Source organism: Leptodactylus fuscus, chromosome 2 (assembly GCF_031893055.1).
Source record: "Leptodactylus fuscus isolate aLepFus1 chromosome 2, aLepFus1.hap2, whole genome shotgun sequence".
NCBI lineage: Eukaryota > Metazoa > Chordata > Amphibia > Anura > Leptodactylidae > Leptodactylus > Leptodactylus fuscus.
This window is the reverse complement of record NC_134266.1, coordinates 15,422,715-15,566,893: the sequence shown is the minus strand read 5'-3', so window position 1 is coordinate 15,566,893 and position 144,179 is coordinate 15,422,715. Positions and strand designations below refer to the sequence as shown.

The 144,179-nt window shown below is 44.1% G+C and overlaps 2 protein-coding genes across 3 annotated transcripts in view; one reads left to right on the top strand and one right to left on the bottom strand.

Moving 5' to 3' along the window:
- Nucleotides 1–1,872, top strand: part of TMPRSS15 (transmembrane serine protease 15) — a 258,100-nt gene extending 256,228 nt beyond the window's left edge. Inside the window, exon 25 of the mRNA XM_075263447.1 lies at nt 1,645–1,872. Within this exon, the coding sequence (XP_075119548.1) occupies nt 1,645–1,800 (156 nt within the window). The 3' untranslated portion in view covers nt 1,801–1,872. The remainder of the gene's footprint in view (nt 1–1,644) is intronic.
- Nucleotides 1,873–28,541: 26,669 nt separating this feature from the next.
- On the bottom strand, nt 28,542–108,935 carry CHODL (chondrolectin). Of its 2 annotated transcripts, XM_075263501.1 has the most exons (7): nt 108,641–108,935; nt 58,718–59,030; nt 52,559–52,716; nt 41,396–41,443; nt 37,257–37,340; nt 36,791–36,893; nt 28,542–28,965 (listed from the first exon to the last, which is right to left on the bottom strand). In XM_075263501.1, exons 1-7 carry the CDS (start codon nt 108,729–108,731, stop codon nt 28,881–28,883), a joined length of 882 nt encoding a protein of 293 aa, XP_075119602.1. In that variant the 5' UTR covers nt 108,732–108,935; the 3' UTR covers nt 28,542–28,880. The 2 variants fall into 2 exon arrangements, with proteins under 2 accessions (XP_075119602.1, XP_075119601.1); XM_075263500.1 differs by lacking the exon at nt 41,396–41,443.
- Nucleotides 108,936–144,179: the final 35,244 nt, after the last annotated feature.

The following is a 144,179-nucleotide window of genomic DNA, read 5'->3' as shown; positions in this document are numbered from 1 at the left end:
GTTAAATTCTCTATTGGATTCCGTCATTGGATATAAAGTAGGGAAATGTAAAGCATAACATACGTCTTGTAACCTATACTAGTATCTGAATAATACTCCTGAGACAGTGTCATGGAGACTTTACACAAAGGTTCCATGGAGCAGCAGAAGCAAGAATGTCAATGTAGCACTTAGTGTCATCATATAGCACAACGCATTTCCAGAGGTTTGCCATGATATCCGATAAATCTACTCAAATAAAGTAATGTACAAAAATTCCGCAGGTGTGGCAAAAATGTTGCAAAGTAAGAACACAAAAACAGAAATTTTTATTCTTGAACAAAAAAAAGAAATGTAAATTCCAATTTCCCTTTGCCTTCCATCAGTTCTTCTCGGTACTCGCAGACAATTTTTGGCAGAACTCGGCAGGAAGGTTGTTCCGCCGCCATCTTGGAGATCTAAGCACAGATCTGAGGATGTAGGCTTGTTCAATCCTTCTGTCTCTTCATGTCATCCCAGACAGACTGAATGATATTGAGATCAGGGCTATATCTGGGGGCCATATCATCACTTCCAGGACTCTTCCTCCTCCAAAGGGCAAAGGTCACACCAACTATTGATGGGATTTACATTTCTTCATTATCTTGATTGCCAAAAATAGACTATTAAAACTTCTATTTAGGAAAGCCTAAATACTTAGACTAGACAGTCTGAAGATACGCCAACCTCTATCAGTTCCAACTCGGTGGAGACTGGAGAAAAACAGTTGGAGTTGGTGGAGGTGGTGAAAGGTCCTCTTGTAATACAAAGTGAGCTCATTTACATGTGTACAATAATATAGTCCTTACCCAATATAACATTACCGTTGACTGTATTTAAGGGGAATTCTTCATGGTGGAGCAACAGTATAGAAAGGAATGTACAAGACACATCATGGGCCTTCTTGAGTCGTACACTTGTAATCCCTATTAGGCCCATGATGTAATATTATTTTTTGAAAAGTGGGCAATTCCCATTAACGGATATAAGACCTTTGCCCTTTGCCTTCCATCAATTCTTCTCGGTACTTGTAGACAGTCTTTGAAGGAAACCCAACAGAGACGATGTTCTGTCCATGTTGGAGAAGCCAGCACAGATCTTCTGAGGATGTAGGCTTGCTACAATCCTTCTGTCTCTTTATGTCATTCAAGACAGACTGGATGATGATGAGATCAGGGAAATATCAATGGGGCCGTATCATCACTTCCAAGACTCCTCCTCCAAAGAGCAAAAGTCACACCAAATATTGATGGGATTTACATTTTTAAGAGTACATCACAGTGATGGGACAGACGTGGGAGCTATGGCTACTCCATGACTTGGGGGTGCTGCTTGTATTACACAAGCCCTAATGTCATTATACGCTATGTAAACACTACTAATCTTAGCATCTAAATGGTTAAACAAAAGAAGGGGGCTGCCATTTTTACCCAACTCTCTAGGGTGCTAATGTTATGCCATGGCAGTCTAGAACCTAAAAAACTGCCCTGTCAATAGAATATCACCTAACGTCCAATTGAGTCAAAATTTTCCACCAATATTTTTTAGTATTTTTTATTTTTATTGGAAGAAAATATATTTTTTGCAAAAATACTTTTATTTATTATATAATTGTTTTCTTTTTAGGGCGACTCCGGAGGCCCACTCATGTGTCAAGTGGAAAATCGCTGGCTCTTGGTAGGAGTGACCTCATTTGGATATGGATGTGCCGAACCGAATCGGCCCGGAGTGTACGCTCGAGTGACTGCTTTTTCAGACTGGATTTATGATTTTATTGTTTAAAGTTATCCCGAATTTAAAATAAAAATAAACTTTTTTTTTTGGTTGTAAAAATGTACAAAATCTGTAATTAAAGGCAAATTTTTAATTATTTTGTTTAAAATGCTAATTATATAATGATATGTATTAATTAAACGTGTGTCATATCCCTCACAGATGTAAGTTTGTCCTTTTTTTAAAATCTTATTGAAGCGGGTGCAGGGTTTGAAATCGAGTTAGAACATACCCTCTATATTAAAAAATTTTTAGGCAAGTAACATTTTTTTTTCCCTTGGTGTTTTACAGTCCCTGCAAAGTCAATGGCATTCTAGGAACTCCCATTCATACATTATGAGAATATACGTGTATCAGACACATTGCGATTTCCAAAATGTTACATTTTTGGAAACACTGGCAGCCCTGCCGAAAAGTCCATGATCCTTTACCACTGCAGTTTTTTTTAGATGTCCTAGGTGTGATATGGAAGGGGCACAATTACTTCACATGTTCTGTGAAGAGTGTGGAAGTCTTGGAAGATTTTAAAGGAGGGTCCTTGATCTGATGCATCGGGTGAGAGAGGTAAAGCCAAGATATACTCAGCCCACCCGAACAGCAATTTTTTTCAGAAGGGCTTTCCCATTGAGGATATTCTTCTTCAGACACACAATGGACTCTCACTCTTAGGCCTGGTTCAACTCTGCGTCGGTAATCCGCATGGGACCCTCCCTGAACGGACTACCGAACACATTGGCAAGCGGAGTTCTGTGACAGCACATGGACTATAATGGGGTCTGTGTGCTTTCCGCATGGTCTCTGCACAAGTTATATGGACAGGAAAGTAGATTGTGAACTACTTTTCTGTCCGCATGTTCCATATGGACACCACATGGACCCCATTATAGTCTATACGGTTTGTGTGCTCTCACTGCATGCTGCTTGCCAATGTGTTTGGTAGTCTGTTCGGGCGGGGGGAGGGGGGTCTCATGCAGACTCCCTCGAATGAATTACCGACACAGATATGAATCAGGCCTTAAAAACGATCCATGGTCCATGGAGTCCTGTTAACTATGACACTGGTCTTGCTGACCCCGGAGGGCTTGGGAGGTATATATATATGACCCTTGTCAATACCCAGTGCCGCACCTCCTATGAGGCGACCTGAAGCGAGCGCTTCAGGCGGCACTATGTCAGGGCCCCAGGGAGGGTGGCATTTTTGATTACCTAAGCCAGTCCAGGACAAGCTGTCCTGGACTGGCTTAGCACCGCGCGGTGGATTGGGGAGGCCGCTGAAGCAGCGCTGCTCCAGCAGCCTCCCCTCACGCTCAGGCAGAGAGCAGGTCCTCTCCCTACCTGCGAACGCTGCTAAGCCCCGCCCCCTTTGCTTTGCCCCGCCCCCTTCACGCTCTGCGGCTTTCTGTAGTTCGCCTCGGGCGGCAAAAGGGGCAGGTTCACCCCTGCCAATACCTATATTTATCCAAACAAAGTCAGCACCAGTATACAAAAGGGTCATTTATAAAAGTCCTATATTTGTCATACTGTATGTGGCAAACTGTGCCAAAAATTTTAAGAAAAATGTGATCGAAATACAGGAAGTTTCTAATCTTTAAAGTGTTCTCAGCACCGACTGGAGTTCCAAAGATTTTTTTTTCTTTTTTGCCGTCTCTCTTTTTGTTGACTTCTGAGGAATATTTTGGCACGCCGTAAGTAAGTAGTGAAAACTTTTTGACTCCGATCAGAGACGTTCCCTTCTTTTGTTGAGCATCAGTCTGAGACTTGAACATGATTGATACGACTGTGAAGTCCCATCACTTTTTAATGGAAAATGAAGAACATTGCCAATTTAGGAAAAATAATAATTTGGCAGAACACACAGGTAATGGCAGGAGAACTGTAATTTTGTAGACACTCATGAAAGGAGCCTTTGTTAGGCTTAATGGCGACAATGGAGTCGGCTTATTAATGTTTTATAATATGTGATATCATGTAACAATGGCAAAGTCATTATTTTTCCGTTACTGTTAGTTCTTTGCTATTCCAGCTGCAGTTTTACTCTCAAAAAGAATGACATTTTTCTAATAATTAGATCTCAGAATTTGCTTTCTAATATTTTACCCCCTCCCCAAATCACTCATCAGCATGTAAATGAAGAAGATATTTAATATTTTTACAGTACCATGCCAAGGTTTTATGCAAAATGCTTTCAAATATAGAATTGTTAATAATATATTTTTGTCAATTAACAAAATAAAGTGAATGAACCGAAGAGAATTGTAAATTCCATCAATGTTTGGTGTGACCTTTGCCCTTTGCCTTCCATCAATTCTTCTCGGTACTTGTAGACAGTCTTTGAAGGAACCCAACAGAGACGATGTTGCGTCCATGTTGGAGAAGTAAGCACAGATCTTCTGTGGATGTTGCTTGCTCCAATCCTTCTGTCTCTTTGTGTCATCCAAGACAGACTGGATGATGATGAGATCAGGGAAATATCAGCGGGGCCCGTATCATCACATTTAGTACTCCTCCTCCAAAGAGCAAAAGTCACACGAAATACTGATGGGATTTACATTTTTCTTTTGTTCATTAACTTCAATTGGGGAATTGACAAAAATAAACTATTAACCCTTCTATTTCTGATTTTTTTTTTTTTTTTTTTACATAGATTGTGAACTCCACATAGAGCTCACAATGTACATTTTTCCCTATCAGTATGTCTTTATGGAATACGGGATGGAAATCCATGCAAACACGGGGAGAACATACAAACTCCTTGCTGATGGTTTTTTGCCCTTGGTGGGATTTGAACACCAGAACCCCAGTACTACAAGGCTGCAGTGCTAACCACTGAGCCACCGTGTCGCCCCTGCTTCAGAATTTATTCTTATGTATATTTACTAGAGATGAGCGAATAGTTAAATACTCGATATTCGATATTCGTTTTGAGTAGCCCCTCAATATTCAGCTACTCGAATCGAATATTGAACCCTATTATACTCTATGGGGGAAAAATGCTCGTTTCAGGGGTAGGCAACATTCGATCAAATTGAACTTACCAAGTCCACGAGTGAGGGTCGGGCTGGATTTTCCGAGAAGTCTTCTCTGTGCAGCGTCCCCGCGGCGTCTTCCGGCTCTGAATTCACTCTGCCAGGCATCGGACCTGTGCATGCCTGCACTACAAGAAAATGGCCGCTTACAGTCAAAGCGGCCATTTTCTTGTAGCGCAGGTATGCGCAGTCGGCTCTGCCCAGGCCCGATGCCTGGCAGAGTGAATTCAGAGCCGGAAGACACCGCGGGGAAGCTGCACGGAGAAGACTTCTAAAGGTAGGCGAAGAACCAGCGCTGATTGGCCGACTGTATAGCATTCGGCCAATCAACGCTGGTTCTGCATCAAATCTTTCCATTCGAATAGCGAGTGGTACTCGATCGAGTACGAGTATTTCGAATACCTTAGTATTCGATCGAATATTACTCGCTCATCTCTAATATTTACAAAAAATTTTCCACGCCCAACAAAAACTTTTACACAGTACTGCATCAATAATTAAAAATACAAATAATAGACAAATAATGGTCTACCATGTAGCAGGTCATGAATTTGGACTCGTGCTGTCCAAAATGTGTAGACCGGGTCTAATTGGATTATCTACCATTTGGACCATATTTTTAATGGCGCCTTTTCCAATGACTGGAGGCGTTGTGCTGGATCGTGTTCACGCTATTTGCTAGTTTACATCCCGGTCCATGATCTATCTCCATTCGGATTTTCTTAGTTTCAGTATTTATGTTGTGCATATCGTATTACTGAGACTAGATTTTCTACAGTTTCATCAAGAACTTTAGAAAACGGTCTTATTCTTGCCTAGGTCACCTCTGACAGCAATTCACTTTGAAGTTAGTGTTCTTGGGCCTAAATCACAAAGTAGTCACTTCAAAGATGCAGACTTCAGTGAACTTTCTTTGGCCCTAAATTGAGTAGGAATAGCTACAAATGAGCACATTTCACACCATACTATTATCTTACAACAATCATACTGAAGCAATTATCTGAAATAACCAATGTCCAGGTACAGACTATGTTCACCGTGCACTCTGACCAACTAAGTTAAAGAAACCAAGTTGGAAAAAGTATAATATACCGAAGAAAGATGTAGATTGACGGTTAACTTTGAACTCCCTATAGATAAGCCCCTGTAGATGCAAAGTTAGATAGATAGATCTGTAGAAAGATACATCGGGGTGCACAACTTGCTCTTGTCTCAATGCTGTATTATTAGACAGAGTTATTCCTAAAAACTGCAATAAAACTTTTGTCTTTTGCCAAAAAATTCAAGTTTGCAACTTACAGAGATGTTGCGAGACGTGTACATAGAACCTTATGTGCTGGCAGCAGTGGCGTAACTGGGACAAGGCGAACATTTGTCATGGACCCCCTAATGTCCTGGGCCCTGTGGCAGCGGCTACCACTGCTACCACGGTATTTACACCATTAGCAGAGATGGCAGAACAGGAATGAGACCAGATGTGGGTTGTGGAACTGGAGAAACCAAGCCCAGGGACATGAGAATGGACTAGGAACTGGAGATAAGAGCAGAGATAACGGGGCAGGACCGGAGCATAGACACTAGAGATGAATTATTTGGTTTGTGAAAAGTTGGATTTGTTGCAAATTTTGAAAAAATCTAATGTAAAGTGGAACGTGAGATTTGTAGGGTTCGTCACCCTCAAATCATTATTGTATCACGGGGTGTCTTCAGACCCCAGAATTAATAAGCAGAGGACTGGGAGAGGTATAAAAAACAAACATTGATACCTTCCGTCATCTTTTCGGGGGTCTTCCATGGTGTCCAACCTTCTCTTGTGACTTTAACGGGTATTCCAATCCCAAGGATCTTATCTATACTGCGAGCTTATGTAAATTCAGTTTTCCTAAATACATTGCTTTAGCAATGCTGCTTTGTTTGCCTGTTATGTGAAATTATTCATCCAATTATTTACACAGTGTTTCCTTGATGCCTGGCCTATATCTGTTCTTAGGTCGGATGATGTGACTCACTCACTGGAGCTGTCCTCGTCGAGGCAATCATATCAGCTAGTTACATTTTGCTGATAAAGGCTCGGACAATGTATATCTTTCTAAGATTATATTGAGTTTACTGCAAGAATGTTGTCTAGGAGCACGCTGGGTGTTCTGTACAATTCTACGTAATATTAATTTACTGTGTATATTATTTGATCTTCTTTTATTATAGATTTCATGGTTTCTAATTATTACCTCTCATGGTAAAGGCAATATCTATATCTATTGAGGTACTTGATAGTGTCCTGACCATCAAACAGTCCAAGCTGCCCCCTAGCCTGCTGAAGAATACAGGAAGTGAGACAACAGGCAAACTAGAAATAGGACGTGATGGGAAACCGTTTTAATTACATTTTTTAATAAAGTATTTCTATAATTCTACACCCCAATCATGACTAATACCTTTTCCCCATATCAATATCCAATCACATTAGATCCAGAATTGTCCTCTAACATGGAGCTTTGCTGTAACAGATACAGTAACTGATCTTTAGCAGAGAAAACCTATTTTTATGGCAAGACATTCTGGATCAATATAAATGTCAGGTAGAACAAAGTAGCTCTTTACTAGTGGTCGGAGTGATTGTCATATGATGGTAAAAGCTCAATTCCAGCTTTTTTCTCTCCAAGTTATTTTTCATCTCTGTCCTTTACAAGTCACCGTCTTCTCATTTTGTGTGAATGTCAAATCTCTCTCTGTACAGAATATCTCATTGTGTTATTTTACTGGGTATTTGTTTGATCTCTGCAATAATTACCTCTTAGTATTCATTATTTTCATTTCCTCATGGTTTGTCCTTGCGGGGAGAATCAAACTTTGTAGTATATTAAACTATCTATATGTATCCATACAATATCTATCTATCTATCTATCTATCTATCTATCTATCTCCTATCTATCTATCTATCTATCTATCTATCTATCTATCTATCATAGAAAAAATCTAGAATGTTACTGTGTATACATCTGGCGAAAGACAGGAGACAGATCCATTCTCTGCATAATGGCCAGACCAGGTTACTTGAATGGTAGTTAATAGAGATGAGCGAGTAGTTAAATACTCAATATTCGATATTCGTTTCGAGTAGCCCCTCAATATTCGACTACTCGAATCAAATATTGAACCCTATTATAGTCTATGGGGGAAAAATGCTCATTTCAGGGGTAGGCAACATTCGATAAAATAGAACTTACCAAGTCCACAAGTGAGGGTTAGGCTGGATCCTCCGAGAAGTCTTCTCCTTGCAGCGTCCCCGCGGCATCTTCCGGCTCTGAATTCACTCTGCCAGGCATCGGGCCTGGGCAGAGCCGACTGCACATGCCCACACTACAAGAAAATGGCCATTTACAGTCAAAGCGGCCATTTTCTTGCACAGTCGGCTCTGCCCAGGCCCGATGCCTGGCAGAGTGAATGAAGAGCCGGAAGACGCCGCGGGGAAGCTGCACGGAGAAGACTTCTAAAGGTAGGAGAAGAACCAGCGTTGATTGGCCGACTGTATAGCATTCGGCCAATCAACGCTGGTTTTGCATCGAATTTTTCCATTCGAATAGCGAGTGGTACTCGATCGAGTACGAGTATTTCGAATACCGTAGTATTCGATCGAATACCTACTCGATTGAATACTATTCGCTCATCTTTAGTAGTTTAGTAGTTAAGTCAAGCTTAAGTGTTTTTGGAGAACATACTGGTTAAACCTTGTAGTCACAGGGAGAGATTGGTCTGGTTTATTCTTGAACTTCTACAGCCCATCCAATGGATTGACAATTTCTCCCCAAATTGTGCATAGCAAGGAACCCTTCAATGGCATTGGGCAGGTGAGGGTAGGGACCTTCATGAATAAAACCGACTCATCTCTGCCAGCAGCTACAAGATTTAAACAGTGGATTCTCCCAAACCACTTAAGTCTGAGGTCCCACGTTGAGGAGATGCTGCATTTTTTGTTGTTGTTGTTGTAGTTTGTTGAGGGCTTTTGAGCCAAAGCCAAGAGTGGATTGTGTAGAAGTTAGAAGTATAAGAACCTCTGATATATTTCACATTCCTTTTGTGGCCATTCTTGGCTTTGGCTAAAAAAAAAAACACAACAAGATGTGTAAGAAAAAAAAAATCTGTGTTTCCGCAAAGTGGGGTCTCAGTCTAAAGGGGTTTTACTCAACTATCTTTAGGGGTCAGCAATTGAAGATTTGTGCAGATTGAACACCCAACAGATCACTTGTATGAAGCAGGAGAAAAGGTGATCAATTCATAGCTCCCAAAAAATCCCTTTAACCTTGGCACACAACAGGGAGATTACGGAAATTACCATGTCTGTCACCACTGACCCCTCTATGAGGAAGCCATGTTTTATTAAGACATGCTAGATGTTTTTTTTGTGTAGATTGTGAGCCCCACATAGAGCTCACAATGTACTTTTTTTTTTTTTTGGAATATGGGATGGAAATCCATGCAAACATGGGGAGAACATATAAACTCCTTGCAGATGGTTTTTTGCCCTTGGCGGAATTTGAACACTGGGGCTCCAGTGCTGAAAGGCTGCAGTGCTAACCACTGAGCCACCATGTGGCCCCCCAAGACATGCTAGATGTTTGTTACACCAACACCCCTATCCCGATAGTCCAATGTTCATCTGCCAAAAATAGTTGGACTATGTTGTACCGTTTGGTTGACAATGAGACATCCGGCTCCTCTTTGGGGGCACAAGTTCATTTCATTTCCTTAATTTCTTCGCAACGCACATTTAGTATGAATATAACATTGTATTTTTACACATTTTGCACATGTAAGTGGATATAACTTTTAAGCCATGGGATTTTAGTTGTGATATAAAAATGTTCCATTAAGATCTAAAGCCATTTGAAAAGCTGTTAGTAATGAAAATAACATATGGGAAATTGTGCCATTTACGCTTAAAGTAGAGCTTTCCGCATGTAGTGTGCACATTGGATGTATTGTTATGCCTAATAATGTCACAATTTTTGCAAGAAATTTAACTAAATTAGTATAATAGTCATACTTAAACTCCTACTGGCAAGAAAAGATTGGATGGTATCCAGCTAGCTTAAGCAGATCGCAACTTTTATTAGAAGCAGCACAGATATTGGAAGAAAATGTGCTAAGAGCCGCATGCCGTCGAGATTGTTCTTGTTGACTACATTTCATTTAAGTTTTTACTTTTCGGGGTTTTATTTGTTTTTGTTTTGTCATCATACTTATCACAAGGGCACGTAGATAAGGTACAAGAGTATACTACAGAAATTGTGTAACTGCTGATATTAGATTGAGGTTAGTGGGAAGAGTTTACAGTTAGCCAACAATGGAGGAGATGAAGTTTTTGGAATCGTAAACCTATTTTTTTTTTTTTGCTTTTTGAAGACCAAGTAATTCTAATGTAGCTAAAACGATACATTTCCAAAACCCAGCTACAAATTCAATATATTATCTCAACAGAACCACAGAGACACATGACGTATACCATGAACACTCTCCATAGAAAAACATAAAATCCAATTTATGTACAAAGTTTGTCTCAAGCCACTGTTCTTTACGTTGATATATATACAGTGTTGGCCCCCCTTCAATTCTGTCAGATAATACTCGTTTTCTTCCAGAAAATGACTGCAAGCACAAACTCTTTGGTATTAATTAGAGATGATCGAGTAGGTATTTGATCGAATACTACGGTATTCGAAATACTCGTACTCGATCGAGTACCACTCGCTGTTCGAATGTAAAAGTTCGATGCAGAACCAGCATTGATTGGCCGAATGCTATACAGTCGGCCAATCAATGCTGGTTCTTCTCCTACCTTTAGAAGTCTTCTCCGCGCAGCTTCCCCGCGGCGTCTTCAGGCTCTGAATTCACTCTGCCAGGCATCGGGCCTGGGCAGAGCCGACTGAGAATGTCCGCTTGTAGTGCGGGCATGCGCAGTCAGCTCTGCCCAGGCCCAATGCCTGGCAGAGTGAATGAAGAGCCGGAACACAACGCGGGGAAGCTGCACGGAGAAGACTTCTCGGAGGATTCAGCCCGACCCTCACTCGTGGACTTGGTAAGTATAATTTGATCGAACGTTGCCTACCCCTGAAACGAGCATTTTCCCCCCATAGACTATAATAGGGTTCGATATTCGATTTGAGTAGTCGAATATTGAGGGGCTACTCGAAACGAATATCGAACCTCGAACATTTTACTGTTCGCTCATCTCTAGTATTAATATCTTCATTTATTTTGCTTGCAATGAAAAAACACAAAAGAGAATGGAAAAAAAAGTCAAATCATTGATCATTTTACACAAAACTCCAAAAATGGGCCGCACAAAAGTATTGGCCCCCTCAGCCTAATACTTGGTAGCACAACCTTTAGACAAAATAACTGCGAACAACCGCTTCCGGTAACCAGCAATGAGTTTCTTACAAGGCTCTGCTGGAATTTTAGACCATTCTTCTTTGGCAAACTGTTCCAGGTCCCCCCTGAGATGTGAAGGGGGCCTTCTCCAAACTGACATCAAGAGACCCCACAGGTGTTCTATGGGATTCAGGGCTGTACTCATTGCTGCCACTTTACAAGTCTCCAGGGCTTTCTCTCAAAGTTCCTGAAGAAGATGGAGGCGGAGCTGGAGAGTCCTCTCACAGCATTGGGGACGCCCCCAGTGCTGCTAGAGAACTCATTAGCATACCAAAGAAAACCGGGATTTCTACCGAACGGCGGTGCGGAGAAGACATCTAAAGGTAAGAGAAGTATAGCCTTTCTTAAGGCTATTCCTACGTGTTAGTCACAAAAAATTACGTTTTAATGCTAGGATCACTTTAAGGTTAAAGACACTGAATTCCATTTACAAGATGTCGTGTTCACCTCCCGAAGACCACTTAGGGTTAAAGACAATGGCTTCCATTTCCAAAGGCTTCCTGTTCATGAGGAAATATGTACATAGCGCCATTAAACCTTCTCTTTGGAACGATTTTGTAATAGAAATATCAGAACTATATTCTCCCAGTAACCTATACCAGTCTATAGTAGCAATGAGATTGAAGCATTTACGTACCATAGAACAGTCTCTCCAGGAGAACATTTTTCCGTACAAAAAGCACAATTTCAGCATTTCAATGATAAGAGTGGCAGATACTATACTGAACACGCTACGCCTTTGTGAAAGCCTCAAGTTCAAGCTTTCACTTAGTCACAAAATGTATTTGTTCTGTAATGATTCTGCAGTTTTCCTTTATGTGGAATCCACTTCTCCAAAAATTTCTCGGAAACTTTGTGAAACTCCTGGAAATGTGGCTGTTTCCTGAGCATCTATTCATTGTGCCAGGCTACTCAATGCGCGGGTACGCTAGGTTCTTATGCATCATGTTGTATAGCAAAAAACAAAGTAATCAGCGGCACTACTGCAATAACAGTCCTTGGCACAGCTTTATATCTTTACCGGTAAATGCTCCGGCTAACTGAGAACCGAGAGCCATGGACTTAATTTCATCCCGGGGTGGTGCTCACTGTATAAAGTGTTGAACAGGCAGTCACAATGTCAATGTAGAAAAACAGGGCACTCACCCGCCAAGGGATACGTAAAAAATCGATATTTATTTCATCCTCTTTAAAAAGGTCAAGTGTTGACCATCGGGGCACAGAAGATGGAGTGATGTAAAGAAACAAACAGCGACGATCGTTTCGTGCTTAGCGCACTTCGTCAGTATGTTTAGCATGTTACAATGCAAAAATACAACCTTGAGTGAATGCTAGATGTTGCAAGGACCTGCTCCTTTAAGAACTGGGTATCTGCAAACCCGGACTTATTGCACCCAAGAAATAATTGATAAAACTATGGTCTCAAAATCTTTACACATTAGGATCCATGTTTACAACTGTAGAAAAGGTGTAGCTAGCGGTGGGCAGTGGGGACGGCCCAGGCCCACTGACTTTGTAGGGCCCACTCCAGGACCGCCACAAGTGCACACAAAAACTTTAACTGTATCGGCATCTGCAGGACATCGATTCAGCTAAAATACATGGTAGAACAGGAAGCTATTAGTTTCCTGTTCTGCCATACTATAAACTGTACATACAGAGCAGTGATGGGGTGAACAGCGCCTCCTCCTGCACATAACCTGTGCGCAACTTCTATTTTCTTGCCAGTGCTACCATAGAATAGTTTCCAGGAGGAAAGTGGAAGAGGCGCACGGGCTGAGTGCAAAAGTCCCACCCGGAACCTTATTCTATGTTTCCATTGGGAAGTAAATAGAAGATGCGCACAGGCTGAGTGCCTTTCTCCAACCAGTTTCAATGTCATTCACTTAGTGGATGGGACAAATCTCCACTCCCATTCACTCCAATTAGAAGCACGGCACTTGGCTTTCTCTGACGTTCCCATTGAAGTGAATTGGAGCACCGGGGCAGGGTGGCTGAATGCGCAAAGGGGTAAAACTATCTTATAGATAGGGGACAAGCAGTCTTCATGTCATAAATAGAGATGAGCGAGTAGTATTCGATCGAGTAGGTATTCAATCGAATATTACGGTATTCAAAATACTCATACTCGATCGAGTACCACTCACTATTCGAATTCGATGCAGAACCAGCGTTGATTGGCCGAATGCTATACAATCGGCCAATCAACGCTGGTTCTTCTCCTACCTTTAGAAGTCTTCTCCGCGCTGAATTCACTCTGCCAGACATCGGGCCTAGACAGAGCCGACTGCACATGCCCGCGCTACAAGAAAATGGGCGCTTTGACTGTAAGCGGCCATTTTCTTATAGTGCGGGCATGCGCAGTCGGCTCTGCCCAGCCCCGATGTCTGGCAGAGTGAATTCAGAGCCGGAAGATGCCGCGGGGACGCTGCATGGAGAATACTTCTCGGAGAATCCAGACCGACCCTCACTCGTGGACTTGGTAAGTTCAGTTTGATCGAATGTTGCCTACCCCTGAAACGAGCATTTTCCCCCCAAAGAGTATAATAGGATTCGATGTTCAATTCGAGTAGTTGAATATTGAGGGGCTACGCTCATCTCTAGTCATAACCCCTTTAAGAAATCCAGTAGACAACTGCCAACGTTCTAGTGTCTCCAATCCTGCTGACTGGTTCCCTTTAATAATTTTACATATAAAAGCCTGGACATCATAGAGTTATCGGACATTTGCTCAGAAAGCGTTACTTTGTTAAATAGCGATGTAATGTGTTTATCTGTTGTAATTGTCAGATCTCATATTCATAGACGGCCTGACCTTGCTGACTGCCTATAACAACATTGCTTACACAAGAAAAATCATTAAATCCTTAATTCATTCCTAGTTCACAGGCAGAAGCTCTCAGCACGCCTGGATGTGCCGGTTCCTTGCACGAGAGTCTACGGCTAAGCCCACAATTATCTTACAATGTCTCTTTCTTTGTAAAAAAATATATATTATTACCTGCATACTGATTCCAGGGCTAATGCAGCCCAATGGTGGGGCCGGTAACCCTATGATTCTGGATTTTTGGAGGAAGATGATAATAACAGGAATTATTTGCTTCTGTTGATAGAAAGATTAGAGTATATTTTATACGCTAACCAGTTTTGTTTCTATACGCTGGGTTATGCAGCTCGCTGGGATCCTTTCTTGTTCTTGAATTTTTTTTTTCCTCTTCTTCCTGTCTATGCTCAATAGAGCTTAGCGCCGAAGCCGATACTACATTGCTATTGCGCAAGCTGGGAGCCTGCGCCGTAGAGATGTATTGAAGGCACAATGCTGTGCGTTCCCTGCTGAAGGAAGATTGGAAGAAGACAGGTATAAAGTATAATAGGGTAGGGGGCCGGGCTGAGTGAGTTGGAAAGGGCAGTGGGAGGAATAGCTAGGGAGACAGGGAGGGGGTGTTAGAGAGGGAGGGTGAGGAGGGAGAATGAGATAGTGTGAGAGCCTACAACTACCAGAATGCATTGCATCGTCTAAGGTGCAAGAAGCTATACCTTGTAAACAAATGCAGAAGAAGCTACAGTGTTGGCCAAAAGTATTGGCACCCCTGCAATTCTGTCAGATAATACTCATGTTCTTCCAGAAAATGATTGCAATCACAAATTCTTTGGTATTATTATCTTCATTTAGTTTGTCTTCAATGGAAAACCACAAAAAGAATTGTCAAAAAGCCAAATTTGATATAATTCCACAGCAAACATAAAAAGGGGGTGGACAAAAGTATTGGCACTGTTTGAAAAATAATGTGATGCTTCTCTAATTTGTGCAATTAACAGCATCTGTTACTTACCTGAGGCACCTAACAGGTGGTGGCAATAACTAAATCACACTTGCAGCCAGTTGAAATGGATTAAAGTTGACTCAACTTCTGTCCTGTGTCCTTGTGTGACCACATTGAGCATGGAGAAAAGAAAGAAGACCAAAGAACTGTCTGAGGACTTGAGAAGCAAAATTGTGAGGAAGCATGAGCAATCTCAAGGCTACAAGTCCATCTCCAAAGACCTGAATGTTCCTGTGTCTACCGTGCACAGTGTCATCAAGAAGTTTAAAGCCCATGGCACTGTGGCTAACCTCCCTAAGATGTGGACGGAAAAGAAAAATTGACGAGAGATTTCAACACAAGATTGTGCGGATGGTGGATAAAGAACCTCGACTAACATCCAAACATGTTCAAGCTGCCCTGCAGTCCGAGGGTACAACAGTGTCACCCCGTACTATCCAGCGTCAGCGTCTGAATGAGAAGGGACTGTATGGTAGGAGACCCAGGAAGACCCCACTTCTTACCCAGAGACATAAAAAAGCCAGGAACTTCTTAAGATATAAAACTCCAGCATAGACGTCCTTTTCATAAAACATAACTTTTTCATTAAAAGTTATGTTTTATGAATAGGACGTCTATGCTGGAGTTTTATATCTTAAGAAGTTCCTGATTTCAAGTTTCTTGGGCCGCAAGAACTCTCCGTGCATTACCCTTTCCCAAACGTGAGTCACATCATTTTCTATACACTCACCGGCCACTTTATTAGGTACACCATGCTAGTAACGGGTTGGACCCCCTTTTGCCTTCAGAACTGCCTCAATTCTTCGTGGCATAGATACAACAAGGTGCTGGAAGCATTCCTCAGAGATTTTGGTCCATATTGACATGATGGCATCACACAGTTGCCGCAGATTTGTCGGCTGCACATCCATGATGCGAATCTCCCGTTCCACCACATCCCAAAGATGCTCCTCTATTGGATTGAGATCTGGTGACTGTGGAGGCCATTGGAGTACAGTGAACTCATTGTCATGTTCAAGAAACCAGTCTGAGATGATTCCAGCTTTATGACATGGCATTGCATTATCCTGCTGAAAGTAGCCATCAGATGTTGGGTACATTGTGGTCATAAAGGGATGGACATGGTCAGCAACAATACTCAGGTAGGCTTTGGCGTTGCAACGATGCTCAATTGGTACCAAGGGGCCCAAAGAGTGCCAAGAAAATATTCCCCACACCATGACACCACCACCACCAGCCTGAACCGTTGATACAAGGCAGGATGGATCCATGCTTTCATGTTGTTGATGCCAAATTCTGACCCTACCATCCGAATGTCGCAGCAGAAATCGAGACTCATCAGACCAGGCAACGTTTTTCCAATCTTCAATTGTCCAATTTCGATGAGCTTGTGCAAATTGTAGCCTCAGTTTCCTGTTCTTAGCTGAAAGGAGTGGCACCCGGTGTGGTCTTCTGCTGCTGTAGCCCATCTGTAGCCTCAAAGTTCGACGTACTGTGCGGCGTTCAGAGATGCTCTTCTGGCTACCTTGGTTGTAACGGGTGGCTATTTGAGTCACTGTTGCCTTTCTATCAGCTCGAACCAGTCTGGCCATTCTCCTCTGACCTCTGGCATCAACAACGCATTTCCGCCCACAGAACTACCGCTCACTGGATGTTTTTTCTTTTTCGGACCATTCTCTGTAAACCCTAGAGATGGTTGTGCGTGAAAATCCCAGTAGATCAGCAGTTTCTGAAATACTCAGACCAGCCCTTCTGGCACCAACAACCATGCCACGTTCAAAGGCACTCAAATCACCTTTCTTCCCCATACTGATGCTTGGTTTGAACTGCAGGAGATTGTCTTGACCATGTCTACATGCCTAAATGCACTGAGTTGCCGCCATGTGATTGGCTGATTAGAAATTAAGTGTTAACGAGCAGTTGGACAGGTGTACCTAATAAAGTGGCCGGTGAGTGTATATCTTGCAAGTTGAACCAGACCTTTTCCTTCCCCCCCCTTGTTTCCTCTGATTTGATAAAAAAAAAGCCAGGCTGGAGTTTGCCAAAACTTACCTGAGAAAACCAAAAACGTTCTGGAAGAATGTTCTCTGGTCAGAGGAGACAAAAGTAGGAGAAGGCCTCAACATAGAGTTTACAGGGAAAAAAAAGAGGCCTTCAAAGAAAAGACGACGCCCCCTACAGTCAGACATGGCGGAGGTTCCCTGATGTTTTGGGGTTGCTTTGCTGCCTCTGGCACTGGACTGCTTGACCGTGTGCATGGCATTATGAAGTCTGAAGACGACCAACACATTGTGCAGCATAATGTAGGGCCCAGTGTGAGAAAGCCGGGTCTCCCTCAGAGGTCAGGGCTCTTCCAGCAGGACAATGACCCAAAACACACTTCAGGTCAGCACTAGAAAATGGTGGTGAGAGAAAGCCCTGGAGACTTGTAAAGTGGCAGCAATGAGTCCAGCCCTGAATCCCATAGGACACCTGTGGGGGAGGGGGAGAGATCTCTTGGTGGCAGTTTGGAGAAGGCCCCCCTCACATCTCAGGGGGGACCTGGAGCTGTTTGCCAAAGAAGAAGGGTCTAAGATTCCAGCAGAGCCTTGTAAGAAACTCATTGCTGGTTACCGGAAGCGGTTGTGCGCAGTTATTGTGTCTAAAGGTTGTGCTACCAAGTATTAGGCTGAGGGCGCCAATACTTTTGTACAGACCATTTTTGGAGTTTTGTGTAAAATGATCAATGATTTGACTTTTTTTTTCATTCTCTTTTGTGTTTTTTCATTGCAAGCAAAATAAATGAAGATATTACCAAAGAGTTTGTGCTTGTGATCATTGTCTGGAAGAATACGAGGATTATCTGACAGAACTGCAGGGGTGACCAACACTGAAGGCCTTCCCAGAGAAACCCAGAAATGGCTCAAAACATGGCTAATGGTATTTGGGTGCACATATTACACCATTATTAGCACTAACAGACCTTTTACAAAAAAAAAAAAAAAATTCTGGAAAACCCCTTCAATTCTTTGCAATAATGTGCTGTACATACTTACATTGAAGTCAACCGCAGGCGTCAGCAGGGACTTGCTACAAACCGTATGTCAGAAATAGACATGGGCTAGCATCGGAAGATGCACATTGCAAATATTAATGAGGTTCGTCAAGATATCTCGGACCAAACTGGAACTGCTATTATCCTACTTAGAGGTCTCTTCAATGTATCATTCTGTTGATATTCCCCCTTATTGTTCCTTAGTGGTGACCCGTGGCCACTGACATCAACCAGGAGGTTAGAAGACGCCTAAGAACGATCACTGGAATCAGTAAAGGAGACGGGGAAGTGAAGTATTTTCTGCACCTCCCAGAGTCTTCCATTATTATACTCTTGTTTCTAAAGAGACCCTAGAATATAATAATGATTTGTGAGTGGCGATCTCCATAAAGGTTGAATTCAGCGGAACCCAAGATTTTTGGCTAATTCACAACAAATCTGACTTGTTATGAGCTGGTTTGCCCATCTCTATTCAGCATCAACATGTACTCCAACATGGCCACTACACAGTATATACAGCCTTTCACTTCTGGGGTCTGGCGGCAACAGAAAACTGATCACTGGGGTGTATGAGTTGTTGGACCGCCTCTGATCTGATGATGACCTATTCTAAGGCCTGATGGATGACCCTTGTTTTTTTTATCTATGACCTATTAATATAACCCCCCCCCTCCCCCCCCCAAAAAAAAAAAAAAAACTTTAACACATAGTACTGTACAGAAGTACTGTATCCGGTCTGAGCTGACTTATCCCAGTCCACAAAGGAAACAGTTTTATTTCTGTTTTCGTAACAATTTTTATTTTTTCTATCTGGTTTCTCACATTTCTCCCAAATCTAAGCCTAAAATGGAAAGTACAGTAAATGAAAAACTCAAAGCGTTGCTGGCTTATTCAGGATCGATACTGCTGGGAGATGGCGTTCCCTGTAAGCTTACAAGAGTACAGAGAAACACAGACCAAAGAGAAGCCGGTCTAATATCACGAATGTGATCACAGGGGCCGTACACAATAGGGTACAGTATAGTAGTCACAGAGCGGAGCACTGTATATACAATACTATATATGAGCAGCCATGTAATGAGACACACAGGACACGTATACTTCTAGATAGTGGCCACAGCCAGGACAATACTATGTACCATATACCTTGCACTGGATTGTTGTTGCACCAGTGAGGTTAACTGGAACAGTGGGGCAGATATTCTCATTTGGCTTTCGGGCAATTAGGTTTCTGGAAAAGCAGGAATTGATCTATAGGGATCTACTTTCTAAAAGTTGGCGCTAGAGCACATGAGATCTGTTCAGGGTCCAGTCATGCTATATATAGGACTGCTTGGTACGGCTTGTTAGTTGTGGTATACTGTGCTGCGTAGAGTACAAGGAGTGTCAGATGTGGCTGAGGACAGGCGTTGACAGGCAGGAGTTGAGTTCAGCCAAAAAGCCAGACTAAAGTCCCAGATTTGTGGGCACCGGACCAATTTAGGAGGATGCCAGGGACTGCGATGGTGGGGGTGTTTTAACTATTGGTTTTCCCTTCCCCTTCCTTTTCTAGGCATATACATGTTCCTCTTCCTTTTACTTCTAACCTTTGCTCTTCTTCCTCCTTTCTTTGGGCTTAGCCTGCCTGTTCTTTCATCTCTCCTTTACCTCTCCCCCCCTCAGTTTTCGGGGCGGGGCTCCTATTGGTATGCCCCGTCCTCCTATATTGCAGCGCAGCCTACCGGACTTCCTTTCCGGCTGCCTGTACAACCGCAAGAGCTCTGTCTCGTTGCGCACCCCCAGGTATGGCTGACGAGCAGCACTTGATCTCGGCCCTCAGGGCCGGTCTAGCGGCAGAAGGGGAGGCTTTCCTGTCGCGCCTGATTTCAGGCGTTCGGCAGGATTCCTCCTCAGCACCCGCGGCGTCTCTACCGGCCCCCCGGACATCTGCTAGGCGCTCCAGGCCTCCGGAGCGCCTGAGCCCTAGCTCCTCCCCCTCTGGCCTAGCGCGGGACAGGGCCTCGGGCTCGTCTGCTGGACGCTCGTGTCGGCAGGCGGGGCCTGCCTTCCCACGGCTCAGTGGCTCCGCCCCTTCCGCCCAAGCATCTCCGGCCGCCATTTTAGTTGCTTCTGGCGCCGGAGACGTGTGCAGCACTATTATGGGGTCCCGGGAATCCTTACAGGAGCCTCCTGCAGAGCAGCTTCCGTTAACCCCTCCGGCAACCCAGGCAGCTGCTTCTATCGTGGCTGGAGCTGACCGGCATGCCCATGGGTCCCAGCGCTCCTCCCCCTCATCACCTGCCCCCTCCTCCCACGTGCTGATGGAGGCCCTTAGGGCCCACATGGAGCCTGCTGCTGGCCCTGCTAGCCGGCATAGTTCTAGAAGGGCTAGGGAATCGAGCTCTGACTCTTCTTCATCCGCTTCCCAGGAACGTGACAGGCGTAGGTGCCATCGTTCCGACAAGCATAAGAGGGGTCATTCCTCTCGTATGTCTAAGCACAGACGCCGGTCCAGGAGCTCTAGGCCCCGTCGTCGCCGCTCTCCATCTTCATCTGATGATTCGTCCTGCAGTTCCCCTGGCTCTGGCAGGTCATCCCGCAGACGTTCCAAGAGGCAGGTGCCTGTGCAGCCGCAGGAGCGGTCGTCCCGTGGGGCTAGCGTAGCCAGTGCGGTTCCGTGTTCTTTCGTGGTTCCTCCTGAGGTGCCGGTTGCGCCTCCATCTCATGGTGAGTTTAACTTTACTGATGCTTGGGGGGTGGTGATAGTTCTAACTTACTCCCTGCCCTTAAGGCCTTGACGAAGCAGTTAGAGAAATCCAAGGATTCCAAATTAGTTACGGAGTCCCCGGTTAGAGCTAGCTTGCATAAGGAGTCCTTTTTCTGTGGGGTTAGTCCACTAGGTAGTCACTTAGATGACGAAACCAGAAATAAAATTTGGTCTTGTCAGTACGTGGACATTTGGTCTTTGATCTCCGTCGACCAACACACCGTCGATAAGGAGCGTCGGGTGGTTACTGAGAAGGCTTTGGATAGGAGGCCCAGGGTTGCGAAAACGTTTGGCAATTGGTGTCAGGCTTTCGCGGTTCTGGGCAGCGTTATGGGTCAGCGGCATCCTGAACGTTGTACGGAACTTTTTGTGTATTTTGACACAATTTTTTCTGCTTATAAATCATGGCGGAACTGCGTGGTGGAGGTATGATGAAGAGTTCCGCCGGCGTTTAGGCATGCAACCTGACATCGGTTGGGCGGTTAAGGCCACGGATGTTTGGATCCGTTTAATTTTGGCTCAGAAGTCTTCGCCCTTTCCAGGGGCGGCCTCCGGTCAGGGCGGCAGCTCCCCTGGACCGGTGGCCGTTCAGCGCCCGGGAACCTGCTGGCTCTTCAACGAAGGGCACTGCAGGTTCTTCGGGTTATGCAAGTTCCGTCACGAATGTTCCTCTTGCGGAGGAAATCACCCCGCTTCCCATTGTAACAAGGCGGTCACCCCCTCGGCTAAACCCAAATCGGATGGGAAAAACTCCGGTGAACGTTCAAGCGATGTCCCCGTGGCTAGACCGGTATCCCAATAAATCGGCCGCGGCGGAACTGCGTTCGGGTTTTTCCTTCGGTTTCTTTATCCCCTTTTTGTTCAGTAGGTCCCCGGTTTTTTCTGATAACCTAAAATCGGCTCGTGAGCACCCGGAAGTGTTGCGTTCTAAGGTGGCTAAAGAGGTTGAGTTGGGTCGTATGTTTGGTCCGTTTGTTTCCCCTCCGTTTTATAACTTGCGGGTTTCGCCTTTGGGTGTTGTACCAAAGAAGGAACCCGGCAAGTTCAGGTTAATTCAGCATCTCTCCTTCCCCAAAGGACAATCGGTGAATTCGGTATTCTGCCTGAGGACTCTTCCGTGTCTTACGTATCGTTCGACAGGGCAGTGGACTTGGTTCGTAGGTCGGGTCGTGGCGCACTTATGGCCAAGTCTGATATAGAGTCGGCTTTTCGTCTGCTCCCGGTTCACCCTGATTGTCATCACTTATTGGGGTGCAGGGTTGATGGACTTTTTTATTATGATGCGTGCCTTCCCATGGGTTGGACCAATTTAGGAGGATGCCAGGGACTGCGATGGTGGGGGTGTTTTAACTATTGGTTTTCCCTTCCCCTTCCTTTTCTAGGCATATACATGTTCTCTTCCTCTTATATTTCCCCATGTCATTAAATTATCTTTTACTTCTAACCTTTGCTCTTCTTCCTCCTTTCTTTGGGCTTAGCCTGCCTGTTCTTTCATCTCTCCTTTACCTCTCCCCCCCCCTCAGTTTTCGGGGCGGGGCTCCTATTGGTATGCCCCGTCCTCCTATATTGCAGCGCAGCCTACCGGACTTCCTTTCCGGCTGCCTGTACAACCGCAAGAGCTCCCCACCCTCCCTCCCCTTGGTTGGTTTATAGTAAAAAAAAAAAAAAAAAAAACAAACAGTGTGGATTTGAGGGATGTGCTCTGAAGGGTGAGAATTAAAAAAAAAAAAAAAAAGAGATAATTGGTGTTTTATGTGGTTGTGCTATGTGTTCGTTGTGTTTGTTGTCGTTGGGAAACTTCTTTTCTTGGTTTCGTTTTACTTCCTGGGCGATGCCCTGATTTCGTTGTTTTGTTTTGCGTGTTTTAATTTTGGTTTCTTTTTTAGTTAATCCCAGGGTTTTGTTGCAAAGTCACAGCTGGCGTGCGGTTTTCTAGAGGAAATAGTCGGTCAAACGGGAAGTGGGAGTGGCCTCCCTGAAGTGAAGGGGCCGGGCGTCCGCCTTTCCGTCCCACGTTGGTTAATTTTGTTATGGTTATGCAAATACAAGTTCAAAGGTTAACCGGAAATAAATGCTGTGGCCGACCTCCAGCCCAACAAAGGTTTATGTGTTGTCACGTGTCATTATTTTATGGGGTTTTATCCGATATGGAAGGGGACGGTATTTGGTTGTATCCATCCTCGCAGTCCTTGGCACCTGTCATGTAAAGGGCTTATCAACAGGATATGGACCAGACCCGAACAGGAATTGGAGCGGAAAACAATGCTCACCCAAACAGTTACGGAATAGATTTTTTATTACAATACAAGACGTGATTACAGCACAACGCGTTTCAAACTCATTTGGTCCTTTATCAAGTGCACATTTACTGGCCACTAGGTTTGAGCGATCGGGATCGGATTCCAATTGGCGATTGAGCAAATTGCACGATCGCGATCGGAATTTCGATCCCGATCATTTTAGGTGGGATCGAGGTCGGAGGTTATTTCCCACAATGCTTTGCTACTGGCCAAGCATTGTGGGAAAAGCTAACAATGTTAGCTAGGTCCTATAGGAATGAATGGATGCAGCCGGCACACAGCCTGTGCGTCCGGCCGCTTAACCCCCTGCGCGCCAGCTGCGTCCATTCATTCTAATGGGAGACTAGCTAACATCTCTAGTAGCTAACACTTACCTGCACAGATCACTGATCCGGTCCCCACTGTTCTCGCTACTCTTCTCACCTCGCTGCCCCCGCCTCCCAGGTTAGTATTACAGACCCAGGAAGAAGGCTCAGTATCCGCTTTTGTCTCTCCAATGTAAAGGGCTTATGACCTTGCTTGACTGCCAAGTGATTGGAACTCCTTTCTATGAATTATTGCAAGCAGTTTGGAACCACTTTTTGGAGAGTCCTTGTACTATGGTTTGGGAAATGCCTTACTAAATACCGGTGTTTATGACTAGAGATGGAGTGTGTGGCAACCCAAGTTGCTACTCAATGTATCATGAGTTCCTCTTGGAGCTTGTTCAGATAGCAAGCAGTATTTGGTGTGCCCTCCAAGTGAGACTGTGACCGTTATGCTACGTGTCCATCTGGGTGCCATAGCCACTAAACCTTATTCCTTTAAGTGACTTCCTAATGGCTGAGGCTTGTACCAGAAACTGCCAAGGCCAATGGTTTGTACTATAACCCTTAAAGGGAATCTGTCAGGGCTCAGGTCCTTATGGACAAGGGTTTTGTGTCCCAAATTGACCGTGCCCTGTTGTGGTGCCAAAGACTACACAAAATGCTCTCTCTTACATGTCCATCTACTATTTATGAAACTGGTAGCTTATTATATGGCTTTGGGTCTCCTCCGTCACCGGGATCAGGGTGTGACTGCTACCTTTATGTCCGTTATAGCCCAGTCAGTGAATATAGTGATATACTGTAGTACATATATCTTACAGGGTTATACCTTATATAGAGAGCAGAATATAAAGCACCATGGCAAGGACGTGATTTATGACAGGTAGCCTTCATGTTTGAGTTATGTAATACATGTATACAATTCTGTTATATGTTCATAGACAGCCTGACCTTGCTCACTGCATGCAATATTACTCACACAAGAGAAGATCATTAAATCACACATTCAAGCGTCAGTGTATGTGAAGGCGTACTGTACCTAGAAGTTCAATTTATGGCCATGTTTTTTTTATGCAGACCTCAAACCCTTTGCATCAACAACCATCGCCACCAGAACATTTCAAGACCAAATGAAGTCAAATAAAGATCCAAGTGCTCCCTCTAGTGGTGAGGGAAATAATTATTTCTTTAAAGGGGTTTTTCAGCCTTTAGTTTTTTTCTATTCCGATGACCTATCCACAGTCTAGATCATCAGTATCCATTTAATGGGGATCTGACACCTGGGCCGGCGGTGATCAGTCGATCCAGCTCACTGCAGATGTTGGAAACTTCTGCACTGGATGAGACCAGAATTAAGTAATAGGCAGAGAACTGAAGAGCAAGAATATAGAATGACAAAAAACATCTGGTTTACCATGAGCCCGAGAAAGCAGACGCATTAACTTGCCAAGGTGCAACAGAGATGAATCCGATGGTGGTTTGGCATCCAAAATCTTCCTATCAGTTTCCCTTTAATATGTACGTGTCATTTCCGGAGACTTTTTGGGATAAGCTGCAGTACTTGTGTACATGAGGAGTAACACGATATCTGACCCGGTTCACATCTGCGTTCAGGTTTCTGTTCAGGTAGTCCACTTAGGGACCCCCCAAATGAAAACTTATCTGCATAAAAAAGCGGTTAACATAGGAAACCGGCGGACCCCATAAACTATAATGGGGTCCGTGTGGTTTCCGCACGAAAAACGCAGAGAGAAAAGTGCTGCTTGATGGAATTTTCTCTCTGCATATTTCATGGGGATAGGGGAATAGAATGACCCGAACGCAGATGAGAACTGGTCCTTATATTTTGCAGTGTTTAGCATGCTGTATCCGGAGTTTGCAGTCCTGTCTGAGGGTGGAGACTAGATATCATACCCTGCACACAGTGAGTAGAGGAGAATCTGCTCTATAACTCCCAGGAACATGCCGTACATATATACAGAAGTACTGACCTGTACGGATGTGGAGAAGTGCTTTGGTTATGGAAGAACGTTTTTATCCATATGCAACATCACACATCTACACTAGGGTTGAGCGATCATGTTCGGAAAAGATTGGATTCCGATCGGCGATCGAGAAAATTTCATGATCGCGATCGGAATTCCGAACACAATCTTTTTAGGTGGGATTGAGATTGGTGATTATTTCCCACAATGCTTTGCTACTGACCAAGCATTTTGGGAAAAGCTAACAATGTTAGCCTTCACACTGAGTATACGATCCGCTCATTCTGAGCAGAGTGTATACTCAGTGTGAAGGCTCCGCTGCAGTTCCATAAGAATGAATGGAAGCAGCCGGCACACAGCCTTAACTCCCTGCGTGCCGGCTGCATCCATTCATTCTAATGAGAGACTAGCTAACATCTCTAGTAGCTACTTACCTGCAGAGATGGCTGGTCCGGTGCCCGGTGTTCTCGTTCTTCTTCACCTCGCTGGCCCCGCCTCTCCGGTTAGTGTTTAAAGAGCTAGGAAGAAGGCGGGGCTAGTGGCTTAGAAGAGTGTGGGCGGGTACAGGGCAGGGAGACGTGACGTCTCCCCTCCCAGTGCCCTCCCACACTCTCCTAACCTGGGAGGTGGGGGCAGCGAGGCGAAGAAGAACGAGAACACCGGGCAACGGACCAGCCATCTCTGCAGGTAAGTGGACACCAGGGAAGATCAAGTAGCCAGAGGATTAAGAAAGAATCCTCTGGCTACTTAGTGATTAAAAAAAAATCACTACACAGCGTGAATTCTAACAATTAAAGCGTTCAATTCTTAGATTCCATGCTGTATAGTGAATAGGATTGTTTTTAAAATCCGATCTCCAATTAGTAAAAAAAAATCCCATTGACTTGCATTGGGAACGGAATTGGGATCGAGATCGGGTTCAAATGAAAAATGATCGGGAATCGGATTTCAAAATTGATCCTGAAAAGTCAAGATAGGCTCAACCCTAATCTACAAGTCAGTCTCCATTGGAGACTCACTCCAGAAACCGCCAAAAATCGGCAGAGAGAAAAGTCCTGAACTGAGAACTTTTCTCACCACTGGATTTGGTATAAAAATGGAGGAGACTCACCAGTCAGCCAGTGGACTCCATTATAGTCTAGGGGTAATTGCTGTTTTAGTGGTTGGTGGGGGATCCGATGATGGAGAGCTGGGCACACATGTCTAACTCTCTCTCTGCTTACACAACCTCAACGTTCCATAGACTTTTTAAAGACTTTTTTTTTCATCTGAGTCACGTGACCTGTAGTCTCCGGATACAGCAGTGAGTGGGACAGTGAAAGTATCACAGCATGTATTAGATTCTTGTATTTCTCTCTAACAAATCACAGAAGGTAGGGGGACACAACCCAGCCGTAGAAAGACTATTATTAAAACATAAAAAAAATTTAAATAAAATAAAAATAATAAAAGTTAAATTCACAGTGAAAGTAATTTTTACAGAGGGAGGGGGTGCAGGGGCAGAGCCTAAAAAAAAAAGAAAAAAGAAGTATTCCCTCTGATAAGATATAGTACAAGGTTTTTTTTTTAATAATCACTTGTAGTATTCATTTAGGCCAGGTTTGTTGGAATGACAGGGACTAATCTGCAAAGTTTCCGTCTCTGTCATCTCCTTACCTTACAGCTTCCACTTCCTACACTATCCTTAGTGACAACATATCCAGCGACCATGATGGCCTCTTACCGGCAAAAATAATGAAATATCGGATGGTGCCAGTGATTGCCCTCCAGTCACCTATAGTGTCATCTCTGCAGATGCAACAAACCAGCAAGACCTGCTGTCCTGTAAATGATCTAACCCATAACAATTTGGCTTTCATCATCACAACCAGATCCTTACGCTTGCCCTTGTTTCCTTCCATCAAAGTCTGACTGTCTACATGTTAACTAATGTATTCCAGCCTGGACAGGTGGTGCCATTTTTTTGGGCACTTTTTTTTTCACTTTTTTTTTTGTTTATCTGTAATGGTGAAGGAGCCAAAAAACTCTACAAAAAGCTTTACTCACCTGTCCTCAATCCCCAGCACTAGAAGCAGCAGGTCAAGACATCCATTTACAGATCCCCCATCATTTTTGGACCGGGTGACTTTTGCAGCAAACCACAAGTTTCCGCGATATCTTCTTCACAAACATCACCAAACTGAACCAGTTACTTGGAACAAGGGCTAAGTCACTATATATGGAAGACTGGACCTGCATCCTTTGGAAATGGAGAACCAGGAGAAGTTGGTTAAAGGGATCTCCCCATGCCTATGCAGATCAGTAGTGGTCTGATTGCTTAGAGCTCCACTGATCGGGAGAACGGGGGACTTTCATCCCCTGATCAGTGGAGTAGGTAGGTCTGAATCGCCAGACCTACTTCTTTCCTCCTGATCAGTGGTGGTCTGAGGAGTCGGACCCTCACTGATTTGCAAGTTATCTCCTATATGGCACAACCCTCATGGGGTTTCTTGCCTTCCCCTGGATCAACACTGTAGGGATTGTAAGGTTATAGGTTGGACTTGATGGACTAATGTCTTTATCCAACCTCATCTACTATGTAACTATGTATGTATATGTAACTTATTTTCATGGGAAAACCCCTTTAAGTTTTATTATACTCTTGACCCCCTTTGCTGGAACATTAAAGGGGTTGTCCAATATATTTTAGGGTCTATTCTTAGGACAGGCCATAAATACCTAATCTGACACAAGGTCTCCAATCTGATCACCTGGTCAGGGTTGCTCCTGACACCAGTACTATACAGTGCACAGAGCCTGCAGCAGATATCTCCATACCCTTTGCAGTGGCATCTCAACTCCTGGACAACCCCTTTAATATGACAGCTGTATATATTGTGGTTTGTCTTCCAAGACGCCAAGTGTAATAGGAAAGAGGGAGACAGATCAACATGCAAACACATCTTTTCTATCAAATCTTTATGCAAAGATAAATTAGGGTTGTTTCTTTTTTACAATACACATTCATAGCAATAGACTTTAATGTTCATCAAAAAGTACAATACAGAAGGAACATGATAATAAAATCAACCATTCTCATTGCAAACAGTGTCAAACGTACAGAATATTTCTTCGTATAAATTGAAAGAGGAATTGTCCGTTTCTTCGGCTGCATGGTAATTGAAGATTTTCAACCAGCAAAATAAGCAAAGGCTTCTTTATTCTAAATGTAGCAAGACTCGGATTCCGGTTTACTTATGAATCAAACATGAGTATTACAAAAGTGTTCTTAAAATGTGCCTCAAGGGGGAGCCGTTAGTTCTTCTCGCTGAACAGAATACTGATGCTGCTGAGATAGCAAGTCATTCCAAGCTGATGCTTTAAAGTCTAGTGATCCAGAAAATACATTGTGATACATTTCTCTTGCATTGTGGTGATATAAGTCATTGTTTTGTTAAACTTCCATAGTGATATCGCTCCTCGGGGCTTTGGAAATCCACAGGGTAGACTGAGTTGGGCTGGTCTTTGAACGTTCTTTGCTAAAAGTCAGAAAAACAATACAAGAGATGAAATATTAGAGGGAGGATACTGAGGGAGGCAGGGGGCGCTAGAGACGAGTCACTGGAATACTGTCTCCATATTGTACCTTGGTCTGTGGGACTCAATGAAGGGCTTATTATAGAACAACTGGTGATGGTGAAGATGTCCATCTACCATGGAAGCGCTATAATAAACTACAAGAAAGAGTCTAAGTCTAAAACTTTCTTATTATTGTTATTATTATTATTATTATTATTATTATTATTATTATTATTATGCCCCCTTGTATTCTCCTTTATACAATGAAATACTAATAATAGATGTAGTCAGAAAGACACAGAAAGTTTACATTTATATGACAGATAGATAGACAGACAGACAGACAGACAGACAGACAGACAGATAGATAGATAGATAGATAGATAGATAGACAGATAGATAGGAGATAGATAGATAGATAGATAGATAGATAGATGATAGATAGATAGATAGATAGATAGATAGATAGATAGAAGATAGATAGATGATAGATAGATAGATAGATAGATAGATAGATAGATAGATAGATGATAGATAGGAGATGATAGATAGATAGATAGATAGATAGATAGATAGATAGATAGATAGATAGATAGATGAGAGATAGATAGATAGATAGATAGATAGATAGATAGGAGATAACAATATTACAAAATAAGCATATAGATGGACAATGTTGATGCGTGGAGGGTAGAAACATAGATTGGCAGAAAGATAGAGATATAAATGGCTGATTATTAGAGATGAGCGAACACTAAAATGTTCGAGGTTCGAAATTCGATTCGAACAGCCGCTCAATGTTCGTGTGTTCGAACGGGTTTCGAACCCCATTATAGTCTATGGGGAACAGATACTCGTTAAGGGGGAAACCCAAATCCGTGTCTGGAGGGTCACCAAGTCCACTATGACACCCCAGGAAATGATGCCAACACCTCTGGAATGACACTGGGACAGCAGGGGAAGCATGTCTGGGGGCATCTAACACACCAAAGACCCTCTATTACCCCAACATCACAGCCTAACAACTACACACTTTACACACTCAATACCACCTCTCTGACAGTAGGAAAACACCTTGAAACATGTGTATTTGGCACTTGCAGTGAGGAGAGCTTGTCATCAGCAGTGAATTTGGCCCTTGTAGTAAGTTGAGGTTGGCACCAACATTTGTTTTGAAAATCAGGGTGGATTGAGCCTCTAACCAGCAGAGTTTGGGCAAATTCATGGTGGAGGGAGCCTCTAAACACCCCAGTTTGGGCAAATTCATGGTGGAGGGAGCCTCTAAAACCCCCAGTTTGGACCAATTCATGGTGGAGGGAGCCTCTAAAACCCCAGTTTGGACCAATTCATGATGGAGGGAGCCTCTAAACAGCCCAGTTTGGGCAAATTCATGGTGGAGGGAGCCTCTAAAATCCCCAGTTTGGACCAATTCATGGTGGAGGGAGCCTCTAAACAGCCCAGTTTGGACCAATTCATGGTGGAGGGAGCCTCTAAAAACCCCAGTTTGGACCAATTCATGGTGGAGGGAGCCTCTAAACAGCCCAGTTTGGACCAATTCATGGTGGAGGGAGCCTCTAACCAGCAGAGTTGTGGGAAAACAGGGTGGAGGAAGCCTCTAACCAGCAGAGTTGGTGGAAATCAGGGTGGAGGGAGCCTCTAACCAGCAGAGTTGTGGGAAAGCAGGGTGGAGGGAGCCTCTAACCAGCAGAGTTGTGGGAAAGCAGGGTGGAGGGAGCCTCTAACCAGCAGAGTTGTGGGAAAGCAGGGTGGAGGGAGCCTCTAACCAGCAGAGTTGGGGGAAATCAGGGTGGAGGGAGCCTAGTATTAGCAGAATTGTGCAACGCTTATGGTGGATGAGTATGAGGATGCGGAGGAATTGGAGAGGTTGAGTACAGACATGGAGTTTCATGTTGGGGTGCTTTACACAGGTGGGCACAAAAATGAAGGCTCTATCCAGTGGTGGTTCATTTTTATCAAAGTGAGCCGGTCGGCACTCTCAGCTGACAGACGGGTGCGCTTGTCAGTGATGATGCCACCGGCTGCACTGAACACCCTCTCAGATAGGACGCTGGCGGCAGGACAGGACAGCACCTCCAAGGCATATAGGGCAAGTTCAAGCCACAGGTCCAACTTCGACACCCAATACGTGTAGGGCGCAGAGGGGTCAGAGAGGACAGGGCTGTGGTCGGAAAGGTATTCCCGCAACATGCGCCTATACTTCTCACGCCTGGTGACACTAGGACCCTCCGTGGCGGCACTTTGGCGAGGGGGTGCCATCAAGGTGTCCCAGACCTTAGACAGTGTGCCCCTCGTTTGTGTGGACCGGTGAGAACTTGGTTGCCTACTGGAGGAACTGCCCTCCCTGCCGCCAACGTCACATGCTGGAAACATCTCCATCATATTCTGCACCAATTGCCTGTGGCAAGCATTGATGCGATTGGCCCTCCCCTCTACCGGAATAAAAGACGAGATGTTGTTTTTATACCGGGGGTCAAGGATAGCAAAGATCCAGTACTGGTTGTCCTCCATGATTTTGACAATACGCTTGTCGGTTGTAAAGCACCCCAACATGAACTCAGCCATGTCTGCCACAGTGTTAGTTGGTATGACTCCTCTGGCCCCACCGGAAAGTTCAATCTCCATTTCCTCCTCATCCTCCATGTCTACCCATCCGCGCTGCAACAATGGGACGATTAGAAGTTGCCCGGAAGCCTCCTGTATCACCATCACATCATCGGACAACTCTTCTTCCTCCTCCTCCTCCTCCTCCATTAAACGCAGTGAAGCGGACAGATGTGTGGACCTACTCTCCAGCTGTGACGGATCGGATGCTATCCCTAACTCCTCTGTGTGATCTGAGTTATCCCTGATGTCAATCAGGGATTCTCTCAGAACACACAAGAGCGGGATTGTAAGGCTCACCATCGCATCCTCAGAGCTCACCCTCCTTGTGGACTCCTCAAAGACCCGTAGGATGTCACAAAGGTCTCTCATCCATGGCCACTCATGGATGTGAAACTGAGGCAGCTGACTTTGTGGCACCCTAGGGTTTTGTAGCTGGTATTCCATCAAAGGTCTCTGCTGCTCAACCACTCTATTCAACATCTGAAACGTTGAGTTCCAGCGTGTGGGGACGTCGCACAAAAGCCGGTGTTGTGGCACATGCAGGCGTTGCTGGAGAGATTTTAAGCTAGCAGCGGCTACTGTCGACTTGCGAAAGTGGGTGCACATGCGCCGCACTTTCACCAGTAGCTCTGGAACATTGGGGTAGCTCTTTAGGAAACGTTGCACCACTAGGTTGAAGACGTGGGCCAGGCATGGAACATGTTGGAGTCCGGCAAGCTCCAGAGCTGCTACCAGGTTCCGGCCGTTATCACAAACGACCATGCCTGGGCCCAGGTGCAGCGGCTCAAACCATATTGCCGTCTCATCGAGGAGGGCATCCCTCACCTCGGAGGCAGTGTGCTGTTGTCCCCCAAGCTGATCAGCTTCAGCACAGCCTGCTGACGTCTACCAACGCCAGTGCTGCAACGTTTCCAACTCGTAGCTGGGGTCAATCTAACAGCGGAGGAGGAGGCGGTGGCGGAGGAGGAGGCGGTGGCGGAGGAGGAGGCGGTAGAGGAGGAGGAGGAGGGGGGTGTTCTTCTCGTGTCCCTGCCAGGAATGTTAGGCGGGGAGACGAGGTACACCGGGCCAGTTTGGGAAGCAGTCCCAGCCTCAACTACATTCACCCAGTGTGCCGTCAGTGAAATGTAGCATCCCTGTCCGCATGCACTTGTCCACGCGTCGGTGGTCAAGTGGACCTTTGTGCAAAGCGCGGAACTAAGGGCCCGCCTGATGTTGAGTGACACGTGCTGGTGCAAGGCGGGGACGGCACACCGGGAGAAGTAGTGACGGCTAGGGACGGCATAGCGAGGTGCCGCAGTTGCCATCAGGTCCAGGAAGGCGGGAGTTTCAACAAGCCGGAACGCCAACATCTCCTGGGCCAGCAGTTTAGCGATGTTGGCGTTCAAGGCTTGCGCGTGTGGGTGGTTAGCAGTGTATTTCTGCCGCCGCTCCAATGTCTGAGAGATGGTGGGTTGTTGTAAAGAAGCGCCTGATGGTGCCTTTGATGGTGCAGGAGAAGGAGATAAGACAGGAACAGGGGAGGATGAGGGAGAAGTCAACAAAGTGGCGGAGGCAGATGAAGTGGTGTCCTGGCTCGTCCTCTGGAGTGCATCGCCAGTACAGTCAGCAGTGGCAGTGGCAGAGGCAAAGGCAGTGGCAGAGGCAGTGGCAGTGGCGTGAACGGCAGGCGGCCTTTGTCCTGTCGTTGCTGCCTGCCACTGATTCCAGTGCTTGGATTCCAAATGATGGCGCATTGAAGTGGTGGACAGGTTGCTCTTCTCAGAGCCCCTAATCAATTTCGAGAGGCAAATTGTGCAGACAACACTATATCTGTCCTCGGCGCATTCCTTGAAAAAACTCCACACCTTCGAGAAACGTGCCCTCGAGGTGGGAGTTTTTCGGGGCTGGGTACGAACTGGAACATCTTGGGAGATTCCGGGTGTGGCCTGGCTTCGCCTAAGCTGCTGACCTCTGCCTCTGCCTCTAGCTACCCTTTTTGGTGCTGCACCTGCCTCAACATCCACACTACTTTCCCCGCTTGACATCCCCCCTGTCCAGGTCGGGTCAGTGTCCTCATCATCCACCACTTCCTCTTCCAACTCCTGTCTCATCTCCTCCTCCCGCACAATGCGCCGGTCAACTGGATGCCCTGACGGCAACTGCGTCACATCATCGTCGATGAGGGTGGGTTGCTGGTCATCCACCACCAAATCGAACGGAGATGGAGGAGACTCTAGTGTTTGAGCATCTGGACACAGATGCTCCTCTGTTAGGTTCGTGGAATCGTGACGTGGAGAGGCAGGTTGAGGAACAATGAAAGGAGCGGAGAACAGCTCTGGGGAGCAGGGACAGTTGGGGTTATTGTTCTGTGAAGCTTGGGAATTTTGGGAGGAAGGAGGACAAGACTGTTGGGTAATAGGAGGAGAGGAGGCAGAGTCTGACTGGCTGCTGGACAATGTGCTGTAAGCGTTCTCTGACAGCCATTGCAAGACCTGTTCCTGGTTCTCGGGCCTACTAAGGTTTGTACCCTGCAGTTTAGTTAATGTGGCAAGCAACCCTGGCACTGTGGAGTGGCGCAATGCTTGCTGCCCCACAGGAGTAGGCACGGGACGCCCTGTGGCTTCACTGCTACCTTGCTCCCCAGAACCATTCCCCCGACCTCGCCCACGGCCTCGTCCACGTCCCTTTCCGGGAGCCTTGCGCATTTTTAATTCCCAGTTAGAAATTGGCACTATATACCAGTAGCAAAAATTGTGGGTGCACGTAACCCCAATATATTCTTTGAATTACCAGTCAGAAACTGGCACTATATACCAGTAGCAAGAAATGAGGGTATTTGTAACCCCAATATATTCTTTGAATTCCCAGTCAGACAATGGCACTGTATACCAGTAGTAAGAAATGAGGGTATTTATAACCTCAATATATTCTTTGAATTACCAGTCAGAAACTGGCACTATATGGCAGTAGAAAAAATAGTGGGTGTATATAGCCCCAATTCTATTGCTAGGGGACTTGCAGGGTATTTCTGAGGTGAAGGTGGGGGGGCACACCGTTGGAACGGGGATTTGGGGTGTATATATGGGGTATACGGGAATACACTGTCAGTGTGTTCCATTCAGGATCCTGGGAAAGCTGGGTTGCGGCGATTGAGCCCGTCAGTGCCACGTTACACTGACAAGCTTCTCCCTGGAATTGAAGTTATATGTAAGCCCAATATATTCTTTGAATTCCCAGTCAGACAATGGCACTATATGGCAGTAGCAAAAATAGTGGGTGTATATAGCCCCAATTCTATTGCTAGGGGACTTGCAGGGTATTTCGGGGGTGAAGGTGGGGGGCACACCGTTGGAACGGGTATCGGGGGTATATATCGGGTATACGGGAATACACTGACAGTGTATTCCATTCAGGATCTGCGGAAAGCTGGGTTGCGGCGATTGAGCCCGTCAGTGCCACGTTACACTGACAAGCTTCTCCCTGGAATTTAGCTCTTACAAGAGCTGTTGGTTGTCTTCTCCTTCCTATCCTAGCCTGTCCCTGCCTACCCAGAATCTAACCCCTAGCTAACTGGACGGAAACCTCCGTCCCCGGTGAATTGCAAGCTCAGAATGACGCGAACCTGGGCGGCGCTGTTCTTTTAAATTAGAGGTCACATGTTTTCGGCAGCCAATGGGTTTTGCCTACTTTTTTCAACGTCACCGGTGTCGTAGTTCCTGTCCCACCTACCCTGCGCTGTTATTGGAGCAAAAAAGGCGCCAGGGAAGGTGGGAGGGGAATCGAGTAATGGCGCACTTTACCACGCGGTGTTCGATTCGATTCGAACATGCCGAACAGCCTAATATCCGATCGAACATGAGTTCTATAGAACACTGTTCGCTCATCTCTACTGATTATATACATGTAAAATAGAAAGATATGTAGTTAATGTAGGATAGAAGATAGATAGATAGATAGATAGATAGATAGATAGATAGATGATAGATAGATGATAGATAGATAGATAGATAGATAGATAGATAGATAGATAGATAGATAGGAGATAGATAGATAGATAGATAGATAGATAGATAGATGATAGATAGGAGATAGATAGATAGATAGATAGATAGATAGATAGATAGATAGATAGATAGATAGGAGATAGATAGATAGATAGATAGATAGATAGATAGGTGATAGATAGATAGATAGATAGATAGATAGATAGATAGGAGATAGATAGATAGATAGATAGATAGATAGATAGATAGATAGATAATAGATAGATAGGAGATAGATATATGATAGATAGGAGATAGATAGATAGATAGATAGATAGATAGATAGATAGATAGATAGATAGATAGATAGATAGGAGATAGATAGATAGATAGATAGATAGATAGATAGATAGATAGATGAGATAGATAGATAGATAGATAGATAGATAGATAGATAGATAGATAGATAGATAGGAGATAGATAGATGATAGATAGATAGATAAATAGATAGATGATAGATAGGAGATAGATAGATAGATAGATAGATAGATAGATAGATAGATAGATAGATAGATAGGAGATAGATAGATAGATAGATAGATAGATAGATAGATAGGAGATAGATAGATAGATAGATAGATAGATAGATAGATAGATAGGAGATAGATAGATAGATAGATAGATAGATAGATAGATAGGAGATAGATAGATAGATAGATAGATAGATAGATAGGAGATAGATCAATAGATAGATGATAGATAGATAGATAGATAGATAGATAGATAGATAGATAGATAGGAGATATATAGATAGATAGATAGATATGAGATAGATAGATAGATAGATAGATATGAGATAGATAGATAGATAGATAGATAGATAGATAGATAGATATGAGATAGATAGATAGATAGATAGATAGATAGATAGATAGATAGATAGATTTTTTCCACCCAGCCTTGCAGCCAGAGTAAACCCTCCTCACTACACCCCCTATATATTTTTATTTCTCTCCTGATTATATTATAGATTAATCGTTAAGCTGAGGTTTAATTAAACTATCATCTAGAATACGCGGATTCCATCCTAACAAGTCTCCGTTGCAGACCCCCCCCCACCCCCACTCTCATGGTCACAGGACGGGGAATTGATTTACAGAGAGCAAGCAAAACGTGTGAAGCGACACTTTGTACCTTTTATGTAGCATTTGGAAACAGCAGGTCCCGAACGCCACCAGTATCAGCAGCAGCAGCGGTATGGTGGGGATAATAACATAGATTAGGTTTGGCATAATTCCTAGAAGATGAAGGGAAAGGAAAAAAAAAAGAAAAAGCAGAAACAGAAAATTATTAGCAATGCTCCTTCCCACCGAATTGTTGCACGCCGCAGTTTGCTGCAAGTATCTAATGTTCCCTGCTTAAACAGCGATCTAATTCTATTTATTACACCCGCCCGTATAAGTATTGATAATTAATAAATGATCAGAGCCTTAATTACTGCCCGCAGATAGCGCACACGCTGCTGGTTTTCTTCAGCCTGACAACTATATTATGGGAATATTTACTGCATGCTGCTGCTCTTATTGGAAAATGAAGTAAGCATTTCGCCCACACAAATGAATTTTAGCTGAGCTGTTTCGAGTTAATGGAAACAAATCACCTGTTTCAGCCACAGATACATGAGACGAGTCCTCTGGCTTGCCTGTAGCGAGAGTTATATCTGTTGTCACAGGAGACTGCGGGTCTGGAAGAGAGAATAAAAAAACATGATTAGTCGTCGTCTTATTGAGTTATCAAAACTAGGCCCTAGAAAGCGTAATCCTCTGTTTTACACAGATTTATCTCAATAATGAGAATCACCGCAGGTCATTCTCCATGTACAATTGATCGACTTGATACATAGTGTTTCCTTCCGTTCCTTGACTCTTGATTCAACGTATCCTGACGGGTGATGATCAGCTTTTAAAAAACACATGATTTTGCACAAAATCTATTTTGTAGGTATCGACATGTGGCCACCTAGTGGTTGTGTTGCAAATTGACAAGTGTTGAATTTATTCCATGAGAAATTAGTCCTTAAAGGGGTTGTCCCATCACAAGGATCCTATCTATACTGCTTGTTAATGTGAATGTAAGACTTTTCCTAAATACATTGCTTCAGCAAAACTGCTTTGTTTGTCCACTATCTTACTTTAGTCATTTTTTTTGACACATCCCTTGACTTATCTGGTCATAAGTCAAGTGATGTATCGGCCTGCTCTCAGGGGGGAGGGAGGAGGGGCTAAGTGCACGGGAGCGAGCCCGGGGGGGGGGGGGGGGGGTTAGTTTACCCTTTGGGGGGAAGGGGCCGCCAATACAGACCCGGCATCCGCTGTAATAGAGAGGCGGATGCCAGGGACGGTTAGACACCGGCACAGATGCCTGCAACATCGCTGCTGGCTTCATGCAGGGCAGGAGCATAGCGATGTCGCAGGCATCTGTGCCGGCGTCTAACCGTCCCCGGCATCCGCCTCTCTATTACAGCGGATGCCGGGTCTGTATTCACATATGCAAAGCCAGCGGCGAGATGCAACTGGCCCTGCGTGCACGTTCATAGATGGTGAGACCAGTCTAGCCCTCACAATGCGAATACAGACCCGGCATCCGCTGTAATAGAGAGAGGCGGATGCCGGGTCTGTATTCGCATTGTGAAGGCTAGACTGGTCTCACCATCTATGAACGTGCACGCAGGGCCAGTTGCATCTCGCCGCTGGCTTTGCATATGTAACCCCACCCACCAATGATGCAACAAAGCAGGAAGACAGAAGATTTTACAGCAACGAAGACTGGTGAGTATGCGATGTGGGAATACCCCTTTAAAGGGGACCTTCACCATCTCAACCAATTCTAGTTCTTAGTCTCTGTGAATAGGCGCTACTCAAATTATTTCAGCTCAGTTGGAATTTTCTTTCTATTCCCCTGATTAGTTCAGGCAGTTTTGGTGCCTGATGTGCTATTTAAGTCCTGAAATATAAGAAGGGCGGTGTCAGGCAGGGGGCGGGATTCAGAGATCCAATCAGAGGCAGCCAGTGTCAGAGCTCAGAATCACGCCCACTACATACTCCTACCTGACCCTGCCCTCCTGACAGTACAGAGAATCAATAATATATCAGGCACCAAAACTAACGGCATCGCTTGCTCAGGAACGGTGGTGGCTAGAGAGAAAATTCAAATTGCACCAGAATCAATGGAGTTGAAACTATTAAGTGACGCTGGAGTTGGTGGAGGTGGAGAAAGGACCTCTTTAAAGTGGTTTTCAGGGACTTACATCGTGATGACCTACCTATAGGTGGGGGTCAAACACAAGGAGCATCTGTCTATCACCTGTTTGAAAAAAGTCACAGTGCTCACAAGTGTTCAGGCCTCTTCTATGTGTCATCAGTCACATGGTGAAGCCTCAGTTTAGTCCTATTCAAGCAATCCTTCTCCATTCCAATCCTTGTCAGCCAGGGTTTAAAAGTCAGTACCACGAGCCACACCCTACCTGAGCAAAAGTTCCTAGCTTGTCTAGTTATGTGGTATAGTGTCTGTTCCTGATCAATGATTCCCCGTACCAGACAGAGTCAAACAAAAAACCTAACCTCACTTTCCTGATCAGCTATAACACTGCTAGGACTACTTGTTGCTGACCAGCTTAGTCCTGAACTCTAGCTCGCTACTTGTCCTGAACACTGTCTTGTCTATTGACTGAATACCCGTTGTTGACTCTTGACTGTTGCTGATTTCAGTACCTCTGCTGCCTGTCCTGACCTGTGGCTGGTTACTGACCCACTAGGCACGTGCACGTCAACTTCAGCCTATACCTGACCACCCTCTTGCTTACCCCCTGGTGCTTCACATTGGCATCCGCTGATCTGTTCTATCAATTGCCAGTAATATTTATTGATTTGTTATGGGATGATAAAAAAAAGAATACTTACCAATGACAAACCATGTGCATGCAATGAAAATAAAGTCTGTGAAGCAATGATGGTACATGTCATGTACTAATGATGACGAACTCTCGTCTCCTCTGGTGGGACCAAGGAACTCTAGTCCAATGACGGTCTTGGATTTAGATTATTTCTCTTATATGAGAGCGCTATATATGCTGTTTACCTTCAATAACAAGTTGTTTACTGGGAAAAGGGTCATTTTTAGAGATGAGCGAGTACTATTCGAAACGGCCGTTTTGAATAGCACGCACCCATAGGAATGAATGGAAGAAGCCAGCACGCAGACTTTTCCAGCGGCCAGCCGCTGAACCCCCTGCGTCCATTCATTCCTATGGGTGCATGCTATTCGAAACGGGAGTACTCGCTCATCTCTAGTCATTTTTAAGATTTATACGATGCTCTAATAGAGACCTACACTATGACTACCGGATTGATCCTAATTAGAGATGAGCGAACAGTAAAATGTTCGAGGTTCGATATTCGTTTCGAGTAGCCTCTTAATATTCGACTACTCGAATCGAATATCGAACTCTATTATAGTCTATGGGGGAAAATGCTCGTTTCAGGGGTAGACAACGTTCGATCAAATTATACTTACCAAGTCCACGAGTGAGGGTCGGGCTGGATCCTCCGAGAAGTCTTCTCCGTGCAGCGTTCCCGCGGCGTCTTCCGGCTCTTCATTCACTCTGCCAGGCATCGGGCCTGGGCAGAGCCGACTGCTCATGCCCGCACTACAAGCGGACAGTCGGCTCTGCCCAGGCCCGATGCCTGACAGAGTGAATGAAGAGCCGGAAGACGCCGTGGGGAAGCTGCACGGAGAAGACTTCTAAAGGTAGGAGAAGAACCAGCGTTGATTGGCCGACTGTATAGCATTCTGCCAATCAACGCTGGTTCTGCATCAAACTTTTACATTCGAATAGTGAGTGGTACTCAATCGAGTATGAGTATTTTGAATACCGTAGTATTCAATCGGATACCTACTCGATCGAATACTACTCGCTCATCTCTAATCCTAATGCTTTATATAAAAAGGCTCAGGGAGCCAATAAGCACCATCACATATATTATGGTAGAATGGCCACAAGGGCTCAAACATCATATATTTTATTTGCTTGCCTCCAATTGACACCTAAAGCGCTGGTAATGGGACATGTTCTCAAACTTTAAAAGAAACTTTAACATTACTTTTTAACACACATGAAGTTTCTTGTGCTTTGCACCGTATAAAACCAATCTATAAAGATGTGTCCTTTCTTAATTTACCAATTGGCGCAACATATCCCAAAATAAGTGGAGAAAGACAGCCATCTTTCATGTAAAATGTGTTATTTTGCGATACTCTGTCAGGAGTTGCTCATACACTGTCTCCGTGAGGCCACCTTGTGGTTATAATTTGTCCTGCAGTCCGTCAAGGGCTTTTCTAGCGTTGTTTAATAATTTACTGAATTTGCATGATCAGACATTGGAGTTCTTCATGAACATACATTTATATTCAGAATGTCGGTCTATTCTACTTATCCAATCTACATGTCTAGATTGTATTTTTTACATTTCCGCTCTCCTGATCCTCACTATATAAACAAGCTGTAAAAAAATAAAAATAAAAAAAATCTGAATTCACCGTCACATTACACCAAGCCTGGAAATGAAATTACAACAAACCAGAAGGGAACATTTCCAAACCATGCGCCATTATTATCCTCTATGAGATTACTTCTCCATCTTTATATTCGGCCATAAATATGTCCATAATAATTGAGTTATCCTCTCGCCTGGTGAATCACTGGATACTTGCTGTATAACTGGAAGGCTTTTCGTCTCTTACCATAATCTGGCTCTGCTCTGTCTCCTAATTCTTTCTCTAGGATATTTTCTGTTAAAGAAAAGAAAATCGCCCAAGAGGTGCAGAACTCAGTTAGAGCCATGTAACAAGTACTCATTTCTCTTAGACTTGCTGTGCCATGCCAAATAAATTGGATTAAAATGAGCATGCTAAGACGGCCAATAGCCCCCCCATGCAGGGACCGAGCTTGGTGCTGCAGGCATTAGGGTCCTATTAGTGGATTGGTGAAATGTGCAATAGTCCCAGTTTATTCATGGCTATAAACAATTTTATTTCTTTTTTTTATAGGTTTTTTTTTTTTTTTTTTTGTTACATTTAAAGGGATTCTATCACTAGAATACCCCTTTAAACTCAACACACATAGGAATAGCCTTAAGAAAGGTTATTCTACTCTTTCCTTTATTATTCTGAGCCTTAGAAATATCTTCTTTCTTCCTTATGTAAGGGCGGGTCAGTGCTGCACCTCCGATGAGGCAACCTGAAGCGACCGCTTCAGGCGACGCTATGCCAGAGCTCCGGGAAGGCGTCCTGGACTGGCTTAGCGTCACCGTCACCGAGCGGTGGATTGGGGAGGCCCTGTGGACGCAGCGCTGCTCCAGCGGCCTCCCCTCACGCTCAGGCAGAGAGCAGGTCCTCTCCCTGCCTGCTCTCTGCCTGCTAACACCGCTCCACCACGCCCCCTTCGCTCCGCCCCGCCCCCTTCACTCCGCCCTGCCCCCTCCACTCTGCCGCCTCCTCCCGGGGGGGTGGGCGGCAAAAAAGTTAGGTTCACCCCTGGGGCGGGTTCACACCTCCTCCCGGTCTCTGCTTTGTGGGTTTTCGTCTTCTGCCGGAGAAACTGGACAGGAGACGGAAACCCGGTAGCCAGTGTCCGCCTGTGAGCATCTTGTACCTCTCCGCGGCGAAATAGTTTTTTTAACCGGACGCAAAGTCCGGTCAAATAAACGGATTTCGCCGCGGAGAGGCAGAAGACGCTCACAGGCCAACACTTTGTAAGCCCATTCAAGTGAATGGGTTTGAAAACTTACTGCCGTTTTCTGTCTCCTGTCCAGTTTCTCGGGCAGAAGACAGAAACCTGCAAAGCGGAGACCAGACGCAGGTGTGAACCTGCCCTAAATGAGTTTTCTAACAGACTGGGGACATCCCCAGTGCTGCTTGAAAACTTTCCACCGACGGCCTCTGTCTTATTCTCCGCCTCCTAACTATTCTCTCGTGTTCCTCTTCCCTTCTTCAAAAAGCGCTGACTGCGCATGTCCTTCGGCCATTTTTCCTGTGGCTGAATGATTGAGGCCACAGGAAAATGGCCAACTGCGCATGTCCATCGGACATTTTTCCTATGGCCGAGCGGGAGAGGCCACAGGAAAATGGCCGACGGACATGCACAGTGGCATTTTTTGAAGAAGAAAGGAGGAGCGCGATAAAAGAGGCAGAAAAGAAGACAAAGGCGTTGCTGGAGAGTTTTCAAGCAGCACTGGAGACGCCCTCAGTGCTGCGAGAAAACTCATTTGCATAAGGAAGAAAGTAGATACTTCTAAGGAACGGCAGCGCAGATAAAAATAATAAACGTAAGAGAAGAATAGACTTTTTTAAGGCTATTCCTAGGTGTATTTGGTTTAAAAAAGGGTTTCTAATGATAGAATTCCTTTGATTGAATTTTTTTTTGGTAAACATTAGAGGATTAAGTACTGCTATAGGGATACTTCACTATAGATATTGGAATTATTACATCTTTTCTAGACACTTTTGAAAACTGTTGGGCACAAAAATTTTCTAAAATGTATAGATGGCCAAACAGCCAGGAATAAGGACAACTAAGGATATAATAAGGATGAAACCAACACACTGTATAAAGAACTCCTTCCCCAAATACCCCAAACTATACTATCCAACTAGAGATGAGTGAACCATTTTCAATCGAACCAGATTTCACCTATATTTTCCAAAAGTTTCTGGCTCGACCCAAACCTGAAACTTTTTGGGTTCGTCACCCACCATTCACTATTATACTTTGGGATCTCTTCAAACCACAAAATGTAATAAAGTAGAGGCCTAGGAGAGGCGAGGTGGTCCCTCAGCATCCTCTTATAGCCTCCTGGATGAGGTCACATGCCCTAAGGGGACTACTGATCCCAGTGATTGGGCACAGTGGCGGAACTACCGCAGAGGCAGCGGAGGCAGCTGCCACAGGGCCCGGGCCATTAGGGGGCCCAGTGACAGCCACTACCACTGCGTTTTTTTTTCTTTTAATAGGCCGTTACGGGCCCTATTTACTTGCCGATCCTGGCTTGGCCGGGATCGGTAAGTGACACCGCGGGCCCCACAAATTTGCAGACCCCCGAGTATAATGATCGGTAAGCGAACGTAACAAACACTGTTACTTACCTCTCCACGATCCTGCCAGGCCTCCTTCCTAGTTGTCTGACATCTCTGACGTCACATGAACCCGGCCTGCTTCCCGGGTCATGTGACGTCCGACGTCATAGAAGAAGGACAGCAGCGGAGAAGACAGCGTAGGAGCCGGGGGACAGGTAAGAAACAGTAATTTTTTATGTTTTTATTCCCCTGGGTCTCTGATTATTATACTCTGGGGTTTGAAAAGACCCCAGAGTATAATAATTGTTTATGGGTGTCCACTATGGGGTATAATACTGTGTGCAGGGGACACTATGGGGTATAATACTGTGTGCAGGGGACACTATGGGGGATAATACTGTATGCAGAGGCTACTATGGGGGATAATACTGTGTGCAGGGGACACTATGGGGTATAATACTGTGTGCAGGGGACACTATGGGGGATAATACTGTGTGCAGGGGCCACTATGGGGGATAATACTGTGTGCAGGGGCCACTATGGGGGATAATACTGTGTGCAGGGGACACTATGGGGTATAATACTGTGTGCAGGGGACACTATGAGGGATAATACTGTGTGCAGGGGCCACTATGGGGGATAATACTGTGCACAGGGGCCACTATGGGACATAATACTGTGTGCAGGGGCCACTATGGGGGATAATACTGTGTGCAGGGGACACTATGGGGTATAATACTGTGTGCAGGGGACACTATGGGGGATAATACTGTGTGCAGGGGCCACTATGGGGGATAATACTGTGTGCAGGGGCCACTATGGGGGATAATACTGTGTGCAGGGGACACTATGGGGTATAATACTGTGTGCAGGGGACACTATGAGGGATAATACTGTGTGCAGGGGCCACTATGGGGGATAATACTGTGCACAGGGGCCACTATGGGACATAATACTGTGTGCAGGGGCCACTATGGGGCATAATACTGTGTGCTGGGGCCACTATGGGGCATAATACTGTGTGCAGGGCTTACTAAGGGACATAATAGAATGCAGAGGAGGGGGTCGGTCGAGGTCTTCGGCATCGGTGTCAGTTGGGGGGGGGGGGCATGTCAAAAGTTCGCCACGGGGCCCCGCCATTCCTAGTTACGCCACTGATTGAGCCTCAAGGATCATGTCAGGCATGCCAACATGGTGGTGCTTTGGCATAAGTGTCATGGTGTTGGTGTACCCTATGTTAACCCTGAGACCCAATTGCAGGTCTCAATGTTCTTGAAGCTCAAGACATCACTCAGAAGCTCAAAAGAAAATGCCAAGGGAGAGCCGAACTCTGCCAAGGAGCTTAGGAGAGGTGAGGCAAGATGCATATAGATGTTTGTTATGTTGACCTACCTCCTCGGGCCTCTACTTATTATACTCTGGGGTCTGAAGAGTATAATAATATCACTTCCAGTTTGTGATGGGAACAAAACAGGTGTTTGCAAAGGATGGCTACCATACCATTCTGCAGTGATATGCCATTCCATCTTAGTGGGTCCATCATTTGGTTTCCAACAGAACAACGACCACACACCACCAGGCTATGCTAGGGGTATTTGACCAAGAAGGAGAGCGCTCCATCAGATGACATGGCCTCCAATTTGGGATTAACTGGACAACGTAGTGAAAGAAAAGCAGCCAACAAGTGCTCGACACCACTTAGAACTCCTTAAAAACTGTTTGAAAACCATTCCAGATGACTAGATCATGAAGAAAGAGAGAGAGAATGTCAAAAGTGTGTAAAACTGACTTGAAATCAATAGGGTGCTCCTTTAAAGAATCTAACATATAAAACATACTCTGACTTGTAGAACACTTTTTCATAATATGTAATTCCACATGTATCCCTGTCCTTCCTAGGCCAGTCCATCAATTTCCCAACTGGTAAAGTTGTATAAGAATTTTTCAGAAGCTCCATGGGTCAAAATCTACACAAGCCAAGAACTGGTGTAGATTTCAGATATAACTATAGACTAAGAGTAAATTTGTTGTGTCGCCCATGCCTTGACCCCTATTGGACTCTACCTTGCCCTGACCACTGTAGAGTAGAGCACAGAAGGAAACCATATGGCACATCTTTGGCGCCATACGGGGCAGTGCACCGCATATAGGCCAGAGAAGCGATGTAGATGGATTAGTAAATTCCCCCATATGTGGTAGTGGTCTCCGCCATCAGTACTGAGAGTCACTCGATTGCGGTGATGGATTGTGACCGTTGATGGACCAAAATGGCACATGAAACATTGCCATATATTGTGACAGTATAAATTGTGCAGCTGGAATTGTTCTGTGTGTGTCACAGTATATATTACTAATACATCAAAAAGTAGAGAGGTCTGTTAGAAAATGACATTAATTGACCTTCACACAACAGTAGGGCTCTGTTCACACCATCATTAATGAGATCCATCGGGGCTTCTGTCAGGCATTCGGGTATCTTTGACAGCGAGAACAGCACGGTCTGCCGCTCTTTCCTTGCCATAAAAAACACCAGAATTTGGGCTGAACTCCAGAGAACCCTATTAAAGTCGAAGAGGTCTGTCAGGTTTCATCGAATACTTTCCGGCACAGCTGTCATGACTAGTGTGAACAGAGCCTAGACAGCACACGAAGACTCAAACGTGAAAGAATCAGGTATAAACTTTAGGAAAAAATGGACAGCTCTGTGCAAAAGTTCCAGCCAGGTGTGAGAAAGTGCTGCAAAGTAAAAAGGGTTAACAGATTATTTTTTGACAATTAACAAAATGAAAAGAATGAATAAAAGAGAAATGTAAATCCCATTAACATTTGGTGTGACCTTTGCTCTTTGGAGGAGGAGTCCTGGAATTGATGATCCGGCCCCCGCAGAGCCCTGATCTCATCATCATCCAGTCTGTCTGGGATGACAGGAAGAGACAGACGGATTGGACAAGCCTTGGAGTTCTCCAAGATGGCAGCGGGAACAACCTCCCTGCTAAAAACCTTCAAAATGGACTGAGACCAAGAATTGATAGAAGGCAAAGGACAAAGGTCACACCAAATATTGATGGAGTTTACATTTCTCTTTTCTTCATTTTGTTAATTGACAAAAATAAAATAACAACACTTCTATTTTTGAAAACATCCTTACTGTGAAGCATTTTATTCTATCTGTCTAAAACTTTTGCACAGTACTGTGTAGGTAAAACTGAACAAAGTTGGCAATTTACAGTCACTTCCTTTCTAACGCTGTGCTTCTAGTGCCACCTGTTGGAATGCAGCGTCTTATAAGTCAGTATCCAACAGGCCTTGAGATATGATTAAGGGTATGTTCACATGGCGGAATTTGTATTCCGCTGTGTCAACAATTTGTGCAGTGCACCAGCATTCAGTCACAGCATTCCACTTCGGATTAGACCTGAAGAATGGGCCTAATCAGGAGGGAGCCTGGCACTGCAGATGCCGTGGCTGAGTCAGCCGTGGAATCAACGGCAAGATAGGGCAGCTCGCTTCTTTTTTCCACTACTAGCTAGCGGAAAAAAGAAGTGAGCAGCTCCCATTGAAGTCAATGAAAGCCATTTTTGGAGCCGGATTTTGAGGAGGATCCACATCAAAATTCGCTCCATATTGCACCCAAGATGGCGCCGCATGAGTGGCAGCCTCGATACAGAGCTCCAAGTTGAGAGCAACCTATATATTTCCGTTTCACTCTTTTTGTCTGTATCTTCAAGAATCCTCTAACCAAGCAAACTAGCACTATAAATTAGCAACTATAAATCGAATGGAAGACCCTGTGGAGTATTTTTTTTTTCCTTTTATTTCTATTGTTAAAGCATGGACAAGACTCAAGACCTGGAATTTCCTGTGTGCACATGTGCCTGTTACCATCCCCCCACGAGCTAAGGACAGCATGGTCACCGTGAGGCAGACAAAGCTGGAGGAGAAACCTGCATGGAAGTGTGGACTTCTTCTTTCAAGGAGATGATTTTTGGTGTCTATTGCTGATGTGTGAAGATGCCTACAGCTGACTGGTATTTCTCTCTATTACTGTGGACACGTGGGACTCTGTTACAGCCTGGGAACCATCACCCATCTACCCCAGGAGTATATGGAAGCTTGACAAGAGAGCAGCACCCTGTCTACTTGGATGGCTTCAGACCTCTCTGGGCAGTAGAACACAGTGGTAAGAAGAAAGGAGGTGGAGGGCTTGTGATGAAGGACATTTTTTGTGGTTAATGGAGAATAGTGCTGATACAAGATACTGAACTATCAGCTGTGAGCAGGAGATCTCACTACCTACCAAAGGAACTGCCACATGTTATCATAATAGCTGCATATGTCCCCACCTCCACAAAAATGTTTCTGCCTGTTATATCTACATGCTGTGCCCTCATCCTCGTGTCCTCCAACCACATTCGGCTGTATTATCAACATCACTCCGCACAGAGAAGTAAATGATCCTGCAGTGTGTCTGTGTTTCTTTCTTTTTAGTTTCTATGATTCCTAGGATTTCTCTATCTGCCATGAGCTTGTATGTGTTTTCTCTCTTGTTATATACTACTGTACCATCTATGAAACTGTATCACTGAAATTTCCCTATTGTGGGACTATTAAAGGATTATCCTATCTTATCTTATCTTATCTTATAAAACTCTGTGGTGAACATACCCTTAAACCAAACTACGCACTGACCTGCTGCTTGCCCTTCATCAGTGCTGAGTTTAGTACTGCTTGGATGGCTAAGACTTTGAAGAGGATTGGGGGAAGGGACTGATACTGTTTCTCCTTGGGGAAAGCACAATGAAGGAGTCTGCTGGGTTGGACGTTGACTTCCATGACAGCTGTTTTCCACTAGACGCACAATGTTCCTTTCTTTGACAGGCAGCTAGCTTGCATATATATAAGATGTACTGCCGACAAACAATAACTTTAATGTCCACAAGCAGCTGACTATGGATGTGTTTACTGGGGTTAATGGGAACACACTGGATATGAGCGTCCTGCTAGTGTTTCTACAGGCAATTAAAAACCTTTGACCGAGCCAAGAGGAGTCTCACTTTCTATCTTTGTGGCTGAAATGTTCATGTAAAGAGGTCTTAAAGGGGTTGTTCGATGACTGATAATTTACTTACTTGTTTTAGGTTATTACAGCTGATGGACTTGGAGGTTCCAGCCATGTCATGATCCTTGCGTCATGTGATTCAAAGAGGCCTTCAGCCTCTGGGGTCAAGTTGCCCCCTCCTACATGGATCTCACATAATCACTTGCAAGAAGTGAAACAGGGGGTGGAGAGACCCTGGAAACTGAAGGCAGTTTTGGATCACATGAGGGGTTGTGACGTGGTTGGAACTGCTGGGTCCCATTGGATGGAATATCTAGGAATAGGTCCCTGAACATCCCCTTTAAAGAGGACCTTTCATGTCCTTGAGCACATGTGGTTTTATATACTGCTAGAAAGCTGATAGTGTGCTGAATTCAGTGCACTGTCGGCATTCCTGTTATGGGCCCCCAGGTAATAGATATCAGAGCTGTTCCTGACCTCTGCTCACTGTCAGAAGAGCTTCCTGACAGTCTAGCGGGGCTTGAGGAACGCCCACCTGACAGTACCCATCCATAGCCCTGTACTGTCCATAGCCCTGTACTATCCATAGCTCTGTACTGTCAGAGGGGGTGTTCCTTGCCACCCAGAGATGATGCTGAGCTGTAAGGAACGCCCTCCCAGTACTAGTCTATGGATGAATACTGTCGGGAGGGTTGTTCCTCACAGGTTAGCAGTAAGGAACAACCCCCTGACAGTACAGGGCTATGGATGGGTATTGTCTAGGGGAGGCACTCCTCACAGTCCAGCTAGGAACGCCCTTCTGACAATGGGAAGAAATCGATATATCTTTCCCTAGGGCACATAATGGGAGTTCAGTCAGCTTTCTAGTGGTATATACAGCCGCATGTGCCTGAGGACATGAAAGGTTTTCTTTAAAAAAACTTTTCACCACTCCAACAACTCCAACTCTTTGCATTCTTCAAAAAGCAGCACTCCACTGATTCTAGCTCGGTTGGATTTTTTTTTTTTCCTTTAGCCCTCACCAATCCTCAGATGTTTTTCAGCACCCAATTCACTGATTAGGTTCTCTTCTGTCAAGTGGGTGGTCCTGGACTATCTCCTCCAGACAAGGACTGCCCACCTGTCAGTAGAATGTAAAGGTGGAGGTGGGGAAAGGTCCAACGACTGTAAAGCACCATGGAATTAATGGTGCTATATAAATAATAATAATAATAACGACTGACATTTATTTAGCGCTGTCTTCCTTGGTCCCGTTTATGGATCGGCAGTCTACAAGTAATACCCAGTAACACCTTGGTTCTATCCACTACATTGAGAAGGCTAAGGAGACCCAATGACCCTGATTTTCCTGATCAGTCGGGTCTCAGCATTGGGACATGTATCGCCTCTCCAGTTACTAGATAATAAATGTCAGCCTTTATGTTATTGATGGAACAAATTTGGATCCTTATATTGTGACAAGTTCTACAACGTTCTACCATACTTCACATATCAGTTCTTTGACATTTCCAGATCTCTGCTTCTCGTAAATAAATGGGTGAAGGTGAAGACTGGACCTACTGACACGAGTCTCATTAAGCCTGAGACTATATGGCAGTTTTAGTTGTATGAAAATGGGTGCAAAATTACAGCAGCCAATGGGCCGTGTAGGATCGTCGTGTCTTTACAATATTCATACATGAGACTCGGAGGCAACAATAGTTCTTGCTAACAGCTTCTTTGAGTGACTGTCTCAAGACGGAGCTAGAGAAAACCCTTTAAGAAAACATGAAATTCCCTGCGACAGTGACATACGGCATGCAGTCATATTATACAAGGTAATCAGGACCGCAACACAATCACGTTGCATGAAAATTGCACATGTGAATTTGTTATATACGTAGTGTACCAAAGACTTTCCTTAGTTCAAGGACAGACTAACCCTTCTTTCGTGCAGATCAGCTTTTCAACTGCACACAGGACTCAAAAACATGGCTGCTTTCTTCTTCTCAGGAAATGACATCATGTCTATTGGTCACATGGCCTTGCTGCAGCTCACTCTCATTTATTTTAATGGGATGGAGATGTGGCATTGTCGTGTGACCAATGGACACAATGTCACTCCCTGAGAAGAAGAAATCAGCCATATTTTTGAGTCCTGCACAGCCCCTTTAAAAGGCAATGTATTCCCCTAGGAATTCTGGGAAAAGAAAGGCAAATTAGTTGCCATCCAGTATTGTCTTATCTCATGTCTGACTTGGGACTCATGCACCAAGTGTGCCGTCTGAGGGGGGTTCCAATGCTCCAATCTATAGCCTATGGAGCATGTCCTATCCAACCTCGTGACAACACAATGGAGCAGAACCCCCCACTGAAATCAATGGACATAGAAAGAAGTTAAATGAGACTTAGTGTTAGGATTGGGTCCCGCAGGTTGCTCTCCCAGCACACAGCGCCACCTGCGGGTCAGGCTAAGTCCAGCTTTCACCCTACTGAGCATGCTCAGACTTTTGGAACCGTAACAGAAGTGTGAGCCAAGGTCTTGCTGCTATGTCTGAACAAAGGGAATGGCCTGCGGCTGACGCTCACCGCCGTCCTGGCTCCTCTTCCCAGCCCGAGAATCGGTCTTGGGTGCGCGCTGAAAACATGGACGCACCAGACCTTGTGGGGGCTTTTGAAGGGGGAGGGCCCTAAGAGGGGGGGGGGGGGTAATGTTAGGATTGGGTCCCGCAGGTTGCTCTCCCAGCGTACAGCGCCACCTGCGAGTCAGGCTAAGTCCAGCTTTCGCCCTACTGAGCATGCTCAGACTTTTGGAACTGTAACACTTAGATGGTGTCCAGGTAACATGTGAGTGCCATCCATTAAAAAATCGGACCTCAATCATGTGAATGAGGCCTCACAAAGAAGTCCTGAAACATGACTTGGGACATGAGCCAAATCTATCTAATGGCCTCCTATGTAGCCAACCAGTACTCTGCTCTGCAGGGATAAGGGCCAAGAATCCTGCAGAGGGGTCTATGTCTTTAGGGGGACAAAATAAAAGAGAGGAGAACACCGAGCATGCTTATAGTGGAGATGTGTTGACCATAAATTGAAGAAATAAAAATGCACAGAAAATGGAACAGTTGGAACCTCACCTTCAGGTCTTGTGAATGGGTCACAACACCAATAGAAGCATAGAAGTTGAAGGTGGCTGCAGAATCCAGACTGGACACTGAGGACCAGACGGTAGTCAGAGGGAAGAAGCCAACGGCTCAAGATGGAAATCTGCACTCGCTGGTCCACAAAATGGAACGTCAAACAGGGTTGATATATTGAATGAGCTTTATTGGACAGAAATGAACTGTGCAACGCATTTCGAGCACCACAAGCTCTTCTTCAGGTGCACAATTACAGACTAGACAGTATTTCAGGACAGACCCAGGCACCTTCTCTCACTCCCAGGATCTGCCATGGAGCTCGAAACGCATTGTACAGTTCATTTTTGTCCAATAAAGGTCATTCAATATATCGGCTCTAGCAATCCCTACCAGGCCCTGTAGGCTTAGGGGCCCGATGTCCTCTTTATGTTATATTAAGACACTAGTATTATTCATAGCACATGGTAGGTGGTGCCGGAGGGAAACTTTGTCTTGCAACGAGCCATGCATCTGCGCCATGCATGTGCCGAAGAAACTTTATTTTCACAAAACAGAAAATATCCCTAAAAACTGGGCAAATAAATAGAGCAACAATAAAACAGACACCTAGCAAGAGTGAAGTCTATAAAACAATATCAATGTTATGTCACCTACCAGGGGGGTATTTACATATAAAATTGTGCTTCATATTACACCGGTCATCATTCCACTGGTAGAGATACGGTCCTCCGATCCCAGGGTTGGCTGTTGGCTGATGGTACATGACCACACAGGCTTCACTGCCACAAGATGGTTCATCCGCATACCAGTTCCTGCCAAGATACAAAGAAGGCTCAGAAAGGGAAGCGGCCATCATGCCTTATATGAATCAGCCCCCATATTTATTACTGTATTTACACCAGAAAACTAATATAAATCATTGATAAAATCAGTGTTAAAATGTGCTACCTGCAGCCACCACAGGGGGAGCTCATGGTATAGGAATTAATACAGCTGCTAAACTCACCTTATACTGTATTCCCCCTAGTGGTGGCTACAGGAAAATGCAATGAATTTATTGTTAGGAAGGAAGAACAGATCAATGCCGGGCCCCCTCCCTCCACGGGCCCCATGATCTGCCTATACACACACATATATATTTTTACATTTACATACACATAATCACACACACCCCGTAACACCCATATATGGTGCATGTCCAGATATGTGTGTTGCAATGATGCAATGATTTACTTAAATTATAGTGTTGTTTTGTGATATTGTGTCACACAGTGATATAATATACGTGTCTTTGTGCAGCCACCTAGTGGTTGTATTGTGAGCTTCAGGCTTTTAACAGTTTTATTAGCATGCTGTGATATGGGTTTGATGTGCAATTGAAGTCCTTGGCTAAATTTGAGCTAAATTAAGAGTAGACATATCTGTATAGTCAGACACACCCATATATATATATATATATATATATATATATATATATATATATATATATACTGTGACTCATACAGAAATATGACTTTCCTTATCTCTTCTCTTGGCTGGACATGTCCAGATTGATAGGTGCCGCTTCTCTAAACAATGATGTAATAATTGAACATTAGGGGTATGGTAACTATCCTGTCCTATGTGCTGCCACCTGGGGGCCACACTTAAACACTGTAGTCTTTCAAAGCTTTTGTTAGCATGTTGTTACATTGTGTCTTGCAACCAAATTTGAGATAAGTGTGCGCACACCTGTATACTCATATACACTCATAGACACACACACACACTGTATATAATACAGATTTGATCTTCTGTATTGTTACTCTTGGCTGGACATGTGTCTGTCACAAGATGAACAGATTTTCAAAACAATGTTACTTTGTAATATTCTTTCACAAAGTGATATCCTACATGTGACTATTCAGGGCCACACACTGTGAGCGACGTGCAGGCTATCAGGGAATGTAGTGAATTGGTTTAAAGCTAAGGGAAAACAGATCTGTGTAAGAAGAAAGCCACTGCCATGATCCGAAAGATGGAGGAAACAAGGGGAAGCCACATAAAGTGACGCTCCCTATTGTTAAATCCTTATTCAAGGTCTGTGGAAAACCTGGTAACAATAATGTTGGTGCAGCGATGCTTTTGTAATCTCATGAAACCTCTGTCACATCATTTGCAACATCACAGTTCTGTGCAAATGTTTTAGTCAGATATGGGAAACATTGATGCAAAGTAAGAATTCTTTCACAAATATATTGCAATAGTTTATTTTTGCGAATTTACTAGAGATGAGCGAACACTGTTTGATTGAATACATATTCGATCGAATATCAGGCCGTTCCAGGTATTCGTTTCCAATCGAACACCACGAGGCAAACGCAGTAAAAATTTGATTCCCCTCCCACCTTCCCTGGCATTTTTTTTGCACCAATAACTGCACAGGGGAGGTGGGACAGGAACTACGACAACAGAGGCATAAAAAAAAAAATCGGAAAAAGTAATTGGCTGGCTAAATCAGGTGACCTCCAATTTATACGAATGGTGGAGTTAACATTCGACTAATATGAGACTGTGAACGATGTGACTGTGAGACAGGGATAGATGTACAGGCAGGGTTAGCTAGGGATTACCTTTATTTAGGGCGGAATGTCACTCACCTAGCTCTTTGGGGCTCTATCTGGTCGGGATCCCTGTCAGCTGGCGATATGCGTGAGCTGACTTTTTCCCATAGGAATGCATTGACCAGTGTTGATTGGCCAAATGCCATATAGCGTACAGCATTCAACCAATCAACGCTGGTTCTGCCGGAGGAGGAGGAGTCTAAGATCAGTCCACAACAGTTTCCATTGTGGTCCGATCTCAGATGTAGCAGTGCTGACACAGCTCTGCTACACGGAGAAGCAGCAGAGCTCAGCACACACAGAGATGGACCAGAGCTGAGTGTGCAGTGTTGGCAGTGCGCTCAGCTCGGATCCATCTCCAGAGTAGCCGAGCTCAGCGCACGGCCAGCTCTGCTTCTTCTCCGATGTAGCAGTGCTGGCCATGCGCTGAGCTTGACTGCATCTTTGGAGTAACCAAGCTGAGCGCACAGCCAGCTCTGCTACATCTCAGCATAGGAATGCATTGACCAGCGTTGACTGGCCGAATGCCATATAGAGTACAGCATTCGGCCAATCAATGCTGGTTCTGCCAGTGGAGGCGGAGTCTAAGAGCGGTCCACAGCAGTCTCCATTCTGGTCCAATATTAGGCTCCACCTCCTTACAGACGAGTCTCCGGCAGAACCAGCATTGATTGGCCAAATGCTGTACTCTGTATGGCATTCGGCCAATCAACGCTGGTCAATGCATTCCTATGGGAAAAAGTCAGCTCCCACATATCGCAAGCTGACAGGGATCCCGACATAATACAGTGACTTGGGCATGTTAGATGCCCCCAGACATGCTTCCTCTGCTGTCCCAGTTGCATTCCAGGGTGTTGGCATCATTTGCTGAGGTGTCATAGTGGACTTGGTGGACCTGTAACAAAGCATTTTCTCCCATAGACTATAATGGGGTTCAATATTCATTCGAATAGTCGAATATTGAGTGGCTATTCGAAACGAATATTGAATATCGAATATTTTACTGTTGGCTCATCTCTACAATTTACAAAATGAAATGAAAGAAGAAAAGAGAAACGTAAGTCCTATCAATATTTGGTGTGACCTTTGCCCTTTGGAGGAGGAGTCCTAGAAGTGATGATATGGCCCCTACAGAGATCTGATCTCAACATCATCCAGTCTGTCTGGGATGACATGAAGAGACAGACGGATCGGACATGCCTACATCCACAGAAGATCTGTGCTTAGTTCTCCAAGATGGCGGGAACAACCTCTCTGCTGAGTTCTGCCAAAAACTGTCCGAGAAGATCTGATGGAAGCCAAAGGGCAAAGGTCGCACCAAATATTGATGGGATTAGAGTTCTCTTTTCTGCATTAGCTTTGCATTTTTTAATTGACAAGAATAAACTATTAACCCTTCTATTTGGGAAAGCCTTCTTATTTTTCATATCTTTTCCCCCACCTGCCTAAAACATTTGCACAGTACTGTGTAGCATAAAATGTATATGTCTATAGCTGTGGAAGACACTGTATTCCAGACTAGGAAACCTGGAAACAGAAATTACATTTAATAATCTCTATGTCTCATTTATTCTTTCTTTATTGCTCATTTCCATATTGGAAAAATTAACATATTTTTTGGTTAAATTACTCTCAAAATAACCAAGTGTGTAGCAGCTTATCCCTGAGCACGCAGCTTGTATCTTCCCTCCATCTTCCCAGTTATAATAATTTCTTTGCAAAATGTTGCAATAAACTCATTTAAGTTATTAAGTTATAATGAACGCACTAATTGGTCTTGTTAAGCAGATCTGTCAACTTATTATGCTGTCCCGTGTATTACCGCTGCAGGTCTGTGCTCCGAGCAGCCGAAACAGCACAAAGAGGGTAGCGATGTGAGGATAGAAGAGCACTGGAAGAATGCAATGGACTCATGCTTGTGAGTCCAGTATATTTAGGAGGAGAAGGTTCCCTTGTCACATCCCCAACCCCCCTACTGTTACTGACAGACTTTACAGTCAGTATGTAGGAGGAGGCAGAGGTAGAAGAAACTCTTCTCTCATGGATACAATGAGACAGATACATTCTTGCAGAACTCTTATTAGGCCTGGTTCACATCTGGGGAGTCCGCTTGGGGAACGCATTGGCAAGCGGAGAGCGCTAAAAGCACATGGACCCCCATAGACTATAATGGGGTCCATGTGCTTTCCGTGCAGTGTCCACACAAGTCATGCAGACAGGAAAGTAGATCAAACACCGCGCGTAGAGGACACGGACACATAAGCTCACCGCTTGCCAATGCGTTTGATAGTCCATTCTGGGGGGTCCCCAAACAAATTACTGAACGCAAATGTGAACCAGGCGTTAGGCAGAAATGGGTTTTTTTGTGGAATTTTCTACTAATATGGACCAGCACCTCTAATATGCTGACATAAGGCTGAAAGCATATTAAATTGGGATATTTGGTGACCATTTTTGCAACATACCAGTGGCGTAACTACCGCTATAGCAGCAGAGGCAGCTGCCACAGGGCCCGGGACATTAGGGGCCCAGTGACAGCCACTACCGCTGCTATCATTATACTCGGGGGTCATTTCGGACCCCAGAGTATAATGATTGACGGACCGGGAGAGGTAAGAAACATAAAAAAAACACTGTTAATTACCTCTCCACAATCCGGGCCAGACCTCCTTGCTAGTTGTCTGATGTCACATGAACCCGGCCTGCGTCCCGGGTCATGTGACGTCCGACATCATTGAAGAAGTACGGCAGCGGAGGCCGACAGCATAGGAGCCGGGGGACAGGTAAGTAACAGTAGTTTTTTATATTTTTATTCCCCCGGGTCTCCGATTATTATACTCTGGGGTCTGAAAAGACCCCACAGTATAATAATTGTTTATGGGTGTCCACAGTGGGACATAATACTGAGTGTGCAGGGTCCACTATGGGGGATAATACTGTGTACAGGGGCCACTATGGGGGGTAATACTGTGTGCAGGGGCCACTATGGGACATAATACTGTGTGCAGGGGCCACTATGGGGATAATACTGTGTACTGGGGCCACTATGGGGGATAATACTGTGTGCAGGGGCCACTATGGGGGATAATACTGTGTGCAGGGGCCACTATGGGACATAATACTGTGTGCAGGGGCCACTATGGGGGATAATACTGTGTGCAGGGGCCACTATGGGTGATAATACTGTGTGCAAGGGCCACTATGGGGATAATACTGTGTACTGGGGCCACTATGGGGGATAATACTGTGTGCAGGGACCACTATGGGTGATAATACTGTGTGCAAGGGCTACTATGGGGGATAATACTGTGTGCAGGGGCCACTATGGGGCATAATACTGTGTGCAGGGGCCACTATGGGGCATAATACTGTGTGCAGGGGCCACTATGGAGCATAATACTGTGTGCAGGGGCCACTATGGGGCATAATACTGTGTGCAGGGGCCACTATGGGGCATAATACTGTGTGCAGGGGCCACTATGGGGCATAATAGAATGGAATGCAGGAATGCGTAGGAGGGGTTCGGTCGAGGTCTTCGGTGTCAGTGTCGGTCAGGGGGGGGACCATGTCAAAAGTTCGCCATGGGGCCCCACCATTCCTAGTTACGTCACTGCAACCTTATGAACATATTATTAACCTGTCTAACTTAGTATATAATAGAAAACAGGCTGTAACATTCTGCTCAGCAGCCCTCTAACTAAGCTGCTACTAGGGAAAGTCTGTACACATTTGTACTATGAATACGTAGAGCTGAAGCATTTACCAAAGGAGCAATGGTCTCTTCAACTGGCCCTATCTCTGGTTTTATATAACCTAGAAAAATGTTTCTGGTATCAAAATATAACAGAGAAGCTGCCAGGAGGACGTATTAGCTATAACAGAGCTCCTGCATATTAAATTCACATTCTATCCTGTGTTTTAGGTAATATAAAACCTGAGATATAGCCATGTGAAATGACTATTCCACCTTTGGAAGATGCTTCAGCTCTATCTGCTGCATTGAGTAGACTTGTACAGAGAGAGTCTCCCTGAAAATGTTTGGTTAGATCATTACTAATGGGAACTTTATAGTCTGCTTTATAAGTATAAGGAAGTTAGATAGGTTAATAGTGTTTATTACAACCTTGTTCACCAATCAACCTCTGACACAGTAGCTAAAAGGAGTTACACTATAAACTAAGAGATCCCCTTAAAGTTCATTGATGAATACCTGAAGTTAGAGGTACTCCCATCATCCCACTTATAGAGATCGGGGCAGGCACCAGATGAACTTATGGAATCTCGGTTTCTTGAGAGCCCAATCCAGAAATCCCCATCAGATTTTCCGGAACCTGAATTTGTGAGATTTTGTAGCATTCTCTCGATGAGTTTTTGCTCGGCTTCACTTTCAATACTCAGAAGATGGCCTCCTTCTCCATCGCAGACTTGACGTGCCTGATGATAACCAATCCGTGCGGTTAAGTCTTGAAAAAAAGCTATTTTGTAGCACGGATGCTTATAATCTGCATAGCAAACCTTTCGCCCTGTAACAAACATGTAACAAAAATCTGTATCAAATAACATTTCAAGTAGATAATTTTTTATACTGTATATACTTCAATATACGGTACGACCAGTCTACTAAAATCGGGTGGTTTTCTACTCCTCTTAGTCCTGCCCCTGTCTCTGACTCTTGCAACGTATCAGGGTCATTTTGGTGACTCCATTATTGAATGTATATTGTATTGTATGGAGGATTACTATTAGTAAATCTCACCTATTGACGTATTAATAAAATCCAAGGGCGTAAATGTGCCAATGAAATCATGGACGTGGATTCACCATGTTATAGGAATAGACATTCCCTATTACTTTATCTGTTGCACCATACAGACATCACTAACGTGTACACCATAGGACGAGTCCCAGAAAGGTAAAACATTTCCTCTTTGTTCTCCAGTTTATACAAAGGACATTCTCCACTAGGAACAATGGTATCTTCCTGACTATCATCGATCCTAGATTCCACTTGAATAACCCTGATCAATTGGCTTAGCATGCATGTGTGTTCATGAATGGACGAGGTGGTGGTGAAATCCATTCCAAATTAATCGGTATATTTTGTCTTATCTCCTGCAATTTTGTGAATGTTTAGCCAAGATACAAGATAAAACCGACACAAGGAAAGATGGTGAAGTTGCCCTGAAAAGTCATACAACTACTTGCTGGAAAATATTTTCTTTTGATTGACAATTTGGCAGAAATGGCGGGTCCAACTCCCATGGTGGAAGGCATTTGCCGGTCATTTCTATTAGGGGCTAAGGTTGCAGTGGTAGAATAGCCAAAATTTAGTTTTCCCACTTTAGACATTTTGAAATACCACAGGATATCCCATATATATCATGCATATGGGGGCCAGGAGGGTGTATTCTCAGCCATGATACACACAATCGTGGGTGAAACTGGCTATGAAAAATGTCCATTTTTCCTGAGTTTTGCACCAGAGGGATGCCCGTTTTCATGGATCTCTCATACGTTGCAATGTATGGAGCTCACTGTAGTTCCCTGTACAGTGGATAAGATAAGATAATCCTTTAATAGTCCCACCATGGGGAATTTCAGTAGGCTGTGTGTTTAGGGTAGGGCTCGGGTTTATGGTTCTCAGTGCTCAAAAATCTCTACAGAAGAGATTACTCTAAATCAGCTTTGCAACCCCTTCATTCCCAGGATCAGTAATTGTCTTTGAGGTCAAACCCCTAGTCATCATAAAGGTCAGAGGAACCCACTGATGACTAGCGCAGGGGTTTAAGGTCTTCTACTCCTTCTTTCCACATGACCACAAGGAGGAAGTTAGAATGGGTCGAAACCTTGCCTCACCATTTAATGCATAGCTGAAACATTCTCAGAGAAGATATAAAACTACAAGGGCAGAAAAGAGGGTGGAGGGACCTTGTGGAGCTATATCTCCTCTGGAAATACCATCCAGGATCTACATCATTTATGGGCCATAACATGGACTATGATTCACTTTGGATATCTCTCTAGATGCCTAATGAAGGGGGTATCCACCCAAAACATTGCACTGGAAATATAATCTATACCAGTGGTGTCTTCCGAAATACTTAATTGAAGAAGCAAAACAATGCTGGTTCTTCTCCTACCTTTAGAAGTCTTCTCCGTGCAGCTTCCCCGCGGCATCTTCCGGTTCTGAATTCACTCTGCCAGGCATCGGACCTGGGCAGAGCCGACTGCGCATCTCCGCTTGTAGTGCGGGCATGCGCAGTTGGCTCTGCCCAAGCCCGATGCCTGGCAGAGTGAATTCAGAGCCGGAAGATGCCGCGGGGAAGCTGCAAGGAGAAGACTTCTTGGAGGATCCAGCCCGACCCTCACTCGTGGACTTGGTAAGTAGAATTTGATCGAATGTTGCCTACCCCTGAAACGAGCATTTTCCCCCCAATAGACTATAATAGGGTTTGCTATTCGATTCGAGTAGTCGAATATTGAGGGGCTACTCCAAACAAATATCGAACCTTGAACATTTTACTGTTCGCTCATCTCTAGTCATGACCCCTACCCTTTCACACAGGTTTCCTAAGACCATCGGAAAACACATATTTCCAATGGTCTTAGGAACCGAGACACTGCTTCTCGATGCGTCTCTAGGCCTGAGACGCATCGAGGAGCGGTGTCTGCCCACATGCAGATATGCCCATATACTATTACCCTGCATGATATCATTGCACCAACCCATCACATACACCCCATCAAATTCAGGTGTATGTGACAGAGTTGGTGCCATAATGTAAACCAGTGACACATGTATAGAGAACAGCTATTTAAATTAACCCCTTCCCGACATGCGCCGTAATAGTACGGCGCGTGTCGGGTCTGTAACTATGGCGACCGCCCGGGAGCCGGGCGGCCGTCATAGCCGCCGGGTGTCTACTGCTTTAAGCAGTAGACAACCGGCTCTAATGCCTCCGATCGGTCCCCGGACCGATCGGAGGCATTAACCCCTCCGGCGCTGCTGTCAAAGGCACCGGAGGCGCCATCTTCCCGGCGGCGCATGGGCGCCGCCATTTTGGCAGGGATCGCCGGCTCCTGGAGCATGCTCCAGGGCCGACCCCCCGTTGCCATGACAACCGGGAGCCTTGTTAAGGGCTCCCAGCCAGTCTGCAAATTCTCTCTTTTGCAGGCTGGTCTATGCAGCCTGCAAAAGAGATGATGATTTTTTGCAATGCATTGCAATGCATTAGCATTGTAATGCATTGCATTAGTGATCAGACCCCCTGGGGTTCAACACCCCTAGGGGGTCTAATAAATGCAAAAAAAAAAAAAATAAAAAAAAATAAAAAAATATAAAAAGTATTAAAAGTTCAAATCACCCCCCTTTCCCTAGAACAAATATAAAAGTAGTTAAAAACTGTGAAACATATACATGTTAGGTATCCCCGCGTCCGAAATCGCCCGCTCTACAAATCTATAAAAATATTTTTCCTGTTCGGTAAACGCCGTAGCAGGAAAAATAGTCAAAAGTGCCAAACCGCCGTTTTTTCACTGTTTTAATTCTGATAAAAATTTGAATAAAAAGTGATCAAAGCAATAACATTTCCCGAAAATGGTAGAACTAAAAAGTACACCTGGCCCCGCAAAAAAAGACGCCCTATGTATCCCCGTACACCTATGTATAAAAAAGTTACGGCCGTCGGAATATGGCGACTTTTAGAAAAAAAAAATTTTAACACCGTTTTGGAATTTTTTTTAGGGGTCAAAATGTAAATAAAACCATATAAATTTGGTATCCCTGGAACCGTACCGAAACACAGAATACAGGGGACATGTCATTTTGGTTGCACAGTGAACGCCGTAAAACCAAAGCCCGTAAGAAAGTCGCAGAAATGCATTTTTTCTTCAAATCCACCCCATTCTGAATTTTTTTCCTGCTTCCCAGTACATTATATAGAATAATTAATGGTGGCATCATGAAGAAAAAATTGTCCCGCAAAAATTAAGACCTCATATGACTCTGGGAGCGGAGAAATAAAAAAGTTATGGGGTTTAGAAGGAGGGGAGTCAAAAACGAAAAACGAAAATCAAAAAATGCCATCGGCGGGAAGGGGTTAAAGCAGCTACTTTGTGGAGAGCAGCAGTATTGGAGGTAAGATAATTTTATGGTTGGGGGTCACCACAACATGAGGAACAGTTGCGGCATTGGTAAGGTTGAGAACCACTGCTGTAGACGATAACGGGGTCAGCCGGGTTTCTGTCATTTTATATTGAAACCAGCAGTGAGAATAGTCCAGGACTTTTCTCTCCGACGATTTTAAGCAGAATCTTGGATGGAGTCTCCTATGGAGACTTGAACACTAGTGTGACCCAAGAGTAAGAAGAAGGCGCCCCAGATCTGTATAACAATCTATTACAAAATTTGCTATGACTATGGATATATATATATATATATATATATATATATATATATATATATATATCACTTTAAAAGATGTGTAGAACTGTAACAATGTACGTATACAACTTTTCTTGTTTTTAAGGTTAACTTAAAATTTCCATTTATCGTTCCACTTGTATCTCTCCATTTTCTTGGTGGCGGCGATATTTCCATAATTCAGTGGGCTGCTGTTTCACTGGGCAGTGTTGAGAATTGCTCGCCGCATGCTGTCTCAGATTCTCTCAGGGTGAACCTTCTATCAGATAAGGATTCAATTCTTTGATATGACTTCTGAAAATATTAATGTTATCAAAAAAGAGATTTCACATCTTACAAAGTATCCTACACATCCCGAGATTCTAGAGCTATTGGGGCTTGAGTTCAAAGTTGCCAGCGATATATAGAGAGGAAAAATCAGAAGATGCAGCAAAATATTCTTATATGGAAAATAATACCCTTAGATATCGCAATTTCCAAAATATCTGAATATTACATAAAGTATATGGACCGGACCGTAAACTGAGTGTACGACTTAGAGTACTCAGCATTAAAATGTGTCAGATTTATCACAGTGACTAATGCTGGATGATACATTCGGTAAGTTTAAACTACATATAAATTGACTTAGGTCTCGTTCACATCTGCAATTGGTAATCCGTTCGGGAAGTCCGCATGAGGGCCTCCCCGAATATAATACCGAACGCAACTGCCAATGAAAGCACATGGACCCCATAGACTATAATGAGTCCGTGTGCTTGACGCCAGATCTCTGCAGGGATCATGCGGACAGGAAAGTACTTCACAATCTACTTTCCATGATTCGTGCGGGCAGTGCGCGGCAAGCACACAGACCCCATTATAGTCTATGGGGTCCGTGTGCTTTCACTGCACAGCGCTTGCAGTTGCGTTCGGTATTCCGTTCAGGGGGTCCTCCAGATGGAATACCAACACAGATATTGAACCAAGCATTACTTGGCACCAGAATTTGGTGAAATTCTGGTGCACACTGTTACATCTTAAACCACACCCAATTTCACCACACTACCCTCTTTCCATCTAGGCCATAGCACCTTGTCAAATATGGTGCAAGGTATTTTGACCAGTTTTTGGCACAAAGTGCACCATAATTACAATATGTGGGCCAATTAAAGGCAAAACCAATTACCTTGGATAAGCTTGGTATTAGGATATGATAGGGAAGAAAAGTGGGTTTTGTCTCTTCAAGTCCATGGATAATATTACAGGGGTTATTATTATTATTATTATTATTATTATTATTATTATTATTTATTTATATAGCACCATTAACCCCATAGAGACACAGCTCAAAAGTGACTTAAGGACTAGGCCTCTTTTTTCAAAACTGACGTGTCACTTTAAATGGCAATAACTTTGAGACGCTTTAACTTACACAAGTGATTCTGAGATTGTTTTTTCGTAACACATTGTACTTCATGTCAGTAGTAAATTTTAGTCGATATGTTTTGTCTTTAATTATGAAAAAATAGGAAATTTGGTGAAAATTTTGAAAAAAATGCCGTTTTCAAACTTTGAAATTGCAAGCCTTTTAAATAGAAAGTCATACTACCCAAATTTTTTCATAAATATAATTAACCATATCTCTGATTTATGTAGCAATCAAATTTTAATCACCCTTTCATTTTTTTCAGATATTATAAGGCTTACAAGTCAAGCAGTAATTTTCCAAATTTTCAAGAAAATTTCCAAAGCACATTTTTCAAGGGACCAGTTCAGTTCTGAAGGGTACTTGAAAAGCCTCTCTAATAAAACCCCCCATAAGTCACCCCATTCTAAAAACTGCATTCCTGAAAGAATCCAAAACAGCAGTTAGAAAGTTTCTTAACCCTTTCAGCATTTTACAGCAATTACAACAAAATGGAGGTCAAATTTACATTTTTCAATTTCTGTCACTAATATATTTATTTAGCCCTAGAATTTACACATTTACTAAGGGTTAAAGGAGAAACTGCACTGCACATTTTGTTACACAATTTCTCCCGAACATGATAATACCCCATATGTGCTGGTACCCTAATGTATGGGCACACGGTTGCTCTCAGAGCGGATGGAGCGCTAATTGGATTTTGTAGGTCAGATTTTGCTACAATACTTTTCAGGCACCATGTCCCGTTTGCAGAGCCCCCAATGTGCCAAAACAGTGGAAACCCCCAAAATGTGACCCCATTTTGGAAACTAGACCCCTCAAGGAATTTATCAAGGGGTATAGTGAGCCCTTGGACCCTACAGGTGTTTCACAGATTTTTTTACCGTTGAGATGTGAAAATGAAAAATTACTTTTTTTATAATAAAATGTCACTGTAGCCCCAAATTTTTCATCTTCACAAGGGGTTAAAGGAAAAATTGCACCCCACATTTTGTTACAAAATTTCTCCCGAACACGACAATACCCAATATGTGCTGGTACCCTAATGTACGGGCACACGGTCGCTCTCAGAGCGGACGGAGCGCTAATTGGATTTTGTAGGCCAGATTTTACTAGAATACTTTTCAGGCACCATGTCCCGTTTGCAGAGCCCCCAATGTGCCAAAACAGTGGAAACCCCCAAAATGTCACCCCATTTTGGAAACTATACCCCTCAAGGAATTTACCAAGGGGTTTAGTGAGCCCTTTGACCCTACAGGAGTGTAACAGAATTGGCCCGATAAATGGAAAAGTGACATTTTTTGTTATAAAATGTTGCTTTAACCCCAAATTTTGCATTTCCACAAGGGGATAAAAGAGAAAATGCACCCCAAAAATTGTCAAGCATTTTGTCCCAACTACAGAAATGCCCCATATGTGAATGTAAAGTGATGTATGGACACGCTGTGAGGTCCAGAGCTGAAGGATCGCTATTGGGATTTTGGAGGGAAAATTTAGCTGAAATCTGTTTCAGGCACCATGTTGCATTTGGAGAGCCCCTGAAGTGCTAGAACAGTGGAAACCCCCTCAAAATGACCCCATTTTGAAAACTAGACCCCTCAAAGAATTTATCAAGGGGTTTAGTGAGCACTTGGACCCTACAGGTGTTTCACAGATTTTTTTACCATTGAGATGTGAAAATGAAAAATTACTTTTTTTCCAATAAATTGTCCATTTAGCGCCATATTTTAAATTTTTGAAGTAGTTAGAGAATTAAAAGCCCCCCAGAGTTTGTTACACAATTTCTCCTGAACATGGTAATACCCCATATGTGGCCATAATCTGCTGTATGGGTACATGGCGGGACTCAGAATGGAAAGAGCGCTATTTGGCTTTTGAGGGCAGTTTTCTAGTGCCATGTCGCATTTGCTGAGCCCCTAAAGTACCAATACAATGGAAACCCCTCAAAAGTGACCCCATTTTAGAAACTACACCCGTCAAGGAATGAATCAAGGGGTATTATCATTTTGAGCCTAAAAATGCTTCCCAAAAATTAATGTACAAAATGAAAATTTTAATTTTTCAAGAAATATGCCATTTTGGTGTCCACTACATTGCACCCACTTTGTGTTGTCAGAGACCTGCACTCCTAAAACTATTAAGTGGGCCATCCTGAGGAGCAAAAAATTATATATGTGGGTATAAACTGCTGCTTGGGCACACAGCAGGGCTCAGAAGGGAAGGAGCACTACGCTTTTTGGGGTACAGATTTAGAGGGACTTTCTGGGCGCCATGTTTTTGCAGAGCCCTGGAGGTGCCAGTGAACTGGAATTCCCCAAGAAGTGACCCCATTTTGTAAGGGCAATTTTAGGCTCTCTGCAAAAGTGTCATGGCATCCAAAAAAACCAAACCGTCTAAGTCTGTGCTCCAAAAACCAAATAACCCTTCTTTCCTTCTGTATCCGGCTGTGCCCCAATATCAGTTTATACCCACATATCACATTACATATGTTATCCCGGGTACACCAGTGTCATATATGTGCCCTTATATCAGTTTATACCACATATGACATTACATACATTATCCCGGTTACACCAGTGTCATACATGTGGCATAAACTGCAGTTTGGGCGCACAGCAGGGCGCAGAAGGGAAGGAGCGCGATGCGGCTTTTGGAGTACAGATTCAGATGTTTGGTATCTAGACTAGAGATGAGCGAACACTAAAATGTTCGAGGTTCGAAATTCGATTCGAACAGCCGCTCACTGTTCGAGTGTTCGAATGGGTTTCGAACCCCATTATAGTCTATGGGGAACATAAACTCGTTAAGGGGGAAACCCAAATTCGTGTCTGGAGGGTCACCAAGTCCACTATGACACCCCAGGAAATGATACCAACACCCTGGAATGACACTGGGACAGCAGGGGAAGCATGTCTGGGGGCATAAAAGTCACTTTATTTCATGGAAATCCCTGTCAGTTTGCGATTTTCGCAAGCTAACTTTTCCCCATAGAAATGCATTGGCCAGTGCTGATTGGCCAGAGTACGGAACTCGACCAATCAGCGCTGGCTCTGCTGGAGGAGGCGGAGTCTAAGATAGCTCCACACCAGTCTCCATTCAGGTCCGACCTTAGACTCCGCCTCCTCCGGCAGAGCCAGCGCTGATTGGCCGAAGGCTGGCCAATGCATTCCTATGCGAATGCAGACTTAGCAGTGCTGAGTCAGTTTTGCTCAACTACACATCTGATGCACACTCGGCACTGCTACATCAGATGTAGCAATCTGATGTAGCAGAGCCGAGGGTGCACTAGAACCCCTGTGCAAACTCAGTTCACGCTAATAGAATGCATTGGCCAGCGCTGATTGGCCAATGCATTCTATTAGCCCGATGAAGTAGAGCTGAATGTGTGTGCTAAGCACACACATTCAGCACTGCTTCATCAAGCCAATACAATGCATTAGCCAGTGCTGATTGGCCAGAGTACGGAATTCGGCCAATCAGCGCTGGCCAATGCATTCTATTAGCCCGATGAAGTAGAGCTGAATGTGTGTGCTAAGCACACACATTCAGCACTGCTTCATCAAGCCAATACAATGCATTAGCCAGTGCTGATTGGCCAGAGTACGGAATTCGGCCAATCAGCGCTGGCCAATGCATTCTATTAGCCCGATGAAGTAGAGCTGAATGTGTGTGCTAAGCACACACATTCAGCTCTACTTCATCGGGCTAATAGAATGCATTGGCCAGCGCTGATTGGCCAGAGTACGGAACTCGACCAATCAGCGCTGGCTCTGCTGGAGGAGGCGGAGTCTAAGGTCGGACCTGAATGGAGACTGGTGTGGAGCGATCTTAGACTCCGCCTCCTCCAGCAGAGCCAGCGCTGATTGGCCGAATTCCGTACTCTGGCCAATCAGCACTGGCTAATGCATTGTATTGGCGTGATGAAGCAGTGCTGAATGTGTGTGCTTAGCACACACATTCAGCTCTACTTCATCGGGCTAATAGAATGCATTGGCCAGCGCTGATTGGCCGAATTCCGTACTCTGGCCAATCAGTGCTGGCCAATGCATTCTATTAGCTTGATGAAGCAGAGTGTGCACAAGGGTTCAAGCGCACCCTCGGCTCTGATGTAGGAGAGCCGAGGGTGCACTTGAACCCTTGTGCACCCTCAGCTCTGCTACATCAGAGCCGAGGGTGCGCTTGAACCCTTGTGCACACTCTGCTTCATCAAGCTAATAGAATGCATTGGCCAGCGCTGATTGGCCAATGTATTCTATTAGCCTGATGAAGTAGAGCTGAATGTGTGTGCTAAGCACACACATTCAGCTCTACTTCATCGGGCTAATAGAATGCATTGGCCAGCGCTGATTGGCCAGAGTACGGAACTCGACCAATCAGCGCTGGCTCTGCTGGAGGAGGCGGAGTCTAAGATCGCTCCACACCAGTCTCCATTCAGGTCCGACCTTAGACTCCGCCTCCTCCAGCAGAGCCAGCGCTGATTGGCCGAATTCCGTACTCTGGCCAATCAGCACTGGCTAATGCATTGTATTGGCTTGATGAAGCAGTGCTGAATGTGTGTGCTTAGCACACACATTCAGCTCTACTTCATCGGGCTAATAGAATGCATTGGCCAATCAGCGCTGGCCAATGCATTCTATTAGCGTGAACTGAGTTTGCACAGGGGTTCTAGTGCACCCTCGGCTCTGCTACATCAGATTGCTACATCTGATGTAGCAGTGCCGAGTGTGCATCAGATGTGTAGTTGAGCAAAACTGACTCAGCACTGCTAAGTATGCATTCGCATAGGAATGCATTGGCCAGCCTTCGGCCAATCAGCGCTGGCTCTGCCGGAGGAGGCGGAGTCTAAGGTCGGACCTGAATGGAGACTGGTGTGGAGCGACCTTAGACTCCGCCTCCTCCAGCAGAGCCAGCGCTGATTGGCCGAATTCCGTACTCTGGCCAATCAGCACTGGCTAATGCATTGTATTGGCTTGATGAAGCAGTGCTGAATGTGTGTGCTTAGCACACACATTCAGCTCTACTTCATCGGGCTAATAGAATGCATTGGCCAATCAGCGCTGGCCAATGCATTCTATTAGCGTGAACTGAGTTTGCACAGGGGTTCTAGTGCACCCTCGGCTCTGCTACATCAGATTGCTACATCTGATGTAGCAGTGCCGAGTGTGCATCAGATGTGTAGTTGAGCAAAACTGACTCAGCACTGCTAAGTCTCTGCATTCGCATAGGAATGCATTGGCCAGCCTTCGGCCAATCAGCGCTGGCTCTGCCGGAGGAGGCGGAGTCTAAGGTCGGACCTGAATGGAGACTGGTGTGGAGCGATCTTAGACTCCGCCTCCTCCAGCAGAGCCAGCGCTGATTGGTCGAGTTCCGTACTCTGGCCAATCAGCGCTGGCCAATGCATTCTATTAGCCCGATGAAGTAGAGCTGAATGTGTGTGCTTAGCACACACATTCAGCTCTACTTCATCAGGCTAATAGAATACATTGGCCAATCAGCGCTGGCCAATGCATTCTATTAGCTTGATGAAGCAGAGTGTGCACAAGGGTTCAAGCGCACCCTCGGCTCTGATGTAGCAGAGCTGAGGGTGCACAAGGGTTCAAGTGCACCCTCGGCTCTCCTACATCAGAGCCGAGGGTGCGCTTGAACCCTTGTGCAGCCTCGGCTCTGCTACATCAGAGCCGAGGGTGCGCTTGAACCCTTGTGCACACTCTGCTTCATCAAGCTAATAGAATGCATTGGCCAGCACTGATTGGCCAGAGTACGGAATTCGGCCAATCAGCGCTGGCCAATGCATCCCTATGGGAAAAAGTTTATCTCACAAAAATCACAATTAAACACCCGATAGAGCCCCAAAAAGTTATTTTTAATAACATTCCCCCCTAAATAAAGGTTATCCCTAGCTATCCCTGCCTGTACAGCTATCCCTGTCTCATAGTCACAAAGTTCACATTCTCATATGACCCGGATTTGAAATCCACTATTCGTCTAAAATGGAGGTCACCTGATTTCGGCAGCCAATGACTTTTTCCAATTTTTTTCAATGCCCCCAGTGTCGTAGTTCCTGTCCCACCTCCCCTGCGCTGTTATTGGTGCAAAAAAGGCGCCAGGGAAGGTGGGAGGGGAATCGAATTTTGGCGCACTTTACCACGTGGTGTTCGATTCGATTCGAACATGGCGAACACCCTGATATCCGATCGAACATGTGTTCGATAGAACACTGTTCGCTCATCTCTAATCTAGACGCCATGTCATGTTTGTAGAGCCTGTAAGGTACCAGAAAAGTGGATTCCCCAAAGGAGTGACCCCATTTTGAAAACTGCACCCCTCAAAAAATTTCTCAGGGGGTGTAGTGAGTATTAGTATCCCAGACGTGAGTGCACAGCGGATGGCGAAGAGGGAATATATAAGCGGTGCGGAGGACATTGGGAACACCACATTCCCTACTATGTCCCAGTAGCTCCTATAATTGGGGGTCACTTTGGGGGTCACTTCTGGTGTCTTTTCGCTCATAAGCTATAAACATGGGGTGTCCCCTGATATCCGCTCGCACCACTTATATATTCCCTTCCTGCCGCAGCCAGTTGTGTTCTAATAATTTGGCGATTTTTACGGGCTTTTGTTCTTGCATTATTCGATGCTATATTTTCTTTATTTTTCTGGTGACGTGGACATATAAGGGCTTGTTGTTTGCGGGATGCGATGTATTTTGTAATGACACCATTTTTGGGTGCCTACAACTTACTGAATACATTTTATTAACTCTTTTTTTGCTGGATTAAAAAAAAAAAATCAATTCTGGTATTGCGTTTTACCTTTTAAATTTTTCGCCATGCAGCGTACAGTATAAGTAACATATTATCTTTATTCTGTGGGTTGGTACGGTTACGGCGATACCTCATTTATATTATTTTTTTATGCAATACTAATTCTGCAGAATAAAAACACATTTGGGGACATAAATCAATGTTTTTTGCATCGCCATCTTCTGAGAGGCGTAACATTTTTATTTTTTGGTTGACAGTGTTGGTTGGGGGCTTATTTTTTGCGGGACAATGTGTGCTTTTTATTGGTACTGTTGTTAGGTGCATTTGACTTTTTGATAACTTTTTATAGCACATTCTGTAAGGTGAGATAGCAAAAAAATCACTACTTCCAGCGGGTTTTTTCCGTTTTTTTTTCCCGTCATTTACCGTGTACATTAAATATTGTTTCAGTTTTATTGTACAGATTGTTACGGACGCGGCGATACCAAATATGTATTGTTTTTATTAATTTTTAGGGTTTTTTTTTTATATAATTTGTTTTCTATAGAAAAAAAGGGTTTTGGGGGCTTTATAACTTTATTAAATGTTTGCAAACACTTTTTTTTTTTTTTCCACTTTTTTTTTAACTTTTTCATGTGTCCCTATGGGACACTTAGAGCAGTGATGATTGCATCACTGATTCTCTAGTATAGAGTGAGACACAGGCTGCAGTGACAGCCTGCGTGTTATCACTCTATAAACAGGAAGTGAGCTGTGCGGACGGCACAGACTCACTGCAGAAGATCCCGGCCAGGATAACACCAGGATAAAAAGGTAAGTGGGACTCATTGCTGGCTGGGGTCACTAAACAGACCCCTGGCCACATAGTGGGGGTACCAGCACCCCCCGATCTCGCAGCGGGGGGTGCCGGGGACCCCCACAAGATCGGGCAACCTGTTGTTTGCCGTGATCATGTTTGATCACGGCAATCAACGGGTTAAAACCCAAAATCGGCACTCATGTCCGATGGAGGGTGATGGAGCAGGGTGTTAGGTGTCAGATACAACTAACACCCGCTCCTAGAATGCCCGCACTGCGCTGCAGGGATTGTTTACATCCATGTGGTACTATTACCACATCGGTCGTGAAGCACTAGACATCCATGTGGTAATAGTACTACATGGGTCGGGAAGGGGTTAATTCCATGGTGCTTTACATTTGGGGGTTACATACAATACACAAAATATACAGGTAGATATAATACTAACAGTGACCGACTGGCACAGTGGGGTAGAGGGCCCTGCCCGCGAGGGCTTACAATCTATGAGGGAAGGGGGTAGAGACAGAAGGAGAGGGGGAGACTGTACAGATGGCGGTGCGGTGATAGTGTTATTGGAGGTTGTAGGCCTTCCTGAATAGGGGAGTCTTCAGGGCCTTCTTGAATCCTGTGATTGTGGGGATCAGTCTTATGTGTCGTGGTAAGGAGTTCCAGAGTATGGGGGATGCCCGGGAGAAATCTTGGAGACGGTTGTGTGAGGAGCGGATGAGAGCAGAGCGGAGTAGGAGGTCATTGGAGGATCTGAGGTTACGTGTGGGCATGTAGCAGGAGATTAGGTCAGAGATATATGGAGGGGACAGGTTGTGGATGAGGTCAGAGATATATGAAGGGGACAAGTTGTGGATGGCTTTGTATGTTAGCGTTAGTAGCTTGAACTCAATTCGCTGGGCTATAGGTAGCCAGTGGAGGGACTGGCAGAGGGGAGCAGCCGATGAAGATTGGGGGGTGAGGTGGATTAAGCGAGCAGCGAAGTTTAAGGTGGACTGGAGGGGGGCGAGGGTGTTTGCTGGGAGTCCATGGAGAAGGGTGTTGCAGTAGTCTAGGCGGGAGATTATGAGGGCCTGGACGAGCATCTTGGTAGTTTCTTGGGTGACGAAGGGGCGAATTCGGTGGATGTTCTTGAGCTGGAGGTGGTTACTGAAGGAGTAATAAATACAGTTTGCAGAACATTCCCTGCACTGGCTAGCCTGGTTTTCCAGAGGACCATTTATTATTTCTATAAGTGTGGAGGGCATCCGGGGAGGCCAAACTTCTTGTTCTTCTGTCTCCCTTGCTCTGCTCTGACTCTCATTGACGTCATTGACTTCATTTACTCGGGCCACAGGACTATTGAGTAGACTGGAGTCGATCACATGATTGAGAGTCAATTATACCAATAGGGAACCCGCCAACATATCTGCAAGTATAATTGACATTGGCATTTCCAAAAGCTCAATCGTTTTAGAAATCGCAACGTGTCCGCTGCATGTCTTATTCTGCAATGTGTGGATGGAATTCACTAGAAACTCAGAAAAGTAGCAGATCCTCTAAATAATTCTAGTCCACTCTGACCATTCCTAAAGCGGACCATCACTCTTTTTTTTCAAAATGGGGTAATGGGTATTTTTTTTTTGGCCCCTTTGACTTGCCATAAACATTAATTATCCTCCCCCATCAGTACGTGCATCATAATTATTAACGTCTTGGCCATAAAATTCCAACAGTGATGAATCGAGATTATGTTCATTGGTAAAATGCCAGACTAATGGCTGAGACAGACGACTTCATATCACTATTAACGTCCATTCATTGCTGGATTTCTGCCTCTTAAAGGGAAACATCATGTTGTACATCTCTAGCTGGGTTCACATGGATTCACATGGGTGTTGGAGTCTCCATAGGAGTATTTTTCTCTCTGCTGGTTTCAGTATAAAACCAATGGAAACCAGATGCACCCGGTATAGTCTAAGGGATTGCAGATCTCCATGGGTAACTTTTTTAAGCAGACAGGGTCTCCATCTTTCAGGTCCCTAATGCTAGTGTGAATCCAGTGTAAGTCTATCTGTAGACGACATACTATAGATCTGACACCGCAATGCTTCTGGCTGCTGTTCACCTTCTTCGGTTACTTCTCTGTCATAGAAGCATAGTGCCAAAGATATCAGTAGGGAGGACAAACTTGTACACAGATCAAAGTCTTCAGGGAGGAAGAAGATCACACAAGCTGGCATAAAAGAACCCACACAGACTCTGCAGGGGAAGGGAGGGGGATATAACACGCTCCCCAACCTCAGTGTTGGCAGAGAACAGATGAGATCCTCCAGAGACTTAGAGGCAGAACATAGTCCTAGAATGACGCTGTGCTGGCTGGATCTACAGACTTCAAATCCAGCATGTATAGAATGCCCATATAAGAAAAACCTGGAACTAAGACTAAGTTATAAAACAGAAAACAGGAGAACAGGAGGTAGGCTGGAGCCTCCACTATGATGTGTGGGGGTCGCCGTTCTCCTCCTGAGCCGAATGGGGGACTCCGGTTTAGACCTAGCGGCGGGCCGGAACCTATTTAAGGAGGGCTCTGGCTTCGGACCACCGCTGGCTATTCAGTTGAACCCTGTGTCGTGGTAGTAAGCGTTCCTCCTGCCCTTATTGCCTGTGTTTCTGACCCTTTGCCTTGACCTTTGACCTTGCCTTTGCCTCTTGATTTTGTACTGTGCCTGTTCCTGACCCCAGCTTGCCTCTAGACCTCTGCTTCCTGAACACCCTTTTGTACTGCTCCACTGCTCTTGTTACCAACTCCACTTGCCTGATATTCCCTTTGGATTTTCCACTGTACCACATTGCCCTCTTTTTGATGACCGGACCGTACGACTACGATTTACTCCCTGCTGCTACTTGCTGACTACCTGCCTCAACCTTCTGGATCCCTGGATCTACACCACAACCCTAAACAACTGCTGGTAAGAGAGCTCAGTGTCTAGTTTACCGCGATTTGTGGTGGGCTGTGTGTTTAGTGTTTCCCAGCCCATGCCACTACGACCAGCCAAGTCCATCCCCACCATCTGGGGCTCTGGTGAGCACCATTGTGGGGTTGCAGTTGGTGCAGCCTGGGTGGTCTTGAAGACACAGCGCTGTGTTGATCCCTTTAATCAGTGTATCTAGTACTGGTTCTCACTTTGGCTCTGAACTGCATCTGCTATCCTATGGCAAATACGCTAAAAATGGTCAATGGACACTTGTGGCCCTGACTTAAAGATTTGGGTAGGCTCATTTTCTATATAGGTTGTGTCCAGGCACCAGTTTCATACAGACAGAACAGAACTTATCAGCTCTGCTACTCGATATAATAAGAAATTGGATAATCTGTATGTTGCCGGGGTTCGCAATATCTTTACTGTATTATTTCTTCTTTCACGGTGCGGACAACACACCTTGTGCAGGCCTATGAGAAGATTTCATGCCTCATTTATAAGAATCTCAATTATGGAAATCGCAGTAATGAAAAATTAAAATTGAACTTTTTTCCCCCTTATATGCTAAAGACCATTGTCCGCCCGTGCATAACATTTCTTTACTGTCAGAATTACTTTAACCAATAAACCGAGAAGAGATCTCTAGTGTCTTATCAAATATAAATGGTTTGGCTTCTGGAAGTGCACCAAACCACTATGTGGTCTAGAGAGAAATACATTGCAAAATTAGATCTGAAAACAATGGAATCTTCTAACGCTGCAAAAATCAATTACAATAATACAGATCCTTGTGGAAATCCAATTTACTGCAGCACTGACACGCTGATAATTCCTTTATATGTTGTGCTAAATATGAATGGACATGACTTCACATCTACTAGACTTAATATTATGGAGGGAACCAAATAATGCCATCCGAAATGTCAATTAGTCACGGTACTAGTGGGGTCCTATGCCGGAGATCATGGTAAGGGGTTGTTTGCTTTATAAAACTGATTTTATAACTATTAGGAAAATCTTAAAGATATAGAGAAAGAAAGATAAAGAAAAGTCTCCAATTCTGGACTCACCGATTCATCAGCAAGGAGAGTAACTATAAAGAATATTATGGAATATATGTAATCCTTCATTTCTCCTATGGTGGCGCTGTAGTAGAATCGAACACTTCTCACTGTGGTTAACCACAGATTACACTTTATCACTAAGGGTCACCCGAATAAGGACATCCCTGTAGTCTGCTTAATGTTGGGAGACCCTTCCAAGAAAAAGTGACTGTCCAAAGTAGATAAAGAAGGCTACAAAAATAAGAAGAGAAATTCCATAGCTGACCCAGCCAGCGCCGAACAAACAAGCTTGTCTATTATGGCTACGCCCAATTTTGGTATAGATTTGACATGGTTGAGATTTGCAGCAAATCAGATTGAATTATACAGAAACATTGTCGCCAGAAACCAGCATATCAACCCCAGTCCTGCAGATAGATAGGTTAATGTCACCAGAACCAGCATATCACCCCAGCCCTGCAGATAGATAGGTTATGTGTCACCAGAACCAGCATATCACCCCAGCCCTGCAGATAGATAGGTTAGTGTCACCAGAACCAGCATATCACCCCAGCCCTGCAGATAGATAGGTTACTGTCACCAGACCCAGCATATCACCCCAGCCCTGCAGATAGATAGGTTACTGTCACCAGAACCAGCATATCACCCCAGCCCTGCAGATAGATAGGTTAGTTTCACCAGAACCAGCATATCACCTCAGCCCTGCAGATAGATAGGTTACTGTCACCAGAACCAGCATATCACCCCAGCTCTGCAGATAGATAGGTTAGTGTCACTAGACCCAGCATATCACCCCAGCCCTGCAGATAGATAGGTTAGTGTCACCAGAACCAGCATATCACCCCAGCCCTGCAGATAGATAGGTTAGTGTCACTAGACCCAGCATATCACCCCAGCCCTGCAGATAGATAGGTTAGTGTCACCAGAACCAGCATATCACCCCAGCCCTGCAGATAGATAGGTTACTGTCACCAGAACCAGTATATCACCCCAGCCCTGCAGATAGATAGGTTACTGTCACCAGACCCAGCATATCACCCCAGCCCTGCAGATAGATAGGTTAGTGTCACCAGAACCAGCATATCACCTCAGCCGTGCAGATAGATAGGTTACTGTCACCAGAACCAGTATATCACCCCAGCCCTGCAGATAGATAGGTTACTGTCACCAGACCCAGCATATCACCCCAGCCCTGCAGATAGATAGGTTACTGTCACCAGAACCAGCATATCACCCCAGCCCTGCAGATAGATAGGTTACTGTCACCAGACCCAGCATATCACCCCAGCCCTGCAGATAGATAGGTTAGTGTCACCAGAACCAGCATATCACCCCAGCCCTGCAGATAGATAGGTTAGTGTCACCAGAACCAGCATATCACCTCAGCCCTGCAGATAGATAGGTTACTGTCACCAGAACCAGTATATCACCCCAGCCCTGCAGATAGATAGGTTACTGTCACCAGAACCAGCATATCACCCCAGCCCTGCAGATAGATAGGTTACTGTCACCAGACCCAGCATATCACCCCAGCCCTGCAGATAGATAGGTTACTGTCACCAGACCCAGCATATCACCCCAGCCCTGAAGATAGATAGGTTAGTGTCACCAGAACCAGCATATCACCTCAGCCCTGCAGAGAGATAGGTTACTGTCACCAGAACCAGTATATCACCCCAGCCCTGCAGATAGATAGGTTACTGTCACCAGAACCAGCATATCACCCCAGCCCTGCAGATAGATAGGTTACTGTCACCAGACCCAGCATATCACCCCAGCCCTGCAGATAGATAGGTTACTGTCACCAGAACCAGCATATCACCCCAGCCCTGCAGATAGATTACTGTCACCAGAACCAGCATATCACCCCAGCCCTGCAGATAGATAGGTTACTGTCACCAGACCCAGCATATCACCCCAGCCCTGCAGATAGATAGGTTAGTGTCACCAGAACCAGCATATCACCCCAGCCCTGCAGATAGATAGGTTAGTGTCACCAGAACCAGCATATCACCCCAGCCCTGCAGAGAGATAGGTTACTGTCACCAGAACCAGTATATCACCCCAGCCCTGCAGATAGATAGGTTACTGTCACCAGACCCAGCATATCACCCCAGCCCTGCAGATAGATAGGTTAGTGTCACCAGAACCAGCATATCACCTCAGCCCTGCAGATAGATAGGTTACTGTCACCAGAACCAGCATATCACCCCAGCCCTGCAGATAGATAGGTTAGTGTCACCAGACCCAGCATATCACCCCAGCCCTGCAGATAGATAGGTTACTGTCACCAGACCCAGCATATCACCCCAGCCCTGCAGATAGATAGGTTAGTGTCACCAGAACCAGCATATCACCTCAGCCCTGCAGATAGATAGGTTACTGTCACCAGAACCAGTATATCACCCCAGCCCTGCAGATAGATAGATTACTGTCACCAGACCCAGCATATCACCCCAGCCCTGCAGATAGATAGGTTACTGTCACCAGAACCAGTATATCACCCCAGCCCTGCAGATAGATAGGTTACTGTCACCAGACCCAGCATATCACCCCAGCCCTGCAGATAGATAGGTTAGTGTCACCAGAACCAGCATATCACCTCAGCCCTGCAGATAGATAGGTTACTGTCACCAGAACCAGTATATCACCCCAGCCCTGCAGATAGATAGGTTACTGTCACCAGAACCAGCATATCACCCCAGCCCTGCAGATAGATAGGTTAGTGTCACCAGACCCAGCATATCACCCCAGCCCTGCAGATAGATAGGTTACTGTCACCAGAACCAGCATATCACCCCAGTCCTGCAGATAGATTACTGTCACCAGAACCAGCATATCACCCCAGCCCTGCAGATAGATAGGTTACTGTCACCAGACCCAGCATATAACCCCAGCCCTGCAGATAGATAGGTTAGTGTCACCAGAACCAGCATATCACCCCAGCCCTGCAGATAGATAGGTTAGTGTCACCAGAACCAGCATATCACCCCAGCCCTGCAGATAGATAGGTTATGGTCACCAGAATCACAAAGTGTTTTCCCCATGTCACTTGCTGCTGCAGTTGGCGGGGTAGCGGTATATAAAACTGCACATCTTTGAGGACATGAAAGGTCCTCTTTAAATAATTTTTTACTACTGTGGCTATGGAAAAACCATTCCTATATATAAACAGGACATGTGGCCTTTATGTAGACATGCTATTAAATGTAATGATGGTGAATGAGTTTTACTTCTCACAATACCATTTAACAATACGTTTCCTACAAAGCAGAGGCACTTTATTGAGTGTAATCCCATATGATGGATGGCTGTGACTGCACTCCTCATCATTATCTGTAGACAATCCAGGGATGAGTGATGCGGCAGTGATTCAGCATCAGATGGCTCAAACAGCTAACTAGATGCATTTAATTACATTATATTAGGACTTAATGGCAACAGTAATAAATAACCGTCCCGCAAGAGTCTCCATATTACATTGGCCTCATATTAGATACCGCAACATAATTTTTAGAGGATGATATCAGCTGGTATTATAATTTTATAGGCAATATGTTAAAATGTTATGAGTTTATCTTCTTTATTCTTAAAGGGGCATACTACCTTATTTTATCTACGGTAGGGTGCGTTCACACGGAGTAACGTGCCGCGTGATGTGGCACGTATACGGCGTGTGAGACTTTGCGCGCCGTAAAAGCTCCCATTGATTTCAATGGGAGCCAGGATCGTATACACTGCGTTATTAGAGAGAACTCCTCTTTGCAGACAGAAATTGGCCATGACCTATATTTTTAATGGGCTGTCAAAGTGGTCCGTTAAAAAAATACAGACTTCATAGGCTCACAGTTTTTTTTAATAATGGCCATGTGACGACCGTTTAAAAAACATTGGCATGGCCATTGCTCACTTTTCATATCAATAAAATCTTAATACAAGGGTTCTGAACCTGAATTATTTAGCCATTATGCATGTGTCTTACCCTGAAGGACCCCCTCCCCATGTCCGTGAATTCATTGATTTGAAGAAGAATGGTGTAATATTTTATTTACCCTATGGTGGTATTGTTGGGGATCTCAACATTTGTTTTTATGTTCCCCTGTATATAATATCTGAGTGTTCAGTAGAACAACAATCTAACAAAAGGAGTGGTAGAATGTCAACAAACCCTTTAAACATCCCCAATCCAAGGTCCAGCAGTCGGCCACTAGTAACCACAAAAAATTGAGCTCCTTGAACCCCAGTTAAAATTTCATTTCTATGGGACTGCCAGATACAGTACAGTATACATTTTTCATGCATTGTGGCCTGTGGACATGTAGATCACTGTTTGGCCGTAAGAGATACACCTTTGGGAATATTCCAAATCTACACCTGCAAAACATGTATTAAAAGAGTTGTTCACCCAACCGCAAAAACTTAAGAAAACTTGGGTGAATATAATAAAAAGAAGTCATTTTACCGATATCCTGATGCTGATTTCCCTACTAGGTTTGAGCGATTGGGATCGGAAAAGATCGGATCCCGATCGGCGATTGAACAAATTTCATGATTGGGATCGGCTGGAAAATTATTGGAAATCGGATTTTGAAATCTCAAGATCAGCTCAACCCTAAAAGTGACTTTTCCCATAGAGAAGCAATGACTAGGATTGAGCGATCGGGATCGGGATCGAGCAAATTTCACGATCGGGATCGGCTGGAAAATGATCAGAAATCGGATTTTAAAATTGATTCCTGAAATCTCAAGATCGGCTCAAACCTATTCCCTACACTCCAGACTCCCCAGTAAGCTCTCTACTTCCTGCTAAAGTTATAACATCACGGCATGGACATCGGCAGCCAATGGCTGATTATAGCGAGTCACTGACATGGGACATCATTGATGCAGTAGGAAGTGCAAAGACTGGTAAGGGACTGGGAGTGTCAGAAAGGGAGCACCATGGAATCAGAAAGATGAGTATGGCTGTAACATCTCTGCCTGTTCTGGTCTCACATGCTGTGGCGCAGGAGGCGTGTGCAGTTTGATAACTTGCTTAGCGTTTTTGGTTGCATTGTCTGAACACTTTCCTATTCCTTCACCTTGTTAATTGATTTTCCACCACACCCGTCTCCTTCACCTTCATTTCCCGCTGCCCCTCTAAGAGTTAAGTTTTGTTTTACTGTGATTGACAGCCTGCCTTCCTATCAGGTTCAGGGAGGGTTGTTCCTCCCTATTTATTCTTTGCTCGCATTCACATTGGTGCTTGCTATTGCTTTGTGCATGCTGGCTTTTTCTCTTGCTGTTTATTCTTGTATTCTGATTCTTGACCCCTGGCTTTCCCCATTGACTACTCTTTTGGATATCGACTTTAACACTGCATTGCTCGACTGTTACTGACCCCTGGCTAGCTGACCTCCCTTTGATGTTGTTTGTCTTGTCTGTGTTTTTTGTGTCATGTCTATAGGAAGGGATCGTCTCCAAGTTGTCGCCTATCACTTAGGATAGAACCGGCAAGCAGGAAGGGACAGTGGGGAGTTTCAGACCAGGGCTCACTGTCTCTTGTGCCCCTTCCTCCAGGGTTCAGCAGCTACTGGTGAATTTTTGTCCTAATAATTCCCTAACAATGGCTGTTTCTATTGTGTTAACTCATCCTTACGGATTTTATTTTTTACATTTGGCTGGACAACCTCTTTAAGTTTCATGTAAGTGCATGATTCAGCTATTCATATGCCAAAGGGTGATTTTTTTCCCTCTCCAACAGGTAGCCATAGCGCAACGTATTTTTATCAGGATTGTCCCTTACACCTATTACAATAGGTGGTCCTGTATAGTCGTCTCAATGAGTAACTTAGTTCTGCTACATTGGCAAATATCCCTGCCGCATGTCTAATGTCTAATACAAAGCTGATCTATGACTGTAATTGTATTGGAAGCAGAAGCCATGGCCATCTAGTAATACATAAATTAGAATTACTACATCAGGGGCCTTAAGGGTATATTACATTAATAAATATTGTAAGAGCTGGGGGGGTGGGATAACTGTAAGTAGAAGCCCCCTGTAAAAGCTTGCCTGTGGTTGAGGCAGAGCTGTTAATCTCCACGTCTATAAGTACCGTACTTCCAGTCTTCCATAAATCTTCCTGCCAAGAACATGACGTAAGACAGATACGACGCGTCCAGGAATGAAGCGATTCCCTCAGCACTTTTTTTGCCAATTATTGTTAATATGACCAGAATAATTATGAGCTTCTGTATTTCTGCAAATGAGACTCTACGTCCATTGCCAAACATCTCTATCTGGGAAAGATCTTCGATGTGTTATATGACAAAGGTTTGCGAGCCAAGAGTCTTAGTCATGGCAGTTTTACAGTAGCTTTTAAGTGGAAAAGATGTCTATATCGTTGGCGTCTGCTCCATACTGTATATTAAACATTGATCGCCCCAAAATGGATTCTTCTCCGTAATTTAGCTCTTTGTCCAATTACTACATTTTTTAGATTATTTGGCCGCCCGCGGCTGACGCTGTACAATTCCGCTTTCAATGTGTCGAGATTCTTTTCAGTTTGCTTTTTTTTTTCGTTTCAAGAATTTTATGACTCAGCTCGGTTGTGACAGACTAGATGCCGGAGGCTACTGCCTACCCAACATGGAGGTCTAGCACGTTCCGCAGAAGCGGGGGGTACGTTGTAAAAGAAACGATTCAAGCTGATAGCAAGACTTCTTGAGGTTAGGTTGTACATTACCTCATGAAATTTAATGTGTAACACTACATTAATATAGGATTGAGCACAGCTGTGACTAATCACCTCCGAAGAAAGTTAATGGAGGTTGCCGACGAGAATTTACATAAATGGAAATCCAAAATGTGTTGTTCGAAGTGAAGAACTTAGATTAAAAACAGGAGGAGGCAGGTGGAAAAAAAACCCAGAAATGATCAGAACTGTGTCACCATGAAAGGTCATTTACAAGGAATGAAAAGCCGAATGGGCCGCTACTAGCGTAATTGAACTTATTTGTCTGTATTTCAACCTTACTTGGGCTTCGACTTGTATGTACATGAGATGACAACATCATTACATGGAGCTCCAGATTGTGATGAATTGATAATATGACCAAACAAGATCATAGTAGATGAGGTTGGATGAAGACATCAGTCCATCAAAGCTCTGAAATTTTCATACTTATGACCCAAAAAGTCTAAGTGACTATGACTATGATCAAGAACCAAGTTGTTGGTTCCAAAATGTCTTCCTAAGGTTGGTTCTTTGCAATGATATTTCTTAATAAAATGCATTGGGCTTATTTGCTCGATGGTTGGGCAAGTAATGGCTACTTTGTATCAAACTGAAGTGTATGACCACCCACAGTCAAAGCCAAGCCATTCCCTCTCTTCATTGCACTATGGATTGAGCAGAAGGGGATTGTGATTTATGATAATGTAAGCCAATACATTCATGCCTGGTACAGTAAGCTAACATGTCTAAACCTGTTAGGACTGTGTGGCAGATGTGGCCAGGGGGTCAGGTCGCAGCCTATTCCTCGGATGTGGCGCCGTAACACACTGTCATTCCCTCCTTGTTGCTGGGAGTTCAACATAGCAGGGGTTAATTCCCTTGCACACTTTGGGCATGGTCGGTCTACTGACTGACAGTGGTATCAGCCTATGAGCACCTGGCTTGGGCACCTGGGCTGGTTGTTCAGGCCTGCTTTCCCTCCATTTAAGGAGGCAGGTTTGGGCAGTCCGGTGCTCTAGCTACAAATGCCAAATGGTGCAAATCCGTGCAAGTCATTAGTTTTGGCAGCAAGCTACCATTGTTAGTTTGTGTTTGTCTAGTGATGAAGTAACCGCTAAGACTGTTGTATTCATTTGCAGCTGCTCTGTCCTGCAGAGCATTTTATAAGTTTCTGTTTATACCCCGATGGTGTTGTAGCCCGGCAGTGATGGTAACTGTTGGACCTTGATCACACCAGAGTAGCTCTGCGGCTCAGAGCCCAGTTGGGCTCCTCAGATTCTTATTATTTAGGTTTTTGGTTTTTTTTTTATAGAATCCTGCCAATCGTAACAATACCTGGTACAGTAAGCCGAAACAGCCATGTCCGGTACAGTAAGTCAATACATCCATTCCTGGTACAGTAAGCCAATACATCCATGCCTGGTACAGTAAGCCAATACATCCATGTCTGGTACAATAAGCCAATACATCCATGCCTGGTACAGTAAGCCAATACATCCATGCCTGGTACAGTAAGCCAATACATCCATGCTTGGTACAGTAAGCCGATACACCCATGCCTGGTACAGTAAGCCAATACATCCATGCCTGGTACAGTAAGCCAATACATCCATGCCTGGTACAGTAAGCCAATACATCCATGCCTGGTACAGTAAGCCAATACAATCATGCCCAGTACCATAAGCCGACACATCCATGCATGGTACAGTAAACCAATACATTCATGCCTGGTACAGTAAGCCAATACATCCATGCCTGGTACAGTAAGTCAATACATCCATGCCCGGTACAATAAGCCAATACATCCATGCCTGGTACAGTAAGCCAATACATCCATGCCTGGTACAGTAATCTGATATAGCCATGCCTGGTACAGTAAGTCAATACATCCATGTCCGGTACAATAAGCTAATACATCCATGCCTGGTACAGTAAGCCAATACATCCATGCCTGGTACAGTAAGCCAATCCATCCATGCCCAATACAGTAAGCCAATACATTCATGCATGGTACAGTAAGCCAATACATCCATGCCTGGTACCGTAATTTGATACAGCCATGCCTGGTACAGTAAGCCAATACATCTATGCCTGGTACAGTAATCTGATACAGCTATGCCTGGTACAGTAAGTCAATACATCCATGCCCGGTACAATAAGCCAATACATCCATGCCTGGATGTATAACTATGCCATATTGTACAAATAAATAATTCCACTAGCCTACTAATATTAGAAAAGTTTGTATGTTTGGTTGTTTGTTACTTAATCACACAAAAAACGTCTGAACGGATTTGGATGAAATTTGGCACATAGATAGTTTGTAACCTCAATTAATACATAGGCTACAGTTTATCCCAGTAAATGACATGGCTTCCCGACTGTTATGAATGTATTTTCACATACTATATTAAACTGCTCTTGCTAGCGGCATTATCTCAGCTAATTGGAGATTGATGATAAAGCCAGGTCTGTTATCTCTCTATGTAAACACACAGATAACCCTGAGTCCATTGTGTGCAAGCATTTTCATATTATCTGATCTGCTCCACTGAGACAGTGACATGGGAAAACTCCTTTAATCAAAATTGGCAGTTTGCCATTTTTAAAGATGCCGCAAAAAAGAAAATCTAATTTGTCGCAAAATTCTAAAACCACAAAATCTATGAAGGTATCCAGAAGTCACAGACTTCTCCTCAAGTGGAGCTGAGGAGGATTGAGCAAGCTAGGTGTCAAGCGGCTCTTAGAGCTGTTGAAACGCCGGAGCTGGCGGATCATCGATGCCAACAACACACTCATTGTATGGTGGCCCAGCGAGCTGCTGAGATGCCGAAACAATCATAGGCAGTGTGAGGAAAAGTTCAGCGGCAGGCTAGCTTGAGAGCTGCCAAAACGCCGGAGTAGGTGGATCACCAACGCTAACAACATGCTCATTATATGGAGTTTCAGCGAGCTGCTGAGATGCCAGAACAATCACGGGCATGGCATGAGGAACGAGTTCAGCGGCAGGCCATCTTGACCGCTTCCAAAACGCTGGAGCAGGCGGATCACTGATGCCAACAACACGCTCATTACATGGCGTCTCAGCAAGCTGCTGAGATGCCAAGACAATCACAGGCACGGCGTGAGGAACAAATTCAGCAGCAGGACAGCTTAAGAACTGCCAAAATACCGGAGCAGTTGAACCATCGGCAGAGCAATTTGATGATCATCGATGCCAACAACACGCAGACGAAGTTGCGGGCAGGGGCTAGTACAAGATAACTATAGTATATAACTGTGCCATACTATACACATAAATATTGACACTATACAATAGTACCAGCTTATTACAAATGCATATACTATATCATGTATGGTAACGATAATCTTTTTCTGCAACTTTCTATTATAGCTTTACTTTTGCTTGGCGATGTACAATGGCTAAGCTCCCTTTCTGTAGGTTTTGATTCTTTTTACGCACTTATATCCTTCAGGACACTAATACATATATTATAATTTCATTTCATGTTTTCTGTATCCTATAATGTGGTTGTTGCATTTGCTTTTACTACATTTTATTTGACTGAGCCCCTATTTGCAGTAAATTCCTGTTTATATGCTTAGTATTGCTTTCTACAGAGCTCTGTCCTACTATCCTAATAGAATTTATGACTAATTACCCGGGATCCCATCCATACTACTTCAGTAATTGGGTTTTCTAGTTCTTGTTAGTCAAATTCACTTATCCAATTTTTCAGCGTAGTTTATGACTGGTCATCAAAGAAGATTCTCCTTAATGTAAGCCGTATCTACAATATGAGCATCAGTCGAGCGAAAATTAGGTAACCGTATAAAAGTCCAATAGCCTAGAATATGGAATTTAAAAAAAAAAATTATGCAAAATGTAGAATATAACAGTAAATGACGATGTAAATCCTAAAAGATAAATCAATAGTATAAAGTCTTGGTCAGGTGACTTGATCAAGATGTTATTGGCAACATAGGCCATGTCGTATGGGTGACAAATAATACTATATTTATTGAATAGTTTGGTACTAAAGACGAGCAAACTGATTGTAATGAACTGGATTTGTAATAAAATTTCCAAAAATTTCAGGTTCCATCGATCCTAACACTTTTGGATTCAACCTGCTCTTCAAACCTCGGTATATAATAAATAGAGGCCTAGGAAAGGTGCAAAAACATAATGAACACTGATACTCAACTTCCCTCACCTCTCCAGGGCTACCTTGCAATTTTCTTTGGTCATCTTCCGACCTCTTCCAAGTTCTTGGTGACAAGATGGGACATCATCAAGTGGGATGTGCTACTATCATGATACTTCTTTACAAACTACATGACCCATGCGGGACCATGACATCACCTAGGACACTGGAAGAGAGCCTGATAAACGATAATTATGGAACCTGTGGGTGAGCTGAACCTTTTTGTACCTTTTTTTGATAATTATGGAACCCTGGATGCCAAAAAGAAGCCCAAGGTAGTTGAGGGAAATTGAGCATCAATTTATGTTATACTAGCAGTTACCCGTGGGTTGGTGGTGGCGTTGAACCTCTTATATGTGTTGTCCCCCCATCTCTGCCGCCAGTTCCTTTTCCTCCCATCTTTGCCCCCAGTTTCTTGTCCCCCCATCTCTGCCCCCAGTTTCTTGTCCCCCTATCTCTTCCCCCTAGTTTTGTGGCCCCCCCATCTCTTCCGCCAGTTTCTTGTCCCTCCCATCTCTGCCCCCAGTTTCTTGTCCCCGCAGTTTCTTGTCCCCCCCATCTCTGGCCCCAGTTTCTTGTCCCCCCATCTCTGCCACCAGTTCCTTGTCCCCCCATCTCTGCCCCCAGTTTCTTGTCCCCCCATCTCTGCCCCCAGTTTCTTGTCCCCCCATCTCTGCCCCCAGTTTCTTGTCCCCCCATCTCTGCCCCCAGTTTTTTGTTCCCCTATCTCTGCCTCCAGTTTCTTGTCCCCGCAGTTTCTTGTCCCCCCATCTCTGGCCCCAGTTTCTTGTCCCCCCATCTCTGGCCCCAGTTTTTTGTCCCCCCATCTCTGCCCCCAGTTTATTGTCCCGCCATCGCTGCCCCCAGTTTCTTGTCCCCACCATCGCTGCCCCCAGTTTCTTGTCCCCCCAGCTGTTATCTGCTGGAGTCACCCAGGTAACTTTTTAGACCCCCTGAGTATAATGATCGGAGGGCCAGGGGAAATGTCAAATGTTTGCCTCGGGGTCCAGCTATTCCTAGTTACGCCACTTCTGGTGAAATGAAACAGATGGGCAAACTGTGTGAGTATTGGCTAGACTAACATCACAAGGATTGCCCATCTCTGTTTGGAAAATATGGTCACTATGTGGGAAGATATCTGTGTGGAGTTCTCTAAATAAGTCAAGTCTTCCAATCCATGGATTTGTTTTCTACGGTTATGTATTGATATGGATGCTCCAAGCAGTAACCCATTTGGGGTTGGCTAGAATGGGATGTGGAGCTCCAGATTCTCACTGAAACCAGCCAAGCTTAGTAACATTGCTCTGCTCTCAAGAGACAATGGTGGTAAGAAGATGTTTGTCCAAGAAAAGAGGACATAGAGGTCAGTTGTCAAAACAATATGGCGCATCAATTTCTTCTTGATCAAATAAAACAAAGACATAAAAGTGTAATAACCATAGAAGTAAGTACTGAATGTAGGCTGGTTTATCCTCAGGATAGGCCATCAATATTAGATCTACGGGGGTCCAGATCACCTTTACCGAAACAGCATGGAACTGGGGAATGATTTGCTACAAGTTTGGAAGGTTTTATTGTTGGTGAATGCTTCTGCCAATGAGCTAAAGCAAAGGAGTCAACTGTACCTAGCATTTGTGAAGGGGAAGGTTTGGGGGCAGTGATACTACCAGTGATACAATACTGTGTTGCCTGGAGTTCCTGTAGAGGTATCTATACGTTTAGTCCTGCTAGGGTGAGACGTAACGCTGCATTGTGGTGTTTGGTGCTTCTAGGAGGCATAGTCTGCTGGATGCTGCTGGTATTTCTTTGATGGTGAAGCCCCGATGTCACAAGATTGACTCCAGAGGCCCAAGTCCAAAAGGTTTGAGTAGCCTTGGTATAAATAATGTTCTATAAAACAGTTACAATAGTTATAAGATAAAGTGTGCTGCATTTGTCATATCCTTCTGCTACCTATCAATTGTCACCTATCAATTATTAGAGCGCCCTCTCATTTATCTCTCATAACATTCCTTTTTTACTGTAATAAGCAGAGTAATTCCTGTACAGTCTTCATAAATGAATGATATGATAAAGGTATCGTATAAATTATTGATTGGTCTGTTTCTTGGACTTACTGTATATATTAAAGACCTATTCTTAAGAAAGATCATCAATATGTGATCAGTAGCAGTCTGACCCCCTCGATCCCACCACACAGCGGATTGAAGAAGTGAGCGCCATGGCTCCTTCCCTGTTAGATATACCCATCATCAGTTACATGGAATAGCAGCTCAGTCCTATTTAAGTGAATGGGATTGAGATGTAACACCAAGGAAAGACCCTACATAACATATGGCCCTGCTTGGCATTCAATGAAGAGGAGTCACTATTATGTCCCCATAGTGGCCCCTGCACACAGTATTATGTCCCCATAGTGGCCCCTGCACACAGTATTATGCCCCATAGTGGCCCCTGCACACAGTATTATCCCCCATAGTGGCCCCTGCACACAGTATTATCCCCCATAGTGGCCCCTGCACACAGTATTATTCCCCATAGTGGCCCCTGCACACAGTATTATCCCCCATAGTGGCCCCTGCACACAGTATTATGCCCCATAGTGGCCCCTGCACACAATATTATGCCCTATTGTGGACACCCATGATCAATTATTGTACTCTGGGGTCTTTTTGGAGACCAAGGAGGAATAAAAACATAAAAAACACTGTTACTTACCTATCCCTTGACCTGCTGCACTCCTTGGTGGTGTCGGGCATCTACAATGACGTCCGGGACATCACATGACCCAGGATGCAAGCCCCGATCATGTGACATCAGGGATATCATACAAGTGGGCCCGAAGCCTGGAGAGGTAAGTAATATTTTCTTTTATGTTACCTTACCTTTCCTGGGCCTCCGGTCTGAAAAGACCCCTGAGTATAATACTAGTGTTTGTGGGCCCCGCAGTTTCACTTACCAATCCCAGCTCCTTCCAGGATTGGTAAGTATATAGGGCCCGTTACTGTCTGGAGTAACTCCAGCCATTAACGACCTATTAGAAAAAAAAACGCAGCGCTAGCGGCTGTCGCCGGGCCCCTAAAGTCCTGGGCCTGTGGCAGTCGCTACCGCTGCTATCCCAGTAGTTACGCCACTGGTTGGGTCTCTTCCAATTCAGGTTTATTCCTACAGTATCTTCAAAAACATACCGATGAATTTAGATGGTGAGGTCTAGTATTGGCCTTCTACAGTCAGTGCTACAGAATTAGCTTGGTGCTTTATTGAAGAGATTGATCCTTCTCCTTATACTCTGAGGTCTGAAGAGATCTTGGTGCAACCTGGCGCATCTTGGCATATCTAGCTTGAGCTAAAAATTTTCCAACAGAGCCAAGATGCACCAAAAATTTGCCAAAATTCTGTTGTAAAATTCAGGCTCAGAGTAAGCCAACTGCAAGGATGTATAAACTAAGACTACGCCATATTTATACTAGATTTATCATCCAGCACCAGCCAATTTGATAAATCTGGCTAAGATAAATCTAGGTCATTGTTTTCATCTTATGACAGAACAGAAAAGAGAAATATGAGAAATAATATTCTGTGTCTGCTTATATCATGTCATTGTCTACCTACAATATCTACAACTATAGACTCTCAATGGGGGTTAGAAATGACTACAATGCTATCAGCGCTGGGAACACGTACGGTGTCAGGCATCGTACAAAGCGCTATTTATACCTACTTGTATTTATACATATAAATGGGTCTTTTCATGTTATTCACATCATTTCCACAATAACCCATTGCATTACTGCTGACAGAAGCTTCCAGCATAGGCAAGTGAACCTGGGATCTGTGCATTGTGCAGGAGTAGTCATGAGAGCGCTCACTGTGCATCTGCCTGTCACTGTATGCAATGGCTAGAATAAGAAAGATTAGAAATATACAGGAGATTGAAGGATATGTGTATATCTAAGACCTGGCCTTAGAGGGAACGGGTCATGTTAATCATGGGGTTTGATCTGTAGGTAGCATGTTATAGAGCAGGAGAAGCTGAGCAGATTGATGTATAGGATTGTAGGAAAAGATTTTGGATAACATAGTAGTTTAATGGTGGGGCATCTCTGGTGACCTATTAGCCAGAACATGATCCAAGTAGGGTTACTTGTAGCCATTGACCTACTGTTGAAAGTAGCACAAAGATGGCGGGTAACCGAGACCACGTGTGAGCGTCACTTGGTAATGACAGGTTATAGGTAGGGTTGAACGATCGTGTTCGGAAAAAATCGGATTCGTGATCGGAATTCCAAACACAATCTTTTTAGGTGGGATCGAGATCGGTACTATTTCCCACAATGCTTTGCTTAGACTTCATACTGAGTATACGCTCCGCTCATTCTGAAGTGTGAAGTGTGAAGTGTGAAGGCTCCGCTGCGGTTCCATAGGAACGAATGGAAGCAGGCGGCACACAGCCTTAACCCCCTGCGCGCCGGCTGCCTCCATTCATTCTAATGGGAGACTAAACTAATATCTCTAGTAGCTACTTACCTGCAGAGATGGCTGGTCTGCAGTGCCTGGTGTTCTCCTTCGTCTCGCTGCCGATCCATGCTGCTCTTCTCACCTCACTGCCGCCACCTCCTGGGTTAGTGTTTAAAGAGCTAGGAAGGCGGGGCCCACACTCTCCTAATCTGGGAGGCAGGGGGCAGCGAGGTGAAGAAAAACACCGAAGCAGCCATCTCTGCGAGTAAGTGGACACCAGGGGGGACTAAGTAGCCAGAGGATTAAAAAAAATCCATGCAGATTCCATGCTGTGTAGTGAATAGGATTGCTTTTAAAATGCAATCTCCGATTAATAAAAAAAATCCCATTGACTTGCATTGGGATCGAAATTGGGATTGAGATCGGGTTCGATTGAAAAATGATTGGAAATCGGATTTTAAAATCGATCCTGAAAAGTCAGGATCGGCTCAACCCTAATTATAGGTATCTTTGGTGGGATTAATGTGGTCTGGGTTACTTTCGGTCAATGACCTGGTTTTAAAAGTAGACCTCGATAAATCAACCAATGACCATTGTAAGCCGATCTTAGGATCCGTAAAGGAGTTCACCGAAATTATGTCTTGTATTTCCCAGTGGGATTTCCCGGTGTCACAGATGGAGAATAATAGAACAAAACAATGACATTTTACAAAATGATCTAAGCGTAAAATCCAGTCTGGTTAGCTCACTAATGAAATATAATTGGATTACTATACAGAGGAGAAAAATGACACAAATGTATTGTTGTACCCAGTCTACAGTAGCAAGGCCCTTCTTCACGGGGACAAAGATTTTTAGTAGGGTTGAGCGATCATGTTCGGAATGGATCGGATTCCGATTAGCGATCGAGAAAATTTTGCGATCGCCATTGGAATTCCAAACACATTCTTTTTAGGTGGGATCAAGATCAGTGATTATTTCCCACAATGCTTTGCTACTGGCCAAGCATTGTGGGAAAAGCTAACAATGTTATCTTTCACACTGAGTGTATAATCAGTGTGAAGGCTCCGCTGCGGTTCCATAGGAATGAATGGAAGCAGCCGGCATGCAGCTTTAACCCCCTGTGCGCCGGCTGCGTCCATTCATTCTAATGGGAGACTAGCTAACATCTCTATTAGCTACTTACCTGCAGAGATGGCTGGTCCGGTGTTCTCGTTCTTCTTCGCCTCACTAGCTAGGAACAAGGCGGGGCTTGTGGCTTAAGAGAGTGTGGGCAGGTACTGGGAGGGGAGACGTCATGCCTTCCCTCCCAGTACCCGCCCACACTCTCCTAACCTGGGAGGCGGGGACAGCGAGGCGAAGAAGAACGAGAACACCGGGCACCAGACCATCCATCTCTGCAGGTAAGTGGACACCAGGGGGGACTAAGTCGCAAGAGGATTAAAAAAAATCCTCTGGCTACTTAGCGATTAAAAAAAAAATCACTACACAGCGTGGATTCTAACAATTAAAGCTTTCAATTGTTAGATTCCATGCTGTATAGTGAATAGGATTGTTTTTAAAATCCGATCTCCGATTAGTAAAAAAATCCCATTGACTTGCATTAGGATCAGAATTGGGATCGAAATCGGGTTTGAATGAAAAATGATCGGAAATCAGTTTTCAAAATCGATCCTGAAAAGTCAAGATCGACTCAACCCTATTTTTTAGGCAATAATTCAACAAAATTAACTGGAGATTTTAGGATCGATTTTAAAATCCAATTTCCGATCATTTTCCAGCCCATTCCGATTTTGAACTTTGCTCGATCGCCGATCGTAATCCGATCTTTTCCAATCCCCATCGCTCAACCCTAGTGTTATTTGTGCCTTGAAATGTAACTTAAAGTTCTTGAGCCCCTTAGTTGCTGTCCTGAATTTATCAGGATGATCCCGATTTTTTTTTTGGAACCTCAGGATCTGACACCGAGGATCCTTACAGATTACCAATACTGAAACTTTAATGAGGCATCTCTGCTGTACCGACAATCACTGCTATAATTTGTACTGTGAGTGAGCAGCATGGCTCATGCTTGGAATTTTCAGGGGTCCTGGGTGTCGGACCCCCACAGATCCAATATCCTGAGCATAGGCCATCAATTTTAGAAACCGAATAACCCCTTAAGGCGTGTCCGTAACTAAAATATATGCTGGTCCCTAAGAGCCATGGGCATAGGTATAAGGAGTGCTGGGGTGGCTATCAATGGCTAACAGTCCCTGGAGCCTCAGGGAGCCCAAAGGTCTTTCTACAACATTTGAAGACCATGGTAAATGGGGACCCTATTACATATTTTGCACAGGGCCCAGGATCTTTAAATTACACCTCTGCTCAGAGCCAAGTTTATTAGAGGCACTGAAGAGCAGAACTCATGTTCTTCTATCCTCCTCGCTAATGCTCTGACTTTCAGCCACGTGACTGGCTCTGCTCTACTCAATGGACCTGCAGCCAGAGTAGAGGGTGGTCGTTGACTTCCGACAGGGCCAAATCTGATGCAGGAGAGGCAGCGCTCACATAGTTCTGGCACCCCACTGGGCTCTGCAAAGTTAAAATTCAGGGCTCCAGGGATAAGTTTATGTATTAGTAATAAAGCTTAACCAGTGCAGGGAATACACTAGTAAGCTTTATTATTCCCCAGATATCCCTTTCAATGTAGTACATATCATTCCAAAAAGGATTGAAGTAATTTATGATCTCTCGAGTAAAACAGAGAAGATGAAATCTAATAAATTAGTCTACAGTATCAGCAAAAACTTTTTAGGCAGAAATCTTGTATAGTAAATCAGTGTAAAAGCCTACTAACATTTACTAAGCAATGCTGGCAGCCTTGTGCGCTTCACCAATCATTATTATTATTTCCACCGCTGCCAATATGTTACCTGACAAGATCCGGCTGTAAATCAGGAATGTGCTGTGTGCACAAAAATCTCTGCACCTACCAAATGGAACAATACAGTGTACCTGGATATGGGGAGGAGAGATACTACTAAATGAGCTGACCTTACCTGATAGGGCTCAATGCCCCAGTAGATAGTAGCCAAGGATGACCCATGATGTATTCTTTGTCCTTTCCACTGGCCTTAGGGGCTTTATTTTTTGGCATCTTCCAACCATTGCTCCTAAATAAGTCTTAGTAGCAGGAAGGAACCATCATGCGAGCCCCTCAGCTCGGGCCTGGATTTACTGTCTGTTAGTTTTCTAGGCTCTGATCTCACTCTTAGTACATCACCATGTTTTCTGCTGATATCCTGGTTTTCTACTTGTTTTCCTGGTTAACCCCTCTCTTGCTGATTTGGTTGTAACTCACCTTCTGCCTATATCTCACCTCAGTGGCCCCTGCAACCTCTGTTATGCCCCACAGTCTATTATGCCACTGTGGGGCATAATAGAGGTTGCAGGGGCTGCTTTGGGGCATAATAGAGGCTGCAGGGTCCACTGTGGGGCATAATAGAGGCTGCAGGGGCCACTGTGGGGCATAATAGAGGTTGCAGGGGCCACTGTGGGGCATAATATAGGCTGCAGGGGCCACTGTGGGGCATCATAGAGGCTGCAGGGGCCACTGTGGGGCATAATAGAGGCTGCAAGGGCCACTGTGGGGCATAATAGAGGCTGCAGGGGCCACTGTGGGGCATAATAGAGGCTGCAGGGGCCGCTATGGGGCATAATAGAGGCTGCAGGGGCCACTTTGGGGCATCATAGAGGCTGCAGGGGCCACTGTGGGGCATAATAGAGGCTGCAAGGGCCACTGTGGGGCATAATAGAGGCTGCAGGGGCCACTGTGGGGCATAATAGAGGCTGCAGGGGCCGCTGTGGGGCATAATAGAGGCTGCAGGGCCACTGTGGGGCATAATAGAGGCTGCAGGGGCCACTGCTGCATAATAGAGGCTGCAGGGGCCACTGTGGGGCATAATAGAGGCTGCAGGGGCCACTGTGGGGCATAATAGAGCTTGCAGGGGACACTGTGGGGGATAATAGAGGCTGCAGGGGCCGCTATGGGGCATAATAGAGGCTGCAGGGGCCACTGTGCGGCATAATAGAGGCTGCAGGGGCCACTGTGGGGCATAATAGAGGCTGCAGGGGCCACTGTGGGGCATAATTCCACGTGCAAGGGACATTTATAAAAGCATTTTTTAGGTGATTAGGGGACATTATGAATAGAAGGGAAAATATATATAGGAAAAAGTGGTCCTGGCGGTCCAAAGGGAAGAGACGGAAAATGTGAGCAGACGTCTCTTGTAAGTCACAAAACTGTTACTGCTCTGTATTCAATGTAATGTTACCACTAGCACCCCCCTTCCCTTCCCAGTATTCAGTCCGGGGGAGAGTGAAGACATCTTTCGATCATACGCCTCAGGCAGCAGGGAGGCCATGTTCACCACTGGACAAACCCTTTACGAAGCCAGTGGAACCAATAAGCCTGCTGTCTGTCTCACGCTGTTGTCTATGTTTGGCACTATCCAAACATGGGACAGTCGCCTTCTTTGTAGGTAGATGGGACTTGTTTTGGAACCACATCATTACCGAGCGGCTGCTTATGGCTGTGTAATACAGAAGTAAAAGGATTAGCAATCCTTCATACAAATAGCAGCCGTCTTAAAAGAAGAAAACAGAATGCAGTAAACAGCAGTCATTACGGTATAATGGCCATGATTAATACACTGGTCGTTAAATGGCGGCTAATAAGATTAGCTTGCATCTTTCCTGCCCAATATATACTTAAAGTAATTGCATCTCCACAAAGTGCATTATCATCACTTCTCATTCTTCATGAAGTCAGGGGAGAGCACTGCAGTCGAGCTGGAGGAATATCGTAGATTTGCATTACCACCCTACAGCTGTCTACGGGAGACGTCGAAAACTGTTGATCTGCAAAGACCAGATTTATTCTATCTATATGTTATTAAAAAAAGGTAACAAATGCAGCTCGTACTGTACACGTAGAAATACAGTCCCTGCAAGCCAGCAGAATAATCTCCGCTCTTAAACCAAGCTCGAAACGTAAGTGGATTTGGCTGGGATCTGCTGAATGCTACATCTGCAGCCGCAGGAGTTAATATCATAGAGTTTATTCAAATGGAATACCCAGGTGTTAGTATCTGAAATAACCTACATGGAAAGGGAAAATATATTCATCTGCACAAGTAATATTCATCATAGGGAGGAATATTATGACAAATGTAGAGATGCAGTATGTCATGAACGGAATTATGTGGTTGTCGGATCCAATCTCACCAGCTTGTTGGAAACTATGCGAAGTATTGGCTTTAATGCATACAATGGAAGACTATGTGACTATGTATAAACAGGTTTATGTGTAAGCAACAAAACAAAAAATTCAGCCTTTGGGCAAAGTTTTATAGCTTTATTTACTCTCAAAGTTTCACTTATCTAAATTATTCCCTTATGACGATCTTCTAAACTATATTTGAAGCAATATGTCTTGGAGCCTTTGGTTGTAATGGTGGCCATTAGAGATGGGTGAACCTTTCAGGATTCATTTAGTTTCGGATTCAGGTGGCTTGGGTCCCTGATTTGTTTTTTTGGGTCAAACTAGTTTGGTATGAATCACTGTCAGGGCTCCTAGGAACCTATCTATAAAACATAGTGTAGAACACTGTCAGGAATCCTAGGAACCTATCTATATAACATAGTGTATAACACTGTCAAGGCTCCTAGGAACCTATCTATAAAACACAGTGTATAACACTGTCAGGGATCCTAGGAACCTATCTATAAAACATAGTATATAACACTGTCAGGGCTCCTAGGAACCTATCTATAAAACATAGTGTATAACACTGTCAGGGCTCCTAGCATCCTATCTATAAAACATAGTGTAGAACACCGTCAGGACTCCTAGGAACCTATGTATAATACACAGTGTATGACACTGTATGGACTCCTAGGAACCTATCTATAAAACATAGTGTATAACACTGTCAGGGCTCCTAGGAACCTATCTATAAAACATAGTGTATAACACTGTCAGGGCCCCTAGGAACTTATCTATAAAACAGTGTAGAACACTGTCAGGGCTCCTAGGAACCCATCTATAACACATAGTGTATGACACTGTCAGGGCTCCTAGGAACCTATCTATAAAACATAGCGTAGAACACTGTCAGGACTCCTAGGAACCTATCTATAACACATAGTGTATGACACTGTCAAGGCTCCTAGGAACCTATCTATAAAACATAGCGTAGAACACTGTCAGGACTCCTAGGAACCTATCTATAAAACATAATGTAGGACACTGTCAGGGCTCCTAGGAACCTATCTATAAAACATAGTGTAGAACACTGTCAAGACTCCTAGGAACCTATCTATAAAACATAGTGTAGAACACTGTCAGGACTCTTAGGAACCTATCTATAAAACATAATGTATAACACTGTCAGGGCTCGTAGGAACCTATCTATAAAACATAGTGTATAACACTGTCAGGGCTCCTAGGAACCTATCTATAAAACATAGTGTATGACACTATCAGGACTCCTAGGAACCTATCTATAAAACATAGTGTAGAACACTGTCAGGGCTCCTAGGAACCTATCTATAAAACATAGTGTATGACACTGTCAGGACTCCTAGGAACCTATCTATAATACATAGTGTAGAACACTGTCAAGACTCCTAAGAACCTATCTATAAAACATAGTGTAGAACACTGTCAGGACTCCTAGGAACTTATCTATAAAACATAGTGTATAACACTGTCAGGGCTCCTAGGACTATATATCTATAAAACATAGTGTAGAACACTGTCAGGGCTCCTAGGAACCTATCTATAAAACATAGTGTATGACACTGTCAGGGCTCCTAGGAACCTATCTATAAAACATAGTGTAGAACACTGTCAGGACTCCTAGGAACTTATCTATAAAACATAGTGTAGAACACTGTCAGGGCTCCTAGGAACCTATCTATAAAACATAGTGTATGATACTGTCAGGGCTCCTAGGAACCTATCTATAAAACATAGTGAAGAACACTGTCAGGGCTCCTAGGAACCTATCTATAAAACATAGTGTAGAACACTGTCAGGGCTCCTAGGAACCTATCTATAAAACATAGTGTATGACACTGTCAGGGCTCCTAGGAACCTATCTATAAAACATAGTGAAGAACACTGTCAGGGCTCCTAGGAACCTATCTATAAAACATAGTGTAGGACACTGTCAGGGCTCCTAGGAACCTATCTATAAAACATAGTGTATGACACTGTCAGGGCTCCTAGGAACCTATCTATATAAAATAGTGTAGAACACTATCAGGGCTCCCAGGAACCTATCTATAAAACATAGTGTATAACACTGTCAGGACTCCCAGGAACCTATCTATAAACATAGGATAGAATACTCTACAAAGCAGCAGTGGCTCTTCTGTGATAGCGGAACCCACTATCATCTACTCGATGCAGCTATTTTAGTTCGTCGGAAACAAATCTCAAATTGTTTGGTTTCATTAAAAACCAAACAATTTGGAATATTTGTGTTGAATCCATTTCGTTATGAACTAATGTGCTCATCTCTAGTAGCCATGCGGGCCTGCGGTCTCCACAACTCCCATAGACATAAGTGGAAAGTACCATGTGTATGTATAGTTGTAGGATGTTAAAACTAACCATGGAGCTCCACTCCATCTAGCAGCAAATTTATAACACCAAATGTATATTTTAGGCTCCCTAATGCACAGAAATAATGGACAAAGGTTTGTGCTGTGACAAAAAGGCAACCAGACAAAGCTACCTTGGTCAATACATGATTTAGCCAGACGTATTATATATTAGCTGGGGTTTCCTAAGCAGCCATTTAGGTAAGCCTTGGGGGCAAATAAAAATCCAAAATTGTAAACAAAAGATTTGAGTTCTGGTCAGAGTTACACCATAAGAATGATCCTAACAACGCTAATTAAAGGGAACCTGTCAAAAATTTGGGGCTGCCTAAACCACAAGCAGCATGAAATCCCAACAGGTTCCCCTATTATGCTGAGTTCTCTCAGAGAAAATAGTTTGCAGACAGGATAGAAACAGGAGATCAGTTTTCGGGACAGCTCCCTGCTGACTCCTCCCCGTCTGGCTGGGCTAGATTGACATGTTTCTCCCTATACACCAATATCAATGTCAACTAAGCTGAGCCAGGTAGAGAGAGGCCAGTGGGGATCTGCTTAGATTGACAGTCTTCCTGTTCCGGGTTACTTTTCAAAGGAAACCTATTACAAGGTTTGAGGCCCATAAACCAACGTAATGTACTTATGTTACTGGGATTTAGGGATTTACTGGGAATCTATAGTAAGTACCAGATAGTGGTGCCATTAAAGAGGTTGTCCCATCACAAGGATCCTATCTATACTGCTGGTTAATGTGGATGTAAGACTTTTCCTAAATACACTGCTTCAGCAAAACTGCTTTGTTTGTCCACTATCTTACTTTATTCAATTCTTTGTGGCCACAGCCCTGACTTATCTGCTCATGAGTCAAGTGATGTATCTGCTGCTCTCAGAGGGGAGGGAGGAGGGGCTAAGTGCAGGGAGCGAGCCTGTGTTTCTAGCTATTCCTGTGTCTACACCACATGACCTAGGTCCTGCACTCAGATAGGGGAGAGGAGCTGCTTTCATTTCTTCTGTTCTCCCAGTTATCAGGCTAGCTAATTCAATTGTGTTGATTATGGCAGAGACAGGCACAGAATGGAGTTGCTCCTGCCTGTACTTCATAGTCCAATATGGGTGGGCGGAGCTACACTCAAATTTGGGGGTGGAACTAAATGGCAGGTTGCATGTGAAACCCCGCCCACCAAATGATGCAAGAAACGAGGAAGAAAGAAGATTTTGCAGCAGTAAAGACTGGTGAGTATGCGACGTGGGAATACCCCTTTAATGCCCAGGACAGTACATTTTGCTGTCCTCAACTTTAACGTACAATGCGTATGCCTCTACACAAATCACTGGTACGGCCACACTTAGAATATTGTGGGCAATTTTGGGCCCCGATATACAAGAAAGACATAAGTGAACTTGAGAAAGTGCAAAGATGGGCAACCAAAATGATTAGGGGAATGGGGGGACTGGAGTACAACGATAGATTAACAAACTTGGGGTTATTCAGTTTAGAGAAAAGACGTCTACGGGGAGATCTAATAGCAATGTACAAATACATGAAAGGACAATACAAAGAACTTTCTAAGGATATTTTTACTCCTAGGCCAGTGACAGTGACCAGGGGACATCCTCTACGTCTGGAGGAAAGAAGGTTTCACCAGAAACATAGAAGGGGATTCTTCACAGTAAGAACAGCGAGGCTCTGGAACTCTCTGCCCCGGGAAGTGGTGATGGTGGATTCACTGAACAAGTTCAAAGTGGGCCTGGATACCTTTCCTGAAGAAAAAAGTATAACAGGTTATGGACTCTAGATTTTAAGGACACGTTGATCCAGGGTTTTATACTGACTGCCAAATTTGGAGTCGGGAAGGAATTTTTTCCCCTGAAATAGGGCAATTGGCATGAGCCTCATGGGGTTTTTTTGCCTTCCCCTGGATCAACACTGTAGGGATTGTAGGGTTATAGGTTGGACTTGATGGACTAATGTCTTTATCCAACCTCATCTATTATGTAACTATGTGCAAGGAGATGGTGAAAACTCATAAAAACAGACAGGACTGAGATTTCCAGGTTTGTGACAAAGGGGCGGGGATTTACTATCCCACCTATGCCCGAAAACTGAGGTGGCGTACAAAGGACTTGGTGCTCTGCTCAACATCTTTTATGAAAGTGAAAAGATGGTGAAGGAACAAAAGTGTGCAGGAGCGAAGACACCTCCGTCCAGCAAATAAACCATAACTCACATCATAAATCTAGTGTGAGTTATACCTGAGATCCATACCAGTTCCAGGCTGGTGTAGGTTTCATTTCTGGCACACAGGACCTTCCATGGTCCACTTGGATTATTAAGAACATGGAACCTCTTGCTAACTCAGTAACATCTGGGAAATTGATGAAAATTGGCATGGGAAATCATATTTTCCCTAAAAACTCCACAGCATTTCAGAATAAAAAATAGATTTTTGTAATGGGGAGCCTATCGGGACTTCTTTCTGCCCATGCTTAAAGGGGCTCTATCAGCAAAATGATCCTGTATGAGCCGCACATATGCCAGAATAGCCTTTAGAAAGGCTATTCAGGTAGTGCACTGTCCGACGTCATCTTGCTGTCACGCCTTCCTCTTCTTTCTTCTTCCAGCGACGTCTTCCTGTCCTGGCTCTTCCTTGCCTTGATCTTCTGTTCTTCCAGAATGAAGAGGTTCGTGAGCGTACTGTGCATGCGCAGTATGCTTGCATAGTTCTAAGGGGAACCTAGAACTACTACAAAAATGGCCTCAGAGCGTGCACAGGGAGTGCTACTGAAAACGCGCAGGATTTGAACCAAACCTGGTGTAAGAACAGAAGATCAAGGCGGGGAAGAGCCAGGACAGGAGGGCGTCGCTGAAAGAAGAAAGAAGAGGAAGACGTGACAGCAGATGACATCGGACAGTGCACGACCGCCCACCATGCACGGGTAACTATCATTTGCATATTAGTTTTTAGGGTATTATTTTAAAACGGGGGGGGGGTAAAATAAGATTAGCGGGGCCTGAATAGCCTTTTTATGTGGGGCTCATACAGCATAATTTTACTGAGCCCCTTTAAAGAGGAACTTTCACCACTTCCTCCAACTCCAGCAACTTTTAGCAACAGTTCACCTCTACCCATTGGTGGCATTTTTTGATTTTCGTTTTTGACTCCCTGCCTTATAAAACCCCATCACTTTTTTATTTTTTTCATTCACAGAGTCTAATATTTGTGGAATAAATTGTTATTTATGATGGTACCGTTTATTATTCTGTACAATGTACTGGGAAGCTGGATATAAATTCAGAATGGGGTGGAATTGGAGAAAAATGGCATTCTTGCAACTTCCTTACGGGCTTCATTTTTACGGCATTCACTCTGCCATCAAAATGACATGTCACCTGTATTCTATGTTTCAGTCAGATTCTGGGGATACCACATTTATATAGTTTATTTGCATTTTAACCCCTTAATAAAAATCCTAAACAAATTTTTTCTTAAAATCGACAAATTCTGACACTCAGAACTTCTTTATATATTTCCATGTACCGGAGGTCATAGGACGTCTTTTTGTGTGAGGCCAGGTGTACTTTTTAGTTATATCATTTTTTGGATTATTGCTTTGTTCACTTTTTTTTCAAATTTTTATCAGATCTGAAGCAGTGGAAAAACTGCAGTTTGGCAAGCACAAGCCTGGAAACCTGCAGTAGGCTCCTGGTTGTCATAGCAAGGAATCGCTGGCCCCAAATCTCATTCCGGGTGCCAGTGATCCTCACCAAAATAGCAGCGTCATGTACCAATGGGAAAAATGGTGCCTCCTTCAGCTTTGACGGAGGAGCCAGGGGCCTTTATGCTTGAGATCTATATGGGGACTTGGTCTCTGCGCTAATGCCCGTGAGGGCCAACTTATTTAAATACCCAACATCCGCCATGTTAGGCTGCCTTCACACGGAATAATGCCGGGCTTGTAAAAATCCTCATTCACAGCCGTACACGCGAGTGCTGCAGGAGGCTCCCGAACACTTCCCGTTCACTTCAATGGGAGTGCTCCCTGACTAATGATAGTAAACTTGTAGGGCTGTTTTTATACTTTCCATAGATGCCTTTCTTATTCTGCATTGCAGCTTCATTTTCATGAAAATCAGCATTTATCCTTATACAAGTTAGTGGAAAAAGGCACTTTAGGGCGTCTCGTCTCCTGCCAGGGCTTCACTCTCTATTCTAGATAATCAGCCATAACTCCTGTTCAGCTCTGCCCCTTATTGCTTGGGTGACATCTCCCAATTTGTCACACTTTTTCTGAAGTTAGGGGTAGTTATCTGGAGCAGATAAGACATGACAAGCCCCTAAAGCCCTTTTCAGATAACTTGCATTAAAGTGAAACACTGATTTTCATGAAAATGGAGCTGCAATGCAAAATAAGAAAGACATCTTGGAAACATGTAGAAGTAACTCTACCCTGTCTACCAATAAGTATTTGGATACCTGCGGTAGAATAGAAAAACACCATTTCTTCCTATACAATAGTTGGTAGATCCCAGCAGACGCTTCCTTACAGATGGGATTGAGCGACACAATACTCCCGGGTGCCTGGTGACACTTCTGGTGTGTATGAGCCATCGGTTGGGTGCGGTTTCTCTGGCCAGCACTTGTCGGTCTCTCTCTCCCAGTTTCGGGGGTCTGCCGACTCGGGCACATTCCGACAATCACCGTTCACCTTCCACTTCGTAATCACATAGGCCACTGTCGATTTTGGGTAATTCAGTTCACTTGCTATGTCCCTTAAGGATCGACCATTTCTGTAGTACCCCACAATTACCCCTTTCTCGAAATTGGACAGCTCTGCACTTCGTAGTATCATGGATGTGACCAATGCGAATGCTGTTTCCTATTTAACGGCAGAAGGCGTGACGTACATCATGACTGCAGATATCTTCATTTGCATGGGTGTCCAAATTGTTATTGGTAGACAGTGTGCATGGTACTGTCATAATAAAAGGTTGCATTTGGTTTCAACCAAGGGACCACATTATATCCTCCCTCACCTCTAACCTGGCTCATAATAGTTCAAAACTGATCGGCTGTGAGGCCAAATATTTACATGATCCATCATTTTACTTCCAAGGATATATGGAATCACTTGTCATGGCTACAATATTAGGGCGAGAGTTTAGCTCCTGGTGTCAATAAGGCCTAGAATTGTAGCGGTAATGATACTAGGCTGGAATCAAGGTGCAGTATTTGGGGTGTCGCCATCACCTGAAAACATGGACCAGTATGAAAAGTTTTAGGTGCTAGTCCTTAGTGGGTAAAGGAGTGACAGATAGAGGGGAGACAACCTGTTAATGTCAAGTCATTGGTATGCTCTCTTCCAAACCAAAACATGATACTGTCATCTTTTCCCCTGTACACCCTCCAGTAACCTCAGCAGAAGTTTTTCTTAATCTTACCACCCCTCTTACCATTCACAGTATGAAGCTATCATGTCCCCCCCTCTACAGCCTCCAGTGACCCCAACCTTTCCTCATGTCAGTACCCCTCTTACCAATCAGAGTGTGATATTCTTATCTCTCCCCCTATAGCCGCCATTGACCCCAAGTGCAGCTTAGGCAGGACCCTTTCTTCATGATATCCCCTCTTACCAATCATGGAGGAAATATACCTTCTGATAGATTTAGGGTCCTTTTTCTGCTGGTGGTAAGAACATGCAAATGATGAGATTTTAGAGACTCTGCACTGAAAATGTCTGTTGATATCTGGATTGTACAGATTTTTGGTCTAGTAATACCCATTGTGTGCACGTGGAAACAGACATGGAGACCACATACAGAGCAAACTCTGACCATGCCTTATTCTTGGGGAAGTGTTGTATATCTCAGACTTCTGGAGCTAAATTTTAGCCAAAAATATGGATTTTTATCCAATTTTGCAAAATGTTGAAGTGAATGGAGAGATCTGCTCATGTGTGGTCACCTCTATGTTTACTGCAGTCAGAAGAGGGGAGTCGGAGAACTCTTATTTTTAGGTTTTTCTGACATGCCATAAATATCTGTGATGAGACTAACCCCCTGATGGTTGTGGGCGTGCAGTATTCCTGATGTCTTCTGCCCCATAGACTAACCCCTTAATGAACGTGGGCGTGCAGTATTCCAGATGTCTTACGCCCCATAGACTAACCCCTTAATGAACGTGGGCGTGCAGTATTCCTGATGTCTTACGCCCCATAGACTAACCCCTTAATGGCCGTGGGTGTGCAGTATTCCAGATGTCTTACGCCCCATAGACTAACCCCTTAATGACCGTGGGCGTGCAGTATTCCTGATGTCTTACGCCCCATAGACTAACCCCTTAATGGCCGTGGGTGTGCAGTATTCCAGATGTCTTACGCCCCATAGACTAACCCCTTAATGACCGTGGGTGTGCAGTATTCCTGATGTCTTCCACCCCATAGACTAACCCCTTAATGACCATGGGTGTGCAGTATTCCTGATGTCTTCCACCCCATAGACTAACCCCTTGATGGCCGTGGGCGTGCAGTATTCCTGATGTCTTCTGCCCCATAGGAAGACACTACCATTATGGGACACATAGTAATCTGGTGACTCCGTTACAGATTTTTCATTGATGAGGTCCTTGAGTGTCCTTGTTTAATCTTTTTCACAGGGTATAGCAGTCACATGTACCTTTTTACATATTATATCCTGTATGTTAGGGGCAGCATACACGGGCACGGAGCCTGTACAACAATGCACCGAGGCCACATGACGACTTAGAGCAAAGCCCCATTGACCCCATGCTTGGGTATAGTTACATATGGCATAGAGAATATCATAAAGATATAAAGAAGGAGGTACAGGACATGCAAAAAGTTCACCACCATTCATGAATACAAGGGTGAAGATGTAGAGTATCACAGTCTAGATAAATAAAAACACTGGGCTGTCCCTTTAAGGATGCTCTAAATTTAGAAAGGTTTCACTACTGGAAATGAATAAAGACTACTAAAGAAAACTTCATAAAGGCTGCCAAAGGGTTTAGAGAGTATTTTTTTTAAAAAAACAAAACTTTTTATCAAAGTGTCCCTTTAAGGATTTAAAGGGATCTGCCATCAACAGGTAAGGGCACCACCTTTAAGTGATAACTGTGCTCCCTTTTATGTCAAGCAGAGTAGTCAATGGTGACCAAGAAAAGGGTAAAAAACAGGTGAACAGGTCGTCCTTTCCATTACTGCCTATGAGAGTTAGGGACCAGCAGAGGTGGCGTGCTTGGCCGTTACTGTAATCCCATAGACTTTAATGGAGAGATAAACTCACCTCTTGGACCTGCTCTTTTTCTCCTATTCTTGTTATGGGGCACACATTCTCCTGATAGGGATATACCTGACATGTGTAAGGTTGGAGTGCCCCTTTAAAGGCTATGAATCAGATATATACCCAATATAGACCTGCAAATGTACCACCACCAAGACCAATCTCTATCACATAGATCCAATTTATCCTACTTTGTTACACGACTCCCAGGCTATGACTTGACGCAATCCTTCACTTATAAGAAGACGTCTAGTAACTCTGCTCACGGGTCCGGAGACGTTACCTGCAGTAATTCATTAGCAATAATTGTGGCTACATAAATATCGTCAGTATTGGAAATGTCATTACACAGCCGGCCCTAGTCATTTGGCAAGGTTTTACTATGGATCTGCAGAATGGAGATTTTGGGCAATTGCCCCAAGCTCTACACCCACTCAGTGCTAAATGATAGCCAACAGATCATTACAATGCCCACTATACCTATACATTATGCAGAGAGCGGCCGACTTGACAAATTTATTTTAGAATTGGAGCTGACATGGACAGTTCTGCTGTATCCTGCAGATTATTCGTATACTCTCTGTATCTCGTCCACTACACATGTAGCAGAGCTGAGCTTGCCATTCATCAAGTATAGTTTGTGCCTTGTGATACCTGAGACAATGTAACTGGTTTACCTTTATGTCACTTAAAGGGGTATTCTCATCATAGACATTTACAGCATATCCACAGGATACATATCTAGAAGATGAGGGTGCTAGAGGAGGGATCAGGATGGGCGGGACGGGGGTGGAGGACCCCTGCCCTGGAAATTGGAGCGGGTAGGATGTCCAAGATGAGAATACCCCTTTAACTTTCTTGGTTATGAAGTTTATTTAAGACCACAGATCTTATCTCATCTTAGATAAAATAAATATTAATAGTAATTATTATTAATAATAGTAATAATAATAATAATAATAATAATACATTTATATGACACCAATATACTCCACAGCGCTTGCAATATCACAGTGAGTTAAACCAAATGACGACCTCAGCCTCACTACACACCCACAAATAACTCGCCACTGCTACATCACACTATCACCTTGAATCTAAGTTTCTTCGGCGTGCTATAAATATAGTTTATGAGTCCGAGATAACGTAGTCATTAACTTCTACATATAGTATTAGGATACAGGTAAGTGGTAGAAAAGTCCTGTAATGTAATAATAGATAATACACAAGAAATTGCAGTACAGATGTAGCAGAGCTAAGTTTGTCATGTGCTGTCTGTTCGCTACCTGTAGGATGCTCTTGTCTCTACTTTGTAAAGTATAGCAGTAAGTGCAATCTCTATCCAAAAAAGTACAGTGTAACTTGGACAACTTCTGTTCCTTGTATTAAGAAACCTTGAGACGTGAAGAACATTATGATTGATAGATAGATAGATAGATAGATAGATAGATAGATAGATAGATAGATAGATAGATAGATAGATAGATAGATAGGAGAGATAGATAGATAGATAGATAGATAGATAGATAGATAGATAGATAGATAGATAGATAGATAGATAGATAGATAGATAGATAGATAGATAGGAGAGATAGATAGATAGATAGATAGATAGATAGATAGATAGATAGATAGATAGATAGATAGATAGATAGATAGATAGATAGATAATAGATAGATAGGAGATAGAGATAGATAGATAGATAGATAGATAGATAGATAGATAGATAGATAGATAGATAGATAGATAGATAGATAGATAGAATTTGTCCTATCGCCCTAGGACTACAGACATAACATACATAATTTGGACAATTACCACCATTAGCTATCAGCCTTGACAGGCTAATAGATAGATAGATAGATAGATAGATAGATAGATAGATAGATAGATAGATAGATAGATAGGAGATAGATAGATAGATAGATAGATAGATAGATAGATAGATAGATAGATAGGAGATAGATAGATAGATAGATAGATAGATAGATAGGAGATAGATGGATAGGAGATAGATAGATAGATAGATAGATAGATAGATAGATAGATAGATAGGAGATAGATAGATAGATAGATAGATAGATAGATAGATAGATAGATAGATATCCAAGTTTAACGACTTCTAAGTTAATAAGTAAATAGTTGCCGGTCACTATAACTCTACTTTTTCCCATCGCTTTCAATGGCTTTTCTTGTAAGTTATCACAGTACGGTGCAGCAAGTTATCAGATTTAAGTTGAAGCTGGCTACATCTGTCTATCGAGGATTAAGTAAAGTTACAGAAACTTGTCGCAACAGTTGTTAATGCATCTTCAATCCCCAACCCATAGCAAACCCATGCAAGCTCCTGTCCAAAGTTTGCCACATTACTTACCACTCACGACGCGTGTATCGGAGTCGCTGTGCCCCCACAGGATGGCACCCAGCAGCACTAGGAATGTGTTGGAGTAATGCATTGGGTACATGGTCGTGGAGATGTCCAAGAATTTAGAAAAACAAATGTATATCTATATATTGAGATGTGAAGGCACAGGTAGGAATGGCAGGGGATGCAGCCTCCTGAGCGGTGGTCCTGGTCGTTGCTGACTGTGTGCTCTTCACATCGCCCTGTGTCTTGCAGCCTGTGCTCACTTGCAGTTAGAAGTCATGTTAAGCTCAGCCTGTTCTCTCGTAATGAGCAAAGCTTGTGAGTGCCTGAAGTACTCTGCAGTAACCAGCTCCATCCCAGTGCTATTGATTTCTGTCCGTTCCATCCTGGAGCAGCCAATCCCAAGGCTTTAGCTTTATGTAATAGACCAGTAACAGGTCAAAGCAAACCAAAGATTTGGCATACTCAGTGCAAGGAAGCAGCACGTCTCCAGAGCTGTAGTTCTTTTGCAGGTTGCACGTTATACTGTACAAGTGCAATGAGCTGGGATCATAGAAGAAACTAGAGTATATTAATAAGCATTGTAGTTTATGGACTTTTATGGAAGATGACTATGTGGTACGGATGTAGCAGAGCTAGCCCGGTTTTCTATAGCAGGATGAATCTCTGCAGCGTGATATCTTATCATAAAAGTCAATAGAAAGTCAATGAAAAGGGTTATTGAAAGATTTTAGATATTACCCTGCAGTGAGACTGTATCCTATAAGGAGAAAGGGGTCCCCTGACCATCATCTTGTAAAACATGGTAGCCACCAAAAGCTCTATATAGGAGGAGACACAATGTATCTGGTTCTCTTAACTGAATTAAAGTAAATGTCTGAGGTTGGAATACCACCTTAAATAGGAACTTTCACCATCTCCAACAAATCCCCCAACAGTTAATACAGTCCTATGAAAAAGTTTGGGCCCCCCTATTAATCTTAATCATTTTTAGTTCTAAATATTTTGGTGTTTGCAGCAGCCATGTCAGTCTGATATATCTAATAACTGATGGACACAGTAATATTTCAGGATTGAAATGAGGTTTATTCTACTAACAGTAAATGTGCCATATGCATTAAACCAAAATTTGACCGGTGCAAAAGGCTGGGCACCTCAACAGAAAAGTGACATTAATATTTAGTAGATCCTCCTTTTGCCTCTAGTCGCTTCCTGTAGCTTTTAATCAGTTCCTGGATCCTGGATGAAGGGATTTTGGGCCATTCCTCTTTACAAAACAATTCAAGTTCAGTTCAGTTTGATGGTCGCCGAGCATGGACAGCCCGCTCTCAAATGATCTGAAAACAAAGATTGTTCAACATAGTTGTTCAGGGGAAGGAGACAAAAAGTTGTCTCAGAGATTTAACCTGTCAGTTTCCACTGTGAGGAACATAGTAAGGAAATGGAAGACCACAGGGACAGTTCTTGTTAAACCCAGAAGTGGCAGGCCAAGAAAAATATCAGAAAGGCAGAGAAGAAGAATGGTGAGAACAGTCAAGGACAATCCACAGACCACCTCCAAAGAGCTGCAGCATCATCTTGCTGCAGATGGTGTCACTGTGCATCGGTCAACTATACAGCGCACTTTGCACAAGGAGAAGCTGTATGGGAGATTGATGAGAAAGAAGCCGTTTCTGCAAGCACGCCACAAACAGAGTCGCCTGAGGTATGCAAAAGCACATTTGGACATGCCAGCTTCATTTTGGAAGAAGGTCCTGTGGACTGATGAAACAAAGATTGAAGTGTTTGGTCATACAAAAAGGCGTTATGCATGGTGTCCAAAAAAAACAGCATTCCAAGAAAAACACTTGCTACCCACTGTAAAATTTGGTGGAGGTTCCATCATGCTTTGGGGCTGTGTGGCCAATGCCGGCACCGGGAATCTTGTTAAAGTTGAGGGTCGCATGGATTCCACTCAGTATCAGCAGATTCTTGAGAATAATGTTCAAGAATCAGTGACGAAGTTGAAGTTACGCCGATGGAGATTTCAGCAAGACAATGATCCAAAACACCGCTCCAAATCGACTCAGGCATTCATGCAGAGGAACAATTACAATGTTCTGGAATGGCCATCCCAGTCCCCAGACCTGAATATCATTGAAAATCTGTGGGATGATTTGAAGCGGGCTGTCCATGCTCGGCGACCATCAAACTTAACTGAACTTGAATTGTTTTGTAAAGAGGAATGGTCCAAAATACCTTCATCCAGGATCCAGGAACGGATTAAAAGCTACAGGAAGCGACTAGAGGCAAAAGGAGGATCTACTAAATATTAATGTCACTTTTCTGTTGAGGTGCCCAGACTTTTACACCGGTCAAATTTTGGTTTAATGCATATTGCACATTTTCTGTTAGTACAATAAACCTCATTTCAATCCTGAGATATTACTGTGTCCATCAGTTATTAGATATATCAAACTGAAATGGCTGCTGCAAACACCAAAATATTTAGAACTAAAAATGATTAAGATTAATAGGGGGCACAAACTTTTTCATAGGACTGTAGCTGCTGTTGCACTGATTCTGGTACAGTTGGAATTTTCTCTCTGACCCCCACCATTCCTGAGCAACCCATGTTGTTAGTTTTGGTACCTAATGTGTTATTTAGTCTCTGTACTGTCAGGAGGGTGGTCTCAGGCAGAAGCAGACAAGGGGTGTGATTCTGAGCTCTGACATTGGCTGCCTCTGATTGGAGCTTTGAACCATGCCCCCTTCCTGACAACGCCCACCTGAAATTACAGAGCTTAAAGGGGTATTCCCATAACTCTTGTTCTGCAGCCTCCAGGCTCTGTGCTCTCTTCACTTCCTGGATTTCTCAGCACATTGGGGGGCAGGGTTTCACTTGCTCTGCTATCTGCTATGTTTGCAGTCAGTAATGAGGGATTGGTTGTAAATGCATTGCCACAGTATAAAGCTGATGTAGAAACTGATGTAGCAGAGCTGGATTTGAGTCAGATTGCATTACATACAGAGGTAATGGACTCCTCATCTCAGACCTTATCAGCCAAATTCAAATAAACCAGCTGATAAGTGAAAAAGCTGAAGACAGACAGTACAGTAATCCCGGAGCTCTCACCTCCCCCCTTCCCTATCTGAAGAGCACAGTTATTGGTGCAAAAAAAGAAGGTGGAAGGGGATATGAATTTTTACTGAATTTGCCTCGTGGTAATCGATTCCAATCGAATACCCCGAATGGCCTGATATCCGATCGAATATGTATTCGATCGAACAGTGTTCACTCATCTCTAATCATCACCTATCAGGTCTAGATATGGAGGTTGAGGGAACAGTCATCATTGGGTTTCTTACAAATCAGGCTATTGTGCTACGTATAGATATTTTGCACATAGACCTAACGAAGCCATAGGTCTGCATTCAACCATTGGGCTCCACCACACAGAACTTCTACCCTATGATTTATGAATAGATAGATAGATAGATAGATAGATAGATAGATAGATAGATAGATAATAGATAGATAGATAATAGATAGATAGATAGATAGATAGATAGATAATAGATAGATAGATAGATAGATAGATAGATAGATAGATAGGAGATAGATAGATAGATAGATAGATAGATAGATAGATAGGAGATAGATAGATAGATAATAGATAGATAGATAATAGATAGATAGATAGATAGATAGATAGATAGATAGATAGATAGATAATAGATAGATAGATAGATAGATAGATAGATAGGAGATAGATAGATAGATAGATAGATAGATAGGAGATAGATAGATAGATAGATAGATAGATAGATAGATAGATAGATAATAGATAGATAGATAGATAGATAGATAGATAGATAGATAGGAGATAGATAGATAAATAGATAGATAGATAGATAGATAGATAGATAGATAGATAGGAGATAGATAGATAGATAGATAGATAGATAGATAATAGATAGATAGATAGATAGATAGATAATAGATAGATAGATAGATAGATAGATAGATAATAGATAGATAGATAGATAGATAGATAGATAGATAGATAGGAGATAGATAGATAAATAGATAGATAGATAGATAGATAGATAGATAGATAGATAGATAGAGTGACTTGGCACTCTCTCATCTTGCAGGTTGTAGCTTTTTCCTGCTTTCAGACTAAGCACTTGTGTGGACTGAAATGCTAAGCCAGTAGAAATAGGAACCAAATTCCAGTCAGGGTGATTGATAATCAAATCAGGGTCAAAGGAGCAATTTAACATCTCTGCTAAAGGAGTGAGATTAGAGGAGGGGTGCGGCGGGGGCTGCGGAGGGGTCAGCAGCTTTCTACACTGCACTTAACTGAATAATCGCATCTTTCTCAATACTGGCAAAGCCTAGTTTTTCAGATGTATAGATGTGTTGTCAGTCAATAAGTTTTTAAGAAAAGTTCTATACTCTGTGTTTTTCTGTAGTGGTGTTTTTGTGGCACTATGAAGTTTTTAGTATTCCTGACTTTTTTTCAGAATTGTTGAAATCTTTTTCTGTAGTTTAATCATAGACTTTTTGTTGTTGTTGTTTACATAGAATTTTCTATCAGATGAACACAAAGCATGAATGTCATGGTGTTCTTATACGCCCACAGAAATATCTTAAAAACTGCATACATGAAGTCTTACACAGTGTTCATTGTAGGCACATAGATAGGTTAGTGTCACCAGAACCAGCATATCACCCCAGCCCTGCAGATAGATAGGTTAGTGTCACCAGAACCAGCATATCACCCCAGCCCTGCAGATAGATAGGTTACTGTCACCAGAACCAGCATATCACCCCAGCCCTGCAGATAGATAGGTTACTGTCACCAGAATCAGTATATCACCCCAGCCCTGCAGATAGATAGGTTAGTGTCACCAGAACCAGTATATCACCCCAGCCCTGCAGATAGATAGGTTACTGTCACCAGAACCAGCATATCACCCCAGCCCTGCAGATAGATAGGTTAGTGTCACCAGAACCAGTATATCACCCCAGTCCTGCAGATAGATAGGTTACTGTCACCAGAACCAGCATATCACCCCAGCCCTGCAGATAGATAGGTTAGTGTCACCAGAACCAGCATATCACCCCAGCCCTGCAGATAGATAGGTTAGTGTCACCAGAACCAGCATATCACCCCAGCCCTGCAGATAGATAGATTACTGTCACCAGAACCACCATATCACTCCAGTCCTGCAGATAGATAGGTTACTGTCACCAGACCCAGCATATCACCCCAGCCCTGCAGATAGATAGGTTAGTGTCACCAGATACCAGAATATCACCCCAGCCCTGCAGATAGATAGGTTACTGTCACCAGACCCAGCATATCACCCCAGCCCTGCAGATAGATAGGTTACTGTCACCAGAACCACCATATCACTCCAGTCCTGCAGATAGATAGGTTAGTGTCACCAGAACCACCATATCACTCCAGTCCTGCAGATAGATAGGTTAGTGTCACCAGAACCAGCATATCACCCCAGCCCTGCAGATAGATAGGTTACTGTCACCAGAACCAGCATATCACCCCAGCCCTGCAGATAGATAGGTTACTGTCACCAGAACCAGCATATCACCCCAGCCCTGCAGATAGATAGGTTACTGTCACCAGAACCAGCATATCACCCCAGCACTGCAGATAGATAGGTTAGTGTCACCACAACCAGCATATCACCCCAGTCCTGCAGATAGATAGGTTAGTGTCACCAGACCCAGTATATCACCCCAGTCCTGCAGATAGATAGGTTAGTGTCACCAGAACCAGCATATCACCCCAGCCCTGCAGATAGATAGATTACCGTCACCAGAACCAGCATATCACCCCAGCCCTGCAGATAGATAGGTTACTGTCACCAGAACCAGCATATCACCCCAGCCCTGCAGATAGATAGGTTAGTGTCACCAGAACCAGCATATCACCCCAGCCCTGCAGATAGATAGGTTACTGTCACCAGAACCAGCATATCACCCCAGTCATGCAGATAGATAGGTTAGTGTCACCAGAACCAGCATATCACCCCAGTCCCCCAGATAGATAGGTTAGTGTCACCAGACCCAGCATATCACCCCAGCATTGCAGATAGATAGGTTACTGTCACCAGAACCAGCATATCACCCCAGTCCTGCAGATAGATAGGTTAGTGTCACCACAACCAGCATATCACCCCAGCCCTGCAGATAGATAAGTTACTGTCACCAGAACCAGCATATCACCCCAGCACTGCAGATAGATAGGTTACTGTCACCAGAACCAGCATATCACCCCAGTCCTGCAGATAGATAGGTTAGTGTCACCAGAACCAGTATATCACCCCAGCCCTGCAGATAGATAGGTTACTGTCACCAGAACCAGCATATCACCCCAGCACTGCAGATAGATAGGTTACTGTCACCAGAACCAGCATATCACCCCAGTCCTGCAGATAGATAGGTTAGTGTCACCAGAACCAGCATATCACCCCAGCCCTGCAGATAGATAGGTTAGTGTCACCAGATCCAGCATATCACCCCAGCCCTGCAGATAGATAGGTTACTGTCACCAGAACCAGCATATCACCCCAGCCCTGCAGATAGATAGGTTAGTGTCACCAGAACCAGCACATCACCCCAGCCCTGCAGATAGATAGGTTACTGTCACCAGACCCCAGTATATCACCCCAGCCCTGCAGATAGATAGGTTAGTGTCACCAGAACCAGCATATCACCCCAGCCCTGCAGATAGATAGGTTAGTGTCACCAGATCCAGCATATCACCCCAGCCCTGCAGATAGATAGGTTACTGTCACCAGAACCAGCATATCACCCCAGCCCTGCAGATAGATAGGTTAGTGTCACCAGAACCAGCACATCACCCCAGCCCTGCAGATAGATAGGTTACTGTCACCAGACCCCAGTATATCACCCCAGCCCTGCAGATAGATAGGTTACTGTCACCAGAACCAGCATATCACCCCAGCCCTGCAGATAGATAGGTTATGGTCACTTGAATCATATAATGTATTCCCGTGTGTAATGTTACCTCCATTATTGAAATATTGCTGGTTTTGTCCATAGGCAAATGAGCTCTTTGGGGCAATGAGGGCATTGTCCTTGTTCCAGTTAAAAAAAACTTTACCCTCATTGCTACAAAGAGTTAATTTGCATATTGACAAAAATGTTAATATCTCCAATTCACTATGTGAAAACATTGTATGCTTTAGTTGATCCAGACCTATTGATGTACATGCCGCCAAAAATCCACCTATATACATAAGAAACATATCATATAATGACAAGCGTTAGATCCCGGTAAGACGGCAGCCACCCGTTGGACAGCTGTTATACGGCGCAGGACATCATCGCTCAGGCTCAGGCTGTGATATAGATGTTAGATTACTGGTAATGAAATAAGATATACTGAAACATTTCAAGATCTGGAAAACAGATCAGTGCCTGCAATAAAACTGATAGCGGCGGAGGTGGGGAGGGGGAGGGGGCATCACGGATATTGAAGCCATTTCTATCTGTGAAGCACTGAGATAAACATATTCAGCTGCCATTGATGTTATATGTTCATTTTACCTATTAACTATATTTTTAATTCCGCATTAAAGGGTTGGTCAGGATTAAAAATGACACAGACAGGAGGGAGGGCTATAAGTATATAGGAAGTTATAGTTACCGCCATCTGCCTCTCCATTCCTGTTTGTATTCAGAGAAGCGGCAATAGTGATATATACAGATGGCTGTTGCCAAACACCACTCAGTAGTATACAGACTAGAGATGAGTGAACACCAGTCAGCAGTATACAGACTAGAGATGAGCGAACACCACTGTGCAGTATACAGACTAGAGATGAGTGAACACCAGTCAGCAGTATACAGACTAGAGATGAGTGAACACCAGTCAGCAGTATACAGACTAGAGATGAGTGAACACCACTCAGCAGTATACAGACTAGAGATGAGTGAACACCAGTCAGCAGTATACAGACTAGAGAGGAGTGAACACCAGTCAGCAGTATACAGACTAGAGATGAGTGAACACCACTCAGTAGTATACAGACTAGAGATGAGCGAACACCAGTCAGCAGTATACAAACTAGAGAGGAGCAAACACCAGTCAGCAGTATACAGACTAGAGATGAGCGAACACCAGTCAGCAGTATACAGACTAGAGATGAGTGAACACCAGTCAGCAGTATACAGACTAGAGATGAGTGAACACCAGTCAGCAGTATACAGACTAGAGATGAGTGAACACCAGTCAGCAGTATACAGACTAGAGATGAGTGAACACCACTCAGCAGTATACAGACTAGAGATGAGTGAACACCAGTCAGCAGTATACAGACTAGAGAGGAGTGAACACCAGTCAGCAGTATACAGACTAGAGATTAGTGAACACCACTCAGTAGTATACAGACTAGAGATGAGTGAACACCAGTCAGCATATACAGACTAAAGAGGAGCAGACACCACTCAGTAGTATACAGACTAGAGAGGAGCGAACACCAGTCAGCAGTATACAGACTAGAGATGAGTGAACACCACTCAGTAGTATACAGACTAGAGATGAGTGAACACCAGTCAGCATATACAGACTAAAGAGGAGCAGACACCACTCAGTAGTATACAGACTAGAGATGAGTGAACACCAGTCAGCAGTATACAGACTAGAGATGAGTGAACACCAGTCAGCAGTATACAGACTAGTGATGAGCGAACACCAGTCAGCAGTATACAGACTAGAGATGAGTGAACACCACTCAGTAGTATACAGACTAGAGATGAGTGAACACCAGTCAGCAGTATACAGACTAGAGATGAGTGAACACCAGTCAGCAGTATACAGACTAGTGATGAGCGAACACCAGTCAGCAGTATACAGACTAGAGATGAGTTAACACCACTCAGTAGTATACAGACTAGAGATGAGTGAACACCAGTCAGCATATACAGACTAAAGAGGAGCAGACACCACTCAGTAGTATACAGACTAGAGATGAGTGAACACCAGTCAGCAGTATACAGACTAGAGATGAGTGAACACCAGTCAGCAGTATACAGACTAGTGATGAGCGAACACCACTCAGCAGTATACAGATTAGAGATGAGTGAAAACCAGTCAGCAGTATACAGACTAGTGATGAGTGAACACCAGTCAGCAGTATACAGACTAGAGATGAGTGAACACCAGTCAGCAGTATACAGACTAGAGATGAGTGAACACCAGTCAGCAGTATACAGACTAGAGATGAGCGAACACCACTGTGCAGTATACAGACTAGAGATGAGTAGAGATGAGCGAACACCGTTCGATCGAATATCAGGCGATTCGAGGTATTCGTTCCCAATCGAATACCACGTGGCATACGCAGTAAAAATTTGTATCCCCTCCCACCTTCCCTGGTGCGTTTTTTGCACCAATAACTGTGCATGGGAGGTGGGACAGGAACTACGACAAAGGAGGCAGTGAAAAAAATTGAAAAAAACCATTGTCTGCCGAAAACATGTGACCTCCCATTTATAAGAACAGCCGCCGCCCTGTTCGCCATTTTTGCGGTCAGAGATAGGGAGAAAAAGACATCTGCTGAGGGCTAGATAGAGATTAGCTTCAGATAGGCAGGCAAGAACTAAAGAAGAAAACCAACAGCTCTTCTCAGAGCTATACACTGTAGGGACATCAGTCCAGCTTTCCCCGGATGGTGGAAAACAGGGATACAGAACAGTTACTTCTTGCTATATACAGTACGTGCACACCAGTTTTTGTTAGGCGTGTCCCCCAAAAAAATAGCAGGAATCCACAGCAGTTACTTTTTGCTATATACGTAGAAACAGAAGTTTTTAAAGTGCTTTTATAAGTTGTGAACGACACTTCGAGGACTCTAAGATTCTACCTAAACCATCTCTAACCATAATGCAGACAGTGAAGCAGAAATGGCCTTTTTCTGTTAATTTTCAATCTTTTTATTATTCCAATAATAAAACAATCAGTAAAGAGCCATGTGAGATATCTCGCTGTCCAGCGGTATATAGCAGTGGTGACAGAGTTGGTGAGACTGTATGGAACAGAATGGACAGGGCAGAACAATGGTCCCAGTGTAGTGATGATGGACATAGTGGTGGGGCAGGATGGAGAAGCTGGAGGTGATGTCTCACTGTGTTGGTGGTAGTGGTAGTATCAGTGGTGATGGAACAGGACAGATAAAAAAGGAGATGAGTTCTGACTGTGTAGCGGTTAGTAGAGAATGCAGCATCAGAAGTAAATCATGGAAGGACAAGCAGAAAGAACTGCAGAGTCATCACAGGTACGGAGATAATAGCCAGATCCCATCCCCCGCACCATCCCTCTCACTGTAAGCAATTGGCAGCTCTATATTCATGTTTGTTCGTTTTTCAAAATGTAAATCTTTTGTTCGACAATATTATCCACTTCAGTGTGATGATGCCACCCACCTGTCATACTGAGAACCAGCACCATAGCACCATTAATTCCATGGTGCTTTACATTTGGGGGTTACATACAATACACAAAATATACAGGTAGATATAATACTAACAGTGACCGACTGGCACAGTGGGGTAGAGGGCCCTGCCCGCGAGGGCTTACAATCTATAGGGGAAGGGGAGAGAGACAGAAGGAGAGGGGGAGACTGTACAGATGGGAGTGCGGTGATAGTGTTATTGGCGGTTGTAGGCCTTCCTGAATAGCTGAGTCTCCAGGGCCTTCTTGAATCCTGTGATTGTGGGGGTCAGTCTTATGTGTCTTGGTAAGGAGTTCTAGAGTATGGGGGATGAACGGGAGAAATCTTGGAGACGGTTGTGTGAGGAGCGGATGAGAGCAGAGCGGAGTAGGAGGTCATTGGAGGATCTGAGGTTACGTGTGGGCAGGTAGCGGGAGATTAGGTCGGAGATATATGGAGGGGACAGGTTGTGGATGGCTTTGAATGTTAACGTTAGTAGCTTGAACTCAATTCGCTGGGCTATTGGGCTATGGGTAGCCAGTGGAGGGACTGGCAGAGGGGAACAGCCGAGGGTTAGAGGTGGATTAAGCGAGCAGCACAGTTTAAGGTGGACTGGAGGGGGGGAGAGGGTGTTTGTTGGGAGTCCATGGAGAAGGGTGTTGCAGTAGTCTAAGCAGTAGATTATGAGGACATGGACGAGCATCTTGGTAGTTTCAGGGGTGAGGAAGGAGCGGATTCGATGGATGTTCTTGAGCTGGAGGCGGCAGGAGGTGTTGAGGGTTTGAACGTGTGACTTGAAGGATAGGTCAGAGTCCAGGGTAACCCCAAGACATCGGGCCTGTGGGACAGGGGTAATTGTGGTTCCATTAACTTTGATAGATGGGTCAGGTGGAGGGGCCACATTGGGTGGGGTGAAAATGATGAACTCCGTTTTCTCCATGTTCAATTTGAGAAAGTGGGAGGAGAGGAGGAGGCTACAGCTGCTAAACAATCTGGAACTCTGGCCAGTAGGGAGGTCATGTCTGGTCCAGAGATGTATATTTGGGTGTCATCGACATAGCAATGGTATTGAAAACCATGAGATTCTATGCTGTTTCCCTAGATGTCAGTGACATTAGGGCATCTCTCAGAGTACAGTTTCGACATGACTGAGTCTGGTGGTGTAGGTGGTGCCATCGCTTATCCATTTGATAATCTGCGTTAGTTGACACTGTGGATGGAAAAACAACTGGTTCATCATGTCGTAGACACTTTATTGGCTGCTGCCTGTATTGGGAGCATTGGCAGAGACGATGGGGCAGTCGTTCAGCATGGAGCAGAGAAGCGCTTACCTGTATGGCTAGATTCACACTTGCGCCAAGTTCTCCATTGTTTTGGTCCTCTGGGGAACCGAAGCGATGGAAAGCCTGTCCGCTAAAACAGCGGTTACCCACGACCCCATAGATTATAATACTATATAGTATAGACATTATACTGAAACCAGAGAGAGTGAAAAATCCTCCTTGTTGGACTTTTCTCTCTGACAATTTTCAGTGGAATCTGTAGCGGAATCTCCAACGGAGACCCCAACGCAGATGTGAACCTAGCCTAAGACATATGTCTGCTGTGGTGAGCTGGTTGCAGAGGGTTTCCTCATATTATGCCAATGTTAGTCCCTATGTAGACAATATAGCGTGAGTCTAAAAGCATGGCTATTCAACAGTAATTCCTTAGTGTTATGTCAACTATACACTTGTCACCATATAAGCAATAGAGCATGCATCTTGCTACTTACCTAGCTCATCAGTCTGTCCAAGCACCCAAGTTACTTTAGGTAGGTCTTGGCCTGTAGTATTATCGTCACCATCATCATCATTGCCGCAACCTCCTCTACAACTTCCAACTCTTCCTCTCCAAGTCTAGGAGCTAGACCCAGTTCTTGGTCCCGAATAGCACCAGGTAGTGAGCAAAATGTGAAAGCTTAGGTTGAGTAATATGGGGAACATTCTCTTGGCGCACCCTAGGTCCTCTGGCACTTGTGGAAGATACCTATATATGCCGTAAGAAAGTACTGCAGTTCTCTAAGCCAAAGGGGGTCTAAAGTTCTACTAGATGGGTCTCTGATAGAAATGACATGGCCCTCACAGGCCTTCAACGTAGCGTTATCTTTTTGTCGGTACACTTGCAGACAGTTTTTGATGGAACGCGGCAGGTTGGTTGTTTCCACCATCTCTGGAGAACCAAGCACAGATCTTCTTTCGGTGTAGGCTTGAGCAAATCCTTGCCGGGATTTAGATTTCTCTTTTCTTCCATAGAAAAGTGAATAAAGTCTAGTCTCCTTTTTTCAGCCTGTAGAGTAATTTTTTTTTTTAGATTTTATTGTGGATAAGTCCTTGTCTTGGATCTTTGGCCGTACACCCTTTTCTATATGATAGGATCTATACATGTTAGTACATATAAATAAAGAATCAAATGTCAAACAAATATTCTGACGTTTATGTTCATAACGCTTTAACCTTTGTGTAGAGCAACTGTATAAATACAAAGTGAACGGGGATCTGACTCTACAAATAGCGTAGATGCGCTGCCTTGACACCAAGAACATTTATTCCATGAATGCTACAGACAGAACTGAAACTGAATGCTATTAGCATAATACACCATTAATATAGTGCCACATAAATAGCCTTGAATTTTCAATGTGTTAAGTTATTAGACTGCTGCGCCAAATGTTCGTTTGGCGCTTGCTACATCTGTATACTTGGAGAAACGTAAGAAAGCTTAGACACAATGACATAATATTCCTGTACACTTACAGTAGCTGTGTAATGGATTGGATTTCAACAAATCCTGTTCGCAAACTGAAAAATCAAGATACAATGCAGTGTGGGTGTCAAGATTCTCAATCCAACTTCTTCATCTTTAAGAAAACCTCTACAGTTTCAGAAGTGTCCTGGGTTGCACCACTTAGCAGCTGAGGAGGCCTTTATAAGACCGCTCCCTGCTGACACAGGGGCCGACTGTTGTGTTACTTCCTAGTTTGGCTCTGCTTCCTGTTTGTGTTTGTTTGCCTTGTACTGACTCGTGGCTTGTTTTTGGATATTCTATTGCCTACTGATTCTGCCTGTGACGTGCTGGCTCCAATTTTGACTCTTGGCCAGCTTCTGCCTTCTGATTTAGCCTCTGACGTCCTCTCTTGGTCCTGACCTGTACCTGTATGACTACTCACCAGCTCCCGGCCTGCTCTGTAAGTTAATAGTGGGTTTTCAGCTTGCAGTTTGTTTATTATTGGTATATCCTTTTGTTGGTGACAGATTTGGCTAAAGTCCATCCATCCTCGTGGTGAGCTCTGGTGAAGGTGTCTGGGATCTGTCTTGGTCCACAGTTGTATGCTGATCTTAAATAGCTGTCTCTACTGCTTGCTGTTATCAGCCAGATCCTATTGCTTTTGTGAGGCCTTGCATTCTAACCATAGCAGTGGGTTTTGAACTCCAATGGGGTCAATTTCTGCCTGCAGGTTTGTCACAATGCAAAGGTTAAAAAATGGCCCAGAAGGAGGGATAAATCCATGGTGAAAACCAGTGATTTTGGTGATTTGTACCAGTTGTATGGGATGAAACCCACAGTGAATCTGCTTCATGGGACCTTAGTTTATTTATTCTTCTTTTCTATCACCTGTCACAGGATTAGAGCAATGGACATCAAAGGACACATGCTTTTGCATTTCCCTGTCCAGTGTTTGCATTTACACCCATGCGAAAAATATGATCGAAGATTGTAATGTGAACATACCCTTAGACTTAGGCTGTACAAATGATTATAGGATTGATCATATGAATGATCCCATTACAAACATTAGCAACTAATCTTCATGATTTGAGGGGATAGTTTAGTTGAGAAATTAGGAAAAAAAAGCGTTGTGAGCCTGTGCAAGTTGGTCAAAAACAGTTAATTTTTTAATGTAGATTGTGAGCCCCATATAGGGATCACAATGTACAATATTTTTTTCCTATCAGTATGTCTTTGGAGTATGGGAGGAAATCCATGCAAATACAGGGAGAACATACAAACTCCTTGCAGATGTTGTACCTGGTGGGATTTGAATCCAGGACTCCAGCACTGCACGGCTGCAGCGCTAACCACTGAGCCACCATGTTGCCCCCAAAAACATTCAATCATGCCAAACACCCAACAACAGGCCAAAAATGTCCAGCATGGTCACCCTTTTTTTGGCAGGTTCCCATAGATCAGCCATAAACCGTATGTTGGATGTCCGGCCACTGGGCAAAATTATGAAAATCAAATGTCTGCGACTGGCTTAAAACAAGATCTAATGCGCCATTCATCATCATTGCTTACTATAAATATAAGAAGAAGACATAGAAATACCTTAAAGGGATTCTACCGTTAAAATACTTTTTTTCTAGTTAACACATCGGAATAGTCTTAAGAAAGGCTATTCGTCTCCTATCTTTATCAGTCGCCTCCGGCACGCCATTTGGTAGAAATACCTTTTTTTACTGGTATGCAAATGAGATCTCTCGCAGCACTGGGGGCAGGCCCCAGCGCTCAAACAGCACTCGGGGCGTCCCCACTGCTGCCAGAGAACTCTCTCCAGCGACGCCTCCATCTTCAACAGCAACCGCCTCTTCTGCCATCTTCTTCTGGCTGGGGTCACACTCCGGCACCTGCGCAGTAGGCTCTGCCTTCGGGACGCAGGCAAGAGCCGAGTGCACAGGACAGCCAACGGATATTTTTTGAAGGCCGCTTACACGCGCATGCGCAGTACGCTCCTGTAGTTCTATGGAGAACAGGAGCATACTGCGCATGCGCGCGTAAATGGCCTTCAATAAAAGGCCACCGGCCGGCCTGTGCACTCGACTCTTGCCTGCGTCCCGATGGCAGAGCCGACTGCGCAGGCGGCAGTGTGACCCCAGTCGGAAGAAGACGCCAGAAGAGGCAGTTGCTGTTGAAGATGGAGGCGTCGCTGGAGAGAGTTCTCTGGCAGCATTGGGGCCCGCCCCCAGTGCTACGAGAACTCATTTGCATACCAGTAAAAACCGGTATTTCTACCGAACGGCAGGCTGGAGACAACTGATAAAGGCAGGAGACGAATAGCCTTTCTAAAGTCTATTCCGATGTGTTAACTAGAAAAAAAAAGTGTATTAATGGTAGAATCCCTTTAATAAAACATTTACTCTGCAGAATAATTTTTACAAAATGAACTTTACCTAGTAACCTAGATATGCAATTCCCCTCTGTCTGTATTGAATGAAATGCTATTTATTTTGTACATAATCTTCTTGTGCCATCTGAAATCATATGGCTTTGCAGTCAGGTTACAAAGATAAGAGCCTGAGTGCGCCATTCTCTATTTACTATAATATAACGCTGGCAAGAAACCAAGACGAATGTTTATCATGCCAGGCAGTTAACCTTTAGTGCTGCAGAATTGGAAATGAAGTGCGTATATAGAACCCAGAACTGAAGGCAAGGGGGTGCCCGACATCTTGTTGTGTGCAATGGCTTCTCAAAGTTATCACTACAGTACACCCAGTTGGCTTTCGACATGGATTTTCACCTAACACTGGCAAAACTCCTAGATTACCATAGACCCTCTGCACCAAACTCCCAAACTGGACTGGGTTCAACAATGAACCAGATTCTACCCAAATTTAAACAATTTGCAATTCATCTCGGATGAACTAAAATGGTTGGGGGTGGCTCAGTGGTTAGCACTGCAACCTTGCAACACTGTAGACCTGGGTTCAAGCCTTGACAGAAACAACATCTGCAAGAAGTTTGCATGTTCTCACTATGTGTGGATTTCCTCCCCTTCTACAATGACTTACTGATAGGAAAAAAGAATGTACATTGTGTTCCCTATATGGGGCTCAATCTACAAAGAAAAAAATAAAAGGCCAATACCGGTAAATTGGGACTCATTGTGGCATCTGGTGCTCTGTGTCTTCCTTCTCGTGGTCAGTCTGGTGCTCTACTCTTATAGCATGCCCCTGGGGTCAGTGCTGAGGCAGTCAGCCACCATACACTACACTGAGCCATCTGCTTCCATTTATGCACAGTATATAGTACCAGGACTGCCTGCAGGACTGTATGGCCGATTTGTGAGGAGGCAAGGTGTTGACGCCCCCCCCCCCCCCAATCAGGGATTGATAGTTTTTCCTAGGAATTGCATGTCTAGAAAAAATCTAGAAAAACCACGTTAACATATACAGTGTTGGCCAAAAGTATTGGCCCCCCTGCAATTCTGTCAGATAATACTCAGTGTCTTCCAGAAAATGATTACAAGCACAAACTCTTTGGTAATATCTTCAGTTATTTTGCTTGCAATGAAAAAACACAAAAGAGAATGAAAAAAAGTCAAATCATTGATCATTTTACACAAAACTCCAAAAATGGGCCGGACAGAAGTATTGGCGCCCTCAGCCTAATACTTGGTAGCACAACCTTTAGACACAATAACTGCGCACAACCGCTTCCGGTAACCAGCAATGAGTTTCTTACAAGGCTCTGCTGGAATCTTAGACCATTCTTCTCTGGCAAACTGCTCGCGGTCCCCCCTGAGATGTGAAGGGGGCCTTCTCCAAACTGCCACCAAGAGATCTCTCCCCCTCCCCCACAGGTGTTCTATGGGATTCAGGGCTGGATTCATTGCTGCCACTTTACAAGTCTCCAGGGCTTTCTCTCACCACCATTTTCTAGTGCTGACCTGAAGTGTGTTTTGGGTCCTTGTCCTGCTGGAAGAGCCCTGACCTCTGAGGGAGACCCAGCTTTCTCACACTGGGCCCTACATTATGCTGCACAATGTGTTGGTCATCTTCAGACTTCATAATGCCATGTACACGGTCAAGCAGTCCAGTGCCAGAGACAGCAAAGCAACCCCAAAACATCAGGGAACCTCCGCCATGTCTGACTGTAGGGGGCGTCTTCTTTTCTTTGAAGGCCTCTTTTTTTCCTGTAAACTCTATGTTGAGGTCTTTTCCTACTTTTGTCTCCTCTGACCAGAGAACATTCTTCCAGAACGGTTTTGGCTTTCTCAGGTAAGTTTTGGCAAACTCCAGCCTGGCTTTTTTATGTCTCTGGGTAAGAAGTGGGGTCTTCCTGGGTCTCCTACCATACAGTCCCTTCTCATTCAGACGCTGACGCTGGATAGTACGGGGTGACACTGTTGTACCCTTGGACTGCAGGGCAGCTTGAACTTGTTTGGATGTTAGTCGAGGTTCTTTATCCACCATCCGCACAATCTTGCGTTGAAATCTCTCGCCAATTTTTCTTTTCCGTCCACATCTAGGGAGGTTAGCCACAGTGCCATGGGCTTTACACTTCTTGATGACACTGCGCACGGTAGACACAGGAACATTCAGGTCTTTGGAGATGGACTTGTAGCCTTGAGATTGCTCATGCTTCCTCACAATTTTGCTTCTCAAGTCCTCAGACAGTTTTTTGGTCTTCTTTCTTTTCTCCATGCTCAATGTGGTGCACACAAGGACACAGGACAGAGGTTGAGTCAACTTTAATCCATTTCAACTGGCTGAAAGTGTGATTTAGTTATTGCCACCACCTGTTAGGTGCCTCAGGTAAGTAACAGGTGCTGTTAATTACACAAATTAGAGAAGCATCACATGATTTTTCTAACAGTGCCAATACTTTTGTCCACCCCCTTTTTTATGTTTGCTGTGGAATTATATCCAATTTGGCTTTTTGTCAATTCTTTTTGTGGTTTCCATTGAAGACAAATTAAATGAAGATAATACCAAAGAATTTGTGATTACAATCATTTTCTGGAAGAACATGAGTATTATCTGACAGAATTGCAGGGGTGCCAATACTTTTGGCCAACACTGTACCATGATATCCTTATTGTGGTTGGGTTATCTTCTCATACATGTTTTGGGGTTGCTTTGTAGCATAATGTAGGGCTCAGTGTGAGAAAGCTGGGTCTCCCTCAGAGGTCATGGGTCTTACATGTATGAGAAGATAACCTGACCACAATAAGGACATCATGGCTGGGTTTCTGACAGGTCTCAGACCATAGAAAGTTCCTGTATTCATGGCTGTATCCGACATTACCATGAAGATGATTAGAATAAAAATTATTTATATCTTTTTATATTTGCAAGAATATTCAACTCTTAATTGTCTACAAATCTGAATATGGTTGTGTTCATGGGAAACCCCTTTAAGGTTAGTGTTACAATACATGAGGCCTTAAATAAACACCGCAAGTGATATAACAAGCTGGAGCTGTCTGACCTCCCCCATCCATCATCCTCCATTATGTGTAATCCCCGCTCACCGAATAATATGTGGTTAAGTGATTTTCATGGCTTCTCTTCCTATTTCCCATCAAACTGCCAGGTACTTACACCTAAGTATAGCGACAATGCAGACAGACTACTAAGTGGCCTCTTTCTATTCATTTCCTGCATGATGGCAAACAGATGTTAGCCATGTAATGTAGACAATAATGTAGCGTGCACGAGCATAGACATCAATAGGGTTATTGACTGAGCAGTGCAATGGGAAGGCCATTGTAAAAATCTCAAGGTAAGAGATACGGATTTATGAGAAATGTTTTCCTAGACAAAATTCCTCCTTTATTTTCTAAATTCTATTCTCATAGTCTCATATTCTCATATTCTCAATATCAGATTGCCCCCGAATGATAACCCGCAGATGCCCATTACGCTGGCTTCACACCTGTGTCTGGGTTTCCAATCTTCTGGTCCAATGGAGGACAAGAAGAACAGAAAAACGGACACCGCCTGATCTGTTCTATGATGGCTACGAATGGAGCCCAACGGACCCTATTGACTTGAAACTGAACCTGTCGGATGAAAAAGTCAGGTTTGCAGAACTTTTTCACATGGCACACTGTGACAGTCACCGTACGGAGACTCAGATGAAGATGTGAACCCAACCCTAAAGGTTGTCCAGGATAACCATTTTTTTGCAAGGAGGACAAGGTAGATGAAAAAAAAGAAAACATACTCTATAATCAGCTGTTCCGGTTCTCTGGTGTCTCCCAGGTCCTGGGTCTTTTACTTAGGCCAATAATTGACCTCAATGGTCACATGCGGCAGGAACTTCCATCAAAATAAGTCTCCCGAGCAGCAGAACCAGACCACAGTAGGAGGCACCTAAGGACTGGGGACAGCTGAGTATGGGCTCCTTGAAAAAAAATGGTTATCCTAGGATGAATAACAAGGCAATGTACAGAACTTAGAAGATAAAAATCTAATACTCATTTCTCCATTCTACCACCAATAATGTGGTCACATGCAGGTCACTTGTGAACTGGGGGTGGGCACTCAGAGTTTGGTTGTTAGAGGATGGTTGTAGGATTAGAGATTTTAATGTTATAGGTCTCAAAAGGGTTGCCTGATATAAGATAAGATAAGATAATCCTTTAATAGTCCCACAATGGGGAAATTTCAGCATGTTACAGCAGCCTAGTAATACAGATACAGGATAATACACAGTAATATATTACAGACGTAGACACACATATGCTGAGAAGAGAAGATATACTAAGAGTCCATAGCAGCTAAGGAACAGAAGAAGAAAGAAGGAAGACATCATAATTATAATCATTAGTTTTCTGTGCGGAGTGTCTTCACTTGGTTTGATGTAGATTGTACAGCCTGGTCGCAGTTGGAAGGAAGGACTTGCGATAGCTCCTTCTCACACTTGGGGTGAAGCAGACGGTCACTTACAGTGCTGCCAAGTCCCATCAAGGTCCCATACATGGGGTGGGATTTGTTCTCTCGCATGGAGGTCACCACAGACAGTATCCTTCTGTCACCCACCACCTGTACTGGGTCCAGGGGGCTCCCCAGGACAGAGCTGGCCCTCCTGATCAGCCTGTCAAGTCTATTTCTGTCCCTGGTTGATATACTGCTCCCCCAGCAGGCCACACCGAAAAAGATAGCTGAAGCAACCACAGAGTTGAAAAAGGCCCTAAGAAGTGTCCCCTGGACTCCGAAGGCCCTCAGCCTCCTGAGCAGGTAGAGTCTGCTGTGGCCCTTTCTGTGCAGCACCTCCAGGTGATCGGCCCAGTCTAGTTTATTATTGAGGAGCACACCCAGGTACTTATAGGTCCTGACTATCTCAATACATGTTCCTTGAATCTCCACCGGGGTCGGAGCACCTCTCCATTTACTAAAGTCCACCACCATCTCCTTGGTCTTCCCAGCATTAATCCTGGCACCATTCAACAAAGTCCTGCTTTAAGTCTCTGTATTCCCTATTGTCGCCATCAGTGATAAGGCCGACTATAGCAGAGTCATCGGAGTACTTCTGTAAGTAACAGCTGGGTGAGTTATGCCTAAAGTCAGCAGTGTACAGTGTGAGAGAAATGGGGCAAGAACTGGACCTTGTCGTGCCCCCGTACTACAGATCACAGTGTCAGACACACAGTCCTGGGCTCTCACATACTGAGGGTCATGGATACTAATGACCTATTCATAGGATAGGTCATCACTATTAGGTGAGTGAGGGTCCTACACCTGCTGATTTGACTGCTGGAACCCATATACAAGGTATACAGATGGAAGCAGCTCTACACCTATTCATGTGAATGGGAGCATACCTGCATCCCCTGGTGGCATTGCTACAGTGCACCTCTCCATACACCGTATACAATTTCTGGTTCCATACACTGTAGTGGTGGCATCAGGGACCTACAGCTCTTCTCTCATTCACTTGAACTGGAACAGAGCTGTGTACCTTTCACTCTAGGTTCATACAAGCGGTCGGGTTTCGGTTGATAAAGGGCGAACTTTTTCAAATTTTGGGGGACAGACAAAACATTTTTTTAAAAAAATACAACATGGGCAAATATTAGCTTTGTTGTAAATTCTGATTAAGGAAAAAAAAAAAAACTAAACATTTGCTGTCATTGTGTTACATTTTTAGAGGTTGTCACGCATTTCAGTCAATTCTTCATCTTGTCTTTAATATTAAAACAAAATGATAAATGTCACACAAAATTGTCTAAACGTGATTAAATGGAACGTATTGTTCTGGCCAGAGGGGTATTCAACGCTTTGTAATTTATGAGCTCGACAATCTAAAAATATAATTATAGTATGTAACTAATTCTGTGAGATTAAACCCCCTCCGATACGGCAACTACAGCAGTGAGTGATTTGTATCTTCAAATGCCGCAATCTCTCGCCTCCATCTTCTATAAATTTAAGAATACAGTAGATTCAGATAGAAAATGCATTAAGGAAAATTAATAAAGGCACAAAGTATTAGATTATCTGGAAACTTTTTTTTTTCTGTCTAAGCCGATGAGTAGAGCGAAGTAATTGGCACACTAACACGGAGCTTTTAACTGTAAGTGGTTGGTTCCAGTTCGCCTGTGTATAGAACAGGCCGAATATCATTAGCATCTGACAGCTGATCAATGACCTACGTGAAATTAGTAAGTGGCCCCTTTCCAAATTTACTGAACTAGTTATCATACCAATTTAATCACTATTACAGTCACTGCATTCCAGCCTCGGGGCCAGATTTTTTAGCTGGACTAAGACAAGCTATGTTCCCAGAGCTGAAGATTATTTAAGGTAAACTTCTTCTCCAGGGCTCTCTTCACACTAGGATCTTCTGAGCTTTTGAAAGAAAAGATTTAGAAATGATTTTCCAGGACCCTGAAATATTTTACAAAAATCTGACCATTGCATAAAGTAATACTCACCTACTATGGCATTCGTGCCAACTAGGGTTGAGCAAAGAGGCTTGTAACAAATTAGGTCCATTGCGAGTTCTTCACCCAAGCCCAAGGTTTTTGGAGTTCATCACCACCTATGAACCATCACCATACTCTGAGGTCTCTTCAGATTCCTCGGGAGGCATGTAAAAAATTATAAAAATGTCATATTCACCTTTCCTAAGTTCTCTGCGGTCCTGCCATGGTGTCCAGAGTAGATCCAAGAAATGCAATGTTTTGGTCAAGAGACCTTCATCCGGCTAGATCTATCCACTGGACAATAGGAAAGAAAAAAGGCATTGTTGTGGCGTTGGTTGTTTTTTTTTCTTTCCTATTGTCCAGTGGATAGATCTAGCCGAATGAAGGTCTCTTGACCGAAACGTTGCATTTCTTGGATCTGCGATTCCACTCTACCATATACTATGTAACATGGCGTTGGTATTGATTGTAAAGTGCCTTTTTTGTCACTGAATAATGCAAACTTTAAAAAACTCTTGATTTCACCACAAGAACCCATTTTACTTAGCACCACCATAATTACTAAGAGTGCACGGTACCAACAACATTTTCTTCCAGGGTGTCCAGTTTTCTATCTGAAAATCCTCTGGTTTGTTCCCAATCGTAGGCCACAGTGGTCATGTAGAGTACATCAACATTATGACACTTCCGTTATAGTATCATGACGTTGACATGCCCCAATTGATCTCTTTGAAGACAGCCAGGAGTATACAGTAATAAGAGCACTTTCCAGTTTGGACCCAACAAGTTCAGTCAAAGCCAAAACTTGCAGGTGAATCTCACAAATATCTCCAAGGCAAATCACATGAACTTCACCATCACTGGTGCAGACATTTCCATGGTCCCCCCAGTCTATTGACTTGGTGTGTCGACACATGACCACTGCAGATGGCATGGGCACCACTGACTTTACTACTGTAGACAAAGTCTGACTGTAGTGAATTGCATATGGAGATGACATGATATCCCAGAACCAGGTAAAGTAATCACTTTAAAAAATGTATTGGGGTTGGAAAACCCCATCCTACACCTTAAAGCAACGTACCATACAACCATGTACAAAGAAAGTTTAAGCATCTTGATGTTCGGTTACATCACTGCGATGTCTTGGGCTTAAGCTGTGCCAACAAGATCATGGCGAGAGGTGATTGATAACAGTCGAGGGGATATGGCGATCTTGGTTATGTAACCCCTTAGTTGCCATAGTCAATGTTGACTTCGGCCACTAAGGGATTTACAGAAGGAAAGTACTCTCTGTTACTCCATTGGCTCCCAAAACTATGATTACAAGGTGCAAATCCAGCCGGGATCCTAAAAGCATTAAAACTAGAGATGAGCGAGTAGTACTCAATCGAGTAGGCATTCGGTCGAATACTACGGTATTCGAAATACTCGTACTCGATCGAGTACCACTCGCTATTCGAATGGAAAAGTTCAATGTAGAACCAGCATTGATTGGCCGAATGCTATACAGTCGGCCAATCAACGCTGGTTCTTCGCCTACCTTTAGAAGTCTTCTCCGTGCAGCTTCCCCGCGGCGTCTTCCGGGTCTTCATTCACTCTGCCAGGCATCGGGCCTGGGCAGAGCCGACTGCGCATGTCCGCTTGTAGTGCGGGCATGCGTAGTCGGCTCTGCCCAGGCCCGACGCCTGGCAGAGTGAATGAAGAGCCGGAAGATGCCGCAGGGAAGCTGCAAGGAGAAGACTTCTCGGAGGATCCAGCCCGACCCTCACTCGTGGACTTGGTAAGTATAATTTGATCGAACATTGCCTACCCCTGAAACGAGCATTTTCCCCCCATAGACTATAATAGGGTTCGATATTCGATTCGAGTAGTCGAATATTGAGAGTCGAATATTGAGGGGCTACTCGAAACGAATATCGAATCTCAAACATTTTACTGTTCGCTCATCTCTATACTCAAAATCCATAAACAGCTCCTCCTGTCTGTAGAGTTTGGTAATGTTTTATCTATTTTCTTTCCAGAGAGCACAGTTTAGGCATAATGGAGTTTCGACCATAGTAGATTCGCCTTTGTTTGATGAAAATGGTCACCAATGCACCCCATGGACATCGGCGTTCCCTTTTTTTTTTTTTTACCATTACTATTGATGGAAACCTAAATATGAAATCAGAGATATACAAAGGTACAGAACAATCTCATAGACTGCTAAGCTTTCTGTATTATGACAATTCGGCACAACACCGTGTTATAGCTATCTGCATGAGGCCTTAAGGGGACATTAGGGGTCATTGACCCCCATCACGTCATTAGTTTTCACATTTCATAATTGTGTCGGAACACACAGTGTGCGAACGTCTAAAATAAGGGACAAGTGAGGAACAAGCTTTCATCGTTAGTTAGCGGATTTTAATGATTTGGAAGGTAAAAAGGTCCCATGCTAATTTCCATAAATTTTGCATCTAGTTACAGGAAATATCACATAATTATAACGTAACGTTGTAAACATCAACAGACGACCATTCATGAAGAACACGGCCGCCGCTGTTGCCATGACATGTTTTCATTAGGGTTTGCAGAATAATAGAAAGGAAGGAATTTCAGGATAATTGTATTTACCTATAGGTTATGTCTGAGGATCTGTCCGCCATGGAGTAGTAATATTTTACTTTGTATATATACTGTAATATACAGGAATGGCTGGAGCTTTAGGTTTTATTTAATTAGGAAATGGATTTTGTAGCCGCTGCTTGTCAGGTGACTTCCTCTCGAGTCGTCTGGAAATTCTGAGCTGTCTGAGGATTAGATGACGGACGTTGTGGGTTATTGGAAGGCTAGCTGCCTCCAGGGATAGACTTCTTCAAGGGTGGGATTGTCCTTTAAAGAGTTCCTAAAAAAACAAATAAATCAATGTAAATTTTGGAAAAATACAATAATATTATTATAAATACGTAATATTATAGAAATATATATTTAAAAAAAAAAATCCAGAGAAATTTGTGGCAACTATACTTGAGTATAAGCCGAATTTTTCAGCACAGTTTTTGTGCTGAAAAAGCCCCCCTCGGCTTATACTCGAGTCAGCAAAATTTTATTTATTTTTTTTAAGGAGGGGGGGTCTATGACCAGCCACAATATCAATGTATGGAATCTCCCATAAAATAGTGCAAAAAAATAAATAAATAAATAAAAGTTGTAAATCCCTCCTTTCCCTAGAATACATACAAAAGTAGAAAATGACTGTGACACACATACACATTAGGTATCCCTGTGTCTGACAGTGCCCGGTCTACTGAATATAGGGGATCTGCAGTGCTCCTGTTCCGTCAGGAAGGGGTTAATAGGAGCACTGCAGATCCCCTATATTCAGCCAGGTTGAATTCCAAGTGGGCGAAGAAAAAACAGTCCTCAAGCTCAGGGAAGGGGCAGACAGACAAACAAAACACCCCCTCCCCTTCCCCAGCATCTACTGCACCCAAAAACTTCGACCATTTTAATTTTTGAAATTTTCCAGTAGCTGCTGCATTTCCCCCCCTCGGCTTATACTCGAGTCAATAAGTTTGACCAGTTTTTTGTAGTAAAATTAGGGGCCTCTGCTTATATTCGGGTCGGCTTATACTCGAGTACATACGGTAATTTTTTCTATTTTTTTCTTTTCTTAGACTAAGGAAAGCAAGACACATGATGGAAATACAATATGATATAAAACCTGGAAAAATATGCTTGAATCATTCATTGTTTTTCCAGCGCGTTATTTCCATTTTGCCTCCCCCCATTTAAGTCTATACGGGCAATAACAAAAAAAAAAAATGCATATCCACAACTAAATTTAACATACTATGTTTTTTCAATTTTTTGAATGTGAGATTAAAAAATACACCAAAAACTGCCATGGAATTTTTCTGGAAAAAAAAACCCTAAACTGTGTGTATAATTAGTGTTGAGCAAATAGTATTCCATCAAATACCTCGCTCCCGTAGGAATGCGGGTAAACGGACGAACACCGAGGGGTTAAGCGCAGTGTTGTTCAGCCGTTTACATGCATTCCTATGGGAGCGAGGTATTCCATCGAATACTATTCGCTCATCTCTATGTATAATCACTCTTATAAGAAACTTTAAAGGGATCCTATCATTTACATACAATTTTTTCTAGGTACCACGTTGGAATAGCCTTAAGAAAGGCTATTCGTCTCCTACCTTTCGTCTTCTTCTCCGCGCCGCCATTCACCTACAATCCTGTTTTTTCTCGATATGCAAATTAGCTCTCTCACAGCACTGGGGGTGGGCCCCCAGTGCTCAAACAGCACTGGGGGCATCCTCAATGCTGCCAGAGAACTCTCTCCAGCGCCGCCTCCATCTTCGTCAGCAGCATCCTCTTCATCCTCTTCTTCCGGCGTATGTGTGAGTGATAGGATCCCTTTAAAGAGGAGCTGACACCAGGTCTGAAAACACCAATGACATACATCATCCTGAGCATTTTGGTGTTTTGCTTATTCAAATCGGTTCAGCTATTCCAAAGATATAAGCCCTTGTAATGTTGGTGTAGATTAGGATCTCTTAGCCAAGTGGGTGTTAACATTGCATGACATACACCACCCCCAGAGAAATCACAATGTTACCACCCACTTGGCTAGTATACCCTACTCTGCATCAGCACTAAAACGGCTTATATCTTTGGAATAGCTCAACAGATTTGGATAAATGAAAAACCAGAATGTTCAAAGGGCTTTTCTGATCTGGTGACAGGTTGGCTTTAAGCAACATTGCCATAAGTCTGCATACAAAAAGTTAAACATCTTGACGGATGTATAAGTGGACTACTATGGCATATGTATGCCAAACACCACCTTTATGATGTAGAAAATAGACAATAATGGAGGAATTTCACTAGTTTTTTAGGTTTTTTTCCACATTGTAATATTTTAGAGCGGCATCACTTAGTGCACTCCTCATACAGGTCACAGCCATATCAGGTATTATGATACAGAATACAAAATATGTAAAATAACGTGTTCCTTTCTGCATAATAATGTGTTCCTTCCTGGCATGGGCTCCAGCCATTAGTGCCCTGCTTTGATTTTAAGGAGATTAAGATATTAAATGCATACTGTACAGCACGGTAGGGGTCGTCCTCCAAAATTGCTCATTACAATTGTTAATTCCAAGCACCTTTTACTATTCTCTGGAAAATTATAACAATAAAGAGTATTTGTAAAGTATTTGGAAACTACGTGCCTGCTCGGTAGACATGGCTGATTTTATGGTCTTCTATACAAGTCAGGCTAATTTCTCACCCGTTGCTCTGATCCAGACTAAAATCAGAACAACAGACTGAAGATCTAATATAATGACTAGGGATGAGCGAACAGTAAAATGTTCGAGGTTCGATATTCGTTTCGAGTAGCCCCTCAATATTCGACTACTCGAATCGAATATCGAACCCTATTATAGTCTATGGGGGGAAAATGCTCGTTTCAGGGGTAGGCAACGTTCGATCAAATTATACTTACCAAGTCCACGAATGAGGGTCGGGCTGGATCCTCCGAGAAGTCTTCTCCGTGCAACGTCCCCGCAGCGTCTTCCGGCTCTGAATTCACTCTGCCGGGCATTGGACTCGGGCAGAGTCGACTGCGCATGCCCGCACTACATTTTCTTGTAGTGCGGGCATGCGCAGTTGGCTCTGCCCAGGCCCGATGGCTGGCAGAGTGAATTCAGAGCCAGAAGTTGCTGTGGGGACGCTGCACAGAGAAGACTTCTCGGAGGATCCAGCCCGACCCTCACTCGTGGACTTGGTAAGTATAATTTCATCGAATGTTGCCTACCCCTGAAACGAGCATTTTCCCCCCATAGACTATAATAGGGTTCGATATTCGATTCGAGTAGTCGAATATTGAGGGACTACTCGAAACGAATATCGAACCTCGAACATTTTACTGTTCGCTCATCTCTAGTAATTAGTAGGACAGTAAACTCAAAAATAGAACTTACACTAAAATAGAACTTTTAATATTCATTCTGTTAAAACCACTTAGTGAACGGTATAAAAATGTGTCCACTAAACTGTGGTCTTATAGATACTCGACATCATAAGTAGAGATGAGCGAACAGTGTTCTATCGAACACATGTTCGATCGGATATCAGGGTGTTCGCCATGTTCGAATCGAATCGAACACCACGTGGTAAAGTGCGCCAAAATTCGATTCCCCTCCCACCTTCCCTGGCGCCTTTTTTGCACCAATAACAGCGCAGGGGAGGTGGGACAGGAACTACGACACTGGGGGCATTGAAAAAAATTGGAAAAAGTCATTGGCTGCCGAAATCAGGTGACCTCCATTTTAGACGAATAGTGGATTTCAAATCCGGGTCATATGAGAATGTGAACTTTGTGACTATGAGACAGGGATAGCTGTACAGGCAGGGATAGCTAGGGATAACCTTTATTTAGGGGGGAATGTTATTAAAAATAACTTTTTGGGGCTCTATCGGGTGTGTAATTGTGATTTTTGTGAGATAAACTTTTTCCCATAGGGATGCATTGGCCAGCGCTGATTGGCCGAATTCCGTACTCTGGCCAATCAGTGCTGGCCAATGCATTCTATTAGCTTGATGAAGCAGAGTGTGCACAAGGGTTCAAGCGCACCCTCGGCTCTGATGTAGCAGAGCCGAGGCTGCACAAGGGTTCAAGCGCACCCTCGGCTCTGATGTAGGAGAGCCGAGGGTGCACTTGAACCCTTGTGCACCCTCAGCTCTGCTACATCAGAGCCGAGGGTGCGCTTGAACCCTTGTGCACACTCTGCTTCATCAAGCTAATAGAATGCATTGGCCAGCGCTGATTGGCCAATGTATTCTATTAGCCTGATGAAGTAGAGCTGAATGTGTGTGCTAAGCACACACATTCAGCTCTACTTCATCGGGCTAATAGAATGCATTGGCCAGCGCTGATTGGCCAGAGTACGGAACTCGACCAATCAGCGCTGGCTCTGCTGGAGGAGGCGGAGTCTAAGATCGCTCCACACCAGTCTCCATTCAGGTCCGACCTTAGACTCCGCCTCCTCCGGCAGAGCCAGCGCTGATTGGCCGAAGGCTGGCCAATGCATTCCTATGCGAATGCAGAGACTTAGCAGTGCTGAGTCAGTTTTGCTCAACTACACATCTGATGCACACTCGGCACTACTACATCAGATGTAGCAATCTGATGTAGCAGAGCCGAGGGTGCACTAGAACCCCTGTGCAAACTCAGTTCACGCTAATAGAATGCATTGGCCAGCGCTGATTGGCCAATGCATTCTATTAGCCCGATGAAGTAGAGCTGAATGTGTGTGCTAAGCACACACATTCAGCACTGCTTCATCACGCCAATACAATGCATTAGCCAGTGCTGATTGGCCAGAGTACGGAATTCGGCCAATCAGCGCTGGCTCTGCTGGAGGAGGCGGAGTCTAAGGTCGGACCTGAATGGAGACTGGTGTGGAGCGATCTTAGACTCCGCCTCCTCCAGCAGAGCCAGCGCTGATTGGTCGAGTTCCGTACTCTGGCCAATCAGCGCTGGCCAATGCATTCTATTAGCCCGATGAAGTAGAGCTGAATGTGTGTGCTTAGCACACACATTCAGCTCTACTTCATCAGGCTAATAGAATACATTGGCCAATCAGCGCTGGCCAATGCATTCTATTAGCTTGATGAAGCAGAGTGTGCACAAGGGTTCAAGCGCACCCTCGGCTCTGATGTAGCAGAGCCGAGGCTGCACAAGGGTTCAAGTGCACCCTCGGCTCTCCTACATCAGAGCCGAGGGTGCGCTTGAACCCTTGTGCAGCCTCGGCTCTGCTACATCAGAGCCGAGGGTGCGCTTGAACCCTTGTGCACACTCTGCTTCATCAAGCTAATAGAATGCATTGGCCAGCACTGATTGGCCAGAGTACGGAATTCGGCCAATCAGCGCTGGCCAATGCATTCTATTAGCCCGATGAAGTAGAGCTGAATGTGTGTGCTAAGCACACACATTCAGCACTGCTTCATCACGCCAATACAATGCATTAGCCAGTGCTGATTGGCCAGAGTACGGAATTCGGCCAATCAGCGCTGGCTCTGCTGGAGGAGGCGGAGTCTAAGATCGCTCCACACCAGTCTCCATTCAGGTCCGACCTTAGACTCCGCCTCCTCCAGCAGAGCCAGCGCTGATTGGCCGAATTCCGTACTCTGGCCAATCAGCACTGGCTAATGCATTGTATTGGCTTGATGAAGCAGTGCTGAATGTGTGTGCTTAGCACACACATTCAGCTCTACTTCATCGGGCTAATAGAATGCATTGGCCAGCGCTGATTGGCCGAATTCCGTACTCTGGCCAATCAGCACTGGCTAATGCATTGTATTGGCTTGATGAAGCAGTGCTGAATGTGTGTGCTTAGCACACACATTCAGCTCTACTTCATCGGGCTAATAGAATGCATTGGCCAATCAGCGCTGGCCAATGCATTCTATTAGCGTGAACTGAGTTTGCACAGGGGTTCTAGTGCACCCTCGGCTCTGCTACATCAGATTGCTACATCTGATGTAGCAGTGCCGAGTGTGCATCAGATGTGTAGTTGAGCAAAACTGACTCAGCACTGCTAAGTCTGCATTCGCATAGGAATGCATTGGCCAGCCTTCGGCCAATCAGCGCTGGCTCTGCCGGAGGAGGCGGAGTCTAAGGTCGGACCTGAATGGAGACTGGTGTGGAGCTATCTTAGACTCCGCCTCCTCCAGCAGAGCCAGCGCTGATTGGTCGAGTTCCGTACTCTGGCCAATCAGCACTGGCCAATGCATTTCTATGGGGAAAAGTTAGCTTGCGAAAATCGCAAACTGACAGGGATTTCCATGAAATAAAGTGACTTTTATGCCCCCAGACATGCTTCCCCTGCTGTCCCAGTGTCATTCCAGGGTGTTGGTATCATTTCCTGGGGTGTCATAGTGGACTTGGTGACCCTCCAGACACGAATTTGGGTTTCCCCCTTAACGAGTTTATGTTCCCCATAGACTATAATGGGGTTCGAAACCCATTCGAACACTCGAACAGTGAGCGGCTGTTCGAATCGAATTTCGAACCTCGAACATTTTAGTGTTCGCTCATCTCTAATCATAAGCAAAATGTCAAGTACCAACAAGGTCATATAAAAGTAACAGGCAGAATAACACCAGCAGACAGGAACATAGTCAGGAACCTGCCAAAGGTCAGACACAGGTTAGGTCATATAACAGGAACTCCTTATGGCATCTCTAGTGCACTAGCAACCATAATTTTCTGAGGCCAGGCATACTTATCAAGGGTATGGCCAGTAGTAATTAACTGGAGACAAAATTACAGCATGTACTAACCCTTTAAGAAACAGAAGGAGTTAGCGTGTGAACTTTACAGGCACCAGAGCAAGAGGAGGGAGAGGAGGACGCCAGTCATAGGCAAGAAGGAGCAGAAGGATGGGTGAGGTCAACTGGTGGACACTGCCTCTAGAAGAAACAGGATTCCATGTCACCACTGGGAATGGGGAGTATATATATATATATATATATATATATATACACACATACTGTATATATATATATATTAGAAATCCAGAGACTTATAAGTAAATGAGTGGAAGCAACAAAGAGCAATTAAATATATGATTGTCTACCCGCATCCACTTTCTCTTCCTAATTCAATGGCACGAACGACCGAGATAAGTGAGTACTATTCCAAATGGTCATTTCGAATAGCACGCACCCATAGGAATGAATGGAAGCGGCCTTTGCCAGCGGCCGGCCGCTTAACCCCCTGCATGCCGGCTGCGTCCATTCATTCCTATGGGTGCGTGCTATTCGAAACGGGAGTTTCGAATAGTGCTCGCTCATCTCTATAATGCGCTGCCCATGCCTCTGCAGCCCCATTCATTGACATCAGTAGCAAAGGCTCATGGCCATATACACAAGACCATGAAAATACATAGTTGTGTCTATGGGGCCAAAGAAATGAATGGGTCAAAGCACGACGAGCACACTCAAGGTAAGTTCACATGGCGGACCAAAAGCCGGGTATCCGCGACTGAAAGCCGGTGCACTGCACTCCGCTCTGGATTAGGCCCAATGAATGGGCCTAGTCCGGAGGAGGGAGTGTCTTCAGGCCGAATCGCGAGGAGACTCGGTCTGAAGAATGAGCACCTTCTTTTCCGGGAGCTGGAAGAAACAGTTCCCAGAAAAAACTCCTGAGCAGCTCCCATTGATTTCAATGGGAGCTGTTTTTTTGGTCAGGATTTTGAGGCAGATACAAAAATACATCTATTAAGGAAAATGGAAATTAAAATATGCAGATTATTGATTTCATAATTAAAGGTAAAAAAAATCAAAGGGGAATGAATTAGTTAATTATTAATATATCTGTGATAGAACAGAACAAGCCTGGCATCAGAAACCTGCCCGTAGTAACAGAACGACAATTACTGGAATACAGAACCAATTTAGATAAGTGGCCACAAAAATACCAACCATGTAATGGAAGTGGCTCCTGGATGATCAGGGAATAAATACAGTCCTATGAAAAAGTTTGGGCACCCCTATTAATCTTAATCATTTTTAGTTCTAAATATTTTGGTGTTTGCAACAGCCATTTCAGTTTGATATATCTAATAACTGATGGACACAGTAATATTTCAGGATTGAAATGAGGTTTATTGTACTAACAGAAAATGTGCAATATGTATTACACTAAAATTTGACCGGTGCAAAAGTATGGGCACCTCAACAGAAAAGTGACATTAATATTTAGTAGATCCTCCTTTTGCAAAGATAACAGCCTCTAGTCGCTTCCTGTAGCTTTTAATCAGTTCCTGGATCCTGGATAAAGGGATTTTGGACAAACAATTCAAGTTCAGTTAAGTTAGATGGTCGCCGAGCATGGACAGCCCGCTTCAAATCATCCCACAGATGTTCAATGATATTCAGGTCTGGGGACTGGGATGGCCATTCCAGAACATTGTAATTGTTCCTCTGCATGAATGCCTGAGGATTTGGAGCGGTGTTTTGGATCATTGTCTTGCTGAAATATCCATCCCCGGCGTAACTTCAACTTCGTCACTGATTCTTGAACATTATTCTCAAGAATCTGCTGATACTGAGTGGAATCCATGCGACTCTCAACTTTAACAAGATTCCCGGTGCCGGCATTGGCCACACAGCCCCAAAGCATGATGGAACCTCCACCAAATTTTACAGTGGGTAGCATGTGTTTTTCTTGGAATGCTGTTTCTTTTTGGACGCCATGCATAACGCCTTTTTTTATAACCAAACAACTCAATTTTTGTTTCCAAAATGAAGCTGCCTTGTCCAAATGTGCTTTTTCATACCTCAGGCAACTCTATTTGTGGCGTACGTGCAGAAACGGCTTCTTTCTCATCACTCTCCCATACAGCTTCTATTTGTGCAAAGTGCGCTGTATAGTTGACCGATGCACAGTGACACCATCTGCAGCAAGATGATGCTGCAGCTCTTTGGAGGTGGTCTGTGGATTGTCCTTGACTGTTCTCACCATTCTTCTTCTCTGCCTTTCTGATATTTTTCTTGGCCTGCCACTTCTGGGCTTAACAAGAACTGTCCCTGTGGTCTTCCATTTCCTTACTATGTTCCTCACAGTGGAAACTGACAGGTTAAATCTCTAAGACAACTTTTTGTATCCTTCCCCTGAACAACTATGTTGAACAATCTTTGTTTTCAGATCATTTGAGAGTTGTTTTGAGTAGCCCATGATGCCACTCTTCAGAGGAGATTCAAATAGGGAGATCAACTTGCAATTGGCCACCTTAAATACCTTTTCTTATGATTGGATACATCTGGCTATGAAGTTCAAAGCTCACTGAGGTTACAAAACCAATTTTGTGCTTCAGTAAGTCAGTAAAAAGTAGTTAGGGGAATTCAAATCAATAAAATGATAAGGGTGCCCATACTTTTGCACCGGTCAAATTTTGGTTTAATGCATATTGCACATTTTCTGTTAGTACAATAAACCTCATTTCAATCCTGAAATATTACTGTGTCCATCAGTTATTAGATATATCAAACTGAAATGGCTGTTGCAAACACCAAAATATTTAGAACAAAAAATGTTTAAGATTAATAGGGGTGCCCAAACTTTTTCATAGGACTGTATATTGTGTCTAAGATCTACAATTCTATTGTCCCAGTATGAAATCACATGATGGATTATTAAAGGAAAGGTTCACAGATATACAACTATAGAAATATAATCACCAGTATTGACCATATTGGACCACATACCATTGTAATTGGAGATGAGTGAACCAGTGCATAACAAATTATCCAAAAATCAAGGTGTGGCCGAAGCCAAGGTTCTTGGGGTTTTCCACCTAGGAGTCACTCATGTGTAATATCTTGGAGAACCCATCAGTAAGGGTACCATTTCTTTACAGCATTAAAATGAACCCATCCAATAATTTCTTCTGCTATATCTGAGAACAGGATATGACGGAGGAAGAGAAGCAGAGTTCTGTTGTAACACAACTGGTATGAACTGTACCACTGAACTGATATGACTTGGGGATACTCATTAAGGTGTTGTCTAAGGAGTTCCTTTGTTTTCACCCTTGAACTGGACTTTACTGAGACATCAGCTGACTACTTTTAGCCTTTGGTATTAGTTTCTGACCCAGATGGGATGGGCGACACCTCTGCGTGGCACCAAGAGGGTAGGCAGAAATGTGGTCAAAAGAAAGGTTGAGGTCAGGACTGGCAGAGTTTGTGCAGTAAACAGGTGAAACAGACAGGAGGTCAGGGCAGGCGGCACCGGTATAGAGTCAGCTGAACAGGCAGAGGTCAAACACAGGAGGTCAGAAAGAATACATAATAAACTGATACATCCTTCACAGGAACAAGGCAAATGAGGAACCTTTCAGCTCAGGTATCCTCCCATAGGAAAAGGTGCCTTATATAGCCCATAGGCTAACAAGCTGGCCCTTTTAGAGCTGGACTGAGAATGTGTGCCCTATGTGAGTGTACTCCAACATGGGGAATGAGGTAGAGGTGGCTGTAGGAAAGCAGGACATGAGGTAGGAGAGGAGAAATAAGGCATCCCATCTGTAATATGTAGGCTTATATGATTTGGAGTAGGATTTCTGAGTTAAAGGCAGAGTAAATCCTGACAGGACTCCTAGGAGAGACAGTTAGAGTCCTCATTATGCCGACCATTGATTGTCACCTCTCCCTGCATCCGTACACCGAATGCTACCAACCACTGTGTGTGACTATGGCCAGCAGGACTCTCACTGTCTCTGTTAGGAGTCCGGTCAAGATTTTTATTGCTCTTGTAAAATATCCCAAAAAAAAAACAAAAAACGGATAAAGCCACCCTTCAAAAAA

Bases quoted from the DNA above. Each gene is read 5' to 3' on its own strand.
- CHODL (XM_075263501.1), bottom strand. From the start codon at position 108,731: ATGTACCCAATGCATTACTCCAACACATTCCTAGTGCTGCTGGGTGCC. The intron at 37,341-41,395 runs GTAAGAGACGAA...TCTCTCTTCCAG, and splicing joins CAGAGCAGAGCCAGATTATG to ACCCGCAGTCTCCTGTGACA. The intron at 28,966-36,790 runs GTACAAAGTGTC...TCTGACTTTTAG, and splicing joins TTCCAAATGCTACATAAAAG to CAAAGAACGTTCAAAGACCA.